The sequence below is a fragment of the Corvus cornix genome, chromosome 2 (assembly GCF_000738735.6).
Source record: "Corvus cornix cornix isolate S_Up_H32 chromosome 2, ASM73873v5, whole genome shotgun sequence".
Classification (NCBI taxonomy): domain Eukaryota; kingdom Metazoa; phylum Chordata; class Aves; order Passeriformes; family Corvidae; genus Corvus; species Corvus cornix.
Window position 1 is genome coordinate 65,551,828 of NC_046333.1, and position 123,494 is coordinate 65,675,321.

The window sequence follows — 123,494 nt, forward strand, 5'->3', positions numbered from 1 at the left end:
CCAGAGTGCCACATCCAGCTGTTTCTTGAACACTCGCAGGATTGATGACTCCACCACCTCCCTGGGCAGCCCATTCCAATGGGTTACCCACCGTCTGCATGAAGAAATTCTACCTTTTGTCCAACCTGCACATCCCCTGGAGCAGCTCGAGGCCGTGTCCTCTTGCTCTGTTGCTGGCTGCCCGGGAGAAGAGACCGACCCTCACCTGGGTACAACCTCATGTAAGGCAGCTATCGAGAGCGATAAGGTTCCCCATGAGCCTCCTTCTCTCCAGGCTAAACACCCGCAGTTCCCTCAGTTCCCACAGTCGCAGGACTTGTGCTCCAGATCCTTCCCCAGTTCCTTCTCTGGACCTGCTCCAGCACTTCAAATGTCTTTCAGTGAGGGGCCCAGAAGTGGACACAGGACTTGAGGTGTGGCCTCCGCAGCGCCCAATAGCCGGGATACCTGCCCTGCTGGCCACACGATTGCTGAGCCAGGCCAGGATGCCACTGGCCTTCCTGGCCACCTGGGCACACGCTGGCTCCTGTTCAGCCGCTGTTGACCTGTGCCTCTAGGCCCTCTTCCGCCGGGGAACAGTCGAGGCGAGCAGCTTTGAAATGTACGGGCGGGGGTCCCGAGGAGCAGGGCCGCCAGCCCGGCAGCTCTCTCTCCCTGGCCATCGGCGGAGGGAAGCGGCTGAAGGCGCCGCGCCCGGGCCCGAACCCGCGTCCCCCCGGTCCCCAGCACCCCCGGCGGCGGGCGGAACGCGGGGCGGGGCCGGCTGGTGCCCGAGCCCGGCCCGCGGGGGCGGCGCTATGCAAATGAGCGCCTGAGGCTGGCGTGGCGGCTCGCGGCGGGGCGCGCAGAGCGCGCGGGGATGCGGCGGCGCGCGGAGTAGCGCGCGCAGGGTGGCGGCGGCGCAGCCATGAAGTACAAGGTGAGCGCTGGGGCGCGGGGCCCGGCCGGCAGCGCGGCCCGGACAGCAGCGGCTGTCGGACGGCTCGGGGCTCCCCTCCGCACCTCCTCGAGGCGAGCCGTGTGCCCGCGGGGCGGCCAGGTCTCCCCTCGCCCCTCCCCTGCGCTGTCTCCAGGCGCAGAGCCCCAGGGAAGGTGTCCGCGGGGAGCGGGAAACGAGGGGGCAGCGAAGGGGACGGGCTGTGGGGACCCCCCGGATGCCGTGTCGGTGTTAGCGGTGGGGGGAGAAGGGGCTTCCCTCGCTTTTCCCGCTGATGCGGGTCCTGGATAACGGGGTGAGCCCGGGATCGCGGGGCGGTGTGTGATGGCCAGGCGCGTTTGGGACAGGTACCCCCGATCCTCCCCGGGAGCTCATTCGCCCCCTTTCCAGCCGTTTGTGGATGTTTCCTTATCACGGTTCGTTCTGTTTGATGGGTCATAAGCGAGGGGAAAAAAACCCGTAACATTTTTGAAAATTGGGTAGCCTTACCGCCTTACTAGATCCTTTAATCCCCGCTTATTAAATAATCGCTTTTAGCAACCTTTTACCAGAGGGGTGGTTGGTTGTTTTTTTTTTTTTTTTTCAAAAGACACAAATGTGGAGCCTGTCATCCTAATTTTACTCAGAAACGTCTGGGCAAGGTACAGAATTGCCCACGGGGCATTAGATTACTGTACAGACATACCGTAATCTTGTGTGCTTGGAAAAAAAGGGGGAGGAAGGAAAAACTTTCCTTCCCCAGCCAAAAATAACTTCAGCGTCAATAAAAAGGTGATTTTGGAAATGTCACACGCTATATACTTACTTGCAGACTAAGTTGCTTTGGAAGTGAGGTCCATCTCCGTACTGAACTTAGGCTGCATAGTGTGAAAGAGTGCTGATGCTCTAGCAGTGTGAGTGAGGAGTACGAGTGATACCCAGGTAAATGTGCACAGATTTTTGTGCTCTTCTGTACATCTCTGAGCTCAGACCAAGTTTTCAGAGTCTCTCAAGCCAAACTTTGGGAAAGGTCAGAGTTAAGTTTCCAAAGCTGCTGCCAGTTTCTCCATGTCATGGAAAGACAAGGAAAAAAGAAATTGTGTTAGACGTGGGTCGACAAAGGTAATCCATGGCTTTGACAATTCTGATGTGAATCTGATGGCTTTTTTTCTTTTTTAAACTGTGTCTCAAACAAATGACTGATCTGAAGTCTGAGATAAAATTCATTTCTCTTCTATCTACTCCACCTCTGATCAGTCCAGGTAGACTTTATACCTGCCTGGAGAAGCTGTTACTCTGAGCAGAAAACATCAGGCACTCGAGGGTAGAAGAGCAGAGTCACTGTTAGTCCAAGCTCACAAACTGCTTTCAGACTGTCCATGGCCAAGCAACACTTGTATCCCAGTAGCAAAATAATGGTCCTGCATAGTTATACAGTGTCCTGATTTCTTCTATGTAGCCCAGTGGCACTGCAAGATAAGTGGACTGATAAGTGGACTGATAAGGTGGCTCAAAAGGGGGAAGTCTTCCCTGCTCTGTAATGGTTCCTTTGCCCTGTCTTGTGGGAATGAGGATTTTGGTTTTGGTTTGTGATTACTTAATTCTAGACAGAGAAAGAGCAAGCCATTAAAAAATAAATAAAAAGAGAAGATTGAGGGGTTTGGCCTCAAAAACTTTCTTGTTGGATTACAGTGTTTACTTTCCCTGGGAAATGTGAAGTAGTTACTTACACTGTTTAACTGGGGCAAACATTCTTAGATCTATTTCTTATCCCTAGAGTAATATACGAAGAAAATACCTGCACATTCAGTCTTTGTTCTTTCTGTATTTTCTCTCTTTGATTTATCTCCCTATAAGAAAACAAAGGTCTTTTTTTTTTTTTTAATTATATGCATGAAATAAAGGCACAGAGAGTGCTCATGGCCTGCCTGGGGACATGCCATCACTTCAGAGGAGGCTTAGCGTCCAGGTGCAGATTTGGCTCTGTTTAGCTGTTCCTGGTGTTATACTGGGGCCTGTCATTCCTTACTTTCATTGTGATAGTCCATAAGGCCTCATTTAAAGAAATAATTGAAATGCTTGTTATAGTTTAATTCAGAATTTTAACAGTAGGACAGAACAGGAACTGCTTCATGGGTCAGACCCTGAATACGTCTGTCCATCACTCATGACTTTGCTTTCAGTGTGACTAAACCCAAGGTAATTTCTGGTCTAGAAATCCTTTCTGCTACTCAATCTACACATTTTTTATTCAGACATTTTCAAAACTTGTTCCCTCCCTCTCTTCCTCCATTTAAGCTTCTTTTATTGTCCATTGCACTCTTCAAGCATTCTCCCATCTTAATACTCAAGTCTGAATCCTCTGAAAGGGAAAATCCCAGTGGATTTAAGCAGGTTCAGAATTTTACCTTACATATGTCTCTACACCACTGTCTATCTTTTGCACACTGTGTGATATTCTGTGATTATGTGGCTATTTAAAGCAAAGTTGACCCCAGGCCAGGTCCTGTTGTCCCATTCATGTACTAGTTAAATGCCTGAGAACACAGAAGTTATTTTAACTGCAATATGGAAAGATGGGAAACATTAAGCATAACAAATACTTGTGTTGGTTTGGAGCACTTCTTAGCCCTACTTGTCTAAAAGCTGCTTTCAGAAGCTAATTCCTGTAGGGGTGCAGTTGTGTGAGGGCAACACCTCAGTTTTTGATGACAGCAGCTTGCTTTTGTGCTAAATCCCCATGTGCCACAAAACTGCATCCCATCAAGTTCTCACAGGACTCCATTCCAGGAGGTAATCCAGGAGGTAAGGTCAGCCTTTTCTGAGACCAAACCCAGGCTGTTATTCCAAGGATGGAGCAGTTACAGCTACAATATACTGTGTAGGGACAGAAATACCAGTGGGTTACCATGAGCAGTGAAGGACATGGATGGGAAAGGGTATGTCTGGCCACCAGTTCCAATGCTCTTATCTCAGGCAATAAAAGTGCAACATAAGCAAAAGGGAGAAGACATTATCATAACAAGGCTTTTGTAGCTTGGTGGCTGCTCACATGCAAGACAAAGTAAGAGGGGGAAGGAAGGAAGAAAAGGGGACTCATCTGTTTACTAAACTTCCGAACAGTTAGTGAAAGAGGAGAGGGAAAAAACCCTACATTCCTTACCTCATTTAAGCCAAAAGGAATGACGTAGATGTAAAGTATGAGGTCTTGATTATCTATTTTTAGATAATTTGTTGGGCAAGGAAGAAACCTAAACAGGGTTCAAAATGCCTGTAGTGCACAGTCCTGTAATATATAGACTTGATTACAATGTCTGCACGCCAAGACAAACAAAATAGTGTCCCTGGGAAGAAATACAATATTCCCAACCAGAAGTGCTTGTGAAAAGCTGCTTGTAACCCTGGCAATGAAAGACTTTGAGTGTTGGACCATGTAAAAGGAAAAGAACTGTCTGTACTTTTTTAACCAAATCCTCTCTGTTCTGTTTATTCCTCACTCCTTTTCGTTTCACTTTTTTTTTTCAGTATAGCAATCAAACTCAGAAGTAAATAGGAACTGTAAAACCTTGTAAAATGTAATGAGAGAGGAAAAAACCAACAAGGGGAAAACCTGTCCAAGTTTGTGCCATCTCTCTTACTGTCGTGAGTTTCGAATGGAAGTTTCATGATTTTTCTCTCATGTGTGCATGTGCAGGGTGAGGTGGCTGAGGTCTAGCAGGGTCAGGCCCAAGTCAGCAGCAGCACTAGTGAGATAGAGCCAGAAGGACTGTCCCCTTCACAAAGCTTGGGAGGCCACTGTCATTTTCAGATTGCGGCTGTAACCTGTGTGTGCCCTCCTTCCCCTCCCACACCCCCCCTGTAGATTTATATTTGTATACTTAATAGAGGGAGTGCCTCAACACTCCAGGGTAGTTGAGAAACTCCAACAACTGTGTCCACTTGCCCTACCAAAGTCTTGGTAGGATAGCAGAGTGCTTTTAATTCTGTTTTACAGATGGAGCTGCTGAGGCTTAGGGACGTTACAGGGTTTGTTTCAGAGGAAGAAGAGGAGCCATCACAAAGCATTACAGCCAGCAGCATGCAGGGTTTTTTGCCAGATTTCTAAACTTCTGTGGTTTTTAGTCTAACAATTGCTCCTGAGTAATGTAGCTGTGAATCTGTTTAATCAGAAACTGATAGTCTTATCTGCCTCTGTCCAGTAGTTCCTAGTATTTGATGGGGAAGCAGAACTACCAGATGAACAGTCTTCCTTATTTTTTTTTGATAGTTCCAATTCAGTTTGACTCTAGATAGTACAAGAGGCATTAGATACTTGTTTGGGGGTTTTACTCTTGCTTTTAAGGTCCTGCTAGAGGTTGCAGGTTGCATGTTAAACTATTACTTGGCCTTGAGGTATCTTGACTCAAGTCTACTGATTCCAAACAGTGCCACACTATCAAAATACCTCATCGAGGGGGACCTATCAGATCAGAGAGCAGGAAAACTGTCTAATAGTAAGACTTTATGGAAACATCTCCTGCAAAGGAAAAATGAAAGCACATTTCAGTGGTTATTGTCTTAGAAAGGCTGCAGAACTCTCCTATTTTCCAGAATACAGGCTAGACTTCAGAGAAGTCTCATGAAGCGTTATTGTGAATTTGTTAAGTGTTGGAGCACACTTCCTAAGACTGCAGACAAACTCACCTTTGGAATTGTACCTTCTCAAGCCCAGCAACAAGTGGGGTTAGAAGACAATACTTGCACTGATATCGGATCTCTGAACGCTGAACTCCTGTGTGTGGTGCCTGAGGAGAAATTTGTATTAGTGTATTGCCTGTGCTCCATTTTAAGTACCAGAGTAATTGCAGCAAGGCCAGGTGCATCTAGTGCATACAAAAAGGTAGCAAACCAGGAGCATAGAGCTTCCTACTTGTCATATTGCTGTTATCAAAGATGTTAGGGGCATGGGAATGCCTTCTGCATACAAGAGATGCGCTTAGGTCACTTAAGGGCCAATGTTAAGTAGTTTTTGTCTTGCTTATTTTATTTGGACTAACTTAACACAGCATTTAATTACTTAAATCCCCTTCATACCAACAGCAATTAGGAACCCACCTGTCTCCCAAGGTCCAGAGTTTAAATTCCATTTTTAAAGCAACATGAGTGCTTAAGAGTAGTATGCACAGCCTCTGCCTTGGCTGCAGCACCTTTGGAGGACTCTTATCTTTTACTGCTCCCATTTCTGGCCACACCTGATGGAGACAAGTAGCTGAACTTCTTAGGACATTAAAGTCCACATACCTGTGTAGGAACCCATTTTCAGTGATATTTGGAATTGTAAATGCATAAGTCACTTTTCAAGAGGCTTTTTTACGTAATAGATGCTCTCTGAGCATCCATGAAAGCAGTAGACATCTACTTGTTAGAGCAGTACTCTGGTCCCTGAAAAGTGCTTTATGCCAAGCCTTCAGTAGGCTTGATCAGATGCTCATCTGGGACTGTACTATGAAAATAATATTTATGGCAGGTATTGAGCAATATTTATTAAGTCAGGCTGCTGCTAAGTAAAGCTGCATGTAGAGGTACTTCTGCCTGTAAATGGCTGCAGCTCTCAGCATCAGTGAAGCTGGGTCACTTTATAGCAGCTCAGAGTGCAGCCTCTGCATATTATTGCCTGATTATCACAGCTTGCTCTTGGCAAGTGCCCGTTTTCTTTTGCCTTTTGGTCTAGACATTACAGTAGTGGAAACTGTCTTAATTTTAAGGAGCTCATTTTTCCACAGCAGATTTGGACGTAGCTTGTGTTTGACATGAAACAGGACTGCTAAAGCTATAGTTCACAGTCCTAGAAACACAAGTGCATAGCATGACAAAAACTGTATTTTTTTGTTTTTTCTCTATAGGGATGAGGCCAATTCTCGCCTTTCTATTTTTGTGTTGGTTTTAAAAACACTTTCTTCACAGTCAGAGTGGACCATCCCGCCCGGAAAAGGAAGAGTAATAAGAATGGGTTTACTCGGGTTTACTCTACAGGAATGCAGTCAGCACATCAGAAGCCCTTTCTTAAGCTGGCCTCATCGACAGCAAGGTTGAAAATTTTAGCAATAGCAATACCACGAATCTTTGGTAACAACAAATCTTAAAAAATGCTGACGGAGCCTAGGAGTAAATCTCAGTTCTTCCAGTGACCTGCTTAGTTGCAGACAGAGAGAGGAAGACAGACCATAAAAACCATCAATTATTCTCTTTCTAAACACGTTTCTGATCCAAAGGGTTAAGTACAAGACAACTAGAGGTGTGCACTCTGTTTAACATACAGCTAGAAGTAGGTAGGCTCATGAATGCCCATGTCCTGTGGACTTTACATCCAGTTAAAATGCTTAGGGTAATAAACCAATTTTTACTGCTATAGAAAGATGTAATCTACAGGCAGATATCTTCTTTTGTTTTCTCTCTCTCTTTTTATACTGCTTTATTTTGTTTGCATGCAGCCCAGGAGCTGCCCAAACCGTTCTCTCACATGATCAAGAATAAGAGTTAAAGTTGTGTTTCAGCCTGAGACTGAGCACAGTAACCAGAGCTGCTTAAAATGCACCTACACCTTCACCATCCCTCTTCTCCGGGGGTATGCTTGCCCAGAAAATGTCAGCTTGCCAAAATTGAGCTGTTCTGGGAGGCTTGTTGACTTTTGACCGCTGCCCTGTAGAATGGAGATGACTCTGACTGGACCTGGCAAGCATCAGCTGCCAGCTAGGCTTGGCTTCCCTGGAATTCTGATTCACAGGCAATGTGCTACCTGTCCCACCAGCCTGCTGAGGGCTGGAAGGAGCCTGGAAAGAGGAGTTCCTGAGCTTGTTTTTCTTTAGTAAGTTGGACTCTCAGGGCATCCCAAGTTGTAGCTGCTGTGTAGTATCCCAGATGGTGACACTATATTGACAGAGTAGGATGGCTTTCCTTTCTAATGAAATTTTTTTGAGAGACTTGGGGGAAGAAGAACATGTCCTAGTTCATCTAAGTTCTAGATTTAAAGAAAAATAATTAAAAAATCATACTTTTCAAAGCTGAAGACATCAGACAAGTGAGTTGGTGGCAGTACTGAGGTCCTATGTCTACATAGCTATGGTTTCTTGACAATCAAGTTGTAATTGTTTCCCCAGAGCCGCAGGAGGAAGGGTTAATTTTGGGTTTGGGTTGTTTTTTTTTTTAAGGAAGCTTTGTCTGGGAGAAGACTGCTCACAAATGCCAGAAAATGGAAAACTGAGAACTCAAAACACACGTTTCAGGATTCTTTCTTTCCATAATTTTTTTTTTCCCCTTTCTGCTCTGCTTCTTCAATTCTTTAGCGTTTAACATCTGATCTCCTTTCATTAAGTTTTTAATTGCTTGCCTGAGGGAAAGGGGTTAAGTTTTACATCTGCTTTTTGATTTTGATGTACTGTGGTTTAATCACAGTGAGATCATATTTACTCTAAGGGTATTGTTTGCATGCTTGATTTTTTTTTTTCTCTCCCTGTTGATGTCACAAAAGGCACACAGCCCTCAGACGGATTTGAAAAGGCCTTTCAAAGTCATGGAACGAGATCACACCCTTCCTTGGGTGGGGGGAAAGGAAACCGGTTATGAGGGTGAAACATACACAGAAAACTTAGTGAGCTAGGTGTGGTGGAATTTCCCAAAATATTAATAGATCTTGAAGGTAAGTCAGGGGATGTGGTCTGTGTCCCCAGAAGGAGCAACGAGAATGGCATTTCGGCACTGCTGCAGAACCCCAGGAACTCAGGGGGCAGAGGAATAAGAGGAATATGTCATCAGTGGATCCGTGCTCTGCCTCACTGTAGATGTTTCTGTCGCACACCGTGTGCGACGCCTGCGATGGCAGCAGAGCAGGGTGGGTGGTCTGGCAGCCCAGCAGCGCCGTGCCTTAGTGCCGGGCTGTTCCGCAGGGCTGGGTGATGGAGCATTAGCTCAGCGTGCCCTTTTCCAGCGGAGCGGTGGCCGCCGCGTCCCGCTGCGCGCCCCGAGCGCGGCGTTGCTGCGCAGGGAAAGGGAGCGGCCCCGCTCCTGTTAAACCCGCCCGGCGGGCGCAGCCGGCACCTCGGGGGCTCTGTGCCGCTCACGTGGGCTTTGGGATACAGCACGGCCTTGGCTGCATCAGAAACACCTTACTTAACAGCTAGGACATTATGTTTCTGGGTAATTCTTCGTAATGCCTCTCACCCCCTCTCACTAAAATAAAACTGGACAAGCCAAAAAACCAAAACTCAGTCGACAGACAGAAGAATATCATCTGAGCAAACAAAGAAAGCCTGGCTTTTTTTCCTTCTTGCCTATGTAGAATTACCATTTTGGTGCTCTCAATAGATACGGAGCCAGAGATCTTTCTTTTCAACTTGCTTTTCCGTTGTGAAACATCAGGTATGGCAATAAGCTTCTGCACTCAGGGCAGAACACTGAACTATTTTATTCACACAGGCCAGAGCACCAGTTAGGATCTTTGTTCTAACCTTCATTTTCACATTTTTCCTTTTTTAGTTCCCCCCTATTTGTTCTAGCCTCCTAATTCCTTATTTAATAGACATACATTTGGATTCCCTCCCAAGGTGCAGGTTCACTGCTTTGCCTCAGTTTTGCAAACTACTTTGCCAACTACCTACAAAAAAAATGGATACACAAATATCTCCTATTTACTTAAAACGGAGTAGCTCTGGTGAAACAAAAACGGTTCTCAAACCAGAGCACTTTCAGTCTCTCACATGTTTATGTCACACTTGAATCCCAGTCTTGAGTGAACCAGTGGACCTGCAGCATCCTGAGCAAGAGTGTGAAGTGCCTGAGCCCTAGCTGGTCTGCTCGCTGCTTGCCTACCCTGCTTGGTGCAGTATTGTGTCTGCAAAAACTGGCAATGAATATTCCAGAGCATGACAGCCATAGTGCCTACTTTGGCTTGCCCCCCAGTGTGGTCCAGTAAGAAGGGGACATTCCTATTTTTCCTCTTTAACTTTCTGTGTAACTTGTCTCACTACCAAAAAAAAAAAATCCCAGACTGAGCAAACTCTGAAAATCAGGCCTCTCAGGCAGGCAGAGGGGCTGGGACAGCTTGGTGGGACATTGAAATAAGGCACTCACCTCTGTGCCCTGCAGAAAGAAGGTTTTCCATGTCACAGCTTCCAGGCAGCTTGGTGTACTTCAGCATGACTGACAGCCTCTGTTCTGGAGATCCACAGGACTAGAGAGTAAGGATATTTAGGGTGGATGAAGACCTGTCCTTAGGGCTCTGCGGAGGCTGTTGGCTCGTAGCTCTCTCATTAGCTGTGAAGCCAGTCTTCCAAATCTGTGTGTGGAAAACTGCCTTAATTTCCATCCAGCAGGACTTGTAATTTTTTGGGTGAGCAGTGCTTGACCAGAGAAGTATCTTCGCTAAACCGAAAACTTGAGGTTTTGGTGTTAGAAAGCAAGAGAGTGCCTGGAAAGTAGAACTATGGTCTTTGCCTGAGGAGTGAACTGAAGCATTACCATGGTGAACATTTGCAACCGGGCTCCTTATTTTGTTTTCAGCTGAGAGCTAAGGGAGCTCAGAGTTCCCAGAGCCGGGCGCAGGCTGACTTGGATGCTCAGGGCATTTCCCCTGCTGAAGCTGCAGCAGCTGCGACACCCTGCTGGTGCAGAGGCTCTCATACGTGCTGTGGTAGCATTTCCTGCCTTCTCTGTGTAGCAGAGAGAGACATCATCTTGAGAGAAGAAGCAAGAGTCTGCACACAGCTTGTTGCTGGCAATGAGTTGTTTCAGGTCTGAGCGTGGATGGAGGCTGTTATGGCCAAGCGGTGCTGTTTCGTAGTCCACTCCCCATGTCACTGCCAACAGTGAACATGCCAGTGCAGCTTTGTGTGTACCAGGTACTGCCTTTGCTGTTCATACTGCCTTCTTCTAGGTTTGAGCAGACCAGCAAAAGACATTTTGCAAAGCTGAATGTCTTATTCAGTGACCTCTGTCAGCTTCTATTAAGTAGCCTTTGTGATAAGTTGCTTGTTATAGATAAACCTGTTACCTACTGTGCCTCAAGAGTTGCTTTCCTGGCCAACACAGCACAATGAATGCTTTATTTCAGAGGCAGTGACACTGAGAAATAGAAAAGGAGATGGGAGCTGAAAAGAACCAAAGTTAAACTGCCCAATGGCTCTGGCACTGAAACCCTTCTGTCAGAAGACACAACAGAGCTGAAATTTCCCTCTCTTCTACCAGTTCTGCTTGTAGGCAAACCATGTATCTCAGAATAAAGCTCACTTTATACAGGGTTTTCAGCTTGGTTCTTTTGTCTCACAGGCAGAGCATTACTGTTGGGCCTAGTGCAGCCCTACAAGGGTATGTAAATACTTAAGCTTACTTTGGAATAGCAGTCATTCATTTTTAAGAAATCTAAAACATGGGAATCTGTTATCAAAAATATTATGTGATGGGTAACTAAAAGTGATCCAACGAAAACTAAGCTACTGGTTTGTTCGCAGACATTGCCCCCACCTTTCCTTCCTTTGTTCCTCCCTTCCTACTCCCAAGCTTGCTAAACATAGGAGAGAAGCTGTTTCTCATTTTAAGAAACAGTTTGTCCAATAATAGAAAACAGGGGTCCCACCCTCTTTTAGTGAAGAGCAGAGGCGATTTTCCCAGTTCTGTTTGCACATAAACTCTACGCACAGGAAGCAATATTAAAAAACAAGACAAAGCAGAACAAAACAATACGCCTCAGCAGCCAAGCACGGAGCAGGGATCAGTATCCTCATACTGCACCTCTGAGGGATGCAGCAGAAATTCTTTGAGCTTATGGTTGGTTGAACCTTTTCCTCGAGCGTTCATTCATTGTGGAGCTGGCTGAGAGGAGTGAAGTCGGCAGCCCTGTGCCGGGAGCTTGGCACCACTGCACTCGGCCCTTAAAGAGACCATTGTGTTTAATCTCGTAGCGTGTAATTTATTATTCCTGTGTTTGCTTCCATGGCTGTGGGCACCTCACACACGCTCGTTATCCACGTCACTGGATGTGTTTACTCTTACAGAAGTGGTAGCTCTTTCCACTGCTCTTTTTAACTCTTGCCTCTTCCCTCTTCTGCCTCAGCCTCATCAGCAAACACCCTCTTCATCCTCCAGACTATGAATTACAGAATTCTGTCCGTTCCCTTCACTGCAGAGAAGGCCATCCAAAACAGATCGTGATCTTCAAAGTATTTTCATGTGTCTTCATCCAGCTGCAGACATGTTAGCCATCAATTGCAGTAGGCTAAGGAGAGAGTAGACACCTTTGACAGTTCTGTAATAGACCTCATTTATGCAGCTGAATTTGGCCTGTAGTTCCTTCAACATCTGAGAAGAAAAACAGTTTACAGAGTCTTACTTTTTTAGTTTGGGTTCTGCAAGTAGGACAGCTGACAGTTTTCAGAGCAGCATCTTTTGCTCACAGTTGGGTTTCAATAGGACATGCATCCTAGATGCAAAAGAAAGAAAAATCTAAGGCATGCAGAGAATACAAATGGCACCTTTCCAGCTTTTATCTAATGGACTTTAACTGGCATTAAAGGAAACCTCAGACAGAAGATTCAAACTCCTGGTTCACTTTACCTAGAGAAAGCTTGAAAGCTTTACTTTTGTCTCATCCAGTGTAGAAAATTAGGATCATGGGCCCTGTAATCTGCATTTAATCTAGAGAGTATCCATTACAGTTCCAGTTCTTTAGAAAGTTTCTGACACATGACATCAGCAAAGTCTGCTGAGCCTTTTCCTGCAGCATGTTCCAGCTAAAATCCCCAGGCAGCAGTCATTAGGGTCGGGCTCCCTTTCACTTTGACCTGCTGACAACTGAGATAGCACTTTGTTTAACAGAAGACTGGAAAACTTCTGGTTTTCAGTGATTTTACATAAGATGCTTTCTACTGCACTCATGAGCCCAAGGTTAGGAGGAATTTAAGCTTTTTGAGAACAAATGTGGGGTTTTTTTGTTTTGCCTGTACAGAGCATTAACACGGTGGGGGCCTGACCCTGGCTTCAACTTCCACACATCCCAGTATTGCTAGCAAGGCTTGAGGACACAAAAGCTGATCTGAGTCTTTCCAATCAGCCATTAGCTGTAGAGAAGCACTCCTTACTTGAAGCACAGCTGCTGTAGCACAGGGGGCTCAGGAGAATGGAGCTGCTACACAGAGACCACAGGGTACTTTTGGCTTTTAAGAAGAGCTCCACTGCACCTATCATGTAGTTAATTTAATTGGACCAAAGGAGAGCAGCAGAGGCTTCCATTCTTAGTCTTACTAAAAGAAGGTGGTAGTTGCCAGTATCTTCATTTTATGAAGTACTGCTGATTTCTATAACAAAACAAAATTTTTTCCCTATCTAGCATCGGGTAATTTTTCCCCTGCCTTTACAGAACTTGAATTTGTACTTCTGCATCTGTACCACTCCTTTTTTTTTTTTTCCTTTCTATTAGGAATATAAAGGGACTTCTGTGCAACTTACCAGTTGTGAAAACAAGTTCCGAGATAATTTTCTCATTGCCCTTTCTCTATTGCCGATTTGTCTAGGAAATGGCCAAAAATTTTTGTAGCATTTAGTCATACAAAAAGGTCACTGCTGTGCTTTTGTTTTCTCATATAAGATCTTGGTGCTTGCTTGGTGCTGGTTCTCAGACAGTCGAGTGGACAGATCCATGCCTCTTCAGAGGCAATTAATTTCATGTAACTGTCCCCAGTCTCTGAGCTGATGAAGCCAATGAGGTGTATTGAGATACGGGCTATGATGCCCATAGAGTCAAAAAATTACTCAGATTTGTCAAATCTGTGGAGATGAGGCCCACAAGGGTTGAGAAGTATCTGTGATCAGAACTTCTTTCTGTGTGTGGAGGAGCAGAGACTACCATCTTGATCACCACAGCAGGTTAAAGGTACCTCTGTGGTTTCTAAATGCTTTCCTGGAGGCCTTCTGTGGTCACAATTTCATTTTTCTCAAGGCTGATTCTGCTGACTCAGGAAAGTGATTTTGACACTGTTTCTGAAGCTCATACTAAGCAATCCTGTGAAGGAAGAATGAAGTCAGGGAGATGCTCAAAACACAGGTCTGCTTAGCAGGAACAGTGCCTTTGCTGCTGGCACCAAGCAACTGGCTTAGTATTTCTGGTCCTAATGCTTATTTGGAGGAATATTTTGCCTGCTTCACTGCTCCATCAGTGACTGGTGCTGCTGGCATGGCTCTGGGCTATTTAAAAGGCCTCGGGAAATGGCTGTAAAACAAGTGGCAGCCAATTAGTATAATTCACATAATGGTGCCTGAGTTAACACTGACAATTAGAATCTGAAGCTGTTTTCGACAAAGGAGTTCTTGAAGCACATCCAGAAAGTGTTAACATGCTGCATGCAGGTGGTGAGAAGGTCACTGGGACAGAGATAATGAGCAACTGGGAAAAAAAATTCACATGGGAACTTTTATCTGCTCTAATTCTACCACCATTTCAGCTTTGTTCTGAGAATTGCTTTGCTGTAGAAGCTAATCAAGCTTTTCAAATACCTTTAAACTCCAAAGTGTAGAAGAACATGCATTTATCATCGATTTAGCCTGCTTGGTTTGTGCCTCCCCCACCCAACTGTCCTCCTTTAAACAGCTCCTCTGTGAAAGTCTTCTGTAAGTTGCACAGGCTCAACTAGTCCCTTAGGTAGATTTCCCCTGTGAAAGATGCTAGAAAGAGATGGAGTCAAAATAAGAGATTAACTTGAATAATCTGATTAGGCAGCGGCTTTTGTTTTCTGAGCTCCATGGGCTCAGCTAAGTAGCCCCATCGACATGGCAAGAGCATAGAGGAAGTGCTCAAGAAGAGGCCACTGGTTTTGACCATGCTTCAGTAATAGTTTTGCAGTCCTGCCAAGGCATGGACAAAAATTGCTCCCTACTTTATCTATATTCTCATTTCTTATTGTTGTTGACTGATGAGCTGAGTAGATGTACATAAGAGGGGATGGTGGGCCCCAGTGCTGTTGTTTACATGGCAATTCAAAATGGCAATCCTGCTTTTCCAAGCCAAAGCTTAATTTATACTGGCCTTACTAATGATGCTGATGAAAGGCAAAGCCAGTGTTTCTCATACACTTGAAAGCTGATCTTCCATTCAGAGAAGAGGAAACTGATCTTGTGCACCCCATTTCAGCACTACATGTCTTGGGAAATGCAAGTTTGCCTACCTTTTATGTGACATCTGAGCTTATCCCCCTTCCATCCACCACTCAGCCCTGCACACAATCTGCTGCACTGAGCAAGGTCAGATGAAAGTCTCTGTCTCAAGGAAGCACAGGGATGGTGGGAAAACATGAGTGTGTCAACAGGGAAAGATATAACAAGTGAGGAACAATAAAAAAAAAGTTCTGATATGTCCAAGGAGGAGGATAAATATGACAGATAAAAACACTAAACTGTACTTGATGCTATTCCTTTGACGGAGGAAAGACAAATCTTTAAGACAGCTGCATATCCTTTTTGGTGGATTAACACCATTTCAGTTTGTGTACTGCATCCAAATATTTCAGATTGAACACTCCAGATCCAGGGCTCTGTATATTTTTTCAAGTGCTTACAATTAGATTATAACCATCTCTGCTGACTGCCTTCACTGAAAATCAGGCAGTCATGGAGCAGCTGTTTCCAACACATCTGGAAATATCACCAGAGCCAAGAAATTAAATCTTCATGGCCTTTTTGAGGGGTCCAAGAATGCTAGTGCAGACAGCCTGCCTACTTTCCATTGAATACCTTGGCCAGTTACTCAGAACTGGATGTGCCATACAGGCCTGCAAAGAAAGAGGAAAGGGAGGTAGTTCCATCTGTGAGAGGAGGTGGTACTTATTAGTAACACATCACAGCCAACAACCTTACATCAACTCAGAGCTGTCTTAAAACTTCATGGCAGAGGTACTGCTGGGAGTAGAACCCCAACAGGACAGAGGTCAGGGCAAACTGCAAAGCCTGCCTGAAACACGGGGCAAATGCTTGGGGGTAGTAGAGCTGTGTGAAGTTCCTCATGTTAATGGTACTGCCCCACTTGACATTATCAAGCAAAATGCATCTAAGAGTGCTTAAACTATGTTGACACAAGTCAAAGACACTCCTTGGCTGCCCTAAGACTCCTCCTAAGTTACACACAGAGGCACTTTATGGTGCTGGTTGGCACCTACAGTCTTACATTCTTTGGCTTGTAACAGACCCCCAGAGATGGGCACTGCTTCCCTCATGGCACAGGCATGACCCCACTTGGAGTCACTGGGCACATTATTTTTTTAAATTATATTTTTCTCTTCAAGATCTCAGAGGACTCAGAGGAACCATGTTCTTTGCAGTTGTTTTGGAGGGGTTTTTTTGTGGTGGTGGTTTTGAGGCAGCAGGGGAGGAAGTGTTTTACCTATTAAGCTACTGCTATGCTGTGTTGTGTCCCTGAGGAAGTTTGCACAGAGTGAGAAGGCACAAAGCTACATGCAAAGATGAGCATTGTAGCTCAAAACCTGTGACATTTTGTCAACTTGTATTTTAGATAGCTTTTCTTACCAGGTGGTCTAAAGATCCATCACTTTAAGGCACCTGCAGGTGTCAGCTAAGAAAAGCCAGGCCACTGTCTTTACACTAATGGGATCTGCACCTCCATGGAAAGTCTTTTGGGACCCCACAAGTGTAAAAATGTTTGGCAAAAACCGCTCTGGATTACTCACTCCTTTTGAGTCTTGTTCAGGGTTTATTTTTAATGGCAGCTAGCTGGCTGCAGCAGTACACAGAGCACGTTTGTGGGGAAATCAGTGTCAAGAGATGAAGGTACAAGCCCCTCATTCACAGGAAGAGCACCTCAGTGCCAAGAGCAGAACTCTCCTGACTTTCTGTCTGTTCAGGTGACTAGGCCGTATAAAGAGCTTCTATCTGAGCCACTGTTACTGGAAAATTTCTCACTAGCAGTGTTAATAATGCATAAGCCTCTCATTTCTCAAACTTGGGACAGAGGAATCCTGTGCTGCATGATTTTCCATGTTATTTTGATTTCCTGCACACTTACTTTTCAAATTCAGTTCTTATTTCTTATCACCTAGAGTGTGCTTGAAGATATAGAAAAATTGTTTGTTGATTTGCTATTCTTGCCCTTCTTTCTCCACAGAATCTTATGGCAAGAGCCCTCTATGACAATGTCCCTGAGTGTGCAGAAGAGTTGGCCTTCCGCAAGGGAGACATCCTGACGGTGATAGAACAGAACACCGAGGGCCTGGAAGGATGGTGGCTCTGCTCCTTACACGGCCGGCAAGGCATCGTCCCAGGCAACCGTGTGAAACTCCTGATAGGTCCCGTGGTACAGGACTGTCCCTCTGGCCAGGATATGCCCAGCTCAGGATTGATGAATCAGCCCTTCAGCCACCAGAAGATCTACCAAGTGCCAAGCTCACAGGCCTCAGCACGGGACCCTGTCTACCAAGTGCCACCTTCCCACCAGAATCAGGGAATTTACCAGATACCCACTGGTCATGGTCTGGTGGGACAAGATATTTACCAGGTGCCACCCTCCGTGCAGAGGTGTATTGATGGTCCAGCTGTGATTAACAAGGTGTGTGCATTTGCTCTTACTTCATAGCTCCAAAGCAGCTCACTTGTGCTGAGAGAAGTACGTGGTCTCAGGTTCCTCCCAGGCTGGAGCGCATTTGGCCTGTGGCGTTCTTGCATTGTGTGTTCAAAAGAGCTGCTGCAGCAAGATGAACTCTCCCACTTATTAATGAACAGTTACATCATCTGCCCAAGTAATTTTTGTTTAATTAAAAATTATATACTGGCTTGATGGAGAAGTCACAGTGGGTCTAAACTACAAAGAGGAATCAATGATTGATGAGACAAGGGCCGTATTTCTAAGAGTGAGGGAGCAAGAGGATGGTGATAATGAGGGATGTTTTAATACTGAACCTAAATCTTTTAAGAGTGCACTTGATGTTTATCTACAGTTAAATTTCTTGGTTGAAAGTGAGAGCTGCTGCAGCTCCATGATGCAGCCATTACTGCAGCAGCTGACAGCTCCCAAGGCTCCAGTGAGAAGCATTGCATTGTGTGGGTCCCCCCTTATTCCTGCTGCCCTTCTTAAGTTCTCCCCATCTTCTGCCACTCCCTCATTTTACCTTCACAGGATACCTCTCAGGTATCCTGGTACACACAGTGCCAGGTACCCTGGTGACTGAAAAGGGTTAAGGAAGATACCCAAGGAAGGAAGGAAATTCTTTTGGCCTTCCTGGCCCCTTATTACAAAGCCGAAAAGAATTTCTTTCAGTCCCTTCATTCCCAGTTCAACAGTTCCAGATATCAGCATCCTCCTTACCTTTAGAGCTTAAAGCATAGCATTAATATCCAATTTATGTAAGCAGGTGATGTTTCTGTCAGGAAGTTCTTTACTGGTTTAAACTTTCATCTCCTTATTTAGGTTGGCAAGACCGTCTGTTTTGTGTTTTTCCCCCACATCACCCACAAGACAGCCTTTTTCATATCAGGCCTTTGGAAGACATCTTCTAATGCTTTTATTTCCTTGTTATAATTTCATTTTCTTTGATAAGAATAAATGGACTTCTTGCCTTCTGAGCAAGAGAGAAAGATCTGTGAAACCATTCCAAGTCAATTTATAAAGAGGTTTGCTTGCTCAGCTTTTCCACAGTTATGCTTTATAGGCTGTGCAGGAAGATAGTATGAGAAAATTGCACTTGCTGCACAGGCAGAGATAGGAGCTTTGTTGGAGCAATTACATGGGTTTTCTTGATAACTCTAATGTCTTTTCTCTCTTTTTCTCCTTTCCCTATAGACTACATACAGTGCAATCTTTTCCAGGGGCAGTACTGTTTGTACACAGTAGATACCCTCCGAGGTAGTTAGTGAGCACCTGGTAAATATAGCCTGTTGATGGGGCAGCAATCCCACAAAGAGATCTCATTTTCGGCTATGGCCGTAGGAAATGTCTTACAGCACTGTCCAGAGATGCCTCAGCTATCCAGCCTGGGCGCAGGAGATGTACCATACAGCAGCTCTGCACGAAGGTCTGCTGGAAAGCCCAAGGTATTAGTTTGGAATGAGCACTATGTTACCTTCATTTTAGGACCTGACTTACCTAAATGACTATTAGGATAGTTTGCTTAGCATAATGAATGTGTGTTTCTACTCTACACAGAAAGAGTTTTCCAACTGATAAGAAGTTTCTTCTCCCTCCTCCCACCCTCTCCAGCTCCAGTGAAACTAACAGGACATTCTGCATAAATCAGTTTGCTGCTAGGACTGTGTTAAAACCCTTGAAACACCAAGAGACTGAAATCTTTGTTTTAGTTTAAGTGCAAAGTTCCTGTTGAGGTGCAAAAATCAGAAGCGGTACAGCACCTGTTTTGTCCAAGTTTTTGCCTTGAAATTTTTTCAGCAACCTTGATTATGAATTTTTCTGAATTCAAGTCACCTTTAGAAAATTGAGATTATCTATTTCTCGAGTTGTGACTTGTTTTCATTTAATTCCTCTCAACCCATGAAAGGCCAGCTATGCTGCTAACTGGAAAATAACTAAACATGCATGTTTATAAAGCATTTCACCCTCAATCAAAGTAAATGCCAACCTGCTTAGCACTAGCCAATATTTGCTACTTGCTTTAGTCCTGACTTGAATTTATTTAGCCTAAGAATCCTTAGTCTCAGTACTCAATGTGTTGTATTAGTGGCAGGCAAACCTCACGGCAGAGTCCTGCTTTGATCAGAGGTAGGCATATCCCTTGCTCCTTGGAATTGCTCAGTTCTGCACTAAAAGGAGCCTATTGGGATTGAAACCGTGGCAGGCAAGAGACAATTTATTAGTGAGGGAAGTGTCTGATGTAAAACTACTCCATTCTTTATCCCGATCTTGCTAAACTGCATTTTTACAGCTACCGCTGCAACTCTCTGCTAATGCCTTTGTGAAAGAAAAGCCTAATTACAGGGAAGCACTTTAGCACTTGTCTCCTTTGTATGAAGGAACAGTCTGTCCTCCAAATCCACCTCCTCTAGGGATCAGTAAAAACAATCCTTAATATTAAGAAAAGCTGGGCATCTTGAAGATTTGATTTGGGGTCTCTTTGCTATGTCTTCCAAAATGAATAATCTCTTTTCTTAGACTTGTGACACCTGCTTCAAAGGCTTAAATGAGCCACTCTGCCTCCTTACATCACCAGAATCAGCTGGTTAGCAAGCTGCGTATTTTGGTAGTCTTAAGGATGCCGAAGGGTTTTGCTACAAGTTCTTGCTGTATGCAGCCTTCTCCCTTCCCGTAGCAGGAGCTAGAGAAGAAAACTGTGTCCTCTAGACGCCACTCTAAGCGGGACCAGCAGCAGTTTCTGTGCTATCCCTTTCTGCACGTGTCTCCTTGTTTCCCTTGTGCAAACGTGTGGCTTGGCTGCAATACAGGAGCTGCTGTCAGGCAGGAATTGTCTAGCCTCGAGCAGCAGTAAATCAACAAGCAGGCATGTTATTAAGCTGTGCTGAGGTAACGCATCTCCTTAGCCAGCAAGGCAAATCGAGTCAAAAAGGAGTCCTGGGGCAGATAATTACAGTGATTAATTGATTCTGGCCAAACCGGTTGCTGACAACAGAGCTGTATTGGCTCCTTCTTTCAAATAAAAATAGCACCTTCTAGAACTCACTCTACCAATGATAGAGATAACAAGAGGTGGTTTAAAATTAGCCTTGGTTAGCCCCAAGCTGTTGTAGCTCTGCTGCAAGTTCAGTCACAAAACAGTTCCACCCCAAAGTGCGGAGAGCGTCTGATGAGCGTAAAGAGGTGAAAGCTGTATCTTAGAATTCATTCCCTCTTTCTGTGCTCTGCCTTGGAACTTACCCTCTTTTGCTGCAGCCAGCAAAGAGAAGGAGCCTTCAGACAAATCTGACGTTCAGGAAACCTGGATTTTATCCTTGTCACAGAATTCTGCATGGTCTTGAGTGGTGCTTTTGCATCTCATCTGCAAAATATGTGGGTTAATTATGAGGGAATTCATTCTGTACAGATTGCTTTGAGAATATCCTTTGGGGAAGGTGCTGTCAAAGCACAAAGACTCTTTTGCATCTGTGATTAATCATTAGTTCACACCTAAGCTTTAAAGCAGGGAAAGCTACACATGGAAAAGAAGTCACTGCCATAATTTAAACACTCATTTTCTGATTCAGTGTTTCCCCTAGCTGATCTGTTGTACTATCCCTGCCATCCTGAAAATAGCATTGGCCAAAAAATTTGAGGGAATTATTTCCTTGTTGGAAAACAGCTTTCTGTAGGAACCAGTAGCTCTCAGGAGAACTGTTGATCAAGGAGAATCTGCACAAATCAGAATGAGACTGATGTTCGACCGGGGAAGAGACTGCACTGTGGGAGTTACAGGCCCTGAACTACTGCTCCCACAAGGCACAGACCAACTCAGGCAAATAGAGATTTATGCCAGCTTGGAACACATCAGCTTTTTTGTTTGTTGGTCTGTTTGAACTGGAACACTGCGGTTCAGCAAACACTCAGATTTATCCACCTTTTAAAAGTGGATAGAGCGGAATAGGGAAGGAACTCATCTTCATCCCTAGCCTATTTCCAAGTATAAACATGTCCTTGACAAATCAAGAGTTTCACACCCTGCCATCCTGCTATCTCTGCCTTTTTCAAGAGGTCACTGCCTTCAGCAGGAGGTTAGGGTAAACCATGGCTATGGGAACGGTCCTTGTTCCCTGGTTTGTATTTATGTTAGAGACATGCTGGTTCCCACCACCCCACAAGCAGCACCACCCTGACAATTCTGGCACGGACTTCAGTAGCAGGAGCCAGTTAGCCACATTATGACATTTTTCCTCCCAATTACACAAGTACTGTCCTAGTTGGGAAGAAACAAATGGCTGCTTATAATGTTTGTTGCAGAAATAAGCCTGCCTTTACGTTATTGTCTTCTTTTCCTTGCCTATTTTCACATTTCTGAAGTAAGAAGAGACAGACATTAAGCACAGTAGAGTTGTGTGACAGATTATTTCATTATCAGAAAGAATGGGAGCATATCTAGTGTTTTGCAGTTTGTTGGTAAAATGTATTTACATTCCAAGATAATGTCCCCATTTACCCTCAGGCCTGAAATACCAGTTTCCTGTGATGGGGTTTCCATAAATGGCCCAAACAGTGATCGTACAGTCCCTCTTTTCTTCTGCTTTCACATTACAAATTCTGCTTTGGGGATTTGTATCCCTTATAACAAAATATTGCTTCAGTGTTAAAAAGTGCTGAACACACAGGAAGTTTGTTGAGTGCAGCAGGAGTGGTAACACATACCTCAACATTCAGAGCTGCCTTTCACAAAGCATGCGCTAAAGGATGAAAATACCTCAAATCAAACGCAAGCTCAGTGGTTAAAACAGCACACAGCCTTTTCCTTAGGCTCGGGAGTCTCACTTGTAACTTTCCATGTGACGTTAATAGGAGAACAACCATGTTACTGATAGAAAGTCCATGCAGTTAATTCCTCATCCACAAGGCAGAGTAAACAGCAGTTAGTCACTCATGTGATTTGTAGAGAAGTATTTCAAGAAAAAGACTGCATTTTATTAGGCTGAGCAAATATATGAGCTCAACATTACTCCCTGTTCCTCCCTGAGCACAGGGCTCTTTTTCATCAGTTCTATTTGTAGACCAGATACATGCATTTTTCCCCTGGAGTATCAGAAAAAAAGGCCAGTTCTGCAATCTAATCCAATAACCAAGGTCTCCAGGGACACAAATCTGTCTGCACAAGGGCAGGATCAAACCTTTGCTAAAAATAGTATAACAATAGTAATAGTAATTATAATAATAAAAGAAAAATGCAAGTTTATGGGTTCTTTCTTGGTCGTTAGAAACCTAACTGAACCTTTGGTTATGTCTGAAACAAACCACCAAATTTGGGTAATCTAAATTGCCCTAAGTACTAAAAACTAAGCACAGCAGCAGAGCATTTTAGAAAAAAAATTCCACATGAGTGGAAAACTGATTATTCAGAAAGTAAATCGCATCATGAGGAGGAAGTGTGGTTTCTAGAGATAGGAAATGGGTAGATGAAGACAAGTTGCTGACCATCAGAAAACACAGTTCTAGTGAAATCTAAAGTCTTGGCAGGCATTCTATGATTTTTTAGATGTTTTGATTTGGAGGACAACTAATTAGCATCAGAATATCATCATTCCATATGTTTGCATGAAACATTTCAATTTTTCTTTTTTATAAGCAGTGGCAGTATTGCATCTTTTTTTTTTTTTTTTTTAAACACAAATCTAAATTAATCTTTCTCCCCAAACAGACTGTTAGAATGGGAGCAAAGTGAAATTAATGTAGTTAATTTCCTAGGAGACAGAAACCTTCCATAAAACAGTCCATCCTTAATCCTTAAAAGACAGTAATATATTCCCATTGGTTCTTATCATCACAACTTTTACATATGCACAATCAGTCATGACTGAGGTCTGGAATAATTATTATACAGATGCAACAAACAATTAAGGATGGAGTTTATATCTGTTTAAAAAGTATCTGTGCCTTCTATAAACTTGCCAAAGCAAGCTGTGTTAATCTAAACACCAGTTAGTAGGAGCACTTGTCTGTACAGCTGCCCTGAGATACCCATACAGAAATGGAGCCAAAGTACAGCTTGGGAGCCAGAGAACCTCTACAAATCTAATCAAATCAAATTGAGCTTCTTCCTCATGGAAGGTTTTATTTGCCTCTCTCTCTCAGAGCAGCATAGTTCCCAACTTAAATGATTATGGGGCACTTCCATTGTTTCTGCCCAAGTGTACATCTGAGAACACTCTTGTGGAATTGAAACTTTTTGGCAATGCTTTGTCTCAACCATTTTTTTGCCCACTGGGAAATGCCAATTCACAAAACTGAAATTGTTGACAGGGAATGATCCGTTCTGAGAAATGGCTTAAAGGAAGGGAAACAAGAAGTCATGGAAATACCCTGTTACAACAATTCCCAAATGAAGCTCCCCCCGCAAACTTTCCATCTAGAAGTTCAATATAGTAGGAAAGAAATAACAGAAATAAGATGAAGCACCTTAAAAGAACTAAAATTATTTGTATGGACTGAACCAAACTGGGGTTTTTTTGTGAGCCTTTAGGATTTCATGTCATTCACAACAAGACACTCTCTGCCCTACCTGTCTTAACACCTTTTCCTTTTTCTTTCTTTCCTCTCGTCCTCCAAACTTGCCCTAAATTTGGGCTTCTGTCTTTGAGAAGAGACAGTCATAGTACTACCAACACACAAAACAAGCACTGGTTTGCAAATGGTTGTTCATGTGACAACCTTTTTGAGGTGGGGAGACTCGACAGACTGGGCTGGCCAAAGCAAGATACTCTTTTTTATCGTGGACGAGAAACCCGAATGCTGAGGTGCTGAGTTTTGCCACATGCTTTTCATTTATCAAAACTGCAGCTCAGATTTAATCACAGGTTTCCAGAGAATGCTTTAGCAGATACACGTATTTCTTCACTAAAACTTACCACACAATAATTGGGGGGGGGTTCTTTCTCTGTAAGACCCATCCATAGACATTATTTCAGAGTTCATGCCTGTTCTATCACCAGTCCCGTAACACGTCAGCTTTTTAGCTCTGTAGGCCAATGCATGCAAAAATGATGGTGTCTCTGTCTGCCTAAATATGAGTAATTGTCATGGAGATGACACTGGCAAAACTCTTATCAAGAGTTTCACACCCCTCTTAAAAATGCTGATAATTTAATAGTAATGGTATGATTTGCTCATCTCTCTTATTATCTTCCTCTCCTCTCAAAAATGGGACATTTTCAGAAGTGTTGGTTTGAGTCTCTTTAATTACATTTTGTAAGCAAGAATGACTCGTACCAGAATCTTGGAAATACCCCTTCCCAGTCAGCTTTGCAATTCAAGGCCAGCCAGCACCAAGCCTGTTCCACTGAAGCAAGCAGAAATGTTGCTCATAACACAACTGGCAGAAAGCCCTAGAGCTGATGTGAGAGAGAGCAGGATCATGTCACGAAAACATCATAAAATAAAAAAAGTCCAGTCAAATCTTGCCAGTGACAAAATTGTTGAGCATTTTTTTGTGCTTTGTACAGCTCATTCAGTAAGATCTGGAGATACAGATCTTTTTATCTGCATTTAGTTTGCAATCATGAACATCAGTGAGAAAAAGGTTCAACACTATCGTCTAAAGCTACAGCTAATGCAAGTTCAGCACTATTCCACCACACTTCATACAGCCCTGTCATTTTATACTAATCAGAGCTTAGGACATTTATGTAATGCCACATATATATTTTTTTTTAATTGTTTGGAAAGAATAAACCTGCACTTCAGATTTAGGAAAAATACAAAACTGAAAAATAGTGTAATGACCCTGCTTTTGTGTACTGATTAATGGAAGAGGTCACACCAGAAGGTAAGAAGTCAGGATTAGTTGCAAAGCAGTTGGTTATACCCTTTTCATCAGCAGTGAAGGTTTGAATCCAGACCAGCTTGTGATATCACATTTTTTATCGTAGATTTGTTTCACAACTTCTGCTCTATATCTTCAAGACTTAAAACCCAAAACTTGTGTAAGTCTTGTTGAAATAATACAACCTCAAAATTGTAACACCCATTTTCATTACTTACTGTTGTTTACATGACAATACCACAGGGGCATTTTTTAAAACTGGGCATCTACTGCTGAGGCACTTCATAGACACGTTTAGAAGTTTCTGTTTAAATGCCCGAGCCTGCAGAGTTAAGCATTTTTAACTTAACACACCATGAGTAAATGATATCTGGACCTGCTTTAGATTTTGAGAGCACTTACAGCAGAATCTTCATAGGGTGTAGGTCTTGGACAGCAAATGGACATAAAGTGTAGGAGAAAAGAAGCAAGTTTTTTGAAGATGAAAGCAGCATCACGAAATAAATCAGTTCTGTATCAGGGTAGTATTTGTCATGTGTTCTTACCTTCACACCTCTGAATATTCTAAGAAATCTCACTTGTGAACACCCACTCAGAGACAGGCAGAGGTGTCACAATGTGCCTTGATGCTGCATTTCTTTCTGCTGTGTGCTCGAGCTGATAACTCACTCAGCCCACAAAATCAATACCGTCATTTCTGTCGATTTCCTCTTGCCTGGCAGAGACATTTGGGCCATAGGACTAGAAACAACTCACAGTTGCAGCTACAAGTCCAGTGCACCAGAAGAAATGCCTCTACAGGCTTCCTCCCCTCTCTTCCAGCTTGTGAGACTTGATCAAAGCTCTCCAACAGTTCAGTCTTGGCAGAAAATACTGCACCAGAACATTTTATAGTGGCCCAATGTTCATACATTATTTGGATTAAAATAAAGTGTTATGAGTTCGTAATCTAAGAACTATAGCAACTTACAAACCCAAACATTGGTAAGAGTGACAATCCTTAGCACATGTGAAACTCCAACCTTTACTCACTGGCAGCGGGGAAATACACTGTATGTTATTGTATACAGCAAATAAATAAGTAAAAACATGATTGCTTGTTTTTTTCAGAGCAGGCAACAGAAAGGGATACAGTAGGTATTACTGTCTGGAGATTCATTGTCAGTCACTGAAAATCCTGATGCAGCTTGCAGAAGACATGAGTGGAAACACTATGAGCTTTCTGTAAAAATGACAGAGTTTAAGCCAGCTAGCCAAATACCCAAATTACCTTAGAGACTGTGTTTTTTAACCTAGCCTTCCTGCAGTTCAACTTAGCCACTGAACCTTTCCCAAGGGAAAAAAACCCAAAACTTTTAAGGAGACACACGTGGCTTCCTAAGTACATGCAGCAGAACAAAGAGAAGGGCCAAGAGGTGGTTCACTGCCTGATCTGACATCATTTAATGGCTCTTGCCACTGCCTTGCAAAAGGCTAGGAGTTAAAGAGAGTCGGGATTTTTTTCTCCTTAATTCTCTGATAATATTTCCCCATATTCTCTTTGTCTATTTTCTGCTTGTTACAAGCCTAAGAGAGCCCAGGTGGCTGTTACATATCCACTTAAGAGGCTCAGGAACAGAATTTCAACCATTAGAGTTTCATATTAAATTTACAGATATAATTTACAACAGAAAACAAAAGTGGTTTTTTCTTCTTTCTCATTTCCTTACACTTTGATTCATTTTTCTCATATCCAGGCTTTGTGCCAGCCCCATTTCATGTACCACCACTTGGCCTCCTCCAGGGCAGAACTCTTCCCAGGGTAAGCAGTTGATGGTAGTAGCTCATCAGCTGCTGAGAGTTACCCGCGAGGTGAAGAGGAGGGCATTGTGGGGGAAAATACGTTTTAGTACAGTTCTTCATCTCGATTTAAAATACATGCCTCTTTTTTCCCACCTTCAAAAAGCACTGATCTATTTAAAAAGCAGTCAGTGGGCTCTCGGGTTGAGAGGCCGTACTGGGAAATAACAGGCTACCCTTTTCAGCCCCTCTCTCTGCCTGTGGTTTGGGTGGGGCAAGGTGTTGCAGAGGTACAACATACCTCTGATCAGTTCTCTCACCTGTAAAACTCACTTGTTTCCCATCATTCTGCATATCAGGAACTGGAGTTCATGAGAAAAGGCCAAATTCTGCCCTCCACGGTACTGCTATAAATTCAGAGTAATTTCGTTTGCTTCAGTAGGTTTATTTGCTCTTTGTCCTTGTGAAACAGTGTAAACTACAGTGTTGTGTATTGGCTGTAAGCACGAGAATGGTCTTCTTGTTGCCGTAGTTAGGAATGTTCTCTGTTGCAGCCTAACATGCATTTTAATCCTGGAAGAAATAGAATGTTGGTTTTTCCCCCCCTATATTTAGGGAAGAGGGATTTAATGAACCGCAGGACTGGATATTTTGTAAAGTACATGCACATTCAGCTCTTTTTTCTTGGTTAGGGACATGCCATTGGCATGGAAAAGGCCCAAGTAATTGCTTTTGGAAGAGCGTGGTCTTCAGCAGGAACAGAACAAACTTTCTGCTCAGCTGCCTTTGTTTTGCAGTACTGAAAGTTTGAAGGCTCATTACATGTTTCACCAGAGCCAAAGCTGGTCCCTGTTAGTTGCTCTGCATGGATTAAGTGGTTAACAATGTTTTGAGAATGCTGGGCTAGATAGTTTGTGGGAACACCATCTGTTTCCTTTAACACGTAAACAAGGAAAATTGCTGGTTTGAAATGCAGGGGTTTTTTTTATACTTGGATGACCACAGGCATTCTTAAAAGAGAAGAGGTAAAAGGAAAAATAATCCTCGTGAGGTATAAAGTTCAATGACATTTGTTAGAAAATAAATTCTTGAGTGCCAGACAGGGCTGCTATCCCTGTTCTAGAAGTGGGAAAGGGGGAACATTTCCTTTACAGTCATCTCCTTCCTTCTGAAGTCATCTTCGAAAGTAAACTACCGTCAAAAATAAAACCATAAAAAATTGTTCAACAATGCATTGGGAGGGCTGAGCTTCCCATTCAGAAGCATCAAGTTAATTTAATATATTTATGGGTGAATATCCAAAATCAAAAGTTACTTCTGACTGGGTTTGGTATCTTTCTTTCTTCATCTGCCCAGCTACCCCTCTCTTCCTCATACAGAAGAAGCAGGACAATGCCATGTCCTGATGTCCCATGTGAGGTCATGAGAGTAAGAACAAATGCCCCACATTTGCCTTAGTCAAGTAGTGTGGGCATTCTTTTAACTACTGTAACAAAATGTTTACTCAAGCTTTGGCGACGAGCTGCTTCTGTTCTGAATTGACCAGGAATAAGCAGTCCAGAGGCATATTTAGCTTAATGAAAAGTGTTGGAAGGAAAGAGGAGTGGAGGTACAACAGGAAACATTCTTGTACTCGGTACAGACCAGATTATCATCTGCAGGGGATTTCGTTGTGAAATTGCTCATAACGTGTTGTTACTGGATAATAATCCTCCACACACGAAAATATACCTGAGTCACTGGGAGAAAAAAGCTGTCTTTCATGTTATCAGCAAACCTTGGTTGTCGCTGGGTTTCTTAAAGTCTTACTTTCTGCCTCTCATATAACTCTTTTAAAAGCCTAAAGAGGAGCAGACATAAAAGCATTTGATGCATTTTTATTTGGAAAATAAATGCTACCTTAAGTAGAGTGCACTGCTAAACACAGCCCTGCAGACGTCTCAGGTCTTCTGTCCACGGTTGCACTTGCAGGCAGACTTCACTCATGAATACCCAGAATCAAGCATTTTGTGCTTTAACCTCTCACTTTCTTTGACAAAAGCTAGACACACCCAGAGCAGGGTTTTGTTTCAACCAAATAAAGGCGTTACCCTGCTTGACCACTGCTTTGGGTCTGGGAAAGCGCAAAAGTGTCTAGATGATACAAAAAGTCCTGCAGTGCTGAGTGAAACTGGCTTCCTTCATGTGGCCCATCTAGCTTTACTGTAGCTTTTTAGGATTGTATCACAGCGTAATAAATAAAACCAGTGGCCTTGTAGTACTGTAAATCTTCCATACAGCGTCTGGTATGTCAGGATTTTTTGAAAAATGGGAAAGGCCTCTAAAGATGAGCTACAAGAGTAACTGCAGTTGCATGAAACTCCTGTATGCAGAGTGGGGGAGACTCTCTCTGCAAGTACTGGGTATGAGCAAGCTTCTCTTCCATGTAAGTTCCAGGCTCCATGGTGTGAGGATATCATCTGCTCTGTGACCAGGGCTTCTTGTTACAAAGCAAAATACCATGTTTACCTGTAAGAAGAGCAAGTGGGTTTACTTGTGTGTGCTTAGGGACATGGCTTAGTGGTGGACTTGGCAGTGCTGGGTTTATGGTTGGACCAAATGATCTTAAAGGTCTTTTCCAACCTTCTGTGATTCTATGCCTTATTACCTGTGCTGCTTGGATCAACGCTCTTTTTTATATTAGAGGCCTGTGACTTTGCTCATGGAGATTAATTCTCTGAGCAAGAAGGGAGTGGTGGTGTCTTCAGTCCTGAAGGAGTTTACTCATTCAGCTTCTGGTGTAGAACAAAACTGAGCAAGGGGTTATAAAAATTTCACACTGAGCGACCACTATCTGCCTTTTTGGAGTCTGACACAGCCTGAGTCCTGCTTTGTCCATCTAGGCAACAAGCAGCAGGTGAAGCAGAGTCAAACTGCAGCAGCACATCATTCCTCCTGCTTCCAGCGCTGCATGGGGCCGCTGGCTGCCCACCATGAACACCCTGCTGTTTCTTTTCTCTGGGATGGTCAAGTAGTTTCCCAGCATATTAGCAAGCAGCCTAATGCCACAATGTTCACAAAAGCAGAAGGGCTGGTGGAGATGGGCTCCAGGAAACAGCCCTTTGTTTTTACTGTACATTGTCAGTTCTCCCAGAGGATCCCTTTAAAACACCAAATGACTCATTGAGGCAACTCCATGGTTGTAATTTTGGAGCCCTTGAAAGGAACCTCTGAGTAAACATTGCTTAAAACCAAATATTTCTGTTCTTCATTTGGGTAGAAAGCATTTGACTGGCAGCACACAGCTGGGAAAAGGATGCAAAATACACATGGCAAACTATTCTAGTCTGATCACTAGCCCTCACTGGCAGAAAAAGCATGAAGAAGTGATGTTGATACAAGTTAGAATTTTCTCTGGCAAACAGAATAATCCCAGTATTACATGAGAGTGGCCTGGGAGAGATACTGTCTGGAGTGACCCATTATGGGAAGCTTCCAATTACTTCAGAAAGAACTTCCTTGAAAGTTTTACCTGTAGATACCTTTTGCAATGCAGTAGGTGACTCTGTGGAACAGGAATGGCCTGTCATTAATGTATTTTTTTTAGATTCTTTTTAAAAAAAACTCATATGTACATAAGGCCTATTAGCCTCACACCCAACGGAGCGGGAGTTCTCTCATACGCAGCGCTCTGGAGACTGTATCGCTTCCAGTTCCTGTCTTCAGATGCTAATTCAAAGAAAAGCAGTTGCAAAACCCATGGTCTTCCCCGTCTGCCAGGCGTGACTTCCTCCTTCCCCCAAGGCCCATGCAGTCAGGGCAGGGTAATCCAGTGATTATTTCATGGTACAGGGGCAGAGACTACACAGCCAAATCTGGAAAAGTGAAAAGAAGGAAAGCCTGTGTTGTTAACATAGCAGAGAAGAGCTACGGGGTTGGCATGAGGGACTTTTCCCTGAAGACCTCTGTCAGGAAAAACTCACTGTGAAATCTGGCCAGGATGCAAGGATTCCTTTCAGCAAAATCTGCCACAGGATCCTTACTGACCATTTGAGCAAGAAATGCTGTTATGTCTTACATCAGTTCTAGGGATGGTTAGGTAGCTCTGGTACAAAATTTTCCCCAGCTGAGTACAAAGCCACATCTTATACGAGCCTATGTAATTTGCCATTTTGTGCCTTTGGGTTGCAGTGTTTAAACGTTTTTCTTAGAGCTAAATAGCACCAGCAGAGGTTAGGATGTCAGCATTTCCACTACAAACCCAGCTCTCTTTTGGGGTTAGGTAACATCTCTTTTATACCACACTGCACTGAAATTCTGCTGTGCAGATGCTGTCCAAGACTTAAGGCATTTCTTTTTCACCAAATTTTATTTGTAGTCATTATGATAGTTAATGGTTTACAAAATGTCAAAAAATGTAAATTCTAAGCTTTCTTGTTTTTCACAGGCTGTGATTGCATGATATACTTCAAGAATGGTTTGACATTTCCCATCTCTTAGAGAAACCAAGCAGAGACAGCATAAATTGAACGTCCTGCTTTGGAAGGCTTAAGCATAGCACTTCTATGTAAAGAATTTCCCTAGCCACAACTCACATTCAGTTCTCCAGGATGCTGTGCTATGGAGCGCAGTAACACAAGGAGTCCTGCTGGAGGTGGGAAATACCTCTACAAGCAAAGGCATAGACTCCCAGAGCCTAAACATAATATTTTAAGCCTCTGACAACGAGTGGGGACACTCACACCTAGCAGGATCAGTGTACACACAGCCCTGATCTCAGCGAGTGGGTGGTGTAGCCATCACCTCATGTGGTCTGTGCTAATGGGAAGTCAGTGGGAAGAAGGGACTGAGCTCTCAGATGGGCTGGAGAATCTGTGCTTGAGAAATAGAAGACAGTGTAGAGCACTAGCAAACAGTCATGTCAGGGCTGGTCTGGAAAGAAAAGATGGTGCATTTGTAGCTACTAACACTCATTTTAGGGTGTTCAGCTCTCAGAAGGGTATGCAGAGTGGTGTTACTAACATTGCCAATGAAGCATGAATGTTAACAGGAGTGGATTGTTTATACCCTGTGCAGTTACAGGAAGAACATTCTAAGATCCTCAGAGACTTAACATTTCCTCTTTTTCTTTCATCCACAGGTAATAACACCAGTCCGGTCAGGACAAGGTTATGTTTATGAATTCCCTTCCAAACACCAGAAGGATGCCTACGATATCCCCCCCATTCGCCCTCTCCAAGGGGTAGGTACCAACAAAAGTGCGAACAGGGCACAAAAGGTGATGAATTTCTACCAGACTTTTATGAGCAAGGCAGGTTCTCTCATTTCAGAGAGAAAATATGTTTTAATTAGATGCCATGGCTTATTCACAGATCACAGACGTATTTCAAAGTTTTATTTGATGTTGACTGAGATTTGGCAGCACACCAAAGGCAAAAGTCCCATTTGTTCTCTCTGTTTTGATCAAAGAGTATATCTAAACAGAAGAAACTTGCTGCCTGGGAACATTTTTTTCCCCGTACTTTGTTGTTGCATAGTTGACAGTAATTCACTCAGTAAGGGTAAAATTATCGCCTAGATGAACAGCTGCTATGCAGGGAGTTGTTTTCACCACCTATTGACTGCACCACGAGCTTGAAATATATGTTTGTTCTGGGGGAAACCCTTAGCAGTCAGTCCCCAGGACCACAGACATGTGGAGTGGATGGTTGCAGGACCTGGAACTCACCCAACCTGGATGTAAGGGTGTGATCAGTTCTGGTCACGTGTGCTCCCCTGTTCACCCCAAGAGGTATCTGTAATAGACTGACCCTGATTTACCTCTCAGGATGGAAGTCAGCTGTGACTTCATTTCTCCAGCCTGCTGTCCACACAATTGCCCAAAGGAGACCTAGCAAAGTGCATTTCCTCCTAACTGTCCAAAATTCTGGGCAAATCTAAGACATTCTCCCATATGAAAAAAACTTGAAGAGCTCTGGTCATGTTCAGACTTTTTGAGAGGAGACACAGAAACTAGGAAAACTCATCTGATAGCAGAGGTTTCCATGAGGTGACTTGTTTCTGTAATCAGTTTATTCTTTCTTCAGATATATGACATTCCCCCCACATCGGTTAAGGGGCCTGCACTTCCAGTTCCCACGGGAGAAGCAAAAGCTTTAGGAGTGTATGACATACCACTTGCCAAAGGGGTAAGTATTACTCTGTTTCCACAAGATCCTGTATTTTCGTGTCTGACCAAAGACATGTTCAAACAAGGGTTCATGTATGATCCTGAAGGAAAAGGAGATTTAGTACTTCAAAGATTTCCTTAGGTTTTTAAACTGTTAAAACTGGTAAAGTGAAGCACTGCATCGAAATTAAGGTTATGAACTATAAACTGGTAATTAGACCTACATTATCTTTGTGGCAGCATGCTGCCTTTTTGGATTTTTCTGCTTATGAGAATTTGCATCAAGATGAGTGATAAAAAGCGAGATATTAAAACTGACTCTCAGTCAAACTCAGGATAGGTAGCTGACTCTTTGAAAGTCAATAGCAGATCTTCCATCCCAGCATTTTATAGGCCATATGGAAGATGTAAAATATTCTGCTATTCTAGTCAAGGGTTTCATGTTTTCGGTTCTGTGATTCAGGTCTATGCTGCACCTCCATCTGCATGCCAAGATGATACAGCCCTGAGGGAAAACTTGCAGGATTTTTCATCTCCAGTGGGCCACAGTGTAAGACAAGAAGGAGTATATGATATTCCTCCTCCCATCACCAAAGCAACTGGAAAAGAACTTAATAGATTTTCTCCTGAGAGCCTGTTATTGCCAGGTGGAATGCCACAGACACAGAGTGTTTATGACATCCCTGTGAACCATCAAAACCAATTTCTTGGACAGCAAATTGCACCTGAAAAAGATGTTTATGATACCCCGAGAGGAACTGCATTCCCAGGACAACAGACAGGACTTAGTGAAAGTCTCATCGCAGAAGGAAGAGAAGGTGTCTATGATGTTCCCCCACAAGTCCTCCAAGACAATAAAGGCTTACAGGATGTGACTGATGGGATGAATAGGTTGTCTTTCTCCAGCACAGGAAGCACGAGGAGTAACATGTCCACATCTTCAACAACATCAAAAGACTCTTCTCATTCATCATCAACTGCACAGGACAAAAGACTAATCCTTGATCCAGACACTGCTATAGAGAGGCTTTATCACCTCCAGCAGATGGTGGAGATAGCTGTCAATCACCTCACAGCCTTCATTACACCAGACTGGCGGTCCTATGGATATATGGAGAAGCACATCAATGAAATTCACGCTGCTGTGGATAAGGTAGAGCAGTCACTGTTGGAGTACCTCCAGTTTGCCAAAGGATCGGCAGCCAATGCTTCGTGCCTGTCCGAGTTCAGCCTCCTCAACAAAATGAGGAGGGAGGTGCAAAGGCTGGAGGACTCTCACCAGATCCTTACCCAAACCAGTCATGACTTGAACAGCTACAGCTGGTCTTTGAATGTCCTGGCTGTCAACAGAGTGCAGAACAAGTGCGATGACCTGGATCGGTTTGTTATGGTGGCAAGGACAGTCCCGGACGATGCCAAGCAGCTGACCACTACTATCAGTGTCAACGCAGAGCTGCTCTTCAAACAGGCTCTGGCCAGCTCCCGTTTCAAAACCGTACCAGAGAATATAATGAACGCTCCTGACTGTGTCTACGACAGTCCTCAGATGCAGCGTCACGGAGAAAAAGCACAGACCCACTGCAGCTCCCTTCCCCTGCTCCTGAGTAAAGGCCAGAACCCTTACAATGCCACCAGTGAAGTCTCGGAAAAGAGCTGGATGGATGACTACGATTATGTTCACCTGCAGGTCGGTAAACCCAACACCTTGTTCTGCACAAGGCCATGTAGGAATTGTCTGTGGCTTTTGTAGAAGCTGCTTGTGGGGAAGTAGCAATTGATTGTCGCGCTAATGCATATTTGAGAGTAATTTCACCAGGGTGATTACTTCCTCTCAAACAGGACTGTTGCATATGTGATAGGGATAGCCTTTTGCTCTGCCACACTATCTTTGCATTTTCTGTACTCTTGGTGGTGCACTACCAGTGAGAAAGGCAATACAAAGCAGCCTCTTTCTTGACCTGTAGTTGTCATTTAGCTCAGGAGCAGTTTTGATTTAACACAGTCTCTTACGTTATGCAAAACAGGGTAAAGAAGAATTTGAAAGGCAACAGAAGGAGCTTCTGGAGAAAGAAAATATCATCAAGCAGAGCAAAATGGAGCTAGAGCACCATCAGGTATGTTCTCCCGGGTGTATAATCACCCTGAAATGCAGTGTTCCTCACACGTAAGGAGCACTGGTCAAATAGAGCAGGAGGGGCCCTTGCATTAGCAGTGCACTAAGGATACAGATAATAAAATGCAAAGAGTTTAAAAACTCTAAAAGCTTACCACGGAAGAGAAGTGAGCTTCTGTGATGTCTCACAGCAGGTCAGTCACAAAGCCAGCTTGAGAACTTGGCTTTCCTGGCCCACCATCCAGGGCCTTAATCACTGGACCGTACTGAATACATGTGCCACCTGCACAGCTCCTCAGTGAACATCAACACCATCAGCTCATATTGTGCTGAACATCATTTTTAGTGCTAAAAAAGTAGGTCACAAGATCGAGGGCTGTCACTTTTTCCTCATATTAATTCTTCAATATGTTGTTGCCATATCGTATGGCAGAAAATTGTACAAGCAATGAGGAGGTGAGAGTTAAAGGGTTTTCATCTCAAAATCCCACAGAGATGACAGCTTTTTAAAGATTGTGTAGGAGTCATTGGCACTTAAGTTCATCTCTCTCACTTGTGATTTCAGAATACTCCAAATGAGCAACAGCCTGTAAATTCAGGAGTTTGGGTTGTTGGGTTTTTTTAATGCAAATAAAATATTGTAGGTGTTTCTCCCTTCTGAACTCCGCATGTTTGGATTTATGGTAATCAAAGCACTTGATCCTTTTTACTTAGCACAAGGTCAACATAGGATACCCAGGGGTGTCCCGAGGCATGAAGTGAAATTGTAATACATAACATCTTACAAGAATACTCGCTGAAGAGAGCTTTTGTTTTTCCTTTCAGATCAATCAGTTTCAACGCCTTGAGCAAGAGATCACAAAGCCAGTAGAGAACGACATCTCCAAATGGAAGCCTCCGCAAGACCTCCAGACCTCCCACGACAGCCGCCTGCTTTTGTTCTACTCTGACCAGTGTGAGACTCACTTCAACTCCCTCCTAAACGCCATTGATGCCTTTTTCAGTTGTGTCAACTCTTCTCAGCCCCCCCGGATCTTTGTGGCACACAGCAAGTTCATCATTCTGAGCGCTCACAAACTTGTGTTCATTGGGGACACGCTCGCGAGGCAAATGATGACTCAGGGCATGTGCAACAAAGTGATGAACTCCAGCAACCAGCTGTGTGAACTGCTGAAAAGCGTTGTTCTGGCCACCAAGGCAGCTGCCTTGAGTTACCCCAGCACTGCAGCCCTGCAGAAGATGGTGGACCGAGTAACAGAGCTCTCTCATCACGCACAGTTGTTCAAACTCTCACTGGTCCAAATGGCATCCATGTGATACCTAGCAGAATCCAATCCGTGAGCAGCAAAGCAGAAGAGCAGACAAACTGGAGCTATTTTTATGTAAATGTTATCATTTTCTAGATATTTTTTATTAAATATTTTAAATACATTCTTATGCATTAGAGAGTCTAATTAAATCAGGGATCTGGGAATATTTTCTGGTTCTGTATTATGTTTCTTATACACATTTAGATTTGTATACACAGCATATATGTATATGTTGCTACCTTCCCTAAAACATCAATTAAGCACCTTAAAAATTATATGTCAGGTGAACAGTGCATATCTTTTGTATATACAGCCTGTTTCCTCAGCATATTTGTTAACTGGATGCTGCACTCTTTTTGTTTCATTCCATCTTGATGCTGGTGCATGGGCTTGGTTGTGAAACCTACTTGTAGCAATCCATGAAGCAAGTGTAATGGTTCTCATAGAACTCCATTCCCTTCTTAGAAATTACTTTCTATAGGTTAATTCTGTGAAGCTCAACTCCTCTTGATGTTACTTTGTTGTGTAAAACATTTGGTCATTCTGACCAACATAGATGCACAGCTGCAATGAGCAACACATCAATCAAGGCATACAGCATTTGGGAGAAAAGCATTTTTAGGCCATGTAAGAAACAGGACCTTCTAAGGAGGAAGGCAGAATTGTATATATTTAATATCTTTTGGCATTCAGATTTCACTGTTTCTAATAACTGTGCAACATGGGATTTCAAAACCATGGATGGATTCCCAGCAATGTAATTTCATACATGTTTACTTTGTATGTCCTTGCATTGGCAATTTAATTTTAACAGTCAGGCTTGAAAGCCTTATTGTTTATGGACTCAGAGTTATCCTGAGGGCATCCCAGGATCCATTGGGCTCATCTTTGAGGCTGTGGATGAGCAGTGTTTCAAAATACCAATCCCTTTCAGAAGGATTAACATACAAATTGTATTTCGTATGGAAAGAAAAGAGCTTAATTTGAAATAACAGATATTTAAACATCTCTATATCATACACACAATTTAATGAAGAATAGCACTTAATTTTCTAGGACGTGTAATTGGGAATTAATTGCATCTGTTGCAATTCTGACTTCCATTCAACTACTGGGCTTTTTTTCTGGAATTCTGTTGTGTAGGTACTGGTCCTTTCTGCACTACACTGTTGTTGCCAAAAATGACATCCTGTTTTAATGGGACCGTTCCATCAATAAGCACACACACTCCCACCTAGTAATTTTCAATGTAGACCCTTAAAAACTGTTAGCAGAGTGTTAGGCTCCTCTAGACATTTCATGTATGCTGGTCGCTCCAAAACCCATATCAGCTTATTTGTCATCATTGCCTTCTGTGAACCCCCTAAAAATAAGTCACAGAACACCATTTGCCTGTGGTCCCCAGCCTAAAAGCTGTGCTTCAAAGAGAGCAGTAGCTCAGGAAAATTCCAGGTGATTCTGGCATTTTTAAAGCAGAAACACTACTGTCCTTATTAATTCAAGGTGGTCCCACATGAATGTGTTCAGAGCATTTGCCAGATCTCTGGCAACTACATGGTTGTGAGATCAGTAGCACCTGGAAAACAGGCACTTCTGCCTAACTCCTGACTTTCCCATTTTGTAGCCAAACATGTGCCTTATTAAAATGGGATTTTTTGTCTTAGGTAACAGAACTGTTTCAGCAGTGTATGAAATCCTGCAGCCTTAATGTATTGTCTTAGAGCGAAGACCACTGTTCGCTACCATAACATTCCAGAGTGCAGAACATTCCTGGAAGGTCAGTGGAAGCCAGCACAACCCCAGCTGGCTCAGGATGGGCTCCAAGGCTCGGCCTGGTGTAACATTCTGAAAGGGCAGTTATGATTTTGTAACCTATAACCAGTTGCCAAAAAAAGCAATCTACGTGAACCTGTTTTGTACTGTTGTTGTTTGGGATTCTTTTGCATTTCCTTGTCCACTTTTTTCACTGTATATTCTTAGAAAGTGAAAATGTGTTTCTAAGTGTAGTGGTTATGTTGATAGTTCGTGGTTTCCAAAGGAGAACCTTTATTGCAACCCTGTATTACAGTTTGTTATCTTGTAGAGAATCATTTTGAAACAATTAAAATTACTAGCTTTTTTTATATAAAAAAGGCAACTTGGTCTAATTTTTTCTTGTTTTCAGAGTCTTCTAAGCATATTACAGGGCAATTTTGCTGCTTGCTAATACAATCAAAGCCATTCTAAGATGAGGAATTAACTTTCCATCTTTTCACTGGTCAGTGCTTATAGTGTGAAATGAGAACTTGGGGGTTTAAGAGGAAGGGACAGACAGTTTCCCTGCCTGTCCAGAAGCAGCATTTATCCAACTCAGCTACACAAGCTAACAAGTCCAAAATACAACTATCAGAGCCTACAGTACACTGAGCCACAGTCCTGCCCCATTCCTTGTGTGTATTCCTGCTGTTTAAGTTGCATCCTGAACCACCTCATCCTAGCACCGACAATGGTCCTTCAGGTGAGAGTGGGGCAGTTCCTCTCAACAGGATCCCACAGTAAGGTGGGGTTGCAGGACACAGATGTGCCTTCCACCCTTTCTGGCCTGCTCTCCCTCTCCAGCCCTTACTGGTGAAGCCATGATCCACACAGGAACTGGAAAAGCAATTTGGCTCAGTGCAGGTACCTTTCCCTGCAGCCCAGTGATAACAGTACCCCTCTTCTACCGCATGCCAGGTTGAGCATTATGTGGGTGTGAGTTCCATCTGAAGCAACCCAATGGCTTTAAGGATCAAAAAGTCTTTCCCAAAAGTTACTTTCACATTTCACTGCTGCCAAGGCACTCACTGCCCAATCTCCTGTCAAACACCCAGCAGTGCAGGGAGGAGAGAGAGAAAGCCCAGGGCTGGCACTGTCCTTGCACCAGTTTTTGGCTGCTAATGAAAGACATTTCTGCCATGAAGCCTAAGAGCAATGAAAACCTTGGGAGCAAAGTGCTTGGTTTGGCTCACCACGTCCTTTGCAAGGGGACAGCTGGGGATGCAGGGCTCCTTCCAGAGAGTGCTCCATTTTGCTCCCCTGCTAAATTTAAAAAGGTCAACAACAGAGAAGGGACTGGACAAACAAAATAGTTCAGAATAGAAACCAGAGACTCTTTTTTCCCCTCCCTGAGCCACAATGTCCCCATGCAGTTGTCAAGAAACTGCTGTTGTTTGGCAACCAAGTTGATGGCCAATGTGAAATGACTGTCTCCTGTCCAGTGTGGAAAAAACTCTGCCTCAGGCTAGTGGCAAATGCAGAACACACATGGCTCTTTACTCCATACATTAAGTAATTATTATTTCATGTTAATTAGAAAAATGCTTCCTTCCTCTTCCAGAAGGATGAGCAAGGGAGAAAGAGGCAAAAGCCATCCTTGAAATGAGCAGATTTTAGAGAAGTTACCAATTCATAATGACACAGGACATAATTCATACTTCACAACCCCCTGCTGCTACCTCTGCCATTTCTTGCAAACCAGGGTTGTGCAGCTCCTGCCTTTTCCATAGCCATGCACCGCTGCAGCCTTGGCAGATCCGCTGCCTGCTCTTCCAGCACAGGCAACATGGGTGAAGGACACCCACTTCCCACACCATTGCCTGATGCCAGAGTACACCCCAGCATCTTCACATCCTCTGTAACTTCTAGGTCCTGGAGCTTTTGGCACTCTCTGACATGAACATCTGCGCTGTGTTTCAGAAGTGTCCCCCCCACACCTATCATCAGCTCTTCAGAGTGTTGTCACACCAGTGACACCTTCCCTCTGCCTACAAGCTAAGCATCTGTAGCTTTTCAGATCCAAATCCAGCTTTTCCTTATTGAACCTCCACTTCCAGGCTGCCTGCTCTACCTTAACATGCCTCAATCTCAACCTAAAGGCTTTAGAAGCTCATGGGATTTTCTCCAAAGGTAGCTCTTAACCTTCCCTTGCCATTTCTCCTCTCACGATGTCCACAGCTTTAGTTGACATTTAGACAGAAACATTTCCCGGGCAAAGGCAGGGTCATGCCAGTCCCAAGAGATGACACAAAGCATTCCTTCCTACTCCAAAAGATGCCTGTTCATTTCATCTTAGCCTGTTATACTGGCAGTTTCAAAGGCTGCATGTGCATATCTTAAATCAATGGAGCCCTTTTTCTGCTAGAAGGTTTTCCCATCTCAGAGATGGACTGTATAGATAATGTAGATTTGGGGTCTTTTTAAAAATAATTTATTTTTGTTATCAGCACCCAAATTCCACCTACAACAGCAACTTTATCTGTCTAGGAGTCTGGATATAGCTCTGTGGCTTTTCAACATCACAGTAAAGCTACAGTTGTATGTAGTACTGCAAAATCCTTCCCAGAAATTCTTCTGGATAGAAGAGGGCATTGAATCCCAGGCTTGAGAGTACCTGCATAAACTGAACAGCAGCAGGAAAAATATCTAATCCAGCCCTATTAAAAACCTGTTGACTTCAGAGAGAGCAGGAATGATGCTCAGCTTCCTGGGAGGTTGCATGAGGGGTAGCACAGACTCTTAGTAACTTGTACTACTTAATTTTCCCTCTGATGTACTGCCCAGAGACAATTTTACTTTGATTAAATTAGAGCTAAATTTGGAGTGGAGTTCACATCATGAGCAATGCCTGACTGTGCTGGACGTATTGCCAGCTGTTGGGATCATTTAGGAAACCCAAGTACATCATTCTCCATTCAAAACCCAAATATTTAGCCTTCAGCGCCAGTGAGTTATGCAGGGTAGGAAATAGCCAGTCAGCTGCCTGACCTTGGAAAAGACACCTCCCCAGGGCATTGATTTGAGCTCCTGGGAAGCTGCTGGGTTCATATCGCAGGGGGTCCGATGCTGGTCAGCACCGGTGTGCCACAACCTTCCTAGAGAGAGCGTCCTGCAAAGAACAACTCTTCCAGGGGTGGTGGCAGGCCTCCCTGGCAGCAAGTGTAGCAACTTCTGTGCTACAAGCGATTCCAGCTCTTGTGATTCAGCTCCTTGTGAAATCACCCAAGGCAAACTTGGGGACAGAGAGACAGGAGCCTCGCTTGGCAATTCCACAGAGGTAGCTTTTATTGTCCAGCAGCCCCTGTGAAGGGAAGGCCAGAGACAAAAACTCCCTCGTCACGGGCAGAAACAGGGGCTTTTTATGGGAAAGGCAGGGGGTGGGGTAGAAACCAACTAGCCAACTGGGTACAGGCTATTACCATACAGAAACAAGGCATGCTGGGGGTGGTTCACTTTGTCACCATGACCCAGGAAGGTTGCTTATCTCTGGGGGGAGTCTTTTTGGCCTCAGGCCTCTCTCCTCCAAGGGACTGCAGAGAGCTCTTGTGCCAAGGGCTCACAGCCCTCCACAGGTTCAGATCAGGGTGCTCTTCATCCCCCCCACCTTCCAGGTCAGTGGCTAGGACCACTTAAGGGTGGCTTCCCAGAGTAAAGGACCAACAGGGATAGTTTCAGGTCAAAATTTCCGGGCACAATCTGGGCATGCACACAGCTGTAGAGGCCTCCTCTTCAGCCTCTCAGGGCAGCAGAAAGCAGTAGCTGCCCATCCCATGGGCAAAGCTCTTTGTGCCTCCTTATAAACCCTTGCCTCTGTGGAAACAGTCTTTGCTCTCAGATGTGTGGATTGCTGAACAGGAGAGACTGAAGTGCTCAGAGAGGCAGTGCTGAGTAGAAGATCACTTTTCCATCTCTCCTGGGGTTTAATTTGCAGTAGTAACCTCCTCATAGCAGTTTGTGCTTCAGTTTTGTCTTTTCAGCAGACAGTATCAGGCTTGGCTCAACCCACAATCGAGTTGCAGTTTGCTTTCCTCTTTCTGCAACTCTCCAGGTTTAACTTCTGGCGCTAGGCCCCCACAAGCAAAGCCCACCGAGTCACTGCTCCTCACGGGAATTCACTTTGTTGCTATTGGCCTGTCCATCTCCATGACTCCTCTGAGTCCCTGCCGAGAGCGAAGCCCAGTGCCCGGGAAACAGGTGCCCAAGGAGCACTGCTGCAGCTCCAGTGGCCTCGGCATCCCCACCAGCGCCCTGACAGGGTTTTCCTTTTCTCTGCTGCACACCAAGGGAAAGGATACACGCAGCAATTCAACACGCCGGGCTGACTGTGGTAAAACCAGGAGCGGGGAGCACGAAGTCTCGGGTCTCCAGGAGATTCACGAAGCTCAGCTCATCGCTCTGCGCTGCCTCGGCTTTGCGGCAGGAACAGCAGCCGCAGCCCCCGCCCGCAGCGGGCTCCCGGAGGGTTTCACATTCCATAAGGCCGGGCAAAAATCAAAATTCCCTGGTTCCGTGCAGGCTCGCGCCCACGGAGTATCGGCTCCTGTCAGCCAAGGGGGATGCAAAAACCCTGTTGCTGAGTGGGAGGAGTTGTCCTCTGAGATCAGGAGGACTTTTTTTCCTCATTCCGTGTAATTTCCCTTAATTACAGAAAAAGTGATCAGAGCCCTTTCATTGATGTAAAGCTGCAGGAAACCAAATTCAAGAGGCCCTTCACAGCTTCCCACTTAGCCAGCTTTATCTTGCTCAACACTGCAGCCAGGGCTGCCCAAACCATTGCCAACCAGGAAAACACAGTAACAATGTCCCAGAAGCATCTGCTATTTATATGAAGGCAGACTTAACCATCGTTAAATGAAGGTTACGGTGAAGGACAAGCAGAAAAATCTGGAGGAGGAGAGCAGAGGACAGGAAAAGAAAAAGCAAAGCCTGCTCCGGCTTTAAATTTTCCTACAGAAAGGAATCAAAGTAAATATTAAAACTTTTTGTGCAGTTAGAGGACCCCAGGGCATTTTGCCATGCAGTGATCCAAGTCCTCCTTTATTCTCAGTCAAGCTCAAAGACAAAAAGCCACAAGGGTGAGTGGCCATGAACATGAAAAAGAAAAGATAAACTTCTCCTGTTTTTTCACCCTATGCTTTGTTTTTATGCAGGATGTTAGGAGCAGCCCACCCAAAAGCCTTTTATCTCAGGAGGTGACTTGAGCTGGAAACAGGTACCTGTAATTAACTTGCATTCCAGAAGGGGAGAAGTTAACTTACCTGGCTTTTCTTCATGAGGCATGTCAAAGAGAAATTAATTTTTGATGAACGAGCATGTGCATTCTGCAGTGCTTGACCTGCAGTTACTTTTCAGGCCCCACTGCTCTAGACATGGCTTTCGCTTGTCCACTCGCAGATGTGCTAAAGGAATACGCACAACAGCCCTGCTGGAAACCTGTACCACTTTCATGGGAATTGCTACAATGACCAAATGGACGTTGCCAGAGCAGGGCTGCACTGCACAGGACACCTCATTCCACCCTGAAACAGCAGCAGGTGGAGCTGCCTTTGCTCACTGAGAAGTTAAGGTGGAAATGCACAGGTCCCTTGAATGCAGGCAGCACACAGAACCACTGGCTCCATCAAGAAGTAGAGCTGCTGAAGACACCAAGATACACAAATGAGAAAGCTTCTTCCTCACTCCCTCCTTTTCTCTCCATGGGGCAGTGATGTTCAGAAATGCCTCAGTTTGGATCAGCCTGTATCTGCTCTCAGTGTGAGACACCTCAGATGCAATTCATTCTGCCCACCTAAAGACATTTGCATGGGAAATATCATCAGAGTCCCCTTTAAACTTGACTAGAGCCCGATCTATATGATTAAATCTACTTTAGGATGAGATAAATCCTCTCTGGGCTCCATCTTCTTAGGTCCTCAAGGGCATCTGAGACAAGCAGCTCAGGTGCAAATGAACACATCATACCCTCCTAAATTTTGAGGCTGATGAACACTACCTGGAGACCTGCCTCCTGAAACTTGGTGGGGCCACGTACACAGCTCAAGTCACAGCCTGAACACTAAAACACTCTAGAAATTCATGGACTTCCTCTGGCCCACCAAGCCTGAAGCTGGTATTGGTACCATCAAAGCACCCGAGGATTCAGCAAGTCAGGGCACTCCTGGAGCCTGAGGCAGCAAATGTCACAACCCACATCCAACCTGAGTACCCCCAGTCCTGCCACCTCCCCCTGCCCTCAGACAGCCTCCAGGCTTTGCAATCAGCCCTGGCTCTGAAGCCCCATCAAATAAAACATGCTCTGTGCCAGATGGGGGAAAAGCTGGACACACAGGTAGCTCACACCTCTGTGCCTCCACTCTCCCAGCAGTTTTCTTGCCAGCTCTGCATTTGTAGCAGTGCAAAGTCCAGGTGGTTACAGAGCTCCTTGTTTAGGAGCTCCCAGCCTGAAGGATTCCTGGGTTAGGTTGTTCTTCCTTGTACCAGAACAGAGAAACACAGAAGAAGAGGAAAATAAGGCAGATTTCCTTAAGGTCACAGAGGTGGTTGATAGGTGAGGTTTAGCTCCCCTCCATAAGTAATCCTGCATATATCTCTGCCTTGCTGGAAAAGTGTAACAAGCAGTTTCAGACACTCATTTCCAGGGAGAGCATGCACCAGATGCCAGGTTAAGCAGCCTTGGGCACAGCAAGGGCTGAATCACCAAGAAAGGCTAAAGGAGAGTCAAACGACAGAACAACTCTTAGTTTTGAAGTGTTGGTTTCAAAACTATTTTCTGACAAAGTGAATTTCCTTTCTTCTTCTAGTTCAAAATGTTTTGTGAAAGTCTTTTTTCATTTGCTCCGACTGCTTCTCCACTACCAGCACATATGCCTCATCTGGTTTTTCCCTCATTTTTGTCTGTTTTTTTCCTCATATGGGATTGAAGATGACACAACTGCAAACAGTAAGTACCTTACATGGTGAGTATGTACATCCAGATGAAAGAGTTTTCACATTTTTGTTTTCCTCTTCATGATATTTTAGAAAAAGAACACCTTCTAAAGAGCTTATTGTCGATGCTGTATCTAATGACACAAGCAAAGCCTTGTACACACCAGGCACTGCCTAGGCAGTGACCTGCAGTGGCAGCTGGCAGCACAAGAATAAAGAGTCAGGTATTTAGGCACTGTGCTCATTAGCTGTTAACCAGACGGAGAAGTGTCAAGATACTCCTAAGCTACTTCTGCCCCACCAATCAACAACACATTATTGGATAAAACAAAAGCACCCACTTGGAGGCCAGCACAGGATACCAGTATTACCATATAATCCAGACCCCTGCCACTGAGCAGTTTTGCAGCAAGTGATTCTGCCTCAGGCTGTTCTAGCACAGGGGGAAATCCCATAATTCATATATTTCATATGGAGCCATTACAGCTCATCAGCTACTTATCAGAGGGGCTCTGCTACAGTTAACTTTTTCTGCTAAAATTCCCATAATAGACAGACACAGGAGCCTGTGGCATCTCTTCTACAGCAAATCAAAATCTTTGGAGCAACCCATCTAATCCATATAAGTTATTCACAAGTAATAACTTCAGCAGAAAATGCCAACCTCTACTTCCAGGCAAGGCAACAGAGCATAAAATCTCCATACCCTCTGATCATTGCTCAGTTTCTCATCCTATAAAAAAAACCAATCAAGTAGAAAAGAGAAATTCAATGCTTCCTACCTGAATGCATCCATGGCTTCCCAGGAGGACATTGTATGACTAGCAGCTAGGAGGCCATTTAAGCAGGCTCTGTTCCTCAGCCATGCTGCTTTTCCACAGGCACACAAAAGCCACAGCTGTGGCTCTATCACCAGCTGATATCTATTTTTAGAGCTCACTCCACATGCACAGCAGGGAGTCCACCAGGCCTGATTTGTCTCTAGCCCTTGCACTTTAGGTAAAGAACCAATAATACCTTTTGCACAAGTAGGAACTAATTACCTCTTCACAGCTTCCTTACACAGGTGAAATCAGGTACAGGAGGGTGGGTCAGTCTCACACCTGCTGGCTGCAGCTCAAAGCCCAGAGGCAGAGCCCAGCTCTGAGCTCTGCTGGTCCTGCTCAGTGTGCAGGGCATCCTGGGCAGGAAAGGCTGCCATCTCCTCCCATGTGCTGCACTGAGTGCTGGCTTCTTACTGACTGCTCATAGCAGTAAACATGACAGCTGTTCATGAAACAAAGGAAGGGTTTTCTTTATTCTCAACTTTGGAGACTTTTTTAGGTGAGGGGATGTGTGTGTATTCCGTTGGTTTTGTTCTCTGAGCATTTCTAGCTATCAGCCTGACAACATCGAAGAAAGTAAGAACTTCCAGGTGGGTCAGGCCATGGAGAACACAGCCCCATATTCTATTTCTGAAGGGGCATGTGGGTCTGCTTAGGGTACATTCACAAGCCAACTCTCTGTAGTGCTCACAATCATTGGATGTTGGAAGTTAGGAAACACCGCACTGACTAAACCTCTCATTAGCCTATGAACTTGGGATTTGCCCATGGAAGTATCCATTAGTTGGTATCTGCAGGTTCATAACCTTATCTTTGTGACATCCTGTAGCAGATTGCAGGTTTTCATTACCTACTGTGTGAAGTGTTTATCTACATATGGGACATCCAAGAAATCTGTTGCTGCAGCCACCACTGAAGTGCTTGGCAATCCTAGAAAAGACGCTGCTCCTGTCATGTACCTGTACCTTCAGTGTCCTTAGTCTGTTGTGTGTCCTTCCCAGAGAGGGAAGCATGCACTGAAACCACTGGCCCCACACTCCCCTCATCCTTGCACACTTTCTTCCTTTCTCTAGAAGAGGCTCACCCTGCTGTCCATCACAATTACTTTTGAAGCACCCTCCAGTCCTGGTTAAAGTGTTGATGAGGAGCATATCTCACCTAACATGAACTGAGAGCAAGGGTCTTGGAGAAGGGAGAAAATACAGCGTGACTAAAGTATTTCCTGGTTTTGTATATGGATCCTGGCTAGTCAGCCTTGGGTTGGAGTCTGGACAAGAGAAAAATAGAAGCCCTGTCTTTTTTAGCACTTGAACACCACACATACCAAAGGTTGGCTTCAGCTGTTCCTCCTGTTGGCCACAGGGCAGAGGCTTCTTCCTCCTGTCCAAGCTCCTGCAGGACAGGTGGGTGGCCACAGCTGCAGTGGTCCAGAGCATTGGCAAGCACCTCCTTTCCAGTGGCATTTGTGCTCCCTATGGAGCTGCCTGCTGCCAGGCAGAGGAGTGGTGTAAGAGCCAGTGCCACCCTCAGCCCTGCTAGGGTGTTACAGACAGCCCAATTTTTAATCACAGCATTTCATCTCAGTTTTGACTTCGACAGTCTCACAAGCACTAGAGATCACTAACACCAGAGCAGCAGCCTTCCAGACCCAAACAGCAGATGAAGACTCCTCAGGCACACACCTGCACAGCTGGAATAAGACTGAATTTCCCTGGCAAGCCACACAGACTGGAAAAAAAAAAGTTGTTTGTTTTTAATGCCAGCAACCCTCTAAGTTTAAATGCTAGATTTGCTAATGGAGACTCACTGTAAGTCTTGCGTAATAAATGTTTTCCCTCAATAAGGGGAAAACAGGTTTCTCCAAAGTCATGTGCAACAAAGTGCTTCCTCCTCCCTTAGCCTGAATACAGTCATCAGCAGTGTAACTCAACAAGGCTCCCACTATATCTCTATCCCCTAGCTTTTCTCAAGGATTTTGGTCTTTAATGGAGGAAAATATTACACAGGCTCCTGTCCCCAAGTCTAATATTAATATTGTGCTATTAATATTATATTTTATATTAATATTAGACTCCTAGTGGACTAATACTAATATTAGACTTTGGGAGAAGGTTTTAAAGTAAGCTGATCATGAGCCCTTGTTTTACCTGCTCAGTAACTAGCAGGATTTAGACCAGCTTTGATGGGATGGAATTTCACCTCACATCTCTGCAGTGAAACTGTGAGAAGCATGACGATGAGTTAAGACAAGCAGACCTCTCTTGGCATTTCTGAGACCTCCCTTCTTGAAGCAGATAGTTTGGAGGTCACTTTTCTTTACAAAGTAAAGCAATGCACAAGTGCCCCTAGACACTAGGCTCCATGCGTTCCCACAGCTTTTTTGGCACGCAGCATACAGCCAAACAAACAGGAAGCCCGCTCAAATCCTACAAGGAGCTGCCCTTGTCCTTCCCAAACCCACTAAATAACAGCAGAATTACTATTAAATAAACAAACAAACAAACAAATAAATAAAGCGACAGCAGCGGCAAAGCAGCTCAGCAGCATCCGCCCTGCCAGGAGGGCCCGTTCCCAAAGCCTGGAGGCCCCTGCCATCTAGTGGTGACTGCCAGTCCCAACGCGCCCTTCCCACCCAAACTAAAACCCTCCAGGATTTTACTATCTCTTTCTTTCTTTAGTATTTCAGACTGGACCTGCACAGCGGCCGGTTCACGGATAAACGTTTTCCACTATCCACACCGTCACCCCAGGGTTCGGGAGAAACGAGAAGAAATCCTGGAAGAAGAGACAAGGAAAAGCAAAATCAAGTCTACCCTCAGTATGTGAATCTTTTGCAAAACATAAAAACTAAGGCTGCAGTAAATGTCACTGCTAGTACTTCGGTGTCACAATTGTTAAATGAACCTCGTGATTTTGCCCAGAGACGCTGTGGATGCCCCATCCTTGAAAATGTTGGGTTGGATTGTGCTTTGAGCAAACCTGTCTAGTGGAAGGTGTTCCTGCCCATTCAGGGAGGGTTGGAACTAGATGATCTTTAGGGTCTCTTCCAACCTAAACCATTCTGTGATTCTATGATTTTGGAAAATAAAGAGGCTAACACAGAAATTCAGTAAAAGACCTGCAAATCAGAGCCACAGTGAAATTCACAGCTTCCAGCCTTGGCACGGCTCCTCTGCTGGCCTGGAGGACCATGCTGGTTCGTGTTTGCCAATGTGCCCCCAACCCACTGACACCAGAGGTTGATCAGACTGGTTCTGTTCTTGGAAAACCAAAAATCAAGTTGTGCCAGGATTAGAACTCACAGCAGATGCGGTGTCACCCAGCCACCAACCCAAGAGGGCTTATGGGGATTATCAGCACTGCAGAGATGCTGCAGACCTGGCATGTCAGAGCCAAGCACATCCTCTGCCTACACCTTGCAGACACCCAAGCTCAGCCCCCTTACAACCATCCAGGTCATCAGGCAGCATCTCCTGCTTCTTCTGAGGATGTTCTCAAAGCAGGGTCTACCCAGAACTTGAGGGTAGCAACTCTTGATACTTCTAAAAACTGAGACAACTCATGTTGGATACAAGTGGTGTTCAAGAGACAGATTTTGATGCATTCCACCATGGCAAGGAAATTGCCTAACATTTTTAAACACGGAAAAGCTAACAGCTGATCATCTGACATCAAAAGACTCATTTGTCACAGGAACTGCAATTAACTCAAAATAAGCAAGAAGATCTCACAAAGACAGAAGGCTACTGATTAAGTCCTTAAAAAAGGAGCAGGGCACTGTGCTAGGAAGTTCAAGACTGACTTTAACAAAAATTCAGGGTTGACACAGCCCCAGTGGTTCAATTTCACACACAGTAGTAGCAAAACTTGCTTTGAGCCACAGCCTGTGTTACTTGTGAACAAACAAATTTGCTGGTAGAAGGCTTTCAATTCCCCATAAAAGATGTTAAAATACTCCAGTGCAGAGGAGAGGAAATTGGTATGACATAGAACAAGGTACTCTCCTTTGCAGTGTTCTGAGGAAAACACAGTTCACATGTAACTTCTCATTTTGAAACTTCACTGTTACCTGCATAGAAGGCTAGATGTTTAAATAGAGTGTGGACAGAAGTCAGCTGCCAGAATTGTTCAGCACACCCAGACCCAAGGAAAAGGAATCACAGGCAAGTACCCCTCAGGCCACACATCCCACATCTTCTTCTTACCCTTCTCAGTTCAAGTACACTGCCAGCATTTGGGATGAATCATGGTGGCAGCACACACAAAACAAGCCAGCAGAGGCAGGTACACCACAAATAGTATGTGTGCAATACTTGGACAATGACCCCAGAGTGGCCACATTATGGCCCCATCCCATCCTTCCCTACATATTAGAGTCTCTCAGCTACCAAAGTTAAAGGAACATTTGTGCTATTCATTTCCCACTGTGGAAACTGAAAAGCCCCATGAATAGAAACATATGGAATATAAAGCCCAAGATGTACTTGATCGTAGTGTCCCCCTTTGTGAAAATAAGGGCATTAGTCTTGGTTTGATTTCTGCTGATAAGAGATCTCCTGCCTCTAAGAGACTTCTCCCCTACATTAACACAGCCCTGCCTCCTCCAGAGGTGACGACACCCTCAGACATCAGCACTGGTTGGTTCTTCTGTTGACTCCATAATGCTGTGTTGTCCACTCACAGGTCCACCTTGACATTCCTTTGCCTGAAGAAGCGTCCAACACTGCTACACGTCAACACAGTCCTAGGTCAGATGACAGCCTTTGCCCAGGCTCTATGAACCAGTGCCAAAAAGTCTCCCTTCCTTATGTTTTATGATCAAAACATAAGAGCTGCTGGTTGACATGAAGAACACAGCAATACTCATGTCTTAAACGTTTAACATAAATCCCAGCATATTCACACTGCCAACTTCCAGCGTGATCCCAGATAAAAGATGTTTGTATGACCCAAGCAAGATGTAACACAATCTTTTACAAAGATTACAAAGATTAAAAAAAACTGGCATGGTACCAGTTAAAACAGCTCTTGGTAGAACTTGCGGCAAACTTGCACAACGGCACCTTTATTCATCCCACCAGAACAGACCACAAAGTGGTTCCTTGGGATCAGCACCAAAGCAAGCATGTGTTTCACAAGCACCTGACACCAGTTGCCCATCACTGATTGTTCTCACTTATATTAGCCCCCAACACACACCACCACATACAAATCCAACTTTCTGAGGTGAAAAGACCCAGGTGCTCAAATCATGTAACACCAGGACATTTTGCTGCACTCCATTAGTACCCTGTTTTTACAAGTGAGAAGAGTAGGACAACAGCAAAACAGTTTGTTCTCTCAAAGTGTTTCAGATTTTTCTTCAAAATCTTCTTTTAATGTCTGATTATTAAATAAAATAACCCAGGATACAACGTATGCATTTTACTTAACAGCAGCAGTATGAGATGAAGCACGTTCTCACTTCCTTCTCCTGTACATCTTCATTTCCAAAGTAAGAACTTCCTACTTCACCAAGACACTTATTTTAAAAAACTAGTCCACGACCAATCTTAGAAGCATCAAGAAAAGCAGAGTGGGGAGGTGGTTTGATTTTTTGGGGTTTGTTGTTTGTTTTGGGTTTTTTAGTTGCTAAAATGAAATTACAACTTTCAAGGTATAAGGCAGAAAAAAGACCTTTACTAACAACTGCTCTAGAAGATATACACTAACCTGCCCTTTTCAATGAAGTCATCTGCAGGTACTACACCAGCTAGAATGTGATTTTTTACAAGTCTTTTGTAGTGTTTCACTGCTCAAACAAGCAGTCTAATTCTACAGACAAAATCCCATTCAAAAAAACAGCCAGAAAATCACTCAGGTCAAGTATTCATATCAAGTCTCGTTACTTTATTTTTCATCTGTGCAGTCAGTTAAAAGAACAGTTAATGATGAAAACAGACAACCACAGAAGCTTTAGGTACAGTTTCGTAACACTGATGAAGCAAATGACTACACTGAACAGATTCTTTATGCTGGTCATTTCCAAACGAAACAGAAGGACATACACAGGTCTAGTTCAGTGTAAAACCTGATATTAAGCAGCAAGTTGATCACAAATTGCAGCACTGTCATATACAACACAGGAAATTACTGCTTATTCAAAGTTACACAGCCCCTGCAACAAAGATGATATGACTATATTTAAAATAAGAACCCAAAATACATTCAAGATAATGGCTGCAACAATAAGGCAATAGTTTTAAAAACAGATCCCGCTAAACAAAACAAGACCAACTGTGTAACCTGTTGCCTTCATAAGGTTTCAGACTTGGATGGGTCAATTCAAAGTTAAGTGCTTACCCACCACTAAAGTTTCAGAAGAACATTGGTAAGAACACCTGAAGACATGAGTATATTGGACTGCCAGCAATCACAACCCAGGTCTTATCACAAGTATGCATCCCACACACACAGCTTCGCTCTTACACGTTTGCATGAAGTGCCCTGTACAAAGATTTCACTACAGTTTCCTTCAAGAAAAATTATACATCGACAGAAGACATTAGCATTCCAAAATTCTTCCAAACCACATTATATAATATACCTTTGGCCTGCTACTAATAAGATCATTAAAGCTATACACTAGGCAGACAGCATTATTGGCAGCTATGTCACAACATTAAAAAATTAGCATCAGCTACTGTTTTAAAGAAGAAAGAGACTGAAAATAACTTTGGGGAGTGAAATGTACACCTACCGACAGCAAGGAAGGGAGAAGGAAGTCATTTGGCTAGAGCAGATGAGATACCCAGACATTCCACGTCCATCTTATTGCATATTTTATCAGTGTCTGCATTCAAACCCACACAGATTTCTCCTTCATTATCTTGCTCCAGAGTCTTCAGCAACCTTCAGAGCTACCCTGAACTAGCTATGTATATTGTCATAACTTCACACTTCTTCACAGCTCCTAGAAGCAGGGACTATGTTACTGTTTCTTAACCAGGGACAGCATAGGCATCAGCCTTTTGCTGTCTTCTGTGCACTAAAGTCTAGGTAAAGTGAAGTGCAATGGAGTGTCAATACCCTATGTCAGTACAGAATAAGTATCTTTATTTGTAAATCTATATCAGCAAAGCTTAAGACAAAGATGCTAATTTCTTAAGAAAAATGTACCAGTACTTGATTAGCACTGCTAGACTGGAAGTCTCACCATGTGACAAGACAGAACTACACAAGAAAACTGTGACATTAAGTTGTGTGAGGCAAACTGAAAGCAGCAGGGAACAGAATCTGATTGCTTTTGCTCTGTTTGAATAAATGGGAATCTTACTAATTAAAAAAAAAACCAACAAAAAACCCCAATCAACCATCATTAGACATTCCCTTGCCAGCACACAGGACAGAGGAGGAGACTATCAGTATTTCAATATGTGTTTACACAGTATGTGCATAGCACTGCCTGATCATGCTTCAAAATGTAACCTTATGCTTAATACATCTATGCTAGCAAATAAAACAAAGTCTTTTAGACTCCAAAGGAAAGTCAGGGCTGATCTTATCTTATATATTTTAATACTGAAACATTCAAACGATTTTAACAAGTGAATGCCCCTCACTGGATTTTGAACACTATTCACAGCTGACAAATTAAAACATAAAGGCACTAAATGAGTGCTCTTTTCCCAGATGTAGGCGTACTTGATGACAAACCTAAATGCTGCTGCTTTTTGCCATATAATTGAACCAAACCACAATTTGGAAGCCATAGGTTTGAACTTCTTAACAACTGAAAATACAAGACCAATTTTATAGTCCTGATTAAGTTTTTATACACAGAACAATGATCCAAACACTACCACATATCCAAACTTTGAGAGAAAACTGAAGCTGTTCAAGATGAGACCTGCTGGTAGTTCTTTCTCATACACACATCAGAGGTGGTACATGCTTGTTTCTCCTCTTTCCAAAATCTCATGCATCAATCTTCAGAGCTGCTAGATAAACAGAAGTGGAGCTCTTCATTCTGAAGTGCAATGTCAAAATAGCTGTATAACTCATTCTCAGAGAAAACCAGAGCAACTGCTGATTACTGGTAAAAATCCGTAAGTCCTCCATCAAACGTGAGGTACCAAATTCCCTGCTGGAACACCGTCGGAGCGTCCCAGTGATGGCTGACAAACTGGTAAGAGAGCCTTAACTGCTTCCAGGAAAAAAGTTATGTCAGATACCAAATACCTGATGCAAAGGTGTACAAGGAGAGCTAGAGAAGTGCTTAGTATCCAAATACCAAAAATGACACTTCAGAATACCAAACAGTGAGTAGTGGATAACCCAGGCACCTTCCCATCTCCAACACAGGTTGGACTTGGAGTAAAAGGTTCAGGAAAAACATTTGGAAGCCTAGCAGGACTGTTTAACCTGTAACCCTTCTTATATACAAAAACCAAGAAAACAGGTCTTGCCACCTGATTGCATTCTTTACACCTCCTTCTTTTTTAACAAAAGAGGAGATAATAAAAACCTCCAAATCACGTGCATCTAATATGATTTTTCATATTTCCTTTATACTTTTTATATATACAAGAACTTAACTAAAATCTCACTTTAGAATATATTCTAAAGCAGGATATTCTTTCAACTGATTTTTGAGTTCACATGCTTTCTCAAGGTTGAAAAAATATATATATTCATATACACCTAAGGAAATAAAACTCAATTTCACTATATGTAGTTACAGTGCTGTAAAGAAAAAATAATTTATAATCTATTTTAAGTCTGAAGTGTGTACTATGTTCAGACTAATGCAAAGGCTAAGCCTATGGTCCAGGACCTGTTCTTCAGCTGCATGCTGAGATAGGAGATACAGGAACTCAGCATTTTTGTAATGGAGATTTCTCTCCACCTCTCCATTCTTCCAGTATTCTATGACTTGCTGCTGAAGCCCTCCCTGAACCTCTACTGCAGCAGCATCATCCATTGGTAGCTCAGAAGTAAAGGTCCACAGGGATCAATGTTACCTCTTAGGTCAGTTTGTCAGTACGATCACACCACTGAGGACACAGTGCAGAGGTATTAACCATTCAGTTACTCAGACATTCAGTGGAGTATTTTAAGTCGTGTCTTCTGTAGGTGCCCTTCGCTGCCGAGCCGATTTCTGTCTCCCTCTCTGAGGTGAGGGTGGAGTTTCCTGTTCAGCTTCAGTTTCTGAAGGCTCGTTGTCTCCCTGCTGGGACCCCGTATCACCTATCAATTCTCTCAGGAATTTGAATTTAGACAAAAACAATTGCCAGACCACATACCATCCTGCAGGAGAGAGAAAAGAGGTACTGCTTAGTTACTTCATAGAAATCGATCGTCAGCTCTTGGGCAAAGTACATCACAAAAGGGAAAAATCAGCTCCCATCCTCTATTTGCCAACCCCAACAGCCCTCCACAACACATTTTACAGTCCTATAAATACCAATTCAACTTCATGAAGTCCATCCTCATCCAGAAGCAACACTGAAGCTCCAGGAAAAACCCTACACTTTCCAAATTGAACTGCCACAGCAAGTAGTTGGGTGATCACCATCACACAGATGAAGGTCTTAGTTGTCAGGAGGAAAGAAGTCCTATGGTTATATCTCAAATAAGGACTCAGGACTCATTACACAGGCACTGTGAAAAGATTGCACTAGAATTTTCACCCTCACTCAGCAAACACTCCATTCTAGAAATCACATTTTAAAAGTTGCATTACATAATTACTATGAAGCACACTTGCTCAGATCTTCAAATTAATACCATATTTTATAATAAATCCTATTCTGAAATGGACAAGGTCTTCCTTATGTTCACTAAAAGACCACATCCCCCAAATTCAAGGAGATCCCTCACTATGCCCAAATCCCACTAAATTAAAATTCACATTCTGTGGTAAATTATGTTCGGATCTACTGCTAAAATACTCTAGGTTCCAAAATTATGCAAGTAGAGAGATGCAATGACCACATTTTTAGAAAGTCTCTTAAAAAATACTTAAGAGCCACCTCCTCCTCCTCCTCTCTCTTGCCTAAGTGTTTCTGTAACAGGTAGCCAAAAAAACTTTGAAAATTCTGGCTTAGGTTTAGATATATTTATATCTGCTTTTTATTTTGAAAGAACCCACCAAACAGGAATACAACTTCTCTGTGAAATACAGTTAAGTGGAGCAAAATTTAAACAGCTTTTTGAAAACAAATGCTATACAACCATCATTTGCAAACACCAATACCCATCTGGCCTGCACAGAGCTACATATTAATAGTCCCATTCTCTGTTCAGAAGGTTTTGCCAGCTATTCAAGCCTATACTGCTGACCTATTCAGATATTAGGAGCCCTATTTTACAGAGCTAGGGAAAACTGTCCTCCCAATTACACAGCTGCCAGCAGAAGCAGACTTCTGAGAAGGGATAACGGACATATTAGAAAGGGGGGAGAAAGACTAATAAATAACTAATAAACAGGTAACACTTATATAACCACAGCAACTCTGTATTTCTTCCTCTTGTAATATGAGTCAATATAGGCAATCTGTTGCTTATGACAAAAACAAGAGCCTACCCTTCTCCTCCTTCCTGGAATACTTTTCATACCCTGCAGTTTTTTAATTTCAGTAACTTCTCTGCTCCTGAGGAAAGTTGAAGGAAAGCTTTTATATGACAACCTTTTATGATCTAAATTAATTCCTTGAGTCTACACAAGTATTTCCTTTCCCATGAACGCCTAAACCCTTAAATGACTTGTGACTAAACTGAATCTGATGTCCCGCAAACGTATTACATTCCCTTGCACCTAGGAAAAAAAAAAAGGATGGTAGATGGCTGGGTTTGGCTTCTCTTTTCTTTCAGAACTAAAAGTAAAAATTGAGGTAGCAGCTCTCTGAAAGTTGCTTCTACTGAAAGGTATTTCAAGTCTCTGAGACCTTCAATGCTTTGTGCATTCTGGAGACCTTTAACCAATTCATTTTTCTTGTAGTTATAAACATCATTAGAAATAATTAGATTTCCAAGAGCTATGCTCATTTCTAGTTCACAAGGAAAAAGATGCATGAAATATTTCAAGTAAATACAAGACACTTGCAAGAAAGTGCAAAATATTACAAGGTGTTTAAAAATGTCTTCAACTCCCCAATTTGTTGACAAAGTTTGAGACACTTGAGTTAGAAGTACATGAGAAATACATTTTATTAAATTCATTTAAACACATGGTGGGGGAACTCTCAGGCACAAATTTTTTCTTGGGGTTGCATTTTATTTGGCTATTTAAAATCCTCACCTGCAAAGTGAATTATCGAGGGGCATTACTTCCAGAGGAGGGAGGGAGGAAGGAAGGGAGGAGGATGAGCCAAAAATATTCAGGGCATTCCCAGAAGTGTTTTAGGGGACTTTACAGAAGCATGACTTGAGTATATTTGGTGTAAATAAATATTCCATTAAGGTAGGTATTTTAACTTAAGCTAAATAAAGTGAACCACATGCTTCCTCTATCACTGCAAACAGGCTACTTAACACCCAGAATAACTACAGGGTGTGTGTTGGGGAAATACTAAAGACCGTACAAAGTTCAATCACACTCTCAAGAAAAACAACACTAATTTCTTTTCAGTGTTTGGTCTGAGTTAGAGAGCAGAGCAGAATGGTCTAAGTACCCAAAACCCCGAGTACCATAAACAGACTCCAGAGCTCTAGGTCCAGACTACAAACAAGACAGTGTAAATAATCAGCCAACGAGACTGGTTCTAGCAGCCAAACAAACAGACCAGTGGTAACAGGCAGGTGAAACGAACCACGGTGCAGCGGGTTGAAAAGAAAATTACAACAGGCTTAGCCAAAGATAATAGTTGGAGGGCGACCAGGCTTGAAAACGAGAATTTCAAGAACTGCACAAGGTCTCCTAGTCTGTACCAGAGACCTTTATTAGGTATAAAATAATCAAAGTAGAAAGATTTCTTTCTTTCACTTGCTCTAGTTACCTTGCCAGCTTGGATGGAAGGTTGGAAAAAAAAAAAAAAAAAACAACAAAAATCCCTAAAACAAACACACCTGTCCGAATCAGGTTAAGATTGCCTCTTCAGCTGAGCCTCCCTGTCACCTCACTGTTACTAAATAAATAAGAATTTCCTTGGAAGTAACCAGACTACAAAAGAACAAGTCATTCCAGGTAAGAAAAAATCTCTCCAGCAACAATATCAACTAAATACATCATTAAATAAAACCACACACACAGACACAAAGCCTGGAGGCAGATTCACACTACTGAGTTACCTCTGAATCAGAAGACAATGCATTTTCTATTAATTTCACATTCTTTTAAGAACACTGCAAAATGGTAACACCTGGCACTGTGCCATACTGAAGAACTGTATGTTACATAGCAGTGTTTTTAGAAAAAGAAAATAATTGTAAACTAATTTAAAATACACACAAAAATCCAAGGAAAATGGGCATTTCTATGCATTCTTGTCTGTATGTAGCTCAGTTTAGTTTCGCAGGTTTTTGCTGTAGAGCTCTTCCTGGACAGGTAACTGACACCATTGGTTTGCATCTCTAACACTTCCACTTTGTTCAGGTAAGCTGCTCTCAAAGAAGTCCTACTGGTTTAGCTTCACCACACACAAAACATTTGATTAGAATCAGTCTTTCACTACTTGCTTTACTTTCTTCAGCTATTTGATTTACCTTTTAAAATCATCCTTAGCTTGATTGAGCCTGTGGAAGCCAAACAGCACACCCATAACACGCCTTCAGCAAACAAGCAGTGATGACATGCAGACTATAATACATAATATTTCTACACTAATTGGTGAAAGAAGTTGCCTCTCAAAGCAGTAAGCCAGACCAAACATACATTAGCGCAGTGCAAAGCAGGGGATCCAGCTCTTGATGTAGCAGATACTTGAAACCAATGTTGTAAAATCTAATGTACCAGTGTTTTGCAGAGAGGCAAAACAGCAGCTCCCAGCCTTGCAGAGTTTAGTACTCACTAAAAGCTGGGAGCCACCATCTCACTTAAAAATTACACAGCCAGATGCCATGCAAAGACATTTAAGCCACATTTGGTACTGTGCCATCAGTATGTCAACCCCCCTCTTATAAATCACAGTGCAACGTGTTTATGAAGATGGGACTGCAAGTCAAAGCCTTTGACTAACTCACAGCAGATCTATGTAACATCCATGCAATTCAGATGTTAAACAGATTTTATGATTTGAGTAGATTTCATTAAAACTACTTTTTCCACTACTTCCCACACCAGCTCTTCGTTCTTTGTAAAGGGGAAAGAAACAGCGATCCAACTACAATGTTACTCCCACTCCAAAAGTGAGGGATAACAAGTCTCAGGCCCATCTATTTCATTCACCTTTCACTGGCTTGTATGCAACAGCTAACAGTTTTCTTTATTGGAGCACATTTTCCTCTTCCGTTTGAATCAGGAAAAGCAAACAGAAGAAAAACCCCAGGGTTAATATGGAGTGCTGGGGAAAAGCAGCTTGATTTTTCTTATGTGAAATACAAATGAAACCAAGAAAGGAAGGATGGTGATGCAGTAACTGCACAACACAGAGAAGATCTGACTTCCAGTTCTGAACCTGCTGTGGAATTCCTGTGCAGTCTCGCAAGATCGTTTTACTTTTGTGTCCCTACTGATTTGAAAATAGGATGCTATCACGCCAGAACATGGAAACTAATTTAGAACTGGGGTATCACCATGGTGAACGTTGCCTATATTCAAATGCTTAAGTGTCCATCACAGAAAATTCTAAGTAGCTACAGCTGCAAAAAAATGAGCATGGAGCTTCAGATGCTAATCTGAGATTTGGGAGAACAGGGTTCTACTCCAAGCTCTGTGTCAAACAACTTCTGCAACACCACACACAACAACAACACAACACACTTCAACCACATCTCTGAAACAGTGCAGCACAAGTATACTGCCCTAGGGGACAGCTTTGCTATGGAGAGGACCAGACTGAAGGAAGCACTGCTCTGACACTGGAATAACAGAGGACATTAGGTGACATGGTGCTTGGCTCTGCACAGCTCCTTAAACCAGCTCCGATTTAATGCATCACTACCACTTGCTGACTGAGAAAAGGAAACTTGCTCTTTTCTCATCTCCCATTTATAACAGTTTCAAAACTCAACTTCAAATTAAAGGATATTTTCTCTTTATAAGTTGTCTAATCAAGCATGACTTTACTCATCTGTTGAGGTACTTACAAGAATCGTTCATTGAAGATAGCTACAAAACTGTTTAAACAAAGCATTAAAGAAAAGTTATTCAGGCAGAATTGCAGGCTGAAATGTTTTCCCATCTGCAACTGAATTCAGACTTGTGAAGTGAACCACACATTCATTTCAGCACTTAGAGTTACATGATTTTTATTTTAAGGTTGTACCTCTCAAACCGCATTTCATTAGCCTCTTTTGCCAAATGAGATGAACATTTCCATCTGTTCCAGTGAAAGCACTTTGGCAATTTTACTTGGCTCCATGCATTACTACTCTGGGAAAATAAAACAAATACACAGAGGTAATCAGTACTAGAGCTCACCTTGGCTGGTATTTTATTTTATCCTATATCTTTGACTATGCACAAGTTCCTCCCATCTCAGAGGTATGTGGGATACACAAAAGCAGCAGTAAGACCACCAGAAAAAGAAAATCAGACAAAGGTGGGAATAAAAGAAGTGGAAGGAAGTTATCTTAGTCCCAGTTTTAAAAGAGCAACTGAAAATTTGCTGTGTTTACAGTACCTCAATGGTTTCTATGTCAGATGTGATCAGTTTACAAATGCTAGCTGCAAGCCTCCCGTGCTTCCCAACTAATTCAGATTAACACTGAAAGTAGCAGTTGCCAGCATCCAGACATGTTTAAAAGAAATGAGGTCATTTATTCAAAGTACATTTATAGTCATAAATGCCTAATTCACATTGCTGAAGAACAAGTCAAAGTAACTTCTGATAATTTGTGCTCTGAATTTTATCTTTTCACTTTGAAAAAATAGTAAAGTGAACGTTTTTCTCATTATTTAAGTTTTGATAGCACTTATCACACCATATGTGGATGGGCAGCAGAAATCCACATGATCCTAGAATGTCTCCTAGATATTTAAATCTATTACTCTCAGCAGGCAATCACACCATGAAGCCTTTTATGAGCCACTCAAAATCCAAGTCCCAGGTCTTTACGTTCTCGGCCCTGTAAGTTCCTCTCATTAGGCTGTTTCAATACCTCTTGTCAGATGGCTGGAAAATATTCTCATCATCAGATCAAGCTTACTCCAGATTATATCCAGCCTTTCCTATGTCAGATTTGTCCATTAATTTGTATGTCTCACTGGCTAGCATTTACTCATATCCTGTCACACACAGCACTTGGGCAGCTTCTTCTCCACCTTCTCACCTACAGGTCTCTATTCTTTACAGGCTTCCTAGGGATTGGGAAACTGCCTATCACCAGCACAGATAAACAATTAAATTCAAAGTAGCTTGTACTCAGCTTTTTTTCCAGTAGTGGTCTTGACACTGTTTTCCTTGAATATTTTCCATGGCAAGAGAAGTATAAGTGGCAAACCAATATTAATTAATTAATAAATGCTGTGTGATGGAAAAATAATTACAAATACTATAAATCACTATCAAATCCTATTGAGTCACTTCTAACAGGGTAACAGTTCAAATTCCTCCCCGAAAAACCCAATGAATGTGTCAGCTTCCTGTGTTCAGTACATCTAAAATATAGGTGACTTTTAGCAATCATTTTATAAGCTCTGACACTGATTAAAGTAAAATACAATGAAGGATTCAAAGCAAAGTACTCATGGAATTCAAGATGAATGTCCAGCATGTAACTCCAAACTGTTAAGTATTTACAAGCCACTTAAAAATAAAGTTATTAATTACTTCTGCTCTCTTTAAGCAAGAAAGCACTAGGCAAATGGTGATGTTAGCAGCCAAAGTTCATGCTTAGCATTTCAATTCCATTTGTCATATACAGACAAAAGCAGAAAGACCTGGAGAAAATGATCCTTGTTTTTGAGTTTGAACTGCATGTTGCAAAACTCTTTCAGCAAGACAATAAGCAAAGATCTTGTATGCATACTTTAAAAATATAAAAACCCTAGCAAGTACTGCACTGCATCTTCTAGAAGTTGAAAAGTGGACAGTCAACGCCTAATGAGGGTAGAGAAACTTGAATAAATATCGACTTAGGTCACTGTTTAGTCTGTAACAACAGACAGCACAGGACATGCAGGAAAAGAGAAGACAACCAAGGAAAGTATAGCCTTGCAGTTCCAGTTATCAGTATTTCACAGATTTCCTCACCCAAGATAATGACCAAGATGTTGACCTTTCTTCCAGGAACTTTAAAGGACAGAAGTTTCAGCATCCAAAATACTCCTTGTTAATGAGCTTGTAAATGATTTCCCCATTGTGTAAAAGAAAACTTTTTGTTTTCAGCCTGTTGCTTGACCATTTAACTTCATGTACTCCAACTCCTCTGCAATGATGACATTTCACAATGCTTCCCACTTCACCTTTGACATGCTACTCGGTGGTATAGCCATCACCCAGTCTCCAGTCATCTATTTTCCAGGCTTGACAGACCTAACCTGTTTAGTTTCTTCATGCTGAAATAATTTCTCAGCTCTCAACACAGAATTGCTAAGCAAACCCTATCTTTTTAAAAAGAAACAGGATTTCATTTTTTTTAATGAGGTAATACACTTTAACAAGAAGATACACTGTGTGAGACACACACATATGGACGATTCCTATAGCAGCATAATGACATTTTCTCTTCTATTTTAGGCTTCTAATGTTTGATTTGCTTGCTATAAAGCATTACACAGATATTTTGGAGAAATCCTTGCAATTACTTCAGTTAATCCTTTCTTTGGGATAATAACAACTCAGTTTGATTTCAGTATATTTCTCCATTTAAATTACATGTGTATACATTTCACACTATGTCCATTACTTCACACATGTTAATACTGGACTTCACTTCCCATTTCACTGTCCAGTCCCTTGATAAGGCAAAATCTTTTCTCAATGCTTTGTCATTTTGACAACAATTAGCAGTTTCTAAACTATTAAACATCAGTCTTCACTTTGTTCCCTCAGTTTTTCAGAAACCACTTGTAAACCCGCCTGGCACCAAGGAGCCAGGTGGGGTTGTAAATCTCACAAGCCTCTCATCACATATTATGGCATAGTTTGAATTTGCTGGTGTTATTTTGTTTGTTTGGGGAGCTCCAAGCTCTAGCCGCAACATTCACACACTGCACGGCTGATTCCTTCCAAGAACTCCAACAGACCTGCAAGTCATGCCTCCCATTGAAAAAACCCTTCTTTCTGCATATATAAAAAAAAAAAAAAAGGCAAGCCTTGGATGAATCATCAAGGGGAAGAGACCTTTAAGATCATGTAGTCCAACCATTCACCCAGCACTGCCACTGTAACCCCTAAATCACTAAACCATTATCCAGTGCCACATCCAGACACCTCTTGAACACCTCCAGAGATGGTGACTCCACCACTTCCCTGTGCAACATATTCCAATGCCCGACCACCCTAACAGTGAAAAAACATTTTCTCAAATCTAATCTGAATCTCCCCCCTCTCAGCTTAAGGCCATTTCCCCTGGGCCTCTCACTGCAGGCACAGTAGATGCACCTCACTACAGCCTCATGTCAGGTGGTTGTAGAGGGCGATGAGGCCTCCCCTGAGCCTCCTCCTCTCGATCTGCATAAGAAAAAAACCTAAGAGCTGTCTTCAATCAATTCTAGCAAACAGATGTCAGACGCTGAGGGATGCCAGTCCCGACTGTACTTCTTGCACTCAGTGGCATTTCAGACCCGTGCATGTAAGAAGCACAAGGTGACTGCTCAGGAGTCTCATCACTAAAAAAAGCCCTCCGTTTCAGAGGAAACACCGAATTAGACACCGAAGTAAGGCTCTGGGAGCATATCAAGGCTGGAAACGACTCGGGAACAAAGCGAAGAGGGCGCTGCACACCACACACACTCCCCCACACGCTGGGGCACGGTGCCCTTTCACTTCCCTCATCAATCCGGGCCAAGAGGAACCACCACGGATTGCGAGCCCGCCGCGGCGGTGCGAGGGCGTGCGGGGAGCACCAGCACCGCCCGCCGCAGCGGGGCCAGCAGCCGTCCCCTCGCGCCCCGGCACTCACCGCACAGCATGAAGAGCAGCACGCAGGCCAGCGTGGCCACGATCACCAGCAGTGTCAGCCCGATGCTCTGCCACATCGCGCGGCCGGGGGGAGCCGAGAGGACCCGGGCCGGGCCGGCGGCCACAGGCGCCCCGCTCCTGCTCCTCCTCCCGCCGCCGATCGACCGGCGGCCGGGCGGCGCGGGGCTCCCGCAGCACCGCGCTGGCGCGGCGTGGTGCGCGGGAAGTGCTGGGAGTTGTAGTTCGTCTTCCTCCCCAGCCAGCCGGAGCGGGAGGGCGATCCCCGCCAGCGAGGACTACAAGTCCCGATGTGCCCTGCGGCACGGTGGTAATGGCGGGGGGCGGTGAGGGCTGTGTGAGGGCCGGGGCGCGGCTAGTGTGGTAAAGCCCGGGGGTGGCGGGGGCGGCGGCGGCTGGAGCCTTGGGCAGGGCAGAAGGCCCGTAGGACACACGGAGAGGTGATTCAAGGCCAGGCTGGAGGGGGCTTTGAGCGGCCTGGTCTGGTGTAAGGTGTCCCTGCCCGGAGCAGCAGGGTTGGAACTGGATGATCCCTCACAACCGTTCTATGATTCCATCGCTTTTTGACTTAGATTTAGGGATGGGGTAACCTGATGTCTTAATCCTCTTTCTCCCTCTTCCCGTTCCTGCCCTTGCACCCCCCCCAATGGGATCGGTACAGGGACAGCAGGAATATCCAGGCCTTAGCCAAGGAAGTGATTGTACACCTGTGCCACCCCGACGTGGTTCGAATTCCACCTGACCTTGGCTCTTGCCCTGTGTTGATGTGATGGTGGCGCATCAAAGTTGGCCCTTCCCACTTGAAAGAAATCTGAGGAAATATCTCCCTGAATTGCGAGATAATCTTGATTGTGATACGGACTTTGCTGTTAGCACTGCAATAAAGTTATAATTTTCCTTTGTAGTGTAAAAGAGGCTGGTTAATGTTTCTAAAACTACTGAAATGTGTGTAAATTCAGTACTACAGAAGCTTAATTTCCCATGGGCATGCCACCTTTGCAGTGACACATCAGAGAAAGCTAGTCCAGTTCTTTGCTTCTTTTATGCAGTATTTAAGAATCTCCTCGTTTAAGTGAAGCTAAAAATTCTTTTGCTTTCCTGAACTCTGAGCATGCCACATGCCTCCTCCTTTCAAGATATCTGTAAACCAAAATCACCTGCATGTGCATTCCCCCATCCACATCCTTAAATTTGCTGTCACTTCACCAAATCAAACTAGTGCTCTCTTTCCAATCCTAGCCTTCTTTTCGCAGCATTTCAAGCCCCGTTTAATACTCTGCCTGGAGTATTAAACCACTTAGCATGTCTTTTGCAAGTATCATTTAATTTGAAACATGTTTTCTATTATTTTTTAAGTTTTAACTTTGACACATCTGCCAATCTTTAAATGTTACTGAAATTCTCCCCTCAGCACTTGTTACATATACTTAAGGAAGGTTTCTTTTGTATTGCAAACAAAGCAAAGTAGTAACAGTTGCTACCATAATAACTTTTGAAAAATAATCTTCCTCCTAGCTGCACTGTTCTGTTTCTCTGATATCTCTGATACTGCTTATCATCTGCAGTTAGAGTAAGTTCTCTGGATATGGCACTGCTACCTTCTCTTTTCTGTAAAATAGCTGTCACATTTTAGGGCTATTAAAATATTCCAAATACATCATCCTATGGTTCCAAACTGTAATAATAATAATAGTATTTGATTAATTCACATCACATCCCCAGGCATTGCAGAACCACGCAGCATTCAGAACTGAAGAAAGATTTAATCTTGGAATCAAGTAATTCTGGAGCGATAAATATATGTGATCCATATATATAGGCCTTGGATATACATGGATATATATATATATATATATATTATATATATATATATGTGTATACATGGATCATACATATATGATCAAACATACATAGTACTCTTCAAGGCAATATGGCATTTCAGGCACACAGTGTGATTCTTGGGGTGTCCTGTGTCCTGTGTAGGGCCAGGAGTTGGACTCAGTGATTCTGATGGGTCCGTTCCAACTCAGCATAGTCTGTAATTCCAATAGACTAGGAAGTAAAAAGTGAAAACAAGTAGCAATTAGAGTTCTCATCTGTTCTGTACAGGTAAAGGCCTTCTAATCAATGTATGCTCAGTTTGGAAAACCTTGATTTTACTTATTTAAGTGTCCCTTTCTCTAGTTCATTCACCAGGCTAGTCACTTTGTTGTAGAAGACCATCAGGTGAGTTAGGCATGATTTCCTGCCCATAAATCTATGTTGACTAGTCACAACTACCTTGACCTTCATGTTCTTGGAGACCACATGAATTCCAGGAGGATTTTCTCTATGACCTTTCCAGGGACTGAGATGAGGCTCACAGGCGTGTAGTTCTCCAGACCTTCCTTCTTGCTCCTCTTGAAGATAGAGGAGATGCTTGGTCTCATCCGGTCTCCAGGAACCTCTCCCAGTCAACACTGGATTTCAAAGCTAATTGGGAGTGGCCTCGCAGTGACATCAGCCAGCTCTCTCAGCAGTCAAGGACACAACCTCTCAGGCCCTGTAAACTTACAGTACTTCCATTTTGTGTAAGTGTTCCCTAACCTGATCCTCCTCCACTGAGGATGTCTCCCTTGCTCCAGACTTTCCCTCTAATCTCTTGCCTGAGACTGCTGAATGCCAGTATGGATGAACTACTGAAATTGTCCTCAGGACAGACATAAAAAGGACTTTCTGGCATAGTGGCTGAAGCACTTAAATAGGAGATAGATGTATAGGTGAGGATAACTGGGGCTGTTACACTATAACCAAGCCATGAGATACAAGAATAAACTCTTCCTCCTCCAACCATTTGGTCAACACAATCTTCGTTATTCTATTTTTCCCAATACATGAAATAAACCCTTTCTTTTGAGCCACTTGGGACTGTTGAGACTGTGTCAGTTGAGACTTATATGCAGATCTCCATCTGAATGAAAAAAACCAAACATATTACATGTATTTTACCTAAGCCTTTTCTTCAGACAAAAGTTAATTGACACAGATAAATACACATCTGTCCCACTACATATCATTTCATGTGCTAATGTGCCAAAAATCTATGCCATGTCAATGATGATGCATTTGGGATAAGTGAGCTGCAATGTGGGCATTGTTATTTTTCAAAATCCCATAAAATCACACAAAAGAAAATGGAATTACTGATGGACACAAGAAGTTTTCTGTTCACTGAGTTTCAGATATAAGGTTGCTTATACAAATCTATTCTTGGTATATCCAGTTCCTTAAGTGTATATGTGTAAAGTGGAGTCACAGAATTGGATATAGCTCATCCATTCCCCAAGGAGGATGGAAAAACCCACTCATGACTCTATGACCTTTTAACTGTCCTCTCGTTACATGCTCGCTGCATACAATCAATATTGTACATTTAACACTTTTTCCTATGATGTTCAACCCTGATCAATATTCCCACATCTTCTCTCAGCGTGTACAACCAAGGCCACGCTGAGATACATTTTAGGGTTGGGGAAAAGAGGATGCTCAGGCCATCAGGCAGCAAAAGGACTGCAGCACCAGACCAGTGAGGGGGCACTCAGGGGGCCTCTAGCCAGCAGTGCACCAGACCATGGGCTGGCTCACAGCAGCAGCGTTTGACATGTTTCCTCAAAGCAGCAAGGCCCCACAATGCTGTGAATAAGAGAGCTAAAGACTCTTTAGCTCAGGGAAGGGGGGTGCAGATGCTGAGGGCACAAGCCTTATTTTCAGGGTGTAGATCTGATGAATCTAGACCAACCAGTTGTTTTACAGCAGCCAGTTAACCACTGTTTGTGTTTGCATAGCAAGACAAGGGGAGGGATCTTATTATCCCTCCTTCACCAGGGAGAGGGCTGAGGCAGACAGACACATTTGAAGTATCAACTGATTTTCCATTGTCCCTTCTAGCCTGCTTTTGAGCTGGCATGTGGGGAAAATCCCATGCCTCCCTTTATTTGTAGCACAGCTTTTGCTGATGTCAGGTACTGCTGTAAGTGCTCAGCACTTCGACAAACCCACACTCAGTTCCCTAGAGGGAGGCAGCAGAAAGAAGAATGAAATAATTGACTAGCTGTAAAAAAATGACATGTAAATATCATAGAAATTATATTGTATAAGGCAAGTATTCTGGTCCTGAAAAGGAATTTTGGCCACTTAAGATTTTTTTTCTCCTTTTCCAGATCCTTGCATCATTCATGGCCTCCTGGTTTTTATTATCATCCGCATCCCACATTGATGAAGTGAGTCTTGCCGAAGGCTATTATTGTAAATAAGGCTTAGTAAAATGAATATAGGCAGGAAGAGCAAGTTAAAGTAATCCAGGCAGTTTCTGTTCTACAGTGTCCTAATTTTTTAATCCTTCTCTTGGCACACATAGTATCTCTGAGGGTAACTGGCAACCATATTAACTACTGAAGCCAAAATAATGTATAGGAGCTTGACTGCCTATCAGTTGTACCCCAGAAGCTGGACAGGTAGTGATAGTTCATGCAGAAAGTGCAAATTGTAGCCCCTTCTGCTATTTAGAATACACTTATCGACCTTCCCACTGCTGACTTTCTTTTGGCATTGATGCACTTCTCTTTCCTGGGTCAGGAGTACAGAGAAAGACCTCCTTCCTACCCCTTTCCCTCTGACTTACATTGTTATTCACGATATTCATATTCACTGTGAGCTCTCTGGTGTAGGTCTCAACACAGCAAGACCATGGTCCCAAACTGGGACCTCCACCTGCTACCCTAACACCAAATACTAGTGGCTGTAAGAGAGAACATTCAGGTCCCTCCACAATTCACAGCAGTTAATGCCAGCAGGCTCCTCACAGGAGACGTGCAGACAGCGAGGAACAGCAAGGAACTACAGTCTTTTGTAACAAGTCACCTCCAGTCTTTGCTTTGGAGCCATCAATCTTTTCCCAGTTCTTGCCTGACTTAAATGAACAACACAGACTATTTGTATAAAGATGATAAGCATAGGAGGGATGAGAAAATTCTACTTATGTTAGTTTATAGAATGCCAAGCTATATAACTAAACTGTATCTGTGACTGCTGCCAAGGACTTTCCCTGTTGCAAATGCTTTCCAGCTGCAGCCAAGCCTTTTAAGAGTAAACACCAGCAGTGCTGGTTTGTGTCCGACAGAGGGTGCTAAAACAAAATATTTACTCCAAAAACTTCAGAGCTCCGCGATTGCTCAATTCAATGCTTCCTCCAGCATAAATTTATTTTGACTTACTTTTTATTTTTCTTGCTCGCAGCTGGCAATTTAATACAAGCTTTAGCTTTATGGACATATTACACTAGCTGTAGCTTCAAAGCTGAAAATGACATTTAGAAAGAACTAACCATACCAGAGAAAAACAAAGGAACAAACTTCCAAATTTTCACTTTATCCTGATTACTCAGATTTGATTCCATGCAGTTTTATTACTGACAGTTCTGAGTTAACAAAAATAACAAAAATTAACAAAAGTTAATGGAAGGAGGGGAAATTCTTTACTGTGAGGGTGGTGAGGCAGTGAAACAGGTTGCCCAGGGAAGCTGTGAATGCCCCACCCCTGGCAATGGCCAAGGCCAGGTTGGATGGGGCCTTGAGCAAGCTGATCTAGAGAAAGGTGCCCCTGCTTATGACAGAGAGCTTGGAACTAGATGATCTTTAAGGTCCCTTCCAACCCAAACCATTCTATGATTCTATAAAATTCTGTCACACTGACCTTGTAACTCCCTGTGGTGTCACTAGCAAAATCGTAATCTGCAGGTACATAACCATTGTCCTGTGCCAAAAAAAAATAGAAAAAGAATGGATAACAGATGGAAGATATCCTCTTCCATCTGAGCTAGATGCTCAGAGACAGAAGAGACGTTTTGCCAGTGAGTTAGATAGATGCTGCTGACAGAACAATTTTGTGAAACAGGCATGTCCTGAGTTTAAATTCCAAACTTTGGAAGAGGTCATGGTTAAGGGGAGTGACTGCTAATAGGTGACATGGTAATGGGAGACAGAAAGACTTTTCTTTCCTGAACTAAAACTTTACCGTGCTGATTGAAACTTAGTGGGAGCTGAGTGTTGCTGGTAGTTGATCAGTGGTACCGTGTCCACCCTGTTTCCTACTGACCTGCAAGCCCAGTGGGACCTGTCAGCTCTGAAGTCAGTGCAACTCAAAGGTGCTTTTCATAAGATGCAGAGATGTCCAAAATCTGACTGGATATAGCCTTGGGCAGCTGGCTGTAGGAGGCCCTGCCTGAGCAGGTGGATTGGACCAGATGATCTCCAGAGGTCCCTTCCCACCCCAGCCAGTCTGTGATTCTGTAAATTAGGAACTTTTTGATAAGGTGCAACCTAGAACAACCCCTAGACCAGCAGTACTCAAGCTAGCTCCCTGTGGTATTGCACTTCGAACAGTGGTGGTTGTGTAACAGCATCGCCCCAGAATCAAGTGCTGTTTAAATTGCCTTCTCTTGGTCTTGTTTTCAGGCAATTTCATCTGGAACTAAGCAAGTATATTTGTCCATATGTCAACTTATTTTTCTGCCTTTTATCTCAGGACAATATGCTGTTCAACAATCATTGAAAGATGACTGGCAGAGGTCTGCTGTGCTTGGTGCCTGGGATCCAACTAAATGCATGGCATCACTCTCCCTACAAAACAAACGAATCCAAATCCTGCCACAGCCCTCAAGTCTCCAAATTCAGGTAATTAGATAGGTGTTAAAAATATCCATAATGCTATTGCAGCTTCTCTTAAATGCCACCAGAGTCACTGGAGATGCTATTGTTTTTATAAAGAAAAAGTTTCTACTCTAAAAGAAAACTAGTTAAAGAAGGAAAGTATTAATTTTTATGAATAAAATGTGTCAGGAGCAAGGAACTAAAGAAATTAGAAATGTGACATCTTTACCAAACTTCAATATGTGTTTCCTTTTTGTTTTAGACAAACAAGAATAAAGACAAAAATACCTTGTATTACCATATTCTTAGGTCTAGATTTGGCTTGACACACTAACCCAGATTGTTTTGGACTATAAAGAAGTTGGAATAATAATTGTGAAGCCAAAGCATTGCAATGCACTGGGTCACTACCATGTTCCTCTGCCAGTCAGCTTCCAAACTGCTCCTTGCTCTACAGCACATAAAGAGTACTGAGTCTCTTGGACAAAGAGGACAATTTTCTGCTTAGGGAACAATATTTCTGGGGACAAAATAGATATCAAAAAGTATTTCTCCTCAGTATTTCAAGATGGTTTGTAATGACACAAAGAATTAAATGAATAACCTGTGGAAAAGATGAAACGGGAAAGGCTGGCAGGTCAGCCTCAGGAATTGCAGCAGTTAGTGTAGACTAACGTGCTGGAATTTGGAAGCTTGAGCAAACAAGTTTGTGTCTGTAAAAGTGAGTTAGAAATTACATAAGGACATTCTTTCATGTGAATCTTCTGGCAGTATCATTTCTGGGCAGACAGGCAGCCCTGGGAGGATAGCCATCGTCACTGCCCTTGGTGGATATCTGTGTGTAGATCCAAGAGAAAGCAAAGGCTGAAGTAGTACACAGACAAAGAGCCTATCAGGAAGGAATTCTCAAGGTCCAGAACATCAGTGCTACATCTTGGACAAATACAGCATGTCTGTACATCAAGTACACTTCAGTTTGTGAAGATGACACCACTCCTGCACCACACATGGTCCCCTTAACTTATTTCTGCTGTTTGTCCCATTGAAACCAGGAAACAAATCCCTGAGCTCTGGTCAACAAAACTATGAACACACAGAATTGAGAGGGCAGCAATGGAAGTTCATGTATGGATATGTAACTTCGTGACAATTTTTCCTTTAGAAAATAAAATAAAAAAGTGAAAAGTATGAATAGATTTTAAGAAATGTTATTTGGATTTCATGTGCCAAAGACCTCTTTATTAAAAGCAGGGGTAAAGAAGCAGAAAATTTTCAACAAGCTTTGGTAGTTTAAATAAATGTTTTATAGTAGCTGCAAGACTTTGTTAGTGCTCAGAACAAAAATGAGTTCTGAAGGTATGAGATTTTGTGCTTGTTACACTGAGCACAAAGCCACTTCTTTCCCTGACTCTTTTTCTGTTGTGTATCAATGGCTGAGTTGCAATGGGATCAGTAGTTCCTGTTCTGTGTGATTTTTGTTTCCTTCCTAGCCAACCTAAACATTTGCTTATCAATCCCTCCCTGACAGACAGATCTCCTAGGAGATGCCACAGTTAGAATCATAGAATCATTTAGACTGGAAAAGACCTCTGAGATCATCGAGTCCAACCTGTAACCATTAGGTGATGGACCTCACTTTGGCACAATGTGTGGAGGATTCAAGGCTTCAGGTTAGAGAAGTTCAGCTTGCAAATACAAGTGCTGGGCCATAGACCACGTTGAATGCAACGGATTCAGTGACTCTCTGCTCCCGAAGTGGCCCGACAGTGAATTGAATCTTCCCAGCAGGGTAGATTCCAACAAAGGCAAACGGCCACCATCTGCCGTGGCAGCTGAGTCGGTGATGGAACAGCACCGCTCAGCCTCTCCCCCTCCTCAGCTGCCGCTCCCCACCACCTCCCCATCCCTCCGCTTTGCTCTGCCCTCCCTCGGCGGAGCCCCAGCCGTCCCTCCCGCCCGTGCCCGCCCTCAGCCGGCGGGGGCGGGCGCGCCGGGGCCGGGAGGAGGCGGTGCCTTATAGGGCGGGCGCGGGGGCCGCGCCTGCAGAGCCGCGCCGAGCCCGGCGATACCCTGGACAGCGCCTCGCCGCCGCTCCGCCGCCATGGTGAGTGTCCCCCCTGCACCCCTTCCCGCACACACACACACACACACACACACACACACACACACACACACACACACATCCTCCCGGGCCGCCTGCCTCGGAGCCGCCGCCTCCCTGCCCTCCGCTCCTCCGGGGCCGGCTGAGAGCCCCCGCTGCCCGCCCTCCCTCCTCCCGCGCCGCTACCCCCGCTGCTACGGGCCACATTCGGGGCGTGATTTTTCGGGGGGAAAGGGAGGGCATGGCCTCAGATGCCCCCCAGCCCCCATGCGAGGCACCTGAGCCGCCCGCGCGGGTCGGATCGAGCGGCGGAGCTTGGACATTATGGGGAAGGAGGGAGGGACAGAGACCTTAGGGAGCGGGGAAGGAGGGAGGGAGGGAGGGAGGGAGGGAGGAGAGGGAGCACCGGGGGCACCCGCGCAGCGCGGGGAGCCGGGCGGCGTGCGGGGACAGGCACGTGGAGGAACGGGGTGGTGGGTGGAGGCAGGGATGAAGAGAAGGAGCAAGAGATGCGCAGCCCCTGGGCATTCATCTCCCCGAGCCCCCTGCGCCCTGCCCCGCTCCGAGCAGGTGCATTCTGCTCTACTCCGAGACGCGTTTGAGCGTGTTACATAAACCGATTATTCCCGTTAATTTGTTATCTTAATAGAAACTCTTGCGTTTGCCATGCAATCTGTAGTAGAACGCTTTATTTCCCCCCCATGTAAGGAATGAACAATGGAGTTTTAGATTCCAGTTCAGCATTTAAAAGAGTTAAAGTAGAACAATGAAGTCACCAATTTAGTGAGCAAGACCGATTCCCCATAGCACATTATGTCTTTGCAGTCATAGTAACTTTCCCAAGGGGGCTCATCCTGTTTATAAACAGCAGTGCATTAAGTGTAATGCTGACCGTACAAAGTACGACAGTATCAAAGAAGTATTTTGCAGCCTTAAATTTTGAGGCACATTGGGATGAATAATTTGGTGAAGTTTGTTATATCAGAAGCCTGAGACATGATTCACAACAGAGCCTAGTTTTTCTTTTATATGACTTAACAACAAAAATACTTTTCCCAAAATGTCTTTGCATCATATATAGTAAATTCTGCTTTCCTTGAATAAAAATCAGTTTGGATCCTCCCTCCCCCCATAAATCCAGACATGAATAATATTCAAATAGTCACTCCCTGAATTGGAATTAACTTGAGTCCTAAAAGTCGTGTATCCACCTGCTGTCAGTCTGAATCTGCTTCTCTCCTGTGTATTCTATTTGCCACCAACTCAGCCTTGGGATGACAGATATGAGAAGACCCTATTGAAAAGACCTGAAAGGGTGCCGTCGTTTATGCTGCCTAAGCCCCCTTAGAGTGACCCCCCTACTACATAATTGAATTCGTATTTCCTATCAATTTGGAATATAAACACAAAAGCTATGACTAAATTACCATAGCTGCACAAAGCCTAAGTTAATACCAGCCACTGCTAATGTCTTCCTTGTGACAGAGGAAGAAGGTTACAAAGATACCTGGTGTTGCAGAAGGCAATGTGCATTATTTATCAGTAATTGGTACAGATAATACTCAGGTGCTCAGGAGTACTGGAAAGAAAGTTAAAATACCCTGAACTAGTTAAAATGTTTCATTTTGATTCTTTCCAGGGCTGAGATGAAGTCAGTTATACTAGTGCAAGTCAAGGAAGCATTAGTTGGTGACATAGGCATTGGCAACCTCATACCAATGGAAATTATAGCTGAGACCCACCCTTAACTGTTCTTTCTGGTTCTTAGAGCTGTTCAGTTCACCTTGACATTTTTCTTGAAATGGCCAGAAGCAATAACCGGAAGTTGCCATTCAGAGCTACACATGGGTTTGCATTAGGAAGTTTTGCTCTTCTGTAAGTCCAATAACCTCAGTGTTCAAAAGCTGCTGACATTGCCCAAGCTTTGTTACTTATACATAAAGGCATTCTGAAGAAAGAATTGCCAATCTGAGAAAATCCTTGAAGTGGTATAAAGGTTGAAGGTTGCTTTGGCTCTAAAAGTTTAAAAGAGCGTCCTTGGAATAATAGTTACTGAAATGAAAACCTGAGCTATGGATGAAAGCTGTTGTAATGATGCTAATGCAGGGTTAAAAGTTACAGCACATCGATTTCTAGATGGACCTGGAGCTTGAGGGCAAGGGGTCATAGGGACATTGGAGTATACTACCAAAGTTATCAGGAGCAAATGTAGGACAAACAGATTTTTGGCCCAAGTGGTAGGAACATTGACCAAGCATTCCCTTCTCTAGTGGCATAGAAATAAGCAGGTGTATGTTGCTAGTGTTCTTTAAACTCGATTGAGAGTTTTTTCAGCATCCTGGGTGTTCAACAACAACAATCACTATTATATGTAGAAAGTAGTGTAAGAAAACCTTTTTTGTTGTTGTTTTAAAACCACATTTTGCTGAAGCAGCAAACCACTGCCATCATAAAGTATTAAGTATTTCCTCAGCATCCTCACTGTATGAGGGCAACCACAGTGGGTTGGTTCTTCTGTTTATGTAGTTCACTGCAGCTCTCCTTGCTTCAGTGAATCTAGGTCAAATTACACTGCCTCAGGATTTGGCTGCACCCTTGAACTTTAAACCGATTACACATTTTGATTTGTCAGTGTATTTTCCATGGGGTCAAATCCCACTTTTATGAAGTAAGAGGGTGTATAACATTGCACAGTCATGGCAACTTATGCTTACAAAAGACTAGGTAGCACTAAGGTAAGCATAAACATGAGGACTGTATTTAGTAGTTTCCATGATTTATATCTCTACAAGAATCCAGAGGTAGAGGGATAGGCAGAAGCTTGAATATGTTTTTCATTTCCCTCAGGGGCTCTGATACCCCTGTAATCTGAAGTCAACACAGAAAGACACCTAACTCTTCTAAGCATTCATAAGCCTCATGGCCACCATATCAGGATATGGACCTTGATATGTGCCTACACTGACTGCAGAATGGACACAAAGGGCCCTAGACAGAGCAACAAATGCCTCTTCTTTGTTGACAGTAGCCAAAATAAACCCCTGTCTCATTGTCCACTGGTGTTAGTTTCTCTGAATACTGCATGAGAAAGAGTATTGCAAAGACGATGTTCTAGCCCCTGAACAGTGACACGCAAACTGGAAGAGAACATTTTTCAGCAGACAGAGATCAACTCAGCACAAATACCTGATGACACAACATCCAGTGCTACAGCACCCACAAGATCTCTCCAGCTCCATCAGAGTGAAGAAGGAACAGGCTACAGCAGCCCTGCCATTCAGGACAAGAGCAGGAAGGCAGGGGTTTGCCAGCTGACACAGAATTAATAAGCTATGAGAAAATGTGCTGAGAAACTGCGTATAGAACAGAAAACATAGACCCTACTTGCACAGAAACTCAAGAAGAGACACTGAAGCCTTTTGCACATGGTAGAATTGATTAGGAAAAAAACCTTCCAGGAACTGAAGTAAGAGTCCACCAATTCGTTTGCATAGTTACAGATACCTGCTCACCAAAACCTGCTTGCTGCCCTTGGTGTTGATGCCTTTCATCTCTAGGAAGATCCTTTGGTTCTTCAAGACTGATCAGTGTATCTTCATTACAAGCAGTCTGACTTGTGAAAAAAACACACTCCTGTTGTTCATCAGGCACTTGATTTTGCATTCCTTTAACTTTGTAGCATCTCTTGATTTTACTGAATAAAAGGGTTAATCATATGAAAACACTTTAAATTTCAGTCTCTGACTCAATCAAATTTGGGAAAAAAACCCGCAATAGCATTTTCTTTAGGTATTAGTAAACTCCAAAGTAAGGCAAATATAAAGGGCTGGTTATTCCCTGATCTAAGCAAAATTCAAGTGTAAATAAATAGAATAACATCGTAGTTCTTCCTGATGCTTTCATGCCATGCTATATGAGAGTTTTGTTAATCAGTGCCTGTAAAACTTTAGAAGCTGAGGCATTGATAAGCCTCATACAGAGTCTGAAGTTTGTATTCAATGATAAAGTAATGTCACAAGTGCAGCCTGATTTGTAATTAAAGAAAGTAACGGAGAAGGGGGGGAAATTATGAGGATGGAATTAAGTGTACCATTGGTTGTTCCAGCCAGAGAGCTGCTGGGATGAGCCTGCCTTGTGATGCAGTGGTAGAAAGGTACAAAGAGGATTGCCCAGCTGTAACAGAGAAGAAACACCCTGGGACGTGCAGCTCTGTCACATTATACATGCCACACTTCAGACTTTGAGCACATCAAATTTATCAACCAATTTGTGAGCGCCTGGCAACAGTGGAGCTTGTAAATCCATTATCTGCATACACTCTCCATGGCTTGCCTTATCACATGCTAAATACACGAGCCACAATATCTGAATGACTGCATCTTTACCCACGGGACTGGTGCACAGCTGACAAGTAGAGTAGAATATGAAATGAAGTGAATATTTATGACTTCTGTGGGGCTTCTTATCTACCTAACAGCAAAAGCCACTTTTGCTTTTTGAGGACTAGTTAAATTCAGATCTAGGAGGGTAAGTAGAATCCTTTACATCGTCAAGAAATGACAATTAACATTATATTGTCATTAATACTGAAAGCACTCTGACTTGATGTCAGTCTGACAACAACAGAGTGATAATTTTAAATATTGAGTTCATCTAGCTAATGACTTTTAAACTGCACTGCATTTCCTTTTCCTCAGTCAAAACTGACTGTGATAAAGTGATAAAGGTCAGCTCTCCCATAGTGAAGGAAATCAAACCTTCTCTGGTAGAAATTTGTATACAAAGATATGTAATTAGAGAATAAAGAATTAAGATCATTTTCATCATAGTTTGGAGAGATTTTGATTTTTTTTCCCCCTAAGGAGGATGGATATGGAAATGGAGCAATAAGTAGTTCATATTCTGTGTCATCATTTGAAAACCAAACACAGCAAGAAATGGAAATTAGAAGTAGGGTGACCAAGTTTTAAATAAATATCCTAAACCCAAGCATAAGGAGCCACAACCAAACTGTTCTTCCCCTAGCTCATAAAGAACCTCCTACAGGATGCTAGTCAGTAGTCACCATTCTTGATGCTTTGCAGCCAGTGAAGACAACGTGGTACAGCAACCTAACAGGGGGGATGACTTACACACATGATAAAAAGTCTACAGCTGTTGTTATTTCCTCTATGTGACAATAACTGACGCAGTTTACAGACATTTTGTATCATTAGGGCATTACCCTGCAGCACAGTCATTAGCATTTTTATTCTGAGGAAAGTGTTGGTCTGGGTGTTTCCATGGTGTGATGGGTTTAAGAGTCTGGGCTCTAAAATTCCAGTTATGTGTGGATTAAACTCTAGGATACCCACTGTTGGGGCTGATGGTGAAAGGGAGCTAATTAGCTTGTGCACCCTCTTATCCTGTGCCAGCAGACAGCGCTCTGTTATTTGGGTTCCACACACTTTTAAGAAGATGTGTCCTTGGAGTTCATTGGGGTTCATTTAGGGTTTTAAAAGAGGTAAATTTAGAATTGCTTTGGAGGAGACATAAAAGAACTTCCATACTCTCTGTTTTCTTTATTAAGCTTGAAAATCAACTGTCATTTCCTTTCCTCTCCTTGCCCAGTCTTCTTTAAACATGACTGAAATCCAAAACATGAATTAGCATTTGAAATACAGGGTTTTGCCCTCAAGGATTTAAGGGAGAAATGGAAGGAAGAAAAAAAGTTAAGGACCAGTTACCAGAAGAAGGTATTTCCCTCTTTAATTGTTGTTTTGTGTTCTCAACTGACACTTTAGAAAACAGGCATCAGATTCTGTTTCACTATTTCCCTATATTACACTTGCATCTTCACATCCAACTAGAAGTAAAACTATGCTTTGTTTCTTGCATTTTGCTGTAAGCATGGATAAAACTGTTCCAAAAGGCAAAGTGCCTTCAAATTGGCAAGGAATAAATGGTTGGCAAACGTTTTGAGAGTGATTTCCTTGTCAGGGAATTGGCACATCTCTTGGTAAGGCAGTTCTGAATATTACTATCCACACTCGCTTTCTCTCCAATTGCTAGCTGCAGCCAGCCAAATTGCTTCTGCTGCAGTTTAAAAGATTAGTTGTGAGGTTGTGCAAGTTCTGATCTGGTAGGAGTTGGTATTTGTGTCAGAACCATGTTTTACTGTGCACATGGTTTATTTTTTTCAGAGTTTGTCAATAGTCCATGCAATTCCAGGGGGAAAAAACATGAAGTCTGGTTTTATATTTAAGTGTTCATCAATTTATTTTTAAAATATCTTTATGTATTAAGTAGTTTAAACTATTTGCATTATGTCTGGCTACTCAATATTATCGTCTTCCCCAAATTCAGATGCTTGTGTGATATGAAAAACATCCCATGCAATGGGATATTTTTTAGGAACAGCTGCATCTGTCCTCTCAGCTGTTAGTATTATGTGCCTTCCTGGAGTAGTATTGCAGTGTTACTTTGCTGTTACACCAGAGACTGTACTGTGGATTTAAATCTTAAAATCAGCCCTTCTTACCTAGGAGTACCCTCTTACCTTGACTTGACTTCTTTCCAAGACTTATCTATTAATACTGACAGAAGGCTATGCATGAAACCAGACAAAAACTCCATATTTTCAAGTTCATGGAAGAAAAATGAAAAGTCAAAGACCTAGAACACAAATATATCCAAAATCAGGTTAGTGAAGTCTTTATCGGTTCCTTTCTTCTTCCCACTTCCTACTGCTACTGAAAGCAGAAATGAGAGATGTCTTCCAGCCAGCAGTGATCATCACTCTCCAAAGAGTAGACAGCTTATTTATGTGTTACCTAAGAAATCCAAATCTTCTCCCAAAAATTAGGTACTTCCACTGACAAACGTGTTAGAAGAATCTGGATTCATCCTTAGAAACAGCCTTGGAAATTTTTCCTGTTCAAATACTGGAGTTATTGGCTTTATCTTGCAGCTTGATGATTAAGAAACATGAGAAGGTATTTTTCCCCAGAAAAATAAAGTCATCACATCTCTAGTTTTACAGCATTCTTTTCAATTTCCACGGCTCTGTTTTCTGGCAGAAATTTATATATTCTCTCTAAGATTTTTTTATTTTTCTGATGTGTGTCAAAAGCATCACAGGATCTTCATACTCTCCTTTGAAAGCTGAGATACAGCTTGTGATTTCTTGGTGCAGAAACACATTTGAAACTTGTCTTTAAAACTGGCAATTTGTACAAGGCAACAGAAAAGGTAGCATTTAGCTTTATTGTTCTGCAAAATACAAATAGCTCTCCATTTCAGTGAAAACTGAAATTAAAACCTTTTAGGTTTAATTCAGTTATTTCCTTACTGCTGTCGACTTTGTACCCTGCATTTCAATAGTATCTGCAAAAACTCTTTGAAGATAGAAGGCTAGATGAGAGTTATTTTGGTTGCAATAAATTCAAGAAAACCGAAAAAATGTCCCTTATAACCTATCCTGGAGGAAAAAGAACCACTTTTTTCCCCTTTTACATTTACTAAATTAACAGCATCATTTTATTTCAAATCTGGTGTAACTAAAATGTCCCCTCAGGACTAAATTGAATATTTTTTTTTCACAAAATAATTTCTTTTTCATCAATCAGGAAGTCATTTTCTTTTGTTTGCCGGACACCAGACACCTTTGGGAGATGTCAGAATTCAGATCAGAAAGTGTTTTGATGGAAAGGTACAAAGTTGAAAGCAAAGACAGAGAGCAATGTCACTAGGACAGGTGTAGAAGGGAAACAAGACAGCACTATCCCATTTTTCCCCAGATGTGTTTTCCTGAGTTTAAAGGCGTGTGAGCATTTCAATATTCTGGCTTGTTAAACCTCAGGTCTTGCTGAAGTTTGACAAGCATTCTGCAAGCACTTAATAAACCTAACAACTCCTGAGCACTCAATAGGATAAAGAACATCCTGATCTGCTGAAAACCAGACACCCATACTAGTCCCCTGGTCTTTGGCAAATTTGGGATTTCATGTGTTCTTGCTTCCTTTACAAAGGTGTCCCCCCCACTGTTCCACCTCCAAACATGAACAGCATTGATAAGACACTGGTGTAAGTGTAATTCTCAGGCGTTTTCATTGGATGCAATAAGGTGGTTGTTTAAGCAAAGAGGATACAATATTATTCAAATGATGATTCAATGTAAGTGAAGAACTCTGAACTAAATAACAAAGTAGAAAGCAAAGCGAGATCATTAAACACCTGTGACACATCATTCATCAACCCAGCATCAGATGGGGTTTGAGAATTTGTTACCTGAAATGATGATGCATTTGACTCCATAAACCAGTTTAGGATATACTTTGATCAATATACAGTTGATCAGCTCCTCAGGTTAATACTGCAGGTAACTGAGTTTAAATTAGGAAAAAGACATATGCACAGTCAGAATGAAGGAAGCTTTCAATTTCAATTAGAGCCCTCAAATGACACAGTGTTTATACCTAGCTGGGGAAAGTACCAGAGGACATCTTCAGACATCACCTCCTGGTTTCTTTCTTATAACCTTCATAAAAGAAATAATTTGAAATAGATGGATTTTCTTTAAAATCAGTGATGCTTGCAATTCTTTTATTTTACTTGCTTACCTAACTCTCACAGCTATCACACATTTACCCCCTCACCACATTTATAGATCACACAGACTTAAACAGAAGCATATATTTCTTACTATAGTTGGTTTTCCTGGGGAAAGCTTCTTAGTGCTTCTTTTTTGCCTGAAACATCTTAGTATTCTATGATACTAAATAACTAGATTTACCATTATCACCTTTGCCACTCTTTCAGACAATGCATTTCACTGGCAAACAATTATTCTGTATCTGCTAGCTGGTTTTTCTCTCTTAGTTGATGCTTTTTTGGGTGGGGGTTTGAGTACAGAAGGTTCTCATTTTATCTGTTTTTAAGGTTTTCTGTATTGAAACTTAAATCAGCTGCAAGTGCCATCCGTGCTGCTTCTAAATTCTCCTGTGAAAAAATGTGTTTATTACATTTACTTGTAAGCCATTGTCTTCAAATAGTTATTCCTAACAACACACATTTAATGCAAAGTAAGAAGTGATGGTTATCCTTCTTGGAAACCTGAGCTTGTGAGGATACTCATCTTCTGGAAAGCGGTACTTGATCAGTGCCTGTGATGTGTATCACGTCTCAGATACTTCAAGCTGACCTTGCCAGCAAGTCTGCTTTCCTCCCACCTGCTATCTGTCCACTATAGAGCAGCACTGAACCTCACTGATGCTTCACTATCAAGGGAAGCAAAATTTTTCCAAATGATCTCTGTCTTTATAATGACTGTCTCTTCTGAGAACCAGTTCAGTCAGTCGGGATGGGTGCGACAGCCGCCGTGGTGCAGCGCTCTCATGGAGCTGTTATGTCACATGGAAATTCCCAGCTTCGGTGGTGCTTGACTTTACAGGTCAGCTTAGGCTGATCCTATCAGATGATCTTCCTGAATGCTGAGGAAAGCTAGCTGTGTGAAAAGCCTCCACCAAGAAAGCTGATCTTCTAATACTGGACATAATCACAAAGGCACAAGATGTATTGCAGGACCAGCAATACCCACTGGAGTACTGGATGTCTTCTAGTCACATTTTCTTTACACATAATTAGATATTGTGACATGCTTACCCTTTTGAGTTTTTCGGGTTTTACTTTTCTTCTTTCAATCAACAGTTACTGGTAAATGGTATCTAGCATCAAATGATAAATTAGAAGATAAACGTCTATTAAAACTCACAAGCTTGAAATCCACTTCATTTAAAATTTAATGTACAGATTTTAGAAATAGATATTTTTTAGTTAAAATTTCATGCTTCTTTCCTGGAACAATTTATACTAATTGAAAAGCTTCCTTTACTGAGTTTTGTACCCACATTTGTCACACAGACGTTAGGCTGTTTTGTACATGGGTAGTGACCTCGAAGTGAAATTGAAAGGCTTTGCATGTGTTGGAAGATTAAGGCTGAAACCTTAGAAGCTGGGATGTGAACTCTCTAATCCTCAGCAGCATGCTACAAACACCTCCCCCTCCTCCATTCTTTTCCTTCCCCTTTTTCCACTTACATCCCTATAAATAGCTCAGGAAAGGGTCTATCCATTTGGGCAGAAACTACAAGAAATGGCACAGCAAATGACTGCAAACCAAGAAAAACTGTTTCTCTACTGGGCAAAAGAACACACCAAGATCTCCTTCACCCAAACTGGAAGAGCAAGAACAAATCTCTGAGCTGAGTGCTGTTAATTTTAAGGATGTGGCTAAAGCAGGATACAACATGACCTATCTTACCAATCCTTGCATGGAGAGCAACAGGTAGAAAACGTGCACACACATACCTCAAACTTCAGCACTGAGTTACCTTGCCAGAGTCCTTCATTCCCTGTTTTTAAAGAGAAATTAAGATACTAGGGGCCCAGTGAGTCTGGCCAAGGGGACTGTTACATATGTGTGGAACTCTGCTGGTATCTCCAGCAGCCAGCATGGCGTTTACTCATAATGTGTTGGGTCATAATTGTGCTATGAACGTGCCCCCTCATCAATCTCCTACTTCTTCCAGGGGCAAGGGGATAGGAATTTGTCCTGGTTTAGTGTCCTTGTATAACTCAACAACTTGAGCAGGTTAGACAGGGTATGTATCAGGGCAGATTTTGCCTTTGGGCAAGTACTTAGCCCAGTTTGACTAAGTGTTTATGGGTGCAATTTTCCACAAAGGAAATACAGCTGGGCAGAATTCATCTTAGTAGATTTAAGGTATAAATAAGACACTCAGTAGAGGGTTTGGAAAAAACAGCAAACACATAAGCATTATTATAGATGTGCTTTTGTGGGTTTTAATCCCACTTTGTTCCTTTCTGGGCTTTCTGAATTTACAGATGTCAGTAAAAATCTTAATTTACAGGTGTTCCTTTTAAATGTAATTCTAGATTTACTGTTACAGTGAAAAGCTTGAAAGTATGACTTTAACTTATAGATTGTGTAAATTCATGGAAACAAGAACTTGGTGATTTAGCACAGTAAAAATGCAGGGCAGAGGGGATTTGATTTGGGGGATCTATACTAAAGAAGTCACTACAAAATCTAGCCAAGAATATGAACACCTGTCTGCTCCTGTTGCAGCTGTGCCAGCTGTGCCAGCTCCGAGGCACACACCACCATTCCTTTGCTGCAGGTCACTGTCCTCCACAGCTCCCTACATGAACTTGCCACAGTGTATTTTAAGAGCTCCTGTTTGGATATTTTCAATTAACCAGTCCCTTTATCTGAAATAGGTAACAGCTATACAACCAGCACTGCCAACAACTCTGCAGTGGCATTCCCAGCCCAGGGGAAGCACAGATGAGAAGCCAGTTGCATGGGAGTCCAACTCTCCAGCGAGCACAGTGGCTTTCATGGTACTTAAAATGCCACATATGTTTAGCTCTGATTTAGTTTTTCTGTATGTCTATGAGGAGTTCAGGGCAGTTAAATAATTGCATCAACTGAACACTGTTTCGCTCATGAGGATGAAAGTATTTTCAGGACCATTATTTGTTTCTGAAAAAATAAGGTATCCTATGTTACAGTTTTCTATTTGCTCATGGAACCTTTTGTATTTAAAACATGCTTCTGCACACATTCTATAGCTATTGCAACTTTAAAGTACTTCAGGAGTATGAAATTAAGAGTAGTGAACTTCACAAATTCATTAATATATTGACTTACATGTACTGTTAAATGATGCAAACAAAGTCTGCTGCCTGGAGCATTTTATAAATTAGAAGTGCATTCTACTTTATACATCCTGACTAGGTGACTTTGTTATTGTTTTGAAACAAGTGTTAATTACATGTATGTAGGAAGTCAGTTTTTCCAACATGTCTCACAGTTTTCCTTCTTTGTTCTGTGCTTCACAGGCTGTATTCAATCTTCTACTGCTCTTGTCCTTAGCAAAAGTGTCTGTAAAGGGCATTAACACTGCAGGAAAAAAGTCTGAATTAAGCAATTATTTAGTTAATATTTTACAAGTTGAGTTTTTGACCTACAGTTTTCTGAAGGGCTGCTGACAATTGCCTGTCAAAGAGTGCAAGATATAAAAAGCACCCTAACGCTTTATTTCATTTTTATATGTTTACATTTTAATACTTTATTTTAATTTAGTTTCTTGTCCTTTAAAGAGAAAAACACACAGCCCTACTTTTAAGTCTGCCCAGAGGAGCTAGAAATGCTACCCACACAGATTTTCAAATAATCCTTCCTTGTCTCCCCTGCCAGCAGCCAAGCACCCCCCAGCAACTCGTATGAGATGTTTAAGAAACTCAGGCAAAACTGTTCAGTGGGGGAAAGCCCTGGTCAGGGAACACATTTTATAAAATCCTTTTTTGATCCCCCCCTGCCTGTAGCAGAAGGGGCAGGCAGTCCCTTGTACATTAATCCCTGTTGGACACAGTTGCAGACATCTGGGACGGCAACCAAGAAACCTACTTCTTTGGCATAGAGTGCCCTTTGTCTTCCTGCACTGCCAGGATTGTGGGAAAACCAGAGCTCTTGCTTTTGGGTTTTTTTGGGTGTTTTGTTTTAGTTTGGGGTTTTTTTAAGGTTCTTTGTCCAACAAGCCATGAGATCGTGTGCAGAGGCTTAGGATCTCCTATTCATCTTAGATCATGAAGTTTGTTACAGTAGAAAATGAAGAGATTTTCACAGCACCAGAAAGGATATGTTGTCAGCTTGTCCCTGTTTCTTTCTCCAGAAAAACGATCAATTGTGTATGCCAAGTACAAAATAAAGCCCTGCATGCATTATACTAACTTATGAAATCAGGTTCTCAGCAGCAACAAAATCTGTCTGCAAATAGCGACGAAAACAAACTTATCAAGATATGGCATACTGAGAAAACTGAGCTGCCGTGTAAACTTGTTGTAATTCTCCCCTACCATTTCATTTGCCCCCTGTGCCCTTCTTGTTTATTGTATGGGTCTAAATGTAGGATGGGAGATCTTAGTTGCACATGTGGCAAATTTTGTGCAAACACTCTATACCTGGTATATTTCTGGGGAATATTCTGTTCCAAAACCAAATAATCTGGTAAATCCATAGCCTTAAAGGGGTGATTGCCTCCTTTGTTTTGGTAGAATTATTTTCCTGTGCTTCTCAAAGTGCAGCTGGCTGTCTTGCTCTTATATAAGGAGAAATTACATACTGGTTCTTCATACACAGGTGTCCTTTACCAAGCCTAGTTGTTTGGAAGCAGGTAAGTTAAGCTGTGCAGGCTTTCGTATCACTGATGTAAAATTAATTCTGACACTGATCTGTCTTCCCAACGCCTTGTAAAGTCAACAAGAGCTGAACAGACCATTAAGAAAGCAAACTGTAACAGAATTAACCTCTCCCTAAAAGAACTCTGTGCGGTTCTTTGCCTGTAACTTTAAGACCTGCCTGCTCCAAAGGAAATTTTCTGTTATTCGAGCCAGAACCAGTTCCTGAGGATGGTTGCTTTGCTTGAAAAAGTGATGCATTCACTTAGGCTGTTAGAAGGAGGCAGAATTTTTATCTATTCTTTCATTTTTAACTGATATCCTTTTTGTTTATTCCTTCACAGTCATACATTCTTGTCACATCGTCACTGACAGGAATTATGCTCCAGCTCAGGTCATTCTGTCATTTTAAATCTGACTGTTAGAGCAAAGGAAAAATGAGGTCAATAATTGCTACCATTTTCTTGGGAACTGACAGGCCACATCTGAGATCTCCCTAGAGAAATCTTCTTTAATTACAAGTTAAGCTGATGTTCCCCTGTGTAGCAGGTAGAATTGAGCAGGATTACTTTTAAAAGGATTGCACTGATCTGCTTTGGTGACAGTTTCATTTTGAAATTCTGATAACAAGCAAGAGGATGGATTATAAAGATACGGTTCTTGGGAGTGTACATGACTGACACATTGCAAATTGGGCCATGACAGCAACTCTTCCTTTTTACTCTTCTTTTAAGGCCATATAAAATCTATTTTAAGTGTTGCAATTGGCCTGCATTATTTTAGTGACTACTTAGTATGATCGCAAAGAACATAGCAAAAAGAGTTTGGAAATTGTAGAAGGGAAATCATGCAAGCAGTGATTCAAGAAAGGGAATTTTTTGTCTTGGAGACACTGTGACCCTCAGCCTTTGATAAGACTGAGCAATGAAATATGTGTAAAAGGCAGAATGCTTTCAAGCACTTCAATTATGAAAGGGTTTTGTAAAACTGAATAAATATTAATGGGTTCTTAAATCACTTTTCTTCTAACCCATGGAACTGTAGTGCAGAAACCTCCCAAATCCCTTTTCCTTGTACTTAAAAAAAAAAAAAAAAAAAAAAAGCTTGAACAGCTAATTAATTTTGCAAAAGCAATTTGTCTCACAATAACTGATCTGACAGTAGTGTGACTGGTAAAATAATTCTCGCCTCATTTTATGTGAGCAGTTAGTATTTTCTATGACTCCTAGCAGGTTGCACAGTCCAGAAACAAGACTGATGTCTGAAATAGCTCACACACTTAAAATGTTTTCACTAAAATTCTTCTGCCTCTTAGTGGTTTCTCACCTGTGGTATTGATGGTGTTTCAACCTGATTTGAATCCTGACAGAAACCATAAAGCAGCTATTTCTCCATTCTTATTCCCATATGTGGGATGAGCAGGTGCAGTGGTGAGCAGGACTACAAAACCAAGTGAAAATAGACCTCTTGTTAAACAAAATTTAAAATCCCAAAGCAGAAGGAAGCTAAATATTAGCATGAATATTACGTTTTTCAGAAGTGAAAAGTCTGGAGTATGTTGGCTCCTCAGCTGAAAACAGCTCAAACTCTCATTTCCAATGTGAGTCACCAACCATCAGCCCACAACTGATCAGGCCTGAGAGAAAAGTGTTCCTTCAGCATCTCCTGCTTGTAAAGGCCTCTCACACAGAACTGAGGTGCTTGCAAAGTGCCCGCTTTTGGCAGCAACCCCCAGAGCCAGGGAATCAATTTTCAGGAGTTTTACACCAAGTAAAGCGTTGCACAACTCACTCCACAAGTGTAACTGCACTAAAGCAATACATGCTGGGGTTTGGGCTTTTGTCATGCATTATTATAAATTTGGCAGTACAAGGCAGAACTTGCCCTTCTACTTCACTACAGCTAAAATCTGGCATTTTCAGAGAGCCATAAGAAACCTCTCTGTAAAACCTCACAGTATCACAAGTTGAAACCCAGTCTTTTGGAGGGAGAAGGAAAAAGTAGAAAGCAGGGTGATTTTTGTTAGCTAGGAAGAGAGAATGAAAACACAAACAACAAAGCTTTTACAGTTTGATCTTCATTTTGTATCACAATGCTTTAGAAAGGTGAATGTTAGAAGATCCAAAAGTAAATTTAATTTTTTTCCCTTTCATTGCATTGGGTTATCATCCATTGCATTTTCCTAAACTCCCTTATGTGTGAGATAATGTTATCATTCCTTAAGCTGTTGTTTCAGAGAAGCATTTCAGCAGCAAGGGTAGCCTGCAGATTCACTCCTGTAAAAAACAAGAAGAAAGTCAGCAGTGAGGGTGGATATTGCAACTCTAGATGAGAGGGATTACAGCTGGTGTGGGCCATGTGCCTGCACTGCAGTTACAGCCATGAGCAGGATGGGGTGCAGGCATGTTTTAGGAAAGACCAAGCATAGCAGGTCTTCTTGGGTCACTCTGCTGTTCCGAGGTGACCAGCTAAAGCCTGGCCTGGAGCTCAGAGACCCGAAGCAGAGTGTACATGCTGTTTTGGGGGGCAGTGAGCAAGCTCACCAAAGGGATCTGCTTCCTCGGGGTGAGGAACACTTGTACTTAAAATTTGTAGCCACAAGTGCCGCGTGGGCAGCAAGGCAAAGGCTCTGCCTTTAGTAGGCCACTGTTTCTCTTAAAGCTCTCTGTGAATAATACTCAGAGAGCCATGAGATGCCTAAGGAGGGGTTGTTAAGAGAGCCGTGTGCTCTGACTCGTGGAGGCCACCCAAACTCACACTCCACAGAGGAATGTGTGGAGGTTTCTCAACCTTCAAGCCACAAAGTCATCTGCTTCCCTTTCACCAGAGGGAAAGATAACACAGGAACAGATACTGAAGGATGGGGTTGGCTTTCTGCCACCAGCTGCTTTAGCAGAAAATGTGAATTAAGTCAGGGGAGGTCTGTGCCAAGTCCCTTCTGGCCTTGCTCTTTTCTGTGGTAGCTTCTATCTGCCTGTGGGAGCTGTTGGTTTGACTCTGCTCTTTCTCCACTGTGGGCAGTGTCAGGGGGTGTTTGCTGGATCCACAGTTCCTATTGCTTTAACATTCTGGTCTGGTTTGGAAACACCCACAAAAAGTACCATTGGCACAAATGGAACTGCATAAAGGTGACGTTATTCACCAGAGGCATGTGAAATCGGCACTGAAACTTGGTTTAGGTGCACATTTGTCAAAAGATCAGCTCCTAACTCCCCAAAGAGAAGAGGCATACTATCAAGAGGAAAAATTTCTTCTTTGAGGAACCTGGTCTAGTGGAAGGTCCCTGCCCGTGGTAGGAGGGTTGGAACTAAATGATCTTTAAGGTCAAACTGCTATTCTACCTAACTTGAACTCAAATCTGACATCTTTTTATGACTTTCTTAACTGCTTGGGCTAGCACATCCCCCTGAATTTTTGAGGGTGGTCAGCCATCACCAGCATCAAAGAAAAAGGAAAAATTGGAACTGAAATAATTCATCTCAACATCTGGATTCTAGTCCCTGCTCAGACACATACTTAAGTTTTCCATAGGGAGACAAGAGCTGTAGTTGAAGAAAAATAAATTCCAGAGTTAGCTGGTAGTCTGAGGCTCAGGGCAGATTTAGAATGCAAGCTGAAAGTCCACTGAAATACAAAACAGAGAGCAGGTGTGAACACTGGTATCACAGGCACCCCCGGCAGGCTGGCTGCTGCTGCTTGTATCCAGGTACTGCTTCCTTATCTTGGCTGTGTTTGCAAGGGGAAGTACTTGTGTAGGTGCCCAGCTCCAGGAATAGCTGCTGGCAGTCAGAGGGAAGCAGCCACAGCTGCTCAGTTACCACCCTCCAGAAAGGGAGCTCCTGTTCCCTGTCCAAGTCCATCTGTCTGTGCAGGGAGCCTGGCTACCACAGGTCCCTTGGGACCACAGAGCTCATCAAGACACCTCAGCATCACACAGCACAGCACTACACCGCAGACCTCTTGGAAGAGTCAGCTCTTCCTTGAAAGATCTGAGAGAACACAGAACTGAAATTGAAGATTAAATTAAATTCAGTTAGCTGGTGTAAGGAGCATCTTTTAGCATGCTCCTGGTAATTTAGGCAGTTAAATATTCTGCTTCAGGTTTGATACAAATACTACTGGCAGCCTCCTGCTTCCCTTCAGGCACTGCTAAGTCCTGCAGTAAAATTTCTCTGACCAGCAATAAATTAAGAGAATCTGAAGTCAGGCCACCTAGGCAGCTTAAATGATAAAAGCTCTGACTACATTTAGCTGTGTCTTTCCATGCTTACCAAACTTTGCATCCGTTCATTTTTTATGCCAGAAATGGCCAGCCAGTCTTCATGTTGAGGAATTCACTGAAATTACATTTTCTTCCAGGTGGTGTAACCTGAGCAGCTACTGAGGGAAAACCTGCAAGCCTGCCTTCCCTTTGCAGCTACCTTCCGCTTATCTTTGCATCCTCAGTAACACCACCAACTCAGTTCCCTCTTCAGTGACTAAATCAGCACAAGAGAAGGTGCTCAGCACTTCTGGCTGTAATCCCTGTTCAAACAGCTGTTCCCAAGTCCCTCCAGAGAAAACCAACCTATTTGATGAACCAGTTCCCCCACCAACTTGCTTTGTCAGATAACAGGCTATCAGCCTCATATAGGCTGCCAGCCTGCAGTTGGTCATTTCCAAATACGTGCAAAAAATAACCCTCAACTGCAAAACAAAACTGTCACCAAAGGTGCTGAATTTGTTAATATCAATTGGGAAAATATCCAGATATTTGCACATATGCATGCAAGCTTTAGCATGCATTTAGAATGAATCATGTATTGCATAGCATGAAAAATTAATAGAAGATATGATCTTGTTAGAAAACATTGAAAATCAAATAAAGTTTTTCAGATCAGACATGGCTCTCACTGAAACCTTTTAGAAATACTGTGTGTTTCTCAAACGTAGACAGTGCTGTTCTATGCTACCTTCAAAACTGCTCTTGAAGTTTTTAAAATAATTTACTGGCCACAGTAAGAACATCTTTTTTTCATGGAGTACTTACTGTCTAATATGAAAGCCTTTAGAAGAAATTGGAAGAGAAAAGAAACATACAAAGACCATTCATTTTTTATTTTCTGTGCTAAAGCTGGAACATCCTTCTTTTGTTTATTTTTTCCACCATACCATATTTGTCAGAGATTTTTGCATTACATTGTAATGTATTACAAAGCTTGCATTTCCAAAACAAAGATACAGCTCTCCCTTTTCTTGGAATTCTAAAAGAATGACTAAATATTTAGATGGAGTAGTTCACACATAGTTCTTTTCCTAGTTATTCTTGCCTATCTTTTGCAAAGTAGGAGCATTACCAAACGTTGTTCACATATTATACGGGCACCTCTCTGGACCCAGACCACCAGCAGAGCTTCTCTCACTTCCCTTAGCTTCAGTCCCTTCTGTCACGCCAAATTCCATGCCTTCGAAGGACAGATGGAAGGACTCAGGCATTGAGATTGCTACTGCAGCAAAGACATCTCCCATGGATCCATCTCATGTTGGCAAAAGAGCCTGTTAGCCAGCCCAGGTTACCACAGAGGGCTGTGCTTCTTCTGGGAGTTCTGGCAACACCACTCTGCTGGGTAGGGCTTTTGTGTGCCCCTGTCCCTAATCTTGGTCAGCCACCAGAGTGGAGAGAATGTCCTGGAATGTGGGACACAGAAATTACCATGTCTAGTAAGGACTCCAGTTTCTGTCTCTTCAAATGATTAATCTAAAATGCTAATAAAGAAGATCTAAGATTATGTCTCTTCTAGATATTTTTTTCCTTCCCTCCCTCCCTCCCTCCCATTACATCCATGGGACATAGCAGCAGTCTCAACCCCCAGCTAGCTGTGTTTCTCTCATGAGCTCACTCCAGCTTGTTCCTACTCTCAGTGAAATTGTCTAGCAGTGAGACCCATATATTAAGCAAAAATTACACAAAGTAACAGTTTGTTGCCAGCTCCTGGATGTCCTGCCTCCCAATTTAATTGAATATCTCCCTTCTTATAAGACACAATTCATAGCAAAATCTGGCTCACCTTTCTGCCTTCAGCTTCAACTTTCTCTGCAGTTCACATATAAATCCTTAAATAAGTGCTTGCTTTTGGGATTTTTTTTATATGTGTTTCCCCTACAGACACAACACACAAATCATAGGAGGTAAAGATGACAAAACCCTAGGAGGTTGTCTGAAGCAATCTATGATGGAGAATTGTCCCCCATTGTACATCTTTGATCAGAGTAATTTTAAATGCTTCAAGTAATAAAAAGCTAAACAATTTAATCTATAAGCAGCTCTGACCTGGACTCAACTTTGCTTCATTTCATCCACTATTTCAGCCATTCTAGAGCCAACACTACCATTTACAAAATCTTCTTTAATATTTGTATATTTAAATATATGCACTGTAGCATCTAAGATCAGTTTCTTTAAACATGCTGATAAATTTGGATTAATTCCAGTACTTCTCAGTCACTGACTATGTACAGAGCAGAACTCTTCAGGGAATTAAGGAAAAATTGCCATTTAAATAATAAAAATAATCATATAGCTAATACATGCATTTTCTATCAGGGTAGTTTAAAATATCACAGGTACTTCTAGGAGCTGTATCAGAGAGCAGAGGCTGGCATCCATTTCCACTTTTTCTTTGAAGTCTGAAATGAGATCTTGTTTTGTACAGAGTATCCTAATTTCTATGTAGCTGTGTAAGAACAAGCAACAAATTATCTCGGATTTTTGAGGCACTGAATGACATTCAAAGCTTTTGAATGAAAAAAAAAATCCAAACCAACAGTAATACAAAGGGTTTCCAGATAGCATAAGTAAGATTGAATGCAGTTTACTCATCTGTAAGAAGTTTATTTCAGAAAGATTTTTCATGTTTCTATTGGATCCTGATAGTTTGGTTATAAAGCTATATTAAGAGAAAACCTAAATCACTTGAGGCAGTGTTTTCACTGGGCAATAAATAATGCCTAATGACAGATCATTGGTATTTTGAAAAATCAAAGGTATTTTGCACAAATCAAAGTTATTTTGATATCTGCACTGTTTATATAGCATTTGCCTAATTTTTACATAGCTTATACTACTTTTGCTAAAACTACTAGAAAACCAGTACACATTGGTCTCTCAATGAAGACCAACATTGACAAAGATGTATAAACTTAGAACAAGAATGACATATTTTTTACATACCCGGTGACTTTGAAATTGTGTTTTAGGTGCAATGGCATGACAACTAATTCACTTATGTGCACTGTGCTACCTATTCACTTACTTACATTTCTGTGCAAAATTACTGAAATATCTCATTAGAGAGATCTCTGTTGCTTTATCATCATTGACTTTGTTCTCCCTCCCCATCTTTCCATTTGGGTGATTTGATTAGCTCAGATAACCTACGGTCTTTTTTATAGGTTTAGGTAAATAGATCTTACACAGATCTGTCCAAAATCCTGCCAAGGAATATACATTGCTAATACCCAGAGCAATGTCCTGTACAAAAGAAGAACCAACATGAAAGACATGTTAATCTTAGCCTTGTAACTCAAATACCTTCCTTGATAAAGGCTATTACAGTGATTTGCCAGAGAGAAGTGAGTTGTCTGAGCACATGGATTTGTTCAGACTGGTTTTATTTGCTTTTCTTTAGAAATGTGACAGATCATGTTGAGCAAGACATTTGCATCTAATCTGCCCAGAGGTACTATTAAGGACATATTCTAAAACCCAAAAATACAATATAGTCTCTTGTAGCGGTGTTGACAGGAAGGTGACAAGACTAGTCACACAAAATTACCTACCTTTTTTTAAGTAAGAATTTTTTTTCCCAAACAATTACTACTAGTTTTAGGTAAATAAACAAATATATTTTCTGTAACAATCTTAAAAATCTGTACCTTGTAAATCTATATTTTTCTTCCTGTAACTAAAATAAGCTGTAAAATGTTGAAAGAGAGGCAAAGGCTGGGACAACATGCTCAAGAACAATATTTGTTTCTCTGCTGCACCTCCTTGAAAATGTTCTACTCTCAAATTACCAATGAAAACAACCGAGGCACTGAATTTTTGTAGTGCTAATTAAGATAGATGGGAACAGCATCGTCAACTGGTACAAGCTCCCTCTGCATCATTTAAGCACACTTATAAGGAGGTAGATTTAACTTCAGACTGGCTTGTCTACTCAGCAAGCTGCCTCCTCATCCTAACCAGGTGTAAGAGCTTGCAAGTTGGATCAGTGAAGACAGTAACCTGTGTTGGGTGGGAGTATTGATCTGCTTGAGGGTGGGAAGGCTCTGCAGAAGGATCTGGACAGGCTGAATCGATGGTTTGAGGCCAATGGTGTGAGGTCCAGCAAGGCCCAGGAAGTGTTACAGGCTGCGGCAGAGTGGCAGGAAAGCTGCCCTGTGGAAAAGGGCCTAGACCAGTAGACAGTCAGTGGAAAGCCAGCTAGCAGTGTGCCCAGGTGGCCAAGGAGTCCAAGGGCATCCTGGCCTGTATCAGCAATAGTGTGGCCAGCAGGACCAGGGCTGTGGTTGTCCTCCTGTGCTCAGCACTGGTGAGGCCACACCTTGAATCTTGTGTTCAGTTCTGGGCCCCTCACCACAAGAACAACATTGAGGTGCTGGAGCGTGTCCAGAGAAGGGGAGTGGAGCTGAGGAAGGGTCTGGAGCACAAGTCCTGTAAGGAGCAGCTGAGTGAGCTGGGGGTGTTTAACCTGGAGAAGCAGGCTCAGGGGACACCTTATCACTCTCTACAGCTGCCTGAAAGGAAGGTGAAACCAGGTGGGGGTCAGTCTCTTCTCCCAGGTAACAAGTGACAGGACAGGAGGAAGTGGCCTCAAATTGTGTCAGGGGAGGTTTAGATTAGGTGTTAGGAAAAATTTCTTCACTGAAGGGGTTGTTAAGCTCTGGAACAGTCTGACCAGAGAAGTGATTTTATCACTGTCCCTGGAGCTATTTGAAAGACGTGTAGATGTGGCACTCAGGGACATGGTCCAGTGGTGGAGTTGGCAGTGCTGGGTTTACGGATGGACTCAATAGCCTAAAAGGTCTTTTCCAACCTAAACAATTCTATTATTCTTTTCTTTTATTCTCCTCTTTCTTCTTAATATTCTACAATTCCTGTTTCTCCATCTAACTACTAGAAGCATTCAGTACCTAATTTCCATTTCAATGCAGCCAAGAATAGGTTTGTCTACAGTATTTTAATGTAAAAGGAATATACATGGTGTTTTACTTTGTTCTGGACATGTAAGATTTGTTTATATAGTGTAAGCATGAAAGCAAATAACTTTGCATGCTCATTCCTACAAGTCACTCAAATCCATTACAATAGTTTTTCCAAAACAGTCTGTTAAGTCTAACCACAAAACCATTAAGCACAGCAGTAGGTCTGTTTCAAATTAGTGCAGCAGGTGGGCACATCACAAACAGCAGTGTGGCATTTCCCAAAGGGGAGTATCGTTGTCATGAAATAATAACAGAACTACTGCATAGCTCAAGGAGGTAAAAATGGAAGCAGATATTTGCACAAGTCCCACACCTGGAAATTGAGTCACCTGCTGTGACAGAAGCCATCATTAGGCTGCTAAGGTTATTGTCTGAAATTCAGAAAATACCTTTCTTCGTGGGCTGTAGCCAGGACACTTCCCTAAAAGCTAGTTTAGTTTCCTCAGTGCTGTGAAGTATGAGAAGCCTTTTTGTATTGAGAAATATTTTGTATCGTGAATCACCAGTTTCTTTTGAGCAAGTCTTTTTCTTTTTTTTTTCTTATTTTTTTCTTCTTTTTTTTTTTTGGTTTAGAAAAACATTCACTTTTAGTTTTGGGGGTTTTGTTCAGCTTTTCTCCAAGAAAACATGAATGCAGCAGCATCTTGCAGAGACAGAAGTTTACAGCCTAAGGTGCTGAAAGAACCTCTCATTACCACACGTTCACACAAAATGTGTCCTTTCCACTTTGAACAATCTGAGGACCAAAATCAAGAGCTGAAGAAACAGAAGGAAGGGGGTTGGGAGTGCCAGGAGCTTGTCCCTGCCCAGATCACAACCCAGTCCCAGCAGAGGAATGGAGAGGCCAGGGCTGGACCTTCCAGGGTGCAAATATGGTTCTTCATAAGGCAAATCTGTTAATGGTGTCTGCAGCCCAGGCTGGTGTGGAGATATCTGACATTCAAATGCCTCCCACAGCAGCTCTCACTCTTCAGAGATGCTCAGCATCACTCTGTGTCTCTCTCCTCAGCCTGGCAGCATTTTCTCAGTGCTGAAATTAATTCAAGCACAGTAGGGTACTGTTGGGAAGAAGAGAGGAAGAACCTGGCTGACCTTAGGCTGTGGCAAGGAATTGTTCAGGCATTGGCATGCAGGAAGCCACTGCCCAGAACTGGAGTCTGGGAAGAAATGTTTTGGAGAGATCACCACATCCAGCTGGGGGAAGGACTGTGTAGGTCATGGCTTAGCTCCCAACTCAGTCAAAAACAGACACAAATTTGCTAAACCTGCCAGCTTAGCAGCCTCATTGACTTAGACCTCAAAACACAATGTCTCCATAATGTAACCCTCCTCTTCCTGCCACCGTCCATGGCCTGAACTTCATTACTGGACCTCTAGGTTCTTCTGTAGGCTTGTTTTATAGGAACTTGGGGCCTCATTTAGAGAAATCTCAGCTGGCTCACCTTCACTTAAATCACTTAAAGATTTCCTTCTTTAAGTGTAAAGCATTGAGATATTCAGTTGAGGAAACATATCAAAGAAGCATTGTTATTAGAGTGAAAACTACATCCATCACAGGTGGATTTACTGTGGCACTTGCTGATTTTCAATTGTGCAACCTTAATTTCCCTTCCTAAAAAGTTCTGGTTTGGGCAGTTTCCAGCAATGAGGCCTGTATTGTTGTCTAGACCACAGTCTGCCCTAAATTAATTTTTAAAGAGGTTTGGGGGTTTTCAGTGTACATGATGTTGCATACTTTGGAAATACTTGAGCATGACACACTTTTTACAAGTTTATTGAAGTTTTTTTTAATCATACTCTCCCTGTGACCCTGAGATAATATCTTTGTCACATGTCCTTTTCCATACTTTTTAGGAGACCCTGAAAGCTTTTGACCGGGATGTAAATGAGTTTGTGGACTATATGTTTGGACCTCGAGGTAAGTTGCTCCACTTACAGCCCTTTAAAGAAATAATACTTCTACAGGTTACCACCCAAAAAAACTTCTAATAAATTTTCTGAGTAAATTCTTATTGAAAAATGTAAACTAGGCAGAATCACATTATTATCAGGAACACACCATTATTGCAGGAAATCTATCAGTGCAATTATTTGTGATTCCTTTGTTTCTGAGAATATCAAATTCAATTTTACATCCTAACGTGGAATAAAAAACCTGAAAGTTTGGATCTTTATGAAAGTGGAAGATCTGGTTTGGGACTGATTGCCATTCATAATCTAGTTTGTTTGGTCCAGCTACTTATTGCCTAATTCAGAAGGATGCTTGGAGCAAAAGCAACCTGCAGGATCACATCCAAAATTCCAATAAACCAATAGACTGGGTGGGAGAACAGATACATCTTTTGACTTCCTATTATTGCTTTCTGGAACAGTTTGGACAAGAGTATCTTAAATAATTGTAGCTTGGAGGTGCCTCATGCTTTGTTAGGATTGAAAAAAGTAAGTAAAAAAAACCCCAAGCCTAAAATAGGACTGCAGGCAAGGATGACGCATCAAAGTTAGGGCTAAGAGAGCCAAGCAAATACAAGAAAGGGATGAGACAGGAGCTTAGACAGGACACAGTCTTCAGAGTAGGTCCCTGCAAGGCCACCTTGCTGTTCATAGGGCTGGGTTTAACTTCAGGAATTGCCTTGCAAACTTTTACCATGGTTAAATCCAGAACTGCTGCTCATGTGGGTGGACATATGCTTATGGATTCTCAGTTTGTTGCAGTAATGTTCTCTATGTCACAGAAGTTCTTGCTTAATTGGAAGGAAAAGGGAAAATGTAGTGTTCTTAAACGCAAGAAATTCTTACTTTTCTTAGCTGGCTGGATGGCTACAAATTTTTTTCCATCATCTATACAGTAGATGTGAAGTTTGAAAGAATGATTTCCAGCGAAGAAACACTGAACAGCTTGGGAATTGCAGCAGAAGTGGTTAACGTAGAATAGGTTTTATTAATGGCTTCTACAATAGTACATTTTAATGTTAACAAAGAAATGTGATCAGAAGAATAAAAGCACTACTTTTTGGGGTTTTGGTGTTTTGTTTTTGGTTGTTTTTTTTTTCCCAAATGGACATGATGTTCTCTTTCATTCCTCTTTCCTTGTTGGTCCAGACAAATTGTCTGAAGGAATAAACTATAGTTGATCCAATTCTGAATAGCACAGAGATCCCTTTGGGCTTTTAGAAAGCACTTCCATTAAACAAGTATTATTTGTATTGTTTGCCAAGTACATCACCCTCCTCCTCCAGACATCAATGCTGAAGTTTGTCCATGCCTCTTCACTCTGATCTTTAATTTAACTGGTGGTATAATGACACAGTACCATGCATTTCCTGAATAGCATAGCTCCCTCCAGTGTGTTTATCCACATAAATAATTCACATAAATAATTCACAATAAACCGCAATCAGTTTTAAATCAAATGACCCCACAGATGAATATCTAATGAATTTGAGGGCTTCCCCCAAACATTCCCACAAATTATTCCTCTTCTTTCTCTCTACTGATTTCCATCCACAGTACACGTTTCATTCAGCAGTAAGATGGATTAAAAGGATAGGTAACAGCACTCTATTATTTTAAAAACCAATCCCCTGTTTATTGTTTATATTTTAGATAGTAACTCCTGAAATAATTGTATCACTATGCAGGTCTTTATCATCATTACCAGATGTGTCTGAGGGCACTAGAAGAGACAGAAAGCCATGCTCTGTTTCCCAGAGGCAATCTCTGCCGCATTGGGAGTACTGGGTTAACACAAGCTGCAGTACTGCCCGACTAGAATGAGGGACAGACTATCAGAGACCTGAATTTGATTTTTATAGATCAGCGTATTTTGTACCTTCATTCACTGGTATCAGCTGGGCTTTGTAGATAAATTTACCATTTACCTCCATGTTTGCTTTTGAACTAGCAGAACAAGTCCTTTGGATCAGGGAACAGTAGCCATATACCTACCCATTGGTTGCGTCTCTTAATAAGGGCTGGTCTTTCAATTTGGTGTTGGTCCATATGGTTCTTAGGCTCAAGACAAATTGAGAACACGTGAAATAGCAATTTTCTCCTGTAAGAGATCATTTTTCCACCCTTCATCTGCAGAGTATTGTTTGGTGTTATGCAAAAACAAGTAATATTGAATTGCAGGAGCTAAATCTACTTAACTGGCTGTTTGTTTTATCTGTGAAAGAAACAGAGGTGGTCAAGAAGAGATGTATTTTATTTAAACTTTGATAAAGTAATAAGCACTTTTCCTTAGTAGACTACGATGAGTAGCAAGGCACTGGTGCAAACCCATCTCCCCTCTGCACCTAAAAAGGCCTGAATCTACCCAGACACTAACTGGCCAAAGCTATACAGAAACTTGAATCAAAATGTTTCTAAACCTCATTGATAAAAGCCTGATACCTTTAAAGAGCCTGGGAGGCTTGCCACTCATTTCAAACGAGCCAAGATTTCACCCCAAGGGTTTGGCACATCATGGCCAGAGACCGTGAATGAGCTCATTCACTGAGCGATCAGAGCTTGTGGGTCCCTGCTCCTTCCCCTGCTGTAGTCCAGTGCTTTCCCACTGTGACTTTATTCACTGCTTTGGTCTCAATTTCAGATGCTATCCTACTTCAATACTGTAAAAATAATCCTTTCTCCTACTGACAGTGTACCTTTATAGAACTTGAACACGGAGATTTAACTGTCGGTCAACAGAAATACATTTCATCTCTCATTCTTCTGATAACTTCTTTTGAAATACGTTCCCTTTCCTCCCCCTTCTTGACACATAAAAACCTCCCTCTGCTTGTCATTCAGGGATAAGTGGAAGTGAAAACAAAGCAGTCACGTTCCTTGGCTGCCCTTTATAAACCCACTTTCTGCCAGAAACTGTCTTACTCTTCAAGGCATTGAGGTCGTGGTGGAAAATATTCAGGAAGGGTACACGTTTTAACTATTTCTCTTGAAACCGGAATAGTGTAGAACTTAAAAATACTTGACATGCTGACCTGAACAAGCACATGAGTTCTGCTTTTGTGTGGATCAGCCCACATGCTTGTGGCCACTCACAGCAGAATGAAAACTTTCTGAGGGCATACTGGGGCAGAATTTACTCTGTGTAGTTTAATTTGTATTCTGAACTCTTCTGGATACTTTTCCTCTTTGAGCAAACATGCAGTTTTGTTATCTACTGATGCCAGTTTGCCTTTGTGCATGTAACCTTTATGCACCAAGTGTTGCAATCCTCGGATGGGAGACCTTTCCTTAGATAGCAGTCTTGCTGACATGACTGCTTTCTACATCTTTGTTCAGGATACCAATTAAATAAATTAAATCCTTATTATCCTAAAACACACACTCCTAAGACATCAACACTTACACGTGCAACCTTTACCTGTCCTATAACTCCTGTGTTGTGTTGAGAGCCTATAAGGGAGCAGAATCACCTCTAAAACATTCATTCCAGTGCTTCAGACATGGCTTGTAAGCTTTAAGAGATTGTTGGAAGTGTTTCCTTCTCACACTGAGGTGATCCTAAATAAGCATTGAGATCTAAAGACAGACAACAGGGCGTTCTAGCTTGGTAATGCACAACAAAGCAAGGCTTCTCTAAAAGGAAGGATTGTGCTGTTGTTATTGCTTTAATCCTACACCTCTCTACTCTTAGAGGTTTTTGGGAGCCCAAAAGGGAGAGCCAAAAGCAGGAGAGCATTGGACTTCTATGTTAGTGGGGGTCTGGTTGAAAGTCTTTCCCACAAGACAAAAAGCTAACATCCCTTGTGGGGTCCAAATTCAACAGATCACTGTTACAGCCACTGCGATGGATAAGCTGAAGAAAAATGTAATTAGAAAGAAAGCTGATGATCAAAGCCTGGCTCATACACAAGTTACTCTAACATACTTAAAATTTCACTTTACATATACCTGTATGCATGTATTTCTGAGGAAGGAACTGTTGGAAAGAATACAGTACAGCAAAATTGGAATTAATTACTAAAAACTTGGGCACATTTGCTTTGTGCATCATCCATTGCCCAGTCTTTTCCAAATTCAACACAGGCAGAAAAATAGTAGAATGTTTTTTTCATACACTATGAATAGCTTTTCTTTTATGATTTTTAATGTAATCTTGGCCTCTGTAAAAGAATAAACTAAGTAATTTAAAACATTTTCCAAGAGCCAAAACGTCTTTCCAAGAACAGAAAGAACTGTTTTCTGTGTGACCTTCACAACAACTCCTCACTGACTTCTTTATTCACTTACTTCATAAGTAATTCTAAAATCTAGCCGTGATGCCCCCTTGTTCTTTCCATAGGTAAGTGTCTGAAGAATGTTGCTATGGAAAATTAACTCTAGGTTTTGCTCCATCTTGGAAAAAGGAAAAAGAAAAGAAAGCACACCCCTTTCGCTCATGACATCCAGTTGCTCATATGACAACAAAGCCGTGCCTCCCGCTTGGCATCTGGGATGAGGCTTTGCTCATATACACTGAACTATCTGATTACTGCCAATGGGATTACTTGTGTGAACAGGGTAAGCAGGATTTGACCTCAATATTTCATTTCAGGACCAGGCAAGTGCGACAGAAACTGTGAGAAAGCAAGGCCTCGCCCAGCCAAAGATCTTTGATAACCATCAAAGTAAACATTTGCTGCTTGATTTTCATATTTAATGTTTTGGAAAAGTCCTCCCCTCGTATGAGCGTTTTCTAGCCAATGTTGTATACCTTCCTACCTGTATGGCAAGTGCAGAATTAAAATAACACATGAGCTGTGGCAACATTGCCTGCATATTTTGTGTTTAATACTATCTGCAAACTGTCCGTTGAGCAGATTAAGATAGGATTTAAAGAAATATTAGATTAAAACATTAAATTAAATTTTTAAAAGCATATAAGAATGGGTTTTCCCCCTTCATGTTCTCTTTACTGTTAAAATGGGGTGATTTAGGTGACCTTACATTATTAGAGAATTCCATGCAGTTTTCAGCCCACATTCTCTGAGGCTTATCATGCAGTTTTGGTGAGTTGAAAGCAATGGAGAGCTCTTGTGAGGAGAGAATGGCTGATTCCATCTCACACTTTTAGCAATTTTTTTCATGATGTGTTCTGCCTTACTTTAGCAATACTTTACCATATCTTAATTTCCTGTTCTGTGTGTTTCTTTTTTAGATCCCAGGGTTAGAGGATGGTTCCTTTTGGACTCTTACCTTCCCACATTTTTCCTTACTGGAGCATATCTACTCTGCATATGGCTGGGCAACAAGTTCATGAAGAACAGGCCTCCTTTCTCTCTCAGGGCTCACCTCATCGTGTATAACCTGGGCATCACACTGCTCTCCTTCTACATGCTCATAGAGGTAAGTGCTGTTCCATGCAGCACAGCTGAGAAAGGTGACCAAGATACAGTTTCTAGCAGAAATACCTTAGTGACAGGTGGTTTTGCTAGAAAAGTTAAAATCAACAGAAAAATAAATTTAATGTATTAAAAAAAGAGTCCCTTCTCATCTTAGATCTTGGCATGTTTTGGCTGTCCTTCCTGAGCTACAGTCCACACCTGGGGACAGGTCTTTGCCGCCAGGACCATGTCCACAGGCATAAATTTGAGTCTGCAACAGTCACTCAGCTCAAACATGCCTGTATCTTGTTCTTCAGCATGCATGAAAGTGCCATAGATTGGGTTTTATTCATATGACTGTCCGTGGAATGATTTTTCCATGCCCATGCTTAAATATGAACAGATTTTTAGATGAGAGTAAGTACTGATTTATTTATGGTATTGGCAATTCAGTGTTATTTTTCTGCTCTTGTGACTAAGAAGCTTTCCTCATATAGTCAGACAGTAAAAGACCGATGTTAAAAACTTACCACTTCATCCAAAAGCAAGGGCTGTGGGGCTTGGAGGCTGAATATGGTCACACAGATTATTTCCCAAGTACTTATCAGGAAGGAACATGCTCATATAATTCAGGATCCATTTAGAACCAGAAGAGAGGTTTGAATGCATCTGATGATTTTGCAACAGCAGAGGATTCAAACAGTGCCCCTCAGCAGACATGTGTGGTTTTGCCTCTGCAGAGGGAAACAGAAGCCACAAGTCACTATTTGGATATTATTTGTGAGCTGCCCATTTTCAGTCTTTTGATGGTTGAGGTACTTTTAATATTATGGTGTTAACACTCATGACTTGAAGCCTTAAAAATAAACACTAGAAGACAAAACCCACAAAAGTTTTTGTTGGTTGGACAAGAAACTTTTCAGAAGCTGAACAGGACCCCCAAAGATTTCAAGTTTTAAATTAATTTGAGCTGAATACCAAGTGACTGGCCTGGTCAAATGGCTGAGGAGCAGTTTAGGTTTGTGCCTTTGTGCAAAGGACTGATTGTGTTATTCAGAGCTTTGTCCTGGTCAATGCTCTAGCTGGCTTCAGAGGCTGCTGTGGGTGTCTGGGAGTGCAGGATAAGGTTTAGAGCAAAGGAGAAACCAGAACAATTGCTGGAAGGTTTGATGACTCCACAATGATTGTCCTCCAGAATTTAAATTAGCATTTTGATGTTTAAACCGCCATTTTGCTTGAAGGTATACAGATAACTGGCTGCAGTAGCAGGACTCAGCAAAAAGGATTTACTGAATAGAAAACAATACCGATGCTCCCTTTCCCTACCAGTCTGATTTGGCCTGCCACAAGTAAATAAATGGAAGAACAAAGAAAATTTTAGCAGGTCTCATTTGCATGAATGAAGCAAATTTGGTTTTAACCACCTTCACATCCTGGTAGGAACTGTATTTAGCCACCTCCTGTCCAGCTGCCTTCCTGCTCCATCCTTCCTGAGGCTAACTTTGCTGCAGACAGTCACTGAGTTGCATTAGTCCTTGGATTAGTCCCTTGAGACCCTGATTCTGAGGCTGGAGGCTGCTGATTTACACCTCCCAGATTGCAGCTGGGCATGGCTGGCAGTGCCAGCTCACAACCCCACATTCTGCAAATTTGGGAACCCAGGGAACATGATGGCTGATCTGCACTGCCAGCTGTTCTACTGCAGATTTCACTCTTTGCTCTGGACTGTCAGCCAGGCTGGTTTTATGCTGTACGAAACACACTTCCATAATACTGGCTCTGTATTTTCTCTTAGTCTGCTTGCCTGGCTCCTATCACAGCTTCTCCTGTGAAGGAGCAGAATGGAAGTTAAGACTTGCAGTCCTGCCTGAGGCAGCCTGCATATCCCTGCTGAAGAAAAAACAGGCAAATGGGAGAGCAGAAATCATCTTCAGCACCAAATAAAGTCATGGTGATTCAATATTTCAAAATGTCTAATTTCCAAAGCTTCTATACCCCCTATGCTCCCTGTCTTTTGTGGAGAGAAAGCTCTTTAAGGCAAGAGTTACCTGTATTTAGCACATTCTGCATGGTGGTTCCTTATGTAAACACAGCTGATCCTTCTAGTGACTGTGATTCAGGATCAATTCCTGGTTAGACACATCTATAACAGTTGTTTTGTTCCTCCATCCTCTCACTGTGTCTAAACCCCTCTGGTCTCTGTATCAGAGATAAGTCTCAAAATAATAAGCTCTACAATAGAAATAAAACACATTCCTCCCCTATACACACACAACCCACCAAAAAGACCCCCATAACCAATCATCATTCTTTGTTTTGTTTATAAGGTGCCACACAGCATTTCTTGCAACAGCTCCAGAATGTAGGAGTTTCTTCTTAGGCATTCAAAAGAAAAAAAAATCTCGCTCACAAGGAAGGGTGTATCTCCAAATACAGCCTGTCCCACATGATGGATTAAATGAGAAACATGGTAAAACTGCTGATGGAGGTACCTGTGATTTCACTTCTTCATCTCCTCACCCTCACCTCCTGACTAGTTATAGCTGGCACTTCATGACAGTTGATTTCCACCTCAAGGCAAGAAGACGAAGGTTATAGCAAAGAGTAATAACAAAAGGGCTATTTTTAAATCTCCAAGGGCAGATTCCTCTTTTGAGCCAGAGCTCCATGCATTGCACTGTGGGCATGAACTATCTGGGAGCCAATTTTATCTCTGAGCTTTGAGGTCAACCAATCCGCAAAGTACTTGGAGGAACAGCTGCAGGACAAACCTTAGATGTGCCATTAGCATAAGGTCAGATACCCCTACCATCCCCAAAAGACAAGGTCTAAAGATAAACAGCTCTGCCCAGCTGCCCTCATCCTACTGAGATGTCTCAAAATTTTTGAGTCAACAAAGAGTTAGGTGCCTCTGAAGGCCTCCCAGAAGGGCAGCTCATAAGACTTTAATTCATACTTCTGAGTTAGGCACATAGATTTTCTTGAAGTTGTCAAAGGTGCTTTCCTTTCCCAGCTGAATATGATGGAGAAGTTGGCACCGGGGTTTGGAGCACGTTTCTTTCAAGTACCTGAAGCTTAGACACAGGTCCTGTGCTTAAATTGGGCAAGCTGCAGGTGAGCTGCCAAGGAGGTAGAAGACAATTCCTTCCACCTTTGCTGCTACCAAAGAAACCCACATCAGAAGTTTGTTATTGTGTACTTTTCTGTACCAGTAGGTTCTCATAGACCCAGATCAACTCTACTGATCCAACAATTTCTAGAACATTGTCAAGTCCTGAATAAGTAAATACAGCCACCACCTTTTTATTTTAAGAAAAATCAAAACTTTAAACAATTTCCCTTAGAAATATATTCATCTTCTCTACACAAATCTTTTCTTAAGATGCTAAAAGTACCAACTATGAGCAGTAAACCATCTTACTGGGAAAAACCATCACATCTGTGCATATTTTAAAATTATTTCATGTCCCTACAAACCACACTTCAGGGATGCAGCCTGAGGCACTAGAGGCCACGTTGTCACAAGCCTAGTGATAAATTAAGACTGGAAACACAGGAGACCAGTGCTGATGTCTGAATTCTGAAATTACTCAGGTGAGGATACTCTCACTAATTGGAATAGACATAATCTCTGCCACAGTCTTAGGCTGCTTTCCCCAGCAGTATCACCTCTGCCCTATTTAAATCAAATCTCTGCTGGTCATCAAGGTCTCACTCAAGTCCTTCTGTTGATCAGGCACTGAGAAAACCAGGACACTAGCACCATTTGGGTCAGATTAAAAAGGAGATCTAGAGATATGTGTCATTAGCAGAGGGGTGGCGTGATGTCTCAAGCTGCCTGTATCCCCAGGTAGCTTCTCAGACTTATTACAAATCCATGGGATTTGTAAGCAAGCAACCACATCCATGTGGGGAAGCAGGACTTGCATGTGAGGTCCCCTCATTTCAGAGCAAAGGGAGAAGAGCAGAACTCACAAGTATTGCCAGCCCACTGCATTAACGTTTCTAGAGAAGCCAGAAAAAAAGTCTTCTACCTTGCAGGACTAAATAAAATAAAAAGCAGTAAATCAATTGCACTTCAGCTGTTTCTAGGAGATGAAAATTCATCCCACATTAAGTCCAATTTCTGAATTATAACCATAACTTCCATATCCGTAGATACCAAGATGGTGTGAGCATTCCCAGGAGTGCCAGAAAGATCAGGGCCATGAGCCACCACTTTTAGCCCTTCACACTGCAATTGAGATTGTATCTCAAATATTACTAGAAAGTAATGCCTGAATTAGGCATAATGAGAAAAAACAAAAGGAGCAAATCAAAACCAGAAGGAGCACTTAAACTCTGTTTTATTCCATCATTATAAGGGCTCACATCAGAAATACTTGCTTCCTATCTATGCAAGTGTTAAAAAGATAATTTGTGCAGCACAAGTTCTAAGCAAAGCTTTAACAGAGCAGATGATGAGGAAAGGTGAAAAAGATCCTAACCAATTCGAACTGTCCTGGAATTTTACTGTAGAAATCCAACTTCAACATAATCTTGCTTTTGGTGTTTGTTTTGTTTTGATTGGGTTTGGGGTTTTTTTGTAAGATTGTGATAAATTATTGTTTACTCCTTCATTAATTGCTCAGAAGTTAGCAAATGTAAATTAAGTACAGAAGTACAGAAGGATTCTAGGTCCATCAGTATTGGTGCTTGAGATGAAGCCTTTCTTTGAAGCAATTGGTTAGTACTGAAAGACTATTTGTACCTTAGGGCAGCAAGAAAAAACAAAGAAAGTGAGAAACCAGAAGAGGTCAGGTGCATTTCTCTATCATTTGAAGAAAGGAGAAGTGGGAAAAAGAAAAACCTAGAGAGCAAAAGGTCACTGAGAGTGCATTGTAAAGCAGTGAAATGTAAGGACAAGAGCAAACAGCTCTTTTGATTAAGAACTTTGTGTGAATAGAGTTAAATTACCAGGTGTTCCTCTATCTTATTTGAATAATTTTTTTGGAGAGCTGAGGAGCTGACTTTGCTCTCCTTGCCTGCAGTTATTTCAGCTGGACATGTTGTCCTCACATCTCAGTTTTCATGCTCTGTGTTCTCCTTATCTTTCATTCTGACTTTTCTGAGCTCTGCATTTCAGTAGCACATTTAACCTGATCATTGAAAAGGGCAGTGCTCTGGATCTCACATGCACATTCAAATAGAATTCAGTAGAACCTTATGGGAAATCAAAAGTAAAACTTCATATGATAAATTTTACACATGAGCAAATCTTCTGATTTAATGACAAATCGAAGATGATTAACGGTACCTTCCTCTTTTCATTGAGTTAGCATGAGAAGTATGATGGCCTCAGTAACCTTGTGGTGTGCTTCACCCCAGCCTCTTGGGTATAGCAAGGCAGTTCAGATGTTGCATGCTTGTGGAAGTGACTCACGTTACAGGCAAGGAGATGGTTTCTCCCTTTAAAAACCAAAAAAAGGAAAAACACGTGTGATTATTAATATCTGGTCTCAGTTTTCAGACACTGATAATCTTCTCAGGCATTCCATTCTAAAATTCATTTAAGATAAAAAAGAAAATGTCATTTCTCTGTCCTTCCTGAGACACTGCCCTGAGTCACTCTTTCCTTGGGATGTGGCCATCAGGTAACTGCTTGTAGGACTATTTTATCCAAGCCTATAGATCCAGGGAGGAGCTACCATTCACAAGGACTAACAAAGATCTCCGGTGGCCAAGGGAAATAAGCGATTCACAGCACTGCAAGTTAAGCCCTTTTTTGTGCTACATAGATAGATTAGTCTCCTTTACTTGGCTTAGTGAGACCACAATTGCTTGAGAATAGTGGTCATATCAAGTCATTTTAATTGGTCTGAAGGCTGGAGTGCCTTAGAAAACCCAGTAAAACCATACCCATAAGAACATCTTGCTCTGGTTTTTTCCACAAGAAGGACACTGGTGCTCATACTACTCCGGACTTCTAAGAGGAATTGTAATTACTGTAATACTAACTTCCTTATTAGTTTTTAGCTTTCCTTCTTAACTGGTTCTGTATAGACAGACCATGTACTGGATAGACCGTTTCAGTTGGAAGGGACCCACAGCAACCGCCTAGTTGGACTGCCTGACCATTTCAGGGCTGACCAAAAGCTGAAGCATGCTGTTAAGGGCACTGACCAAATGCCCCTTAAACACTGACAGGCTGGGGGCATTGACCACCCCTCTAGGAAGCCTTTTCCAGGGTTTGACCACCCTTGTGGTAAAGAATTGCTTCCTATTGTCCAGTCAAAATCTCCTCTGGTGCAGCTTGGAATCATTCCTACATGTCCCACCATTCCTATCTCCCAGAGAGTAGAGCTCAGCACCTCCTTCCCCCCTTCCCCTCCTCAGGAAGCTGTGGACAGTGAGGTCACCCCCCTCAGCCTCCTTTGCTCCAAGTCAGACAAAACCAAAGTCCTCAGCTGCTCCTCATAGGACTTGCTTCCAGCCCTGTCACCACCTTTGTTGCTCTCCTCTGGTACATTCAAGGATCTTCTTAAATGGTGGGTCCAGACCTGCACCCAGTGCTCAAGGTGAGGCTGATGCAGTAGGATAATGCCCTCTCCTGACTGGCTGGTTGTGCTGTGCTCAATACACCCCAGGACGAGGTTTGCCCTTGGGGCTGCCAGGGCACATGATGGCTCACACGGAGCTGCTGCTGACCAGCACTCCCAGATCCCCTTCCACAGGGCTGATCTCCAGCCATTGCTCCTCCAGCTCATACTCGTGCCCATGATACTCCATCCCAGGAGCCAGATCCAGCACTTGGACTTGTTAAATTTCATCTTATTGATGACTGCCCAATGCTCCACTCTATCCCTCTGCAAGTACTCTTGTCCCTCAAGTGAGTCAACAGCACCTCCCTGTTCCATATCATCAGCAAACCTGCTAATGGGGCATTCAATTCGTGCCCCCAGATCACTGACAGATACACTGAACAGCGCTGGCCCTGGAACTGATCCTGAGGAACACCGCTGGTGACCGGTCACCAGCCAGATGTAGCCAGATGCTGATGCCTCACCCTCTGCCTTCCTCCTGCTCTGGAACAAGGGGGAATGCTTTATTGCTTATTCCAGGCATTTGCTCTCTGAGAAAGTCCAACCATGCACAGAGAACCTGCAGTCAGTAGAAATGGCAATTTCTATTCAGAAAATCACCTCACTTTCCTTTCTAGCCTAGCTATGGGGAACAGATGAAAAACAAGCTACAGCTGTGATATTTTTGAAGTTGAAAGCTTGAAATGAGCAGGGCACAGGCCCCTGGGTCAGGCTCTTAATGCTTAGTCTGCTACTCAGTGAGGTGAGACGATTATATAATCTTTTGGTACCTGCTGCCCACCCCCCACCCCTGAAACTTCTGACAGAGGAACCAACTTTCAATTCTGAACACGCCGATTCCCCATTTACAGAATTAAGGCAGGAGTTGGACGGACGTGGTGAAACAACTCGTGTGAATCCTTGTGCTGTTGCGACTTGAGTAGATGAATAGAAGTCATTTATTTGTGTAAAAACAGGAATCTGTTAAGAACAACATATGGGCAGCAGCAAAATATGAAAATTAACAGGATGTTGCTACTTAGCAGAAATTTTTCACAAGGCAGCACTTTACTCTTTACATGATCTGTTTTTCCAAATAGCTTCAAACAATACTTGTTTAAATATTATTTTCAGGATAGGCTGCCAAAAATGCAAAGAATTGTTTTCTAGAGGGAGAGAATTTGCGTTTTGAAGGAGAGAGAGGATTTCTCATCTCTTCGATAGATCCTGCCCTTGCACCATCTCTGCGTGATTAGTAACACCATCAGCTCTGCAGCATTGTGAGTGCTCAGTGTAGGAAAGGAAACGTGACTGAAACAGTAAAAGTGATGTATGGGGTTTGTTTCAGAGAAAAAGAGACCTGGTACCAAAATGTCTTGTGTCAAGGTGCTGGCTTCTGTTCCAGAGATGCAGGTGTCTCATTTGGCACCATTGGGTGAGCTGCCTACCTTCCACATCACTGATAACCAACAGGAAAGTCATGGCCTAGGATCACCAGGATCCCATAAAAATTACTCTCTGCTTTCCAAATTTCCACACTAATTTTATTAGGAAGTTAGACAGAAGTCTTGGAAATTATCTTGCAAATCAGAGGAGTCAAAACTCAAAATGAATTCTTTTCCCTAAAGGGGACGCAGTAGTGTATAAGGCACCTACAACAGAGAATAGAAATGCTGAGCTACAGAAAAGCTGACGTGAAAGACTGAGGTTAAAAAAAGTCAAGATCTTCAGTCTAAGCTGCTGGCTCTTGAAATGCAGACACAAACCAGAGGAAACTCTTCTGCCAAGTAAAATGACTGGGGAACATACCAACAGAATGATCTGAAAAAACTGGCATTTTTAAAATCATGGAAGAATGAACAAAAGAAATTAAATAAAACCCTGCAGTCAGAGTGGTATTCTCACCCCAAAGTTTGCTCTCCATTTGCATGCTGACTATTTGTAAGGAGTTGCAGATTTCCTGATTACCAAATTAAAAAACTGATGTTGAAAAGGAATATTTTCTTTATGAGCCTCTAAGGGTTTTTTCATCTCATTTTCCAACATGGAACCTATCAATTAAATACTTGAAAAAAAAAAACCACCCCAAAACCTTGAGATACTACTGAGCTGATTTAACTGCTCAGCACCAGCAAAAAAGTTTCATAAAACATGTCAAGTTGGAAGAAACCCATCAGGATGATTGACTCCAACTCCTGGCCCTGCACATAACACCCCAACAGTCACACCATGTGCCTGAGAGTGTTGTCCAAACACTTCTTGAACTCCATTTGACCTGGTCCTGTGACCACTTCCCTGGGGAGCCTGTTCCAGTGTCCAGGCACCCTCTGGGTGAAAAACTTTTTACTGATATCCAACCTAAACCTCCCCTGACTCAGCTTCATGCTGTTCCCTTGGGTTCTGTCACTGGTCACCAGAGAGAAGAGGTCAGTGTCTGCCCCTCCTTTTCCCCTCACAAAGGAGTTGTAGCCTGCAATGAGGTCTCCCCTCAGTCTCCTTTTCTCCAGGCTGAACAGACCAAGTGACCTCAGCAGCTCCTCACATGGCTTCCCCTCCAGAACTTTCACCATCATCATGGCCTGGATGGTCTCTAATAGCTCAATGTCTTTTTTAATATTGTGGCACCCAAAACTGCCCCCCCAGCACTTGAGGTGAGGCCGCCCCAGTGCAGAGCAGAGGGGACAATCCCCTCCCTTGCCTGGCTGGTGATGCTGTGCCTGATGCCCCCCAGGACACGGCTGCCCCTCCTGGCTGCCAGGGCACTGCTGGCTCACGTTCAGCTTACCATTGACCAGGACCCCCAGGTCCCTGTTCATGGGGCTGCTCTCCAGCCTCTCATTCCCTGGTCTGTACACAGCACCAGGGTTGCTCTATCCCAGGTGCAGAATCCTGCAACATACAAGTTGGTTGTAAAGGAATGTGTTTGTTTCAATTGTTACACATCAGTTGTCTATAAAACACTCATTTACTGTTGTCATCTCTCTCTGTAATTTCTATAGGTTATTTTGGCCACCTAAACCAGCTAAGTTCATATTACAGGGACAACCTGAATTTGAATTCAGAAAAAAATTGTAGAAGACCCTGGTTCTCCAGGTGTCAATGCATTTTAATGTGAATTTATAATAAGCATTCTAGGCTACTTTCTAATCCTCCAAATATTATCAATAATAATTTTTAATGTATTTAACTCCAGGAATTAATTCAGTGTGAGCACTGAGAATATCTCTGCTTCACTTTTGTATGGACTGCCACACATTCAACACAGGACACTTCTTTTCAGCATGAACTAGAGGGAAAAGTCATCCCTTCTGTGCTGACACACACCACCCCTGTGAATATAGCTCCAGAATTGAAAGCAACCCACTTCTCTCAGTATCTTGCAATTCTGCTTACAGCATAACACTTCAATGCATTTCTCCCACCATTGCTCACTGCAGCATCTGTAGAGGGACCCCAGAACATGAGTTTCTCAGTTTGCCCCCAAACCCACTTTGCACTCATTTGAGAACAAGCAAGGCCTTTTCAAAATGAACGGATTCTGCATGGCATTTATAGGCAAGAGATGATGCTCCCTCTTCTAAAAGGGCTGCTGAGTGCTTTAGGGTGGCTGTTACTATAAAAATATTCCATATGAAAAACCACCATATGGTTTTCTAGAAACCTGCTCCATCCCAATGTGGCACTCTGATATTTCATTGCTCTGTCTGCTTCCCTGTGTGACATGTGCGGAATCTAAGAAGTTGCTTGTGTGCCTATTCACGCCTCCATTCAGCTCTGTGCCTGCTCTCCTTCACTTCCTCCAGCATTTAACAGTGTACACTAAGGAGACATGTATGGCATTAGGAGATATTTCTCCCATTGAGCTACTTGGCATTTGCCTTCTAGTTGCCTGGCATCAGGGAATTTTTCTCAAGGACAGCTTTGCACAAGTAGCTGTGTTAAGCTCTGCCTATACTGCTTGAGGATAGAGATACAATATTCCAGAGTTTGCTTTGGAGCAAGGATTTGGAGATACATTAAGTAATGAGAGGTTTTAATGGATGCCTTGAAGGCTCTAAAGCCAGAGAAAGAGAAGAAATGCATAATTCCATATCTCCAGCTTAACTGATGCCCTTCCCCCTTTCAAAAGGGATGATATTAGCAAGTTGTCTAGTTTAAGAGCATCAGTTCATGGAAGGAGTCAGTACATACCACTGAGGACAGAACAATTGCAGGGGAAAGAACCATTCCATCTGTTCATGAATGTAATTCCTCTGTTTTCTGTTCCAGCTCATCCTTGCCACATGGGAAGGCGGCTACAACTTGCAGTGCCAGAACCTCCACAGTGCAGGGGAGGCTGATATCCGGGTGAGAGACGAAAGCAGCTCAGCCCTCAGCATCCACAGCAGTCATTCCCCTCCACATCCCTGATGCAACACCTCTGCATTCATGGCAGTTAGAAGGATGCTCTCAGTAACATCTCTAACATCAGGGTTTTAGTCAGGTTGCCTAACAACTGGTAGAAAACAAGAAGTGTTACATTTTTTGATTCAATATAGGTGCATCCTTGCAGAGGAAAGCAGGACAGGAAGCATTTTGAAAAGCCACATATCAAGACCTCTAGTCAAAATAGTGTTGCCTATTAAAACTGAGAATTACATAATTTAAAAACTTTGAACAAAAATCAGTCATCTAAAATGTAACTCTTGTTGGGCAGGAGCAGGATTTAAGCCCAACTATAAACTCTAGAAAACTGCAGAGACATTTTGCTGGCTTGACTCATCTGTAGTTTCAGCCCTTACTTCTGCATCACAGTAATTCCATGTATTAAACCCTTTGTTATTCCCCACATCAGGTTTACTTTCCAGATGACATTAGACCCCAAGGACAGAAAGACTGGTTAATGTATATAATTTTCCCCAACTCTCAAAATTTGTCTGTGCTATGACAAGGAAAAAGTCAGTTAAATACCTTTTTCCTCCTCAAAGAAATGTTTTTCTCCTTTATGTTTTAACTGTCTTTAACTGTCCTAGGGCACATCCTGAGCTCTGATAAAACATCTCTACTCTAGAGGAGAATATATTTAATTGCATTGGGTATCAAATTTAGATTTTTCAAAAAAAATAATCTGGCAGCAAAATCTGTTCAGTGTCAAGAAATTGGTAGCACCCTTAAAAAAGACCAAAAGAAACCAACAAACCCCCCCCCCCCAAAATAAAACAAAAACCCACAAAACTATATCTTTGAAAAAAAAAACCCAGAACAATTAGAAAACCCTTCCTCAAAGTTTATATTTCTTAAATTACATTTTGACAATTATATATTTACACAATTGCATAAAAGATGATGTGTGTTTTTTAAAAAAACTGCTTCATTAAGAAGCAAAATAAAATTGAAGCCAGAGCTCATGCTTCTCCTTCAGTAGTATATTAGTGTCTTCTGGAAAATTGCATGCCTAGGGAGTGAAGTAGTACAGCAATATTTAAGCACTTGTATGGACAGAGATTGATCTCCTGCTCCTTTGTTCTTGCTTGTACAGGTAGCCAAGGTGCTGTGGTGGTATTATTTTTCCAAAGTAATTGAATTCACGGACACTATCTTCTTTGTACTGAGAAAGAAAAGCAGCCAGATCACCTTCCTTCATGTGTATCACCACGCCACTATGTTTAACATTTGGTGGTGTGTTCTGAACTGGATACCTTGTGGGCAAAGTAAGTCTTTGTTAGCTTCATCAGCTGGGGTAAGTCAGCAGCAGCTGGGGAGGAATCACATCACCACACAAAGGAATTGTGTCACTGTGCAATATGAGATCACCTTTAGGGTTCACAGCCTTTCAGAACTGCTGACCACCTGCAGAACACAGGAAAATTAAAAGCATGGTTTAAAGTTCAGACCAAAAATACCAGTGTTAGGCCCTAGATTTTCCAGTTAGCTGCCACAAGCTCATGTATTTACTTCTCTTCAAACCTCTTTTAAGCATAACAGCACTGAGTAGCACACAAGAGCCATCACATACGAGACCTACTCCAAAAGCAGATGCAGGGAGAATTCATGACCCTGCTAAAGCCATTATCAATCACAACAAATTAAATCAATGGCCCTTTTACAAGCTCGACTTCCATGTGCATCAATCTGTGCTTTAGCAAGATACTTTACTTACATAGTCACTAATTAAAATACCAGTTTGAGTCTGTTCTGTTTCATATCAGAATACATCCTTAGGAAATTATTGTAAAACTATCATCATCTTCCCTGTTGAGGAAGGGATCAATGATGCCACAGGCTGGTCACTTGCATTTATATAAGAAGTCCAAACAGCAGAGAACTACTTCAGCTGTCTCACAACATGTGCACTTTTCCAGGGCTTCACACAGCCAGAGGCCTCCTGTGGCACTGCTTTCAAAGTTGAGGAAAAAAAAAAAAAAAAAAAAAAAAACCACCAGTTTTCTTGAAACCTATTGAAGGGAGTCACCTCAGTCCATTGTAACATTTTGTAAAGAAACTTGTTTGCAAGTCTTTTTCAGAACCAAAAGCAGAATTCACATTTGTTGGCACTTGCTGTGGACAGCACAAAATCAAAGTAAATCACTGTTACAGGCAGAAACAGGGATCATAGATTTCATAGCAGTTAGGAGCTATTTCTAGAGGTATAAGCAAATCAGTGGGGGTTTGTGCTTTCTGATGTATGTGAACCTGGTCCCCACAATTTGCACTAGTACTACACTACTGTAATTAAATCGGTAGCTAAGTCATTAATCAGTGGCAAAATCAGGACAACTGGTGAGTCCATCTTGTAACTGAAGCACTGCCATCAAACACATGAGCACACTGCACAGAGCAGTGCTGCTACTCCTCCATAGCCTGTGAAGTACAGAGGATAATTAACTTCCTCTAGAATTAGTATTCACTAAATGAATACTAGTGAATACTAGTATTCACTAGTAAGAGTAGCAAGGTATTATCTGGGAGGAAATTCTGTAAATGTGCATCTAGCAGAAGACCCAAAGAACAAAACAAGAGCGATGATCAAACACAGGCACAAGAGGCTGGTTTAATTCAGAGTAAAGCCCTTGCTACTGCATCAGACAGCAGAAGTACAGGTGTCTCCCAGGGCCCTAAGCTGCATACTAGCAGCAAAGTCATCCACAGCAGTGTTCAAAGCTTGCAGGAATAATAGAAAGACTCATAGCAAGAAGAATTTTAGGAGAGGGAAAAAAAATAGCCTGTAAACTACAGAATAGAAAAAAGTGGAGGAGAAAAAAAATACGAGATAATAACAGAATATTCATCATGAGAAAAAACCCTCTAGGAAGTATCATTTGGTTTTTCAGTTGTCCCTAGGAAAGCACCTCTACAAATCAGGAAAGTCTTTAGCAAGAAGTAAGCATGAAAGGAATATTTACCATATGCAAGAGACATCACAAGCAATAATATCCTCTCTCACTTTTTAGCAGTTCATATTTAAGTTGGTTTTTTTTATTTTCCCTGATGGATTTTTATAGGTTTCTTTGGACCCACTTTGAATAGCTTTATCCACGTGCTCATGTATTCTTACTACGGACTGTCAGTCATCCCTTCCATGCGCAAGTACCTCTGGTGGAAGAAATACCTCACTCAGGCACAACTGGTATGTATCTGTTTTACTCTCATTTCTAACTACCAAAAATCCTTCAAAACACGAGAGAGGACTAAACGAACGATAGGTAGATATTGTTATTTGCCAGTTAGAATTGAAGTATAATGGAACTATCATAGGGCAGAAGTCACTAGTGCAGCCTGATATAACTTAATAAAGAAAATAATGTTCAGAAGTGTTTTCTGTACAAAACAAACAGTAGAAACTCTTCAGTCCACAAAATTCTATTATTTTTGAACTATTGCATAGAAGATGACTGCTCCTTAATTGTGGAAGAAACTGATTTAAAAGTCACAAAAATTGTCCGACAGAGCCAGCTCCAAGGCAGACCCTCCCCACTGGCCAAAGCTGAGCCCATCAGCAAAGCTGGGGGCACCTCTGTGGTATTATATTTATTAAAAGGAAAAAAATATTGCACAGCAGCTAAGAAACATGAGAGAAACAGCCCTGCAAACACCCAGGTCAAAGCAAAAGGAGGGAATTAGGGCCAAAAAGTCCCCTACAGCCTGTGGTGAGGACTCTGATGAAGCAGGCTGTTCCCCTGCAGCCCATGGAGGTCCACAGGGGAGCAGAGATCCACCTGCAGCCCATGGAGGACCTCTTGCTGCAGCAATGGACACATCTGCCCTGAAGGAAGATACAGCCAATGGAGAAACAGGTTCCTGTGGACCCATGGAGAGAGGAGCCCACCCTGGAGCAGGTTTGCTGGCAGAATCTGTGACCCCATGGGGAGTCACAGATTGAGCAGCCTGTTCCTGAAGGACTGGACCCTGAGGAAGGGACCCACACTAGGGCAGTTTGTGAAGAACTGGAGCCCGTGGGAAACACACGCATTAGGACTCTCTCCCATGGGAAGGACTGAAGCAGGGAAAGACTGTGAGGAGAAGGGAGCAGCAAAGCCAAAGCAATACAGGCTGACTACAAACCCCATCCCCCTGCACCACGTGGAAGGAAGTACAGGAATCAGAAGTGAAGCAGAACCTGAGGGGCTTAGGGAAAGAGGTTTTTAATTTTATTTCTTGCTATCCTTCTGTGTTATTAATTGTCAATTATTGACCTTAATCTTCAAGTCAAGTCTATTTTGTTTATAACAATAATGGGTAAGTTTTATAAATTATCATCCCTGCCCTTCAGACTTCTAAAGCTATTGCCAGGAGTCTTGAGAGTTTCCTCCTGTTTCTACCCAGCAACAGAGACACCAGTTGTACCTGTCACAACAAGGTCTGGAAGATAGAACAACACCTACTAAATCTGAGAGGGGAGAAAAAAAAAAGCTTCCCTTTTGTCAACTAGGCCTACTTTTAGAAACCTCTGACCCCTTAGGGCTTTATTTAATTTCACAAGAGCACCATTTTAACTTAACTCACAATACATTCAGAGGTTAGAAAGGGATAGTTTTCAAGAGTACTCAAACTTTCAAAGAGCAGGACTAGGGGACATTGCTGTATCTGATTCAGCTAGCAGTGACCCTTTCTCAGCAAATACTCTTGCATTACCTTCACTCCACAGATCCAGTTTCTGCTCACTATTGTGCACACACTCAGTGCGGCTGTGAAGCCATGTGGATTCCCATTTGGCTGCCTCATGTTCCAGTCCTCCTACATGGCCACACTGGTCATTCTCTTCATCAACTTCTACATTAAGGTAAGCAGTCTTCTCTGAGAGCTCTCTGACAAGGGTGGGGAAAACAGAACTTTTTGGATACCAGTCTGGGTGGACTCAGATGTAAAATGATCATCAGTGCTTAAAATATGTTAGTATTAAAATATATATGTCACTTAAGAATAACAGATACAATCATGTCTGAGAGAGAGTTATTTAGCAGTGATGACCTCCTCATTGCAGCTCAGCTCTTCTGCACTTGTATAACAAGTCAGGTACTGCATTCAGTACACAGGAGGTCAAATTTGCTTTGGTGGGCAAATTTTTGAGTCTTTCTCCTCCTTAGGAGAAAAAAAAAAAAAAAAAAAAAGAAATGAACAGCTCTGTCTCTGCCTTGTTTACTTCAACATCTTTTAGCAGGGGGTGCTCTAGCCTGCCTGTATACACGAAGCTTTTAGTGTACAAGGCTTGAAATCTCTTTCGATACTGAGAAGTATTACAGTAAGACTAATAAAGTAACATCACCCACAGCAGCAAAAAGACTGCAGCACCATTAATGCCATCAGAAGAAAATATATACATCTGCATTAACAAACACCAGAGAGCTCCATTTACAGTTAACCATAAGTAGTGGTTTGGAGGCTCTAAAGGAACCCAAGTGTTTACTTTGGATTTTGCTTTTACAGACATACCGGAAAGCACCTTCAAGAACAGCTATAAAGGAAACCCCTGTCACAACAGAAATCAAGAATGGCTTCCATAAGGACTACTTTGCTGCTGCCAATGGATTGCAGAATAATAAGAAGGCACAATAAGTATAGTGTTTCCTATGATCTTTTTTTCTAAAGAGTAAAAGAAGAAAAAAGACTGAATTACAAGCTTTAGCTTAAAACCTATTTGATTACATTTATCAGTTCTTTGTACCAGACACTTATTAATGTACTGCTATCTAGGTTTTAACAAAATGAGTAGAATTACTTGTCTTGTCAAAGATCACCATCAGAAAAAGAAAGCCAAGATATTTCTCATATGAAAAAGAAAACCTTTCTGATCTCTAATGCTGACACAAAAACGCCTTATGAAACACTTGATGGATAAATCCATCAATGCCTTCAAAAGGTTAGGACTCTGTTCAGACTAACAGGGTGAGCACTTTCTGGGCATGTGAGAGGTCTTGAGGCAAGGCTTCACAATGCACCCAGTGCATCCAGCTGAACTGCAGCCAAGGTCAGGAAAATAAGGGGGGGGGGGGGGGGGTGTGGGGAAAAAGGTGAGAATCATACCTTTTCCATCACCATACCCCTCTTTTCTTCTTCTCAGCAATTCCCCAAAACACACTCCCTCCCCATGGACACCAGCAAGGTGCCCTTTGATCCTGTGTCAGCCCTGGGGAAGGACATGACAGAGGGCAGAGCCCAGGTGCACCATCCCATAGTTTGCAGGCGGTTGTGCACCACGCTCACTTGCTTTACACAAGTGCAACCTGATTCAAATGCCAGGAAGGCTGGCAGGAGCTTTCTGTTTCAGGGGGCTGGACTGCTAGCCCCTGGCACTGCCCGGTCTGGTATTCTGAACACAGAGCAAAATAAGTTACTTTGGATATGCTAAGTCATTAGGACTTCTAGGTAAATGGATTTTGAAAGAAATAGGATCTTAGCATCTTAAGGAAGATAAATCCATTGAGTGTAAATGTGTATAAAGTTAATCCTACACAAACACTGCTAATTCAAAGGAAACTGTCATGCCACATATTAATAGACTGGAAGATGCAGAAAATTTGAAAAGTGAGTTCAGCAATGAGCGAAGCAGGTAATACACAAATTTCTGTGCCAGGTGGACCTTACTCAGACTAGTCTCTGGCTGGGGAAACAGAGGCACAATCCTCTGTAGGAGAAGCAAGGAGATATCTGCTGTCTGCAGCTGTAAAGGTGTCTCTCTCCCAATAGCCCATAACCATCTTTGTTGCTTCAGTTCGCTGCATTTACCCCCCACTCAAATGGTTAGAAATGAAAAAGACCCAGGGTTAACTTTATAGATCTGCCCTCACCCTTTTCTCATTTAGCCCACTTAGTTTCTTCACTAAAAATAGACATACTTCTTTCCTCACAGTGAAGTAGTTCTGGTCTCTCCCATTCTCACGTATAAAATTCTCTCGACAAAAACGGCTTTTGAAGTCACTTCAGCCCAGCAAGTCCCTGGGACTGAAGCAGTTCAGTAAAGGACACGTCCTCTCACTCCTGTCACCTTGCAGAGTCCCATGGCAGGAGGAGGACAAACACACATCCAGCCAGCACAGAGAGCCCACATGCAGAGGAGGCTGTCCCAAGTCCTGCTGTCCAATTCTTCTTCATCTCTAGAGGATCAGTAATCCCCTCCAGATATCCCCATTTAGATGATCTGCCATCAGGGGCTTGTGGAGACTGCAGGTGCAAAGGCAGGAGGAAGGTTTGTCCCAGGGAGCTGTATGGACACATGGCAGCCAGCCTCACCAGGAGCAGCCCAAGAGACTGCAGCCATGATGGCTCATGGATAGGAGGGAAAGGGGATAAGGAAGTGGTACAGTAGGGGAAGAAGAACAGATGGAATTGTCCAGAAAAAGCAAGAGGAGAAAGTAGCGTGAAGAAGGGTGTCTTGTGTCAGAGTTCTGCTTGAACATGTGCTTGAAAGTCCTATTGTCTGCCACCTGTCACCAGCTGTGGGATATGCCCAGCCACTGCCCTGGAGGGATATCTGCTGAGATAAAAGATTTTGCAATCGCCCAGCAGGACTCCCTGGAAAGGCAACCACTTGGGTCATGGCGAGGAAAGGCAGACCCACAATCCTTTGGGAGACACTATGCAGATCATTCTGTAACCCATTGGTCTGTCCCAGACCCTCTGTAATCCATTGGTCCCCTTGCTGATCCCCTGTATCCCTATAAAAGATACCAATTCGCCCCTGTGGCAGAGAGAGGTCATCCGTAGCTCCCCCCTTCGCCGGAGGGGACCCATAATAAAGCTGCCTTCGTGCGGAACCAGCCACACGGGCCTTCTCATCTCTCTCTCTGGTCTGGTTTGGCCTGGAGGCTGCCTTGCAGAGCTGAGCTGGAATCACGAGCTGATATCACTAAAGAGCTGACAGCTTCTGCAAGGGCTCCTCTGCCAGCAGCTGAGAGGAAGACACCGGACCCCGGGAAGGCGATTCCTTTTGGGACCGTCTCCCCGAACCGGTCATCTCTTCCTGGGTCACAGCCTCGGACCCCACCACCAGCTGTAATAACCAGCCAGTTCCAGCTCCATTGCAATGTAGACAAAACCTTTCTGCTCCAGCAGGAAACAAATTCCCAAAATGCTGCAGCAGAAGCAGTACCTCTGAGCAGCCTGACTGCTGAACGGCATCATCGTGAACTGGGTGACCAAAATAGCTGCAATATTCAAACACTTTTACCCCACCACACCAACCTAGATCTAGCTGGTGCATATTCACATTTGCTCCCCTCTTCACGAAGTTGGTCACAAAACCTCACTTACTGAAAGTCAGTGTTTTGTTTTATTTAGCACTCAATAAGGGGAAAAGCAGCAACCCCAAAAAACACCCAAATCAAAAAACCCAAGAACCCTGCATTCACAAAGCCTGGACACTGTATGCATATACTATTTCTCACTGGCCCTTCCAGTACCTTTACAGGTGTTTCTGATTGACACTGTAAAAATCCCAAGATGTAAGAAATTAGTGGGTTTGACTAAGGGTGTTTTACACAGCCCTAAGTAAAGGGAGCACTTCAGAGCTCTGCAGAAATCAGCCTGATACTGGAAGCCAGGGTAGAGGCAGAGATTTGAAAGACCTGTCAAGACAGTGTACAAGGTAACGAGCTAGACCATTCATCTAAGGCAAGCACAAAAAGGGCTGAGTGCCCCAGCATGGATTTTAGGCCGAGTGGAGTCCATAATCTTTTGATGGCAAAGCATGCATTTGACTGTCAAGGTGGAAAGCGTCAGCTGTGCTAAGTGTTAAAGTTTACTACAGCAATCAAACCCGCAGATATTGTCTTTTGTTCTGTTGAAATCTCATTCAAAAGAAAAGGAAATAAATAAATGCCTTACTTGAAATTCAAAGGGCTGGGGAAAAAAAAAAAAGAAAAAGAAAAAAAAAAAAAAAAGGTAAAACCAGAGATGGTCACAGACCTTGTAGATCCAGATCAGCCAGGAATGCTGGAATCAGGTATGTTTAAAATTCTTCAGATATGTCTTAACATCTTCAAAATGCCGCAACTTTGAAGAAAGAGAAGCAATGACTTTTTAAAGTGATTTTCCTGTAATACATAACACTGTAAATAAACAAATTTTACTATCAGGCTGTCTCCACTCCTCTTTAAGGCATCAAATTGGGCTGGTAACTGGTTACTTGAGGCTGCTTTTGTTCTCCAGCTTTTTCAGATGCATTTTAGAACACTCACATCAGACTGGGAAACAACCTCTGTAAACTTTACACAATACCTTCACTGGTGTTGGTGTAAAGCTTCCATGTAGTCTTTTTGCCCCACTATCCATAAAAATTTGGGCTTTTGAACAAAGGTAATATTGCAATAACTGTTTGTTCAAAGCTTGTGCTTGCCCATCAAGTCCTTGTTTGATAATCAGATTGCTTTCAGTTGGAACGTGATAGTAGAAAACAGGGGAGAGACAATTGA

General features: G+C 42.5%; 3 protein-coding genes and 1 long non-coding RNA gene across 6 annotated transcripts; 2 read left to right on the plus strand and 2 right to left on the minus strand.

Annotated features, from left to right (window-relative positions):
* The first annotated feature begins 833 nt into the window (after positions 1 to 833).
* Positions 834 to 38,828, plus strand: NEDD9 (neural precursor cell expressed, developmentally down-regulated 9). Its single transcript, XM_039568900.1, has 7 exons — positions 834 to 919; positions 17,052 to 17,492; positions 32,243 to 32,344; positions 33,189 to 33,290; positions 33,735 to 34,958; positions 35,296 to 35,385; positions 36,210 to 38,828. The coding sequence occupies exons 1-7, from the start codon at positions 908 to 910 to the stop codon at positions 36,699 to 36,701; spliced, it is 2,463 nt and encodes an 820-aa protein (XP_039424834.1). The 5' UTR covers positions 834 to 907; the 3' UTR covers positions 36,702 to 38,828.
* Positions 922 to 48,603, minus strand: LOC104691389. The gene is made up of 7 exons (XR_005604177.1): positions 46,198 to 48,603; positions 27,444 to 30,977; positions 20,766 to 20,886; positions 13,391 to 14,150; positions 10,022 to 12,365; positions 5,600 to 5,700; positions 922 to 2,385 (listed from the first exon to the last, which is right to left on the minus strand). It is a non-coding gene; the product is annotated as an uncharacterized LOC104691389 (long non-coding RNA).
* Positions 48,604 to 52,100: 3,497 nt separating this feature from the next.
* SMIM13 (small integral membrane protein 13) lies at positions 52,101 to 64,636 on the minus strand. Its single transcript, XM_039568908.1, has 2 exons — positions 64,447 to 64,636; positions 52,101 to 55,527 (listed from the first exon to the last, which is right to left on the minus strand). Exons 1-2 carry the CDS (start codon positions 64,520 to 64,522, stop codon positions 55,334 to 55,336), a joined length of 270 nt encoding a protein of 89 aa, XP_039424842.1. The 5' UTR covers positions 64,523 to 64,636; the 3' UTR covers positions 52,101 to 55,333.
* An 8,518-nt stretch (positions 64,637 to 73,154) lies between these two features.
* On the plus strand, positions 73,155 to 121,393 carry ELOVL2 (ELOVL fatty acid elongase 2). 3 transcript variants are annotated; one of them, XM_039549440.1, is made up of 9 exons: positions 73,172 to 73,253; positions 84,531 to 84,653; positions 97,593 to 97,656; positions 102,883 to 103,070; positions 113,878 to 113,955; positions 115,127 to 115,298; positions 117,090 to 117,214; positions 118,733 to 118,867; positions 119,512 to 121,393. In XM_039549440.1, exons 1-9 carry the CDS (start codon positions 73,251 to 73,253, stop codon positions 119,638 to 119,640), a joined length of 1,017 nt encoding a protein of 338 aa, XP_039405374.1. In that variant the 5' UTR covers positions 73,172 to 73,250; the 3' UTR covers positions 119,641 to 121,393. The 3 variants fall into 3 exon arrangements, with proteins under 3 accessions (XP_039405373.1, XP_039405374.1, XP_039405372.1); XM_039549439.1 differs by lacking the exon at positions 84,531 to 84,653 and having other exon boundaries at positions 73,155 to 73,253; positions 119,512 to 120,718; XM_039549438.1 differs by lacking the exons at positions 73,172 to 73,253; positions 84,531 to 84,653 and adding an exon at positions 102,028 to 102,245 and having other exon boundaries at positions 97,609 to 97,656.
* Positions 121,394 to 123,494: the final 2,101 nt, after the last annotated feature.

Bases quoted from the DNA above. Each gene is read 5' to 3' on its own strand.
- SMIM13 (XM_039568908.1), bottom strand. From the start codon at position 64,522: ATGTGGCAGAGCATCGGGCTGACACTGCTGGTGATCGTGGCCACGCTG. The intron at 55,528-64,446 runs GTGAGTGCCGGG...TCTCTCCTGCAG, and splicing joins GCTGCTCTTCATGCTGTGCG to GATGGTATGTGGTCTGGCAA.
- NEDD9 (XM_039568900.1), top strand. The intron at 33,291-33,734 runs GTAAGTATTACT...TCTGTGATTCAG, and splicing joins ACATACCACTTGCCAAAGGG to GTCTATGCTGCACCTCCATC. The intron at 35,386-36,209 runs GTATGTTCTCCC...TTTTCCTTTCAG, and splicing joins TGGAGCTAGAGCACCATCAG to ATCAATCAGTTTCAACGCCT.
- ELOVL2 (XM_039549440.1), top strand. The intron at 97,657-102,882 runs GTAAGTTGCTCC...TTTCTTTTTTAG, and splicing joins CTATATGTTTGGACCTCGAG to ATCCCAGGGTTAGAGGATGG. The intron at 103,071-113,877 runs GTAAGTGCTGTT...TTTCTGTTCCAG, and splicing joins CCTTCTACATGCTCATAGAG to CTCATCCTTGCCACATGGGA.